Below are 144179 nucleotides of genomic sequence, written 5' to 3' on the forward strand. Positions count from 1 at the left end.
AGCGACACTTCCAAGAAAATGTCTCGGATTGCTTCCTGACAGACAGTGTCAATGGCATAGCCCCTATGCAGAGTTTGTTACTTTGAATGTTCAAAAATCGCCCTTAACCCTAGTTTCCTAGGAGCATGTTTATTTTCAAGGAGTTCTAAGGGCCCTTGAATCTATTTTTCCCATATTAAGGGTTTTCAAGGATTTCAAGGAGGTGTATGAACTCTGATACCTGTTCACTTGCTGTCTAAACAATTTTCTTAATCTTCTCCTTTGTGCTTTATTTGCCACAAATCAGAGAAACATTTGCATCAAAGAAGAGGACCACTTTAACATCAATAGATACAAAAGTAGCAAAACGATGGATTATTGTTCAAAACCATGTGTGTAGCCTTCTCAGGTCATCTAGGAGCAGCTTAAACATTCATAAGGACGTGGATTAGCAACAGATGCCTAAGTTCACAACAATCATTTGACAAGCTGGAATTTTGTCTGTATAGAGTTAACAGCAGGTCAACACTGATTAGAGTTGGAAGTTATCCAGAGATGCTTTATTTAATTGACCCATCAAACCACTTTATCTTGCCTCTCAATCAAGGCAAGCGTCTGCCAAAGGGTCAAATACATAAGACTTTGCAGTGCCATCACTGACATCAGGGAATACACAACTGTGCAACAATCCACATACTGGTAAAGCTGCAAAGTGGACCACAGCCTTTGTAAACAGCAAAAGGGTCTATTAACAAAGCACATATAGGAATTTTTGCAGACAAATACATCGACAAATGGGCTGGCCTACGTTTGCCACCATGCATTCATGGCCTACCTCTCCTTGTCATTCCTACTCTGCTTGAACTTGTTCCACTATGCCGGCACGGAGAAATGCCTGCAATGTTGTGCCTGTATCACACTGAGCTTTGATATCAGCATGGCCTGTAAGATAGCAACACAATAAAGGAATCGCGCTACGCCACCCTATCCTGAAGACCGAATACCACATACACCATTATCATAACAGTTGATGAAATATCTCCATTTAATTTTTCAGGCCTCACCCATAGAATAAAGAACCAACCATAAAATAAGAACCAGCTCATTTTGAATAAAACACAAGGTTGTTGTTGCTTGTGCTCTTAGCCTCTGCATGAACTATTCTGGTTGTATAATAAATTTGCAAACAGTGCCGCTGTTTTCCAATATTTCATGATACAGGCTGATCAATTACATTATTTCAAATTATTATAAATGATGAAGAAAGAGAAATATGGCATCTCATATTACTATGTGAATGGTGAACCTACTATTTCTTATGAGCACTAAAAGCTCACACACTTCTGGTAAGAACACATTATGATGCAATTCCACTGCATATCGATGTATTGAAATTGTAAATAAAATTAAGGGAAAGGGTAATTTTGCTTCCAGTCCCACTGCATTTAGGAGACAAATAAGAAGTTGGTAATTAATAACAATTTATGTTATCATAATTCAACTTGAGTTGGCACAAATCCTATTTAATAATACGGGGTGATAATTTTTAGGTTTTCCGGAATTTTAAAAAATCGCCTGTGGCAGATAGCATAATTCTTGTCCTTTAGCTGGATTATTCGAAGAAGCGGACATGACTAGCATGAGAAATCAAAACACACATACATCTAATTAACAAACAATCAATAATTAAATACTTAATAACTTTGTAGCACATATTGCAATTTACAAATTGTAGCCGGTGAGCGTGCAAGACGTATCCGATTGAAATTAATTTCCAGAATGATACCAGTTTCGAAATATTATTTCCCAAAGTGTGGAACAGAATAGATGGGTGTACCAGTTACTTTTGTGCTTCAATGCATTAAAGAGCATTTTGTTAAAAAAGTAAGTGGACAGTACATTTTTGGGGCAAGTTTGATGGCCTCAAGCTGGCGTCATTCTGGAAATTCATTCCACATGGATACGCCTTGCAAACTCACTGGCTACAATTCATAAATTGCAATATGTGCCATAAAGTAATTAATTAAAACGATAATTTGTGGATTCTTGTTAATTTATTGAATATGTGTTTCGATTTCTCGTGCAAGTAATGTCTGCCTCTCTGAATAATCCAGCTCAAGGATTAGAATTATGTTATCTGCAACAGGCTATTTTTAAAAGTTCCATAAAACTTAAAAATGATCACCCTGTATAACATTATTCCGACTGAAAGATTCTTGATAAGCTGAATCAATATTGTCTTGTTTAGAAGTTGTTAATTATTTGTTGCTTCTAATAATACTGTGGCAGCGGTCATTGTTGTCATTTTTGTACTGTTCTTGTATGGTATGCACTGGCGATCAAGATGATTTGTTTTGTATATAGAGAATGTCTATATACCGTACTTATATCTGATGTAAACATCAAAGTGAGCTGTTTGTATGAACTGTGCTGACGCATCTGTATGTGGGAGCAGGCACCTCTGACAGGCACCCTGCACTTTTACTCTTTCTTCTCTTGTAACTTAAAATATTTGAAGGAAATAAATTTAAATTCAAACTAAACGGGAGAATTGATGCACTACATTCCCTATTTTTGTTCCATTCAACCATGAATGAAAAGATTCTCCAGAGAGAAACAAGCACAGCCCTTTCTTCTAAGGAAGAACAAAAAAAAAAGGAAGGGGCCTGTGCAACCTGTGTTGGAACAATCTTTGCAGAGGTGATTCCACAATGTTTGCATGCAACTTATAGGTATGCAGTAAAGCCATTGGAGCACAGCACAAATGATATGACTAGCTTTCGCAATGACAGCATTGTTCACAATTCAAGCAGATGATTGTCACTCAAGGCAGAAAATGCAAAATAAGAGCCCTTTATTGCACTTCTTGTGATAGACATTTATCATATTCATATAGCTAAGTTGCACCGAACAACAATAGCATCATGGTGAAGAAACAGAGTAAACATAGGACATAGAATGCAGCGCTGACTATCGAGTCAAAATTTATTGTGTTGACCTCAATATACTGTATACACCAGTCAACATACAAGAAAAACAGAAAGACAACCAGAAAAACAAAAATGAACAGAACCACCCATGAGCGTATGCATCTGCTGTCAACCTTTAACCCTTCGAGTGTCGTTCCCGGATATACTCATCCGGGCACCGATGCATGCTCATCTGGGCACCAATGCATGCTCCGACTAATATGCATCGAGTGTGATGAGTATGTCTTGCTCAGGCCATGGCCGAGTAAAGCCGCATGACATTTTCCGCATACTCCCTGCCTTTCCTGAGTTAACTCACAAACATGAAACATCCATAGATTGGTTGCATCATCCACACAGAAGTTGGTTACACTGAAATTGTATGGCAGGTTTTGGTTTTGTATGGCGGATATCTGTCGCTTATCAATATCTGTCGGCATTGCCCACATCTCCTGTTTTTTGGCATAGCGGACCGTAGCAAAAAGCCTGCATTCCTTTTGAACATTGCAGATTCAAGAACTTCTTATGAACACCAATTCAGAGGATCTGGATGTTGATTACGAGGTTTCTTCAAGTGAAAGTAAGAGTAACAAAGACACCATGTTGCCTTTCAAATATCAATTACCATAATTAAAATTATTAATTAGCATAAATATTAATATTTGTATAAATTTTCAGATTAGGAAGCTTTATAAAATGTTCAGCTATATTGCCAATAAATATAATTTGAATTTCGAGCCAACTAATATTTTAGTTAGACAGAAATTGAATTCGTTGCACTTTGCAAAAACTTCCAGCACACAGCGGGCAGAAACACCTAGCATCCAAAGGGTTGCAATACAAAATCTAATTCTTTAAAAAGAATGAGTGATGGCACGCTTATGCAAGACAACTCCCTCTGGTTAGTCTCAACCACTTCTGGGATCTCGCATGATTGCTGATCTTGGATGATTGCTGATCTTGGTAACTAGCTAAACTATGGGTGAGGTTAAAGAAGGTCTGCACATGCAGCACAATTCACTGCCAAATTGCTGCCTGTTTTAGATCTCTGCAAATGCATGTTTTGTTTTCTGCATGTTTTGAATGGTAGCAGGATTGTTAAGAAAGATTTGCTCTCACTGGAAGTGTCAATCAGATGCGGCATCAGAAGAGATCTGGCCATCATGCTTTGTACACCACCAGAATAAATGCGAGAAGTAGCAGAGACTTCAATAAACTGAAAGAAAGGGCAGGGGGTATTTTGCTGCAAGCAACTTGCTTTGTGTCTATGTATGATATCCAACTAAAATATTCTTAAGAGTGTGCATTGTCATGTACCCTGTTCAAAAAGTGTTGGAGGGCATCTTTAACAAGTATTTAGACATGCAGTTGCAGCATAATTGTAAGAAATGGAAAGACATCAGAGAATGGTAGGCTTTAACTGTGCAATATAAACATTTCCTTAATTACAGTTGATTGGCTTGATGGTAATTGTAATTTGTTATGCAATATGTGTGTCCACTTGTCCACATAATATTCACCATATGTAATGGCCCTGTAGACGGGCAGATTTGTGTCAGTCTGGGGGGAACTTTTTTTGTTACCATCATCGCACTATGGGATTTTTGATGCTCAAGATAAGAGAATAAGCTCTTTTAATGAAAATATATTTAAAATTTAGATATAGTAGCATCAAATGCTGAATGTCTTTAAAGTACTTCAGGAACCCGTTTTTGAAGCAATGTAGGTGTGCACCTTCTGAAAAGTCGAAACTTTTCTACTGCAATTAGAAATCCTTGAAGCCAAGAATATCCTTTTATAAGTTACGTAGTATATTTTTTAAATCTGTGTTCATTGCAGTACATTTGCATGAAACATGCAACAATAACGTGTTAAAAGCAACAACTGGTAATGCAATAGAAAATGATTATGTTAAACACAGGTGAACTATGCCAAGGGTTGGGCAAAATCCAAACATATGAGTGACTGAAGAGAACAGTTCATGTTCAAAAAGGCAGAAAAGAGAGAAAAATGCTTTTACTTGTCGCCATTTACAGATTACAAACTTTTTTTTGTCAAAGTGCTGGGTACATGAGTGGGAGAGTCGGTTGCCCTCCGCTCCCCTCTTTAAAGGGGCCCTGAAACAATTATCTAATCATGGAATGGCCTCACTATTAAAGTATGTCACCACACGAATCTCACGCCGCAAAAAGATTTAAAATCCTTAATTATAAGTGGAGTTATCACACCATTATCCGGCTTTCTCTCTTTTCGTCTCTGCTGCCGCACTGGAAGCTACACAGTGGAGAAGCCTAGATGGCAAAGCCCATGCCAAACGTTGAGTGTCACGACGAAGAAAGGGTTCATAACAACACTCTGTGGCAGCCGCAGTAGATTACACTACACAGAAATTTCTCTCTCCCACGCTGCTGTCTCAGAGGCCACGTGCAGTGCGAAAATGAAATTATTTCTCTCTGTTTTTGAGATTACAGACATATATATTTTTCATTTATTTAACTCAAAATTAGTAATTATGTATTAAAGAGAATGCTCTTGCGATCACAAAATCAGCCAATAGATATATATGGACAGAGAGACATATAAACATACCACATGCTGGGTGAAGTTCCCAAATAATGCTAATTGCATTAAAAAATGGTGGGCCAGCTGCTTTCGGTGTCACTGCATGATGGCATTGCAGAAGCAAAAGCAAGAAAATTTTCGCTGTTTTTGACACAAGATTTAAATTCCCTGCTGCATGCAGTGCAGTAATATTTGGCTTGCATGTTCACAGGAGCCTATAAAACAGATGGGAACATTTTCATACTGTGTTCAAATAGTGTTTTATGGCCCTTTTAAATCCATCCCTGCCTGCAAAAAAATATTTTATTACATCTGTTTCATGATCTGCATTGCACATTGTATTAGCACATTTTTTCCCCATAATGTGCAAAGAAAGTTGCAGTTATATATATATATATATATATTTGCATGTTGGAGACATACTTGTATTTATCGCACGCTTCCAAGGTCTAAAACACTGGTTCTAATCATCTGCATTTTCTTAGCTTGATGTAGGTGATAGAAATAAAAGACATCTCACTGGTATGACAAAACAAGCCAACCTTAATTATAGGTAGTAGGGCAACATCACAGTAAAATAAAAGGTGAATAAAGTTAAAATTAATGAACTACTGCAGTAGGTCATTGCGTTTTTTGCATGAACCAGGGCATGTAACATTGCCGTTATTCAGGCTAAGTCAAGATCTGAAGTTACAGTATGTTTAGCAACTGACTATGCAGCCAAAGGCTTTTTTGGCTACTAGTTCACAAATTCAGAATGCTTTGTCAGTATGGGCGCCACAGTGGCCAGGGAAAATACCGTTGAACCATACTGACAAATGAAGCATGAGATCTGCTCAAAGATAAAACTTGGTCATAACATGCAGCTGAACCAAGGCTGCAAAACCTGCTAATGCAGATTGCAACAAAGCAAGGGACAACAACAGCATGTGATGACAACAAAGCGGGAACGGATACCTTTAGATGTGTTTACTCTCCTGATTTATCGAGGTGCCTACAGCTTACACAGTGCTGCATGGAACTACTGAGTACTAGTATAACTCCCTGTTATCAAGGCAAAGCAGTTCCCAAGAGCACAATACACAGAACCTGAACTATATTAGTATAGTGTTGTGCAAAACATCAAAAGACCTGAGAAGACCTGAGCTAACGCCCTGTGTCTGCTACTGTGCACATGAACTCTCTCACCTTTTGCATTTGCCTTCTTCCTTTTAATCCCCTTTTTTCCCATGCAGGGTAGTCAACTGCATACATAATGGGGTTTTATGTGCCAAAACCACGACCTGATTATGAGGCACGCCATAGTGGGGGACTCCGGAATAATTTCGACCACCTGGGGTTCTTTAATGTGCACCTAAATCTAAGTACACGGGCGTTTTCGCATTTCGCCCCAATCGAAATGCGGTCGCAGTGGCCGGGATTAGATCCCGCAACCTCGCACTCATCAGCCCAACACCATAGCCACTGAGCAACCACGGCGGGTGGGGTAGCCAACTGAAGATGCATCTGGTTAACCTCCCTGCCTTTTCTTGTTTTCTCTGTCTCTCTTACCAGTGAGCAGCATATTTATGTTGGAAACTGTGCATACATCCTTCACACATTGCAGCACATCTATCTTGTTTGTCTGTCACACATCATATCAATAGTAAGCACTATTTTTTTAATGCATTTAGCATTATTTGGGAACTTCACCCAGCATGCGGTATGTTTGTATGTCTCTCTGTCCATATATTTAATCTCTTACATGCCAACTTGGGTCACTGGGTAGTCCACGGTCTAATGTGTAGAGCATTGGGCTGCTGTGCAACTGGGTTCACATACAACCGTCGCACCAACTTGGGTCACTGGGTATGTTCCACTAGGTATGTGCCGCTTGTCTGAATATATATTCAGACATGCGCCACGCGCAGACTTCATGGCCCCAGATGGTGCAGCGTGTCCAGAGAGAAGCGCAGGAAAGCAGCTCAGCTGCCAGTACATGCCTCACACACAACGCATTTCAGCGGTGACAATGCGGTGTGTCGCTATATTGCTTCAATCCTACCGGTAGTAATGTCGACAGTGAACAGCTTTGGAATGTATGAAAAGTTTCAGAAGGGTGTAACCTTAATTGTTAACTCTTCGTGGTGTGAATCTTGTTTTTGGCACAATATGTATATTTGTTAGAGGTGTGTGAATATTCAAAACTTTTGAATAATGAATTGAAAATTGTTCTTTCGATTCGGCCCTTGAATTGAATAGTCACTATTTGCATATTCGAATATTTTTCTAGTTGTTTTTCAATACTCTACATAGACAACTCTGCATGATGAACCATAAAATGGAAGCAATAATGCATAGTGGACATAAAGAAGAAAAAGTTGCGTAGTAGAGCGTGCTACGTCGCAGAGGGGCCAGACTTTTCTCAGTAATTCGCAATAATTCCCACTAAACTTTTGGTCAGACGTGGCATTCAGCAGTTGCTACTGTTTGGTACTGTCTACAGATGCAGCACCTGTGTGTTTTGTTCTAATTAAATTTGAATATGCCTGATTGATGCACCACTTGATATATAGTGGCATTATCTGCTGCAACCACTCAACTAGAGATAAAATGCTTTTTTGCACACTCACAGTGCCACAGATAGTGCACATTTGTGATAGTCTTGGAAGGTATACACAGATGCCAAGAGGTTCACAAAACTGCGTTTTAGAACTTCATTCTGATAATCCATGGCCTCTTATGCTCTGAAGAGTCCCAAGTATACAAACAAAGGTTATTTGTTCGTTATGTTCCACTTGTGCTTTTAATATGCATGTGTCACAATGGATGTTGTAATGGCAGAAACTTGCTCACCTTGCAAAATACCAGAATTTAAACATTGTTTTATATTAATGGTGAAAAAGTCTGTTCATTATCTGAAAACTATTTGAAAAATATTCGAATATTCAATTCGCTCCTAGCACTAGTCAATAAGTGTTTGATTTTGTCTCAAAAATTACTATTCACACACCCCTATTATTTGTGCATGGTACATCACAACAAGAAGCAACGGAGCATGCTAGGAGGCTTAAACCAACTCATTGGCGTTGAGGATAGCGTGTCCCAGTCTGCGGTATTTCTTTCGTTTTGCAAAGTCAATTAATTACTATAAACTAATTGCCTAACTTTTTAAATATTGGCTTCACCAAGAAGGTGCCAATACTAAAGTTGCATATCATATTTAAAAATGGCCGACTGAAGTGTTTGCATGTAAGTACCATTGATGGAGCTTCTTGTAATTGCCTTTAAAGAAAGCCCATGAAATACAAAAACAACCATGTGATAGCGCCACTATTTCAGCGCTCCCAGACGATTGATCAAGAAACGAAATCCGCATATCTGTACAGCGGTTCCGGGACGGGCTTGGCATTTCAGGTGGCCGCAAGGTACACGCCAACAACTCTGGCTGGTAAGATATGATCGCGAACGAATAGAAGAACATGACAACAGCATTTTCCTTCCCGATTAAACAGTTCCGCGGTCAACATTTACTTAAGCCCGAGCTTCTTTCTTTTTTTTTTCTTCTTGCCTTGTACGTTCGGTGCTTCATTCGACAAGTGGAGCGAATGATATGTTTATGCCACATCACGTAGAAGCGCGACACACCTTCATCACCGCCGCTCGCTCTGTGCGCCCGATCGCAACAGGGCATGCGAGTGAGTCTCGAAAAACGCATGCAAACAATGTCCTTTACTGATCAGTTGTCTGGGGGCGCTGAAATACTGGCGCAATCACGTGGTTGTTTTTGTATTTCGCAGGCCTTCTTTAAAGGCAATTACAAGAAACTCCATCAATGGTACTTAGTTGCAAACACTTCACTGGGTTATTTTTAAATGTGATCTACAACTTTCGTATTGGCACTTTCTTGGTGAAGCCAATATTTTAAAAGTTGGGCAATTAGTTTATACTAATTAATTGGCTTTACAAAACAAAAAAAAATACCGCAGACTAGGACACGCGATCAACACCACTGAGTTGGTTCGAGCCACCTAGCACATTCTGTCGTTTTTAAAACATTGGCTACATTTAGCTGGGACACCCTGTATATATTCACAAGAAGCTGACAAACAATGACACCAAGGGCAGCATAGAGTAAATTATCCGTAGTTAATTGAATGAGAAAAATTATAAATAAATGGAAATGAAAGTGGATGAAAAAACAACTGGCCACAGGTGGGATACAAACCCACGTCTTCACATTATCATGCGATGCTCTTATCAATTGAACTACTGTGCACATGAAGAAGACAGGTAACTCTGGGATGTCTGCATTGCATCTGCAATGCTTGAAACATCTGGCAAGTGAGCCGGACTCTCATCCTTTCCTTCCATGAATTTCCATGAGCAAGGATGAAGGCAAGAATTAATTCTCATCCTTGCCTTCATCCTTGCCACCAGGAGGTCCATGGGCACCAAATGATCCAGCTAGGATACAGCAACTCTTACCCAAAGTTGCTTAATTTCTTTTTACAAAGGCTGTACCTTTTCCAAGATACTTCAGTCAAGTTGTTAAACACATGCAATGCAGTGAGTGCACACTACAGTTAAACTTGTTTATAATAAACCCCCAATATAAATAAGTGTACTGCTTACACCAACATGGACATTGCAGATCTTCAGCCCCACAATGGAACCACAATGCTCCAACTTTTGTTTCTTCCATTAGTATTGACAGCGTACAAAAATGCTCGAGGAAAAGATAAATTCTTTCTGGCTCTAACACCTTGCCTGGGTTTTTCTCCTCTCAAGGGAAACTTTTGCAGTGGCACACGTGACAGCATGGCAAATAGGCAGTACATATTACTGGCTTCGGAATGCCATGTGTTCTTTACAATATCTTACAAGTTTTATGGTGCATGCGAAATAATTTTCTATTTATTATTCTCAACTGCTGACAAAATTAATAACATAGTTCCTTCTACTCATATCATTAGCCCTCTTAAGAATCTAGAACTGCAATGACACGTTACAAAACTGCAGGCTATTAACCTGCTTACTTTGAGCTGTCATACTACACTCAACAAGAACCCTGTTGGACTCAAGTGCCAATGAACACCTTTCTGTCTGTCCTTTCCTTCGCAATAAACCCATGTGTATAAGGAATGATTAACAAAAGACCATTATTCAAGGTTTGAATGAATTCTGGAGTTCCATAGTGCGGGACTCCGGATTAATTCTAACCACCAGGGGGATCTTTAACATGCCAATGCACAGGACACTGGCATTTTTACATTTTGCCTTCATCGAAACACAGCTGCTGCGACCGAGATTTGATCCTGCGACTTAGTGCTTAGCATCGCAACACTACAGTCGCTAAGCCACCGAAGCGGGCATTAGTCAAGGTTTCAAAGTGCATTGAACTATCTTAGGACTTAGCTTCAAATTGAACTATCTGCTATACAGTGGACAAATCCTTGTGCACCCTGCAGTGAAGTTAGGCTGTATGGAAGCTGCATGATTAAAAGGGCATCGAAACACTCCTTGAACACTGCAAGAAAGCATGCTTGATCTGCAGACAATGCTGCTGTGAACATTGAGCTTAATATTCTGCTGTATACAGTAGAGTACCAACAATCTCGCATAATGGAGCACTTGCTCTTTCTTGCAGCTCCCCACACCCTGCGCTTTTTCCACTTTAGGCACTGTCAGCAATGACATTACATGAAGTGTGATGGCCCATAGATGCCAGCCATTGAGCATGCACACCCTTCGTTTTTTTTTAAGCGGGGGATGCTGCAGTTAATGTGTCCTGCCTGTACTGTCCTTTGTTGTCCCCGAGCAACTTTGTCAGATGCCAAACTTTAGCGAATTGCAGAAAGAGAGGAGCAACAGAAAGGCCATTGCTATCAGCGGCTCCCCCAGCTGAGGAACAGATTAGTTGAGGGGCCACAGGGAAAGTAAACATTGCATTCATTATATATTCATATATATTACATCTTTCTAATAAATTTTCTTTGTAAATATATTCCTTGAAAGGCGCCACACTCATTCTTTCATGTTCAGTTTCAAGAAAATGTTGCTGGGCCCCTTTAATGATGCAGCACAAAGAATACAAAAAAGAAAAAAATGTTTTCAACCTTCTCTCGAATTAAATGAGATATCACACTATGCAGTGCCTTTCACTATCGAAAGCACAGAATGTAATGGCAGACACATGTAGCTTTCTTACTGACCATTTGCCACTGCAAGTAGGAGCAATGGCAATGCCAGTGACTGGCAAGTGGTTGCACCAGCAAGTTTTCTCTACAGTCTGGGACCCAAATAAAACGAGACAGTGCATGCCCTCTGCAGGTCACTGAAAAACCAAGCAATAGTCTTGTGCACAGAAAAGTATAAAGCAAGAAGTTGGATGTCTTTATTGTCGATGGCCAAGCACAATTAAAGTCCTCTCTCTACAGGCTTTTTGGTCTCCACAAACGATTTGGTTGAACTAGCTTTTACAAAATATTGAACCTCTCGAAAGTGGCATAGTACCTTCACTACCCACTTAATCCACGATGTTCGGGAGCAATTCAATATTACAATCGACCTGAGCTTGTGACAATAATTTTTCAAGCAATTATGCTGCTCTTTTCAGTATATTTTTTTTTCACGCAAACTAGATGCAGATCACACAATGTAAGGAACCTGTAGCTGCAACAAATAAATGGTCCATGTGTTTCCCCCACCCCAAGACATGCCAACACACACATGTATACATTTCAACTCGCTGTCTTGACATGGCTATACACACAGCGCATGAATGATGCGTGAACCTGTAACAACTCAAAGACGAGCAGCTACCACGGCCAACAGTTCTGCACAACAGTAGTGATAAATACAAAAAAAAGTGGGAGAGGACACAAGAAAATGTTGGACACATTGGGTAAAAACCACACATTCAATTGTACACTGTGCACCAACATGTGCACTTTGACATACCCACAACCACAAGTCTTATGCGATAGTCCAGTTACTACACTTGACTAGGGGAGAAAAAAAAAAAAGCTTGCAAGCTCAAGGGACTGAAGACCACAGTCATATAGTGAACTCTCTTGCTACTACTGCTCCATCATTTTTACAGCATAGCACAATTTTAGAAGCTTAATTACAGAAATAAAGAACCATACAATGCAGCTTCTTCAAAAATGCGACTTGCAACACATACTGGTTAATAAAAGTAGACCATGTAGAACACAACAGTTATCCAAGTAATCACTATGCGGTGCACAATTATGTAAACGCAACAAAGCATAAAAATGTATATAAAAGGGCACAATAATGGTCTATAAATACAAAAATGCAAGTAGCATTGTACACTATTCAGCACAACTGCTAAAAAAAATTCTGCAGTAGGTTTTCTTCATATATATTTATATGTATATATATATATAAAAAGGCCTTAGGTGTTTCCATTAAATGGGTAAGAAAAACATGTCACTGCCATAACCAAATGACAGCACAACTGACATTGATTCCACAACACTGTGCAGCCAGAAGTGATCCCACTAACTACACTGACAAATGTAAAGGGGACCAGTGCACATAAGAGCAAATCAAACAATAAAAAGTCTGTACATTTGGGGGGGGGGGGGGGGGGGGGAAGAATCACTAACAAGAAATAAAGTAACTCACTTGAGGAAACAATAACTGGACTTTCACTTAAAAAAGCATAGCAAAATACTGTGACATGAAATGTTTACAGTAGTACCATTTTTACAGCAACATCACACTGCCACATCGAGCATGCCTGAAACACTGTCAACATCTGAAGCACCTTTGTCACTGTGCTCAGGAGAAAGTTCCCAAGTCGCAGCACCCTGGGGCTATATTCTGAAAGCATCCACTTCGACGATACTATCACCTTGGCCAACAGCACGTGCCGATTGGCTGGTTGAGCACGGCATCATCCAATTTTGCTCAACCAGCCAATCAGTGCACGCCTGACGATGATATTGTCGCCGAGGCAATACTATCTCCGAAGTGGACTGTTTCAGAATATGGCCCCTGCACTGCTACATCAGTTAGCCCATCACCTTGGTCAGGCTCCGGAACTAGGATGCTATGCTGAAGCAGAGTAGGTGACTGCATTTCAAATACGTCCTGTGGTACAAGCACAGTGTCATCACCAGAATCTGTTTTATAGGTAGGCAGTGATGAACCAATTTCAATTTCCACTACGTCATCTGGCACTAGGCAAGTGGCGGCATCGGCATCCAACCGAAGTTTATCAATTTCATCAGCTTCTAGTCCTTCCCGGCAGCCATGTCCTGGACTAAGCTCCATCTCATCGGCTTCTGATCCTTCCCTTACTTCCTGAAAGCTACTTTCTTTATTTGTGGCATCCAAGCTTGGCAGATCAGACAGTAACTGAGCCGATTCCCTATCTTCTGTCCTGCTATCTTCTCCAGCCACACAGAAGTTATCTTTATGGGCATTTAAGCTGACATCTTGACAGTGGCTCAATGACATACAACTTTGCTTAGAGTTTTGCACAGCACTGGGTCCTGGGAAATCATCACATTCACTTTGCGTTTCACATGGGCTGTGCCCCTCGGGCTGTATATTGTACCTTGCACCTTCAAAATCACACTCATCCAGCTCCAGATTAATGGGCGAATTTGACAGGACAGATTCCCCTGGACTAATGCATGGATGACCACTAGCAGCTTCTACGACTGTACTGTCTTGCAAATCAGAAATATTAGAGGAGCAACTAGTTCTGCTAATTTCAAGTTTATTTACGTCGCAGGAAATGTTTCTATCAGGAGGATATGTCCATTTTTAACACCTGTTTCAGGCATTCATCAGTAACAGCAGCTGAGGCTTCTGAATCATCTAGGACATCTGTTGTTGCAAGCTCACTGTTCTGCTCTATACTATGCAGTAATGTGTCCTTACATTCTGAAGCCACTTCACTTTCACCTGCTTCACTTATATCCAAAAACTCATTGTGGTCACAATGCTTAACAGAAGCCTTCAGCAATGAGTCTGTGTCAGCAACAAGTGCTCTACGGTCAGCAGAATCCTCCTCAGTAGTTTCACATTCCACCTCATCAGCAATGTCCGGATCCTCATCCATTGCTTCACAGTACACATCCTTTTCATCTTCCATGTCTTCATACTCCATGGCGTCAGGATTGCAAATACGATTAAAGAGATCCTGCGCACTTTCTCCATCTTCCTTGCATTCAGTTTCGCTTTCACTCTTGTGCTCTGTATGTGCAACTTCAGCTTCTTCCATTTCATTCAGTTGTTTCGTGCCATCCAAGACAACAATGTTCACTACTTGTGTCTTACAACCTGGAGGCATGTCTTCTTTTGAATCATTGAGCACAACAACACTGCTCACTAAGTCCTCAAGCGTTTCCTTGCTTGCCAAAACTACATCATCTAGCTCTTGCTTCACAGGTACCATGAGTGGAGGCTCAAGATCTTTATTATTCAAGCGTAGTTCAGGAGAGCTGGACACTGTTGAAGACGAACTTGATGTAGAGGATGTTGGTGTTGATGAAGTGGGGCTCGATGGTGTTGCATCATCTTCACCAGCATCATCACATTCATCAAGTTTCGGGCAATAATTATCATCTCCATCATCCCGAAACAGCAATGTCCTGGTGCCATCACTGGCCGTACTCCAAATCTCCAATGAATCGCATTTCATGTATGCCTGTGGCTTGTAGTGGCGCATTGGCTGAAAATGACACCTTGCATGGTCTCGTAGAGTCGACATATGCACAGAACGGTAATCACAGAAGGTACAGCACAGTCCCTCTGAAGTGCTGTGGCGCTGAAGGTGATTCACAACAGTCTCATGTCGGTGGAATGCATATGGGCATCGGCTGCAGATGTAAACACGTTTTTCCTCAACAGCTGCTGGTGCAGGAGCAGCTGCTGCACTGTCTGATGGAGACGCAGCAGGACTGGGCTCAGCCCCTTTCTCAGATGGCTGAGGTGTGCTTGTAACCACAGGTGGTGTGGGAGACTTTGCTCTTGTGTTCTCGGACTCGGGCACAAGAACTTCATGAAGCTTGCGATGCTTAACAAGGTTTGCTGCAAACTTGACTGAATAGTCACAGTGTGAACAACGAAATCGTTCATTGCGTCCATGGAGGGTAAGGTGACTTTCAAAGCGATTGTACTTTGAAAATGATGCAGGGCACTTGTCACATCGGAACATTTTGGGAGGCTGTTTCTGCTTCAGTGCACCTCTGTAGTGAAGGTGTGTGTGTGCACTCACATTAGCTGCACTGTTGGCAGCATAGTTGCAGAAGTGGCAGGCATACACACCTGGGCTACCATGCAGACTAATGTGGTACTCAAGTGTAGTAGCCTTCTGAAAGGCTGCAGGGCAACGAGTGCATCGGTGCAGTTGGACTCCCAAGCCCTGAGAGCCAGCATCCACAAAGGCACGCGTCTCGGCCTTCTCCAGAAGTAACATTTGATCAGCAGCGACTGCAGCCGGAGCAGCTGGGGCCTCAGGCTGGATATGCTGACTGCGATCTTGGTTACGAATCTCAGCCAACGTAAAGCCGTTCTGGCGTTCAGCGTATTCTGGTGTGTGGACAAGAAGGTGCTTGTGCAGATGAGGCTTGTGTCTGGCTCTGTAATCACATAAGTGGCACGGATAGAGATGAGCAGAGTTATGGTACGTCCTGTGTGTGTCCAAGTCCGTGTGGCTCTTGAACATGGCAGGACACTTGTCACAAAAGTAGCTAAATATCTTTTTGCGTGGTGGCACTTTCAACCTGTCCTTCATTGCAGTGAACTCTGACCTTTGCACTGCTGTAGCTGCTGCCTCTGGAGCAGACTTTTTGGCAACAGCTGGCCTGGGAGGCAGTGCATTAAGGTTTTCACAAAATGTCTTCATTCTGTTCAAGTCCAAGGATGGGTTGTCCGCTTTGTGCAGCTTCATATGGCTGGCGAGAACTCCAGTGTTGTTGCATCGGTAGCTGCAAAGAACACACTGGAATTTCGCTCCCTTCGATGCAGTGTGCATACGTTCATGAATCTTCACATTAGCCCTGCGCTTGTTGGTCAGAGGACAGAACCGACACTTGAACATGCGGCGTGCAGTGCCATTCACCATTGTTGTCATTGCTTGGATGCCACCGCTGTATGACGCTCCATCCAATATCGTTCCATCTGCAGATTTGTGTATCTTTTGGTGCTGGGCCATTAGGTGGCTGTGGGTTGACCAGTAATTGCAGTGAGTGCATTTATGGGGAGCATTCTTGTTGGGCCGATGAAACTGCTTGTGGTACAGGTACTGAGTTTTGTTATCAGATGTGTATGGACAATGCTCGCATGCATGTTTCTTCATATCCGTCTTCACAGGTGAACGAGGAAGTGCTTCCGTGGCTGGCTTCTGCTCTGCAGTATGAAGTTTCATGTGACGTGACAAAGTCTTCTTGACATTGGCATAGTACGGGCAGTGTTTGCATTTGAAAACGGCCCCTTCTCTCGGCACATGCTGTTTCATATGGAACTCCATGTGGCACACCTTAGAGCATCGGTAAGGGCACATGGTGCACTTTATATTCTTTTGTTCTGCACTTTGTGGTGCAGGCGGTGCAGCAGGCTCTTCTTCTTCTTTTAAACGAAATGTGATACCTTCCTCCACAAAAGAAACCTTGCTTTCGATGTCTTTTGGGCCTGTTTTATGCCGATGCTTCACGTGCATCAGAACAATGTGGTACCACTTTGAAACGAAGCCACAAAGGCGGCAACGATAAGGTTTTACTGATGTATGGGTGCCTAAATGGGCAATAACCACTTTGCGATCAGTGTGACTAAAGCTGCAGTGGCCACAACATAAGAGCTGTTGGTGTCCACTAATTTCAGGTAGCGGGCTAACCAAGTCATCCTGGTAATCTTGGTCACCGTACAGTATGTCAGGTGTTACTACAATGTTCTCTGTTTCATCAGGGCGGATCAGTTGCACTTCCTCTGAACTAGAACTAGGCTTGGGAGATGGCGTAGACTGAAGTACTTTATCACCTTTTGATGATTCTTCTACATTCACAAGATGAACCTTGTACTTTGCATAATTTTTAAATCCAGTTTCATCCATGACCACCAATTCAGCCTTCTTGTGCTTGAAGTCATTTGCAGACTTTGATTTGATGTGCTTATTGACATCCCATTGCCAGTTAGAGCGATAGTTGCAAGCTGAGCACATGAATGGTCTCTTGTTGAGGTGCTGTATCATGTGCACATGAAATCGTGAGGCTGTGCGAGTCAGAAATGAACACTGGGGACACTTGTACTTCTGGACAATCCTGGGCACTCCTGAAGCAGTCTGGTATGAACACTGACCTTCGAGAGGCTTTCCAACAAACTTTCCAGTCATAGCTCCGCTGTCCTTGCTGCCAGATGCTTCTGCACCCTTTGAGTCGTAATCATGGTCAGCATTTTTAGGCTGAGACAGCAAAAATCGCAATACATGGCTGGACTTAGCTTGTTCTACATCTCCACTAGGGCTACCGTCAGCTCCTCCAGTATTCTCCTTGTGCATACGGAAAACATGGCGTGTCATGTCACCTTTCCAACGACTTGTGTAAGAACAGTAGGTGCACTTGAAGGGTTTTAAGTTTCCGTGGACCAACTCGTGCTTTCTCAGTTCTGAAATCCATCGCGTGGTATAGCCACAACGTTGGCAGGTGTGCATAGGCTGTTTGCTCTTTATAGAGATGTCAAGGGCTTGAGTAGAACCTGAATAGCTAGCTCGAGCTGATGAATCATCAGTCTTTCCCAATTCTATGATGATGGGTGCACTTGTTGTACCAGAATTGGTGTCAGTGCTGTTCTTTTCAGATGGTTCTTCCTGGTGGTCAAGCATTACATGCTGCTCAAGGTGGTCAAGTTGGTCAAAGCGAATGTGACAAAGAGGACAGCCATGTTTCTTATTCATTTTAAAATGAGTTGCCTCATGTCTTTTGAGCTCAGATGGCCACAAGACTTGCTGAGGACAGTATCGACACTTCCGCATTGCCCCATCATTTGTCTCCACAACAGCAGTCTCGCCAGATCGCTTCAGAGTCATTCTGAGCGGTGGTGGCAAAGCAGAGTCTTCTCCAGCATCTTCATCAATCATGAGCCTGTCATCATCATCATCTACATTTTCATGTTCGCTATTTTCTCCTTCACTAGCTGAAGTATCTTTCAAAAGTTCATTATGATGATGCAAGCAATGGGCAGTGAGGCTTTTACGAGACATAGTCATAAAGCCACATTTGTTGCAACGAAACTCGCCATCTGAAGTGTGGTACTTGAGGTGTCTGTCCATGTTCCATTTGTAGCAAGTCTGAAAGTTGCAGAACTGGCATTTGATCTTCGGCAAACTGTGAAAACGCAAATGGCGAGTATAACGACCTTTCTCATGACACACATAGCCACACTGCTGGCAACGGTAGAACCGCCGTTTTAGATGCACTGTCTTTTCATGTTCTTCCACATGAACTTTGCTCCTGGCATGGAAGTTGCAGCTGCTGCACTTGAAGAGCTTCTCTTGAATGTGCACCCTGGCTTCAGTTGAGGGAGCTTGCGATGCTGCTGGTGACACCGTCTTGACAAAACGTCTCTGATTTTCACTGTTCATTTCTTCCTTGTGGACAATATTGCAATGTCTCTGAAGTTTCTGTGGCTGTTTAGATGCATACTCGCAAAAAGGGCAGTCATGGATGCTTATTCGATCTCCATGGACATCTCTCCTATGGCTGAGAAACTCTCGCGGCCATTTGGTTATCAAATCACATTCAGGACATGTGTAGGTTCGCCTCCCGGTCCGCCCCTTTTTGCTGGATGCAGGCGGAGAACTCTCACGTGGTCTCTTCCTCGACTGTCCAACACCTTCACTCTGCTCTTCGGACACACCATTTTCTGAGTGGGCTTCATCCGCGACGTCACCAGTAACCACCTCCGGCAAAAAGTTCTTCTCAGGTACTTGTTCTACTGCTGCATGGGCATTTTCTTCATCCCCTACATTCACTTTAGCAGCATACTTGGCATACCGTATTCTCTTAGCTTCTAGCTTCCTCAGAAGCACATCCAAAAACTGTGGGTGTTCATTTGAAGTATGTGCTACAAGCTCATCTTGGTTGTCACACAACTGGCCACACATCTCACATACATTGGCACTATTCAGCTTGTGAATGCTTCGCCTGTGCCTGTAAAAGTTGGCCTGGTAGCGAGTAACAAATGCGCACAGGCTGCACCGATAAACACGGGTGCTATGGTTTAAGGCTACATGATTGGCCAGGTGCTTTCTGTTCTTGCCAACAAATGCACAGCTCTCACATCTGTAATTAGGCATGGCGAGAAATCCAGGCTTCATTTTGTTGGCTGTCCTATCTCCAACCACAGCAATATAGGATAATGCGGTCAACTTCACTGTTGGCGTAGCCAGGCTTGCACTTGACACAACAGCCACCAATACAAGTCCTTCTATAGTTAACCACAGCAATATAGGACAACGCGGTCAACTTCACTGTTGGCGTAGCCAGGCTTGCACTTAACACAACAGCCACCAATACAAGTCCTTGTATAGTTAACCACAGCAATATAGGACAATGCAGTCAATTTCACTGTTGGCGTAGCCAGGCTTGCACCTAACAGCCACCAATACAAATCCTTATACAGCACAGCAATATAGGACAATGCGGTCAACTTCACTGTTGGCGTAGCCAGGCTTGCACTTGACACAACAGCCACCAATACAAGTCCTTGTATAGCACAGCAATATAGGACAATGCGGTCAACTTCACTGTTGGCGTAGCCAGGCTTGCACTTAACACAACAGCCACCAATACAAGTCCTTGTATAGTTGAGTTCTTGACATGCCTGGAATAACATTAGCCATGTCAGATACATGCTAATTACATGTAATATAGAGACTTACAAGTGATCAGCTCAAGATAAGCTCCATGGTCCAGCTAGCCTTGAAGATGCACTGAAAGACACACACACAAAAAAAAAAAAAGCAAGAAGGGAACATTAGAAATTATGAAGCACAACCTTAACTACTTGAAAATAGTCACATGACAACTGCAAGGAAAGACAACACTACCCACAACTCGCGCTACCCTATTTCAAGCCACAAGGTAAGAAATATAAAATGTGAAGAAATGCAAAATATTCGTATCAGAGTATGAACCCACTCATTAAGCACCACAATTCAGCGGGCAATGGCCGTACGGTGCGGCCTGCTAGGCAGCGAATGAGCCTATTGATCTCCGCGATGTGGTCATGGACGCACGCTTCTTGGACCATACAGACACGGACAGACGACAACGCGCACGCGGTGGGGTCACTCCGTACTGAGCTGTCCCTCGCGGAATGAAAGCTGAATTGCTCCGTCCCACTTCCGCACACGTTTCCCGCATCGAAGACTTATTATTGAGGTGAAGCAAACACGCTTCTCGTGTCCAGCGTTGTCTATGCAAGCGCCTGCTGCAGCAAAGAGCTACCCGGCGGATCGCCATCGCCGGGAGCGACAGCGAAAAAATACAAAACAAAGCAAAACAAGCTGCGTGCACAGTGTTGCCCACCACGGCGTTAGGCTGCTCTTGCAGATGCACGAAGGCGGATTTCCAGCTTCAAAGTGTCCGCGCACACACGTTCTCGCTTCGATTACAACGCGCAATGCTTCGACTACGGATACACAAGTAACATCAACACGTCTACAGCATGAGATGCGGCCAAACTGCACGTCGGTGTCACTCGGCGGCCCTCCCAACATGGTTCCTCTTCCAACGCGAAGATCGGACGCAATCAGACGTCCTCTGGTACGCTGAACCGGTGGGTACCACGGCTACGCGCTGATGCGGACAGACATTTGTTATGCAATAGCTCTGATTTGGCGTTCTGAACTGTGCGCTAGTAATTACGAAGACCGCTTACCTGCACGGCTGCGACTTCGATGGGAGCAGCAGCGAGTCTCTTTGTAGCGGGGCAGACAAGGCTGGGGCGCCATGTTGGCCTTTGCCAACACTGCAAGAGCCCTCGGCACCTCTCGCATGGCCTAAGCGATCTTGTTTTGTTCCTTAAGCCAGTCGCAAGGCGTACATTCTTGATGCCGAGCAGGCGAAACTGTGATAGATTCGTCGGGTTCGCTGGCCGCCGTCCATTCGAGGATACGGTGAGGGCCCGACCGCACTCCGCTCCGTGCGCTGCCGATCTGCTAGTCCGTCTGTAGCTCTGGCAGGATCACGTGATGCTTCTCCTGGTCAGCCCTGCTGCTGCTCCGCGTGTGGCTCTGCCAGACGTGGGCCATGTGGGGCTCTCCTCTCGTCTCGATGTCCTCGCGTTAATGTCGCTTGTTCTGACGCGCGTTCTCCCGTGTTTTCATCAGTGGTCAATATTCGCTGGCCTGTATATATCGGCGTTGACCCTGGGTGGCGTAGTCGCGCACTGCTGATGCCTCAGAGGACCGTCAAGACAGTCACTATCATTGACGTAGTCCATGCCACCGACTGTACGGTTGCTGCGTGAAGGACTTCTAAAGAGGGCGAAATCGGTTATGCACATTAATAATGTTTGCATGTTTGTAAACATGCAAATTTGCGCTGCGACAGGCATGTGTTGCCTATAATCTGGCCAGCCAGAGTCACTTTTACTGCATGGTTACTTGCATGCACGACGTCATTGTAAATGATCACTTGTGGCAAGTTTATGGTAGATATTAAGTGGTGATATGCTATTGATTCCTTTATTCTGTGCATAGTTTGCGGTCTCAGTGCCGTTAATACTGCGAGCATTTAATGTCAAGGTGTCTATTATGAATAATATATATGCGTTTAAAATCTTTCCCGACGGAGTTTGTAAGGTATTTAATGTTTATTCTTTTTTTTTTTCGTTGTGATTGTTTGTAGAGACAAAATATGATGCAATGTCGCAGCCTTTCGTCCGAAACAACGCTGTAGTAGGAGAGAAGATTGGGTTTTCTGTTGTGGCAGTGGTACGTCATTGTTGATGTCGTGACCTGCATCTTGTCGGCGCACACGTCATATTTGGGAGCTTATTAAATATACACCGTAACGTGCAATTAAGCTGGCTACAGTTGCATCATGCAGTTGAACAAAGTTCAATATGCGACTACAGTTCGATATAAGTAATTACGGTCGTTGCAGCTGGTACGTTTTGATTACACATAATGCGAAGGGAATGGAAATCACTGAACAGAAATATTTAACATCACTTGGTTTAACTTTTGCCATTACGTTGCCGTGGCCCTCACGTAACTTGTTAAGTTCCTGCATAGTACACGAAGGCTGGTGGATTACAAGACGATATGCATAAATTTTTGTTTTCTGCAGTGCGTGTCCTTGCTGTGGCTCTACTTTATCGATCATCACAATTGACTACTACTTCGCACCTTTGCGACGGAAACTTTGCAGTTTATACTGTAGCTTAGGCTTTTACCACTTTGTGGCAACGGCTGACTAATTCTGGATCCGTCAGTCGTGATGGGCTCCGGATTAAGAGAGACCATCTGGAGCGGCACATTCGTCGCCAGAGCGGTTTTTTTTTTGTTTTTTTTTTTTTTGTTTTTGTTTTTTTTTCCCCCTCTGCAGAAGACCGGGACCTGGAATGGATAATTCCGTAGTGGGAGCGTTTAGCTTCGCGCTCATGTAGCGTTAAAGTGGCATCCTTCACGCATCGGTCAAAACTTGTCCGTCGTGTCCCTCCTAGAAACCCTAGTTTTCCTCCGTCAACCGCATGCATAGCAGCATACCCAGTGCTTAGCAGCCGTTTATTTTCAGCTCTGCGGCTCTCGCTTCTCCTGCCCCTGTGGGGGAAGGGCGCCAAGAAACTTGGTCGTCGTTATTTGTTCGCTGTGGTATCTACCTTCTAAGAGTGTGCGCGGGCCGCTGTAGCGTTTACTTCGTAGTTTCACGACCGCTTGACAAAATCCTGTCGCCCCTTATTTTTAATGAATATGTCTGACGTTACCTGCACGTTTGTACGCAACAACGGTGTATGTTGAACGTGTGCTAATCGAGAGGTTTGCGCTTTCTGCTACATGTTCTTATGCTGGTCGTGGATGATGACCGTGGTGGGCGCGGTTTAAAGCTCCTCGGTGAGCGCGTCTCCGGGCGGGCGGAAAACTACGGAAGGGCTTTTCGTTTCGGGTACGGTTATAGAGCGGGTGAAAGAAAAGTTACGGTGGATGGGGGGGAAGGGGTCACCTGCGCTCCTCCCGGCATTCGCCGTCGCTCTCCTGCTTGGCCACCGGCGCGTTCGATAGCGGCCAGCCCTGATGGATGAAATGGGTGCTAATGGCAAGGGCGCCTATCTTATCAGGCGCGAGGTGTTTCCTCCACTTTTATGAAATGTCTGACGCAGCGAATGGCTCGTCATGGTGATGACAGCGACATGCGGCGTTTGAGGCAGTCGCCCTTTTTGTGCACGGACCACTGTGGGCGGTTTGTTTTCTGCGTTGACAGCGATGCGGAAGAGCCATCACCCCATCACTGTCGCACTGTTCTAGGGAAAGAGCAGCATAATTCAGGGGTCACGATGGGCACATTCGTGCGGAGCGCCCGCCGCGCTCCTGTTGGGGTCCGCAAGTGCCGCGCAGCTGTGCCCATTTCGCTGCAGTGACGCGCACTTGTCCACTTTTTTATCGTCGCAGATAGAGAACGTATAATCGGATGCTGCAGCCCCCGGAGACCCTGGTCTGTGCAGCGAGTACGGCTGCCTTAGAATCGGAATGTCCATGCTTGTGCGCAACAGCAAGCGGCCTCAACGTGGCCGCGTTTGGGGCCTCATTCGCGTCTGTTCGGTGCACCTCGGGCGAAAGGCTCCGATTGTGCTGTACGTGGAGAGCATATTGCCGATTCTCACGGCCTGACAGACGCATGGCGTTGTTCGTATTTTCTTATCTCGTCTCTCTATCGCGCGCATTCTTTATTGGCAGAAACTTTTCGCTCACTTTTGAAAATACCAACAAGCTGTGCAAGCTTGTTGCTGTGCACAGAATAAAGTAGTGTTATAGAATAGCATCTCGTATATGTTACCCATAACATCGGTATCGGTGGTCTGCCGTCAAAACGCGATCAAAAGCCACACATCGAGACACGCGGCACAAAACGCCGTATTCATAAGGCGACAACTGTCTTGCCTTGGGTACGCTCCCACGACCAAGAAATAAAATAAGTTGCAGCTGCACGTCGCAATTAAGTCATGCGACTATTTGGAGTGAGTGTACTAGAATACGCTCTAGTGCTTGTTCTCTGTAGCTGTGGGCATATAGTAGTAAACTATGACTGTCGAGGCTATGACAATTTCTTTATGCTGTGGCCCCCCGCTCTACCCCCCCCCCCCCCTTTTTTTTTTTTTTTTTTTTTGTTTGTTTTCTTCGCTGGGCATTGTACGTGTGGATTGCAGCTTTGTTCGGTTATGGAAACCAGAATGTCAGGGTGTGTTGGGTGCTGCGGAAAGTCTATTGCTACTATTGTTCATGAACATAGAGTTGCCGACCGGCACCGCCTTGTCAGCGTGAGCAAGCTAGCTCTGCGCCGTGTCATGGCCCGCTCGCAACAACATTCCAGCCGGTCGATAGCGGTGGGCTGGCGCCGCCATCGCGCGATGTGGCTGAGCCAGACGAGGGGCAACTGGAGCTGCTGCGCCGGCGGGCAGCTTCCGTGCCGTCTGCTCGGCGCTCGAAAGAGGAAGCAGACGGCGTCCTTGAGCCAGATGATCTGCCGCACGCGCGCTGCTGCCTCCCACCTGGCTTCGGGGAGGGAGCCGCCGCCATGGGCGCCATCTTGAAATCGCGGAGGCTCTTCGCTCTTCTGCTCGGCCACTGCATGGCGTGGCTCCGAGTTTTGCGTGTCGCTCGCGTGTTGGCGATGTTGCGGTACCAAAGTCGCGCGATTTCAATAGTGGTAGCTGCAAATATGAAGCTGTCAGACTGTGATCATGGATTTTTTTTTTTTAACACGATATTTTTGTCGACCACTGCAGTGGCGTAGGCTAAAAAAATACGAGGGTGGGGGGAGAAGCGGCACCCCCTACCCTGCTGCTTGTGCTGTATGCAAGCGTGCATAGGGTACCCTTCTCCGGTTGTAAAATCCTGGATACTCCACTTGGTGAGGGCGTAAGGGTTTGTTACAGCAGCCAAACGCCGTAGCCGCCGAGTGACCGCGGCGACCTCGACGAGTCTCGAAAAGGCCGCGAGGGCAGAATGATGAAATAAGTGTCCCCCTCCCCGCACCCTTGTTTGCGAGGGCACTTTGTACTCCTCGGCCAGTGGCCAGCGATTGCACACTCATAGAGCTAACGAAAGGTAGACGTCGTTGGCCCTCGGCAGACGCCTCGTTATATCTTTCGTGACAGTGGTTAAAAACTGCTGTTGATTACCAAAACTTAGCCGATGAACTTAGCGTTTTTTGTCATGCGTAAATGACATTCACTGGCAGAAGACTTTGCCTGGTTGGAACGTGTTTACATTGCCAAGTCAGGATATTCGCTTGCGTAAGAGAGAGCGTTCTGAAAGGCAAAAACTGGCTGTTTTCTATTCATTACCGGCGTAGCAATCGATCCCTGGACATTGGGACTGGGTGAGAAACTGGCCTCTGTATTATGAAGAATAATGTGTGTTATTTAGTATTAGATATTTTATCGCGTATTCGCAATGCTAATGCCTTGAAGGCTAGAGTCACCTTATTCCCGCCTTGCCGCGTATGCTAGCTTCAGCTTTGCAGAAATTATCTCTGCGGCGTAATGCTAGTGTTGCAGTGAAAATAACGCATAACGAAATGAAGCCCCATACACAGACGTGCGGCGGCAAAATACGTCACCGCGATGAAGTTTGATGGAGGGTCATCCGGTTACCGTCGATCGTTTCTTGTTTTCGCTAGTAGCCGGCAGATTTTATTCACATCAATACGCGCACTTGACATATTCTTTGGTTATTGCTACGCGTGATGCTTGTAGCCGTTAGCATTACTGAATTTGTTGGACAAGGTGTGTTGTTTCGACTGCTGCTATAGTCAATATTTCTTCCATTACGTTACACTTAGTTCTATTCGAAGTACGGAAAGCTAGGCGTTGCTCATCGGGCCAACAAAAAGCCGCGTTGGAACTTGGAGGTGCGTACGAGACGCTACGACCTTTCAGTGAACGCGGTTTCCCCGCGACATTTCTCCCGGGTGTGGTATTTATTCATTTCCTTTAAGAGTGACGTCTCCTCGCGCGGTGTGGCGGGAAGTGGCTCCGGGTCTGGCAGCAGTGGCCGCAGCCCAGGCAGGAAACCAGTTTGCGTTCAACAAGGCACAGGGGCGGCGGCGGTTGGGATTCGGTGTCGCCCAAAGGCGCGGGGAAGGAAGAGGCCCTTGGTTTCACAGCAGGCGCCATGCTGGCCCCGGAGGCCACAGGGCGCGCTTCTGACGTCAGGTTGCCATGACGACCGGTCCTGGCAGGAATCCCCGCCTGAGACGGCGATGACTCCTTCTTCGGCCACAATCGATTGGCGAGTGTGTGGCCGCGCAGCGAGGGGCCCGCCGAGACAAGGAAGGCGGAGGCGCCCTTTGCTTGGCGCTGACAGCGCGAACACCAGGGGCGATCTTGCCTCCCCCCCCCCCCGCTTTCGGCAGCTCTCGCCGCACAGGGCGCCCAGTGCAGGCAAGGCTATCGCCGACAGCGATAACTGGCGGCGGCGGGGAGAGCGCACGAGACAAAAATGGGCCCGCGGCCCACCAGCAGTAGCAAGTCGGAACACGCTTTGCGAGGCGGTCATGGTTGGCGCGGCCGACGTCGATCGCGCTGGGGCCGTATTATTCTCTGGGGGGAACGGCGATATCGGTGCGCATCCGTTGGCTTAGCCAGTGACATGATGCCCGTCGCTCCAGCGAGGAGCCACGCTGGGCATTACGTAAATGTGCGACCAGTGGCGCACCGACGGGGGGGGGGGGGGGGGGTTGTAACCCCCCCCCCCCTTTTGTTTAACCCCTTTTCTGTCCTTGCGCATTTGAGTACTGTGAATAAGATGTAAGACGCGCAATCGTCTGCACACTCGCAGAATTAAAGCGGATTTTTTTGACAATTTCCCGTGAAGAAATCGAAATTAGTGCTGTTTAGATGGTATGGCAAACTGTCAACCCCCCCCCCCCCCCCCCCCCCCCCCCTTAGCAGAGATCCTGGGTGCGCTACTGTGTGCGACGTAATGCAACTGTGTGCGCATAGCTTGTCGTCCGAGTCGAGACGCACGCAAGCAGCAAACGGCGCGCCTTCATTCCTTTGCGTCTGCATTCCGAGGTCATACGTATCGATGGTTGAACTCGAGAGGGGCTCATATTAGCCGTAAGCTATCCGCTAAACATCACATTTCGTATTTGCAGCGCACAAGGGCAGCGCGGCGTTAGCTCAGTTGACAAATGGCACCACATTGGATGCCGATGTTAGAATCCATAATAGGGGCCAGAGCTAGTACTTTTAAAATTTTGATGCGAATGTAGGCTTCGGCGGTTGTGCATCACCAAACGAATGACCGATTGATCCGCGTTTTATCAATTATTGTACGCCCCATCGGTTATTATCTGGAAATGTACCCTTTTGCTGCTTTGCCGACGTAACCTTTCGCGCAAGAACAACCGACGACGTGCCTTTCCCGTTCACTGGTAACGCATCACGATATGGTATATATATTATGCATGATCGTGTTTTGCGAGCCACTATGGAAAGGTTACCTAGGTGCCAAGTCTAATGGCTTCGTCACTGCCATGTATACCTCAAACGGGAAAAGGTCCGATGCATGGGATCCGAGATACAGAGAGAGAGAAAAAAAAAATTATTCGCAGTCAGTGTATCCATCCTCGAATCGAAACGTACACTTCCTCGTACGACTACCACATCGCTCACATAAATTTCATGCTGCGTGGCGAAGTTCTTTGCGGTTGCCTTCGAACGTCCGGTGAATGTCCTTAGCGGTGTCCGCACTTTCGGGATGGCAAAAAGCTATTTATGGGTATTCGATACTTAGTCAAGAGTTCGACGAAAGTTCGTCTGGTCAGGTAACATGATGATAAAGAAATTGCAGTCGCTGACCAAATCAAGGTAAAAACACAGACGTTTCGGGACCCGTACCGGTTCCTTGATCACACTCTGATCTGATCACTTGAGTATTATCAAGGAACCCGTATGGGCCCCGAAACGTCTCTGTGTGTTATTTTCACCTTGACTTGGTCAGTGACCGCAATTTTTTCATCATTCGATATTTGCATCGAGCAACTAAAGCAAGGCTTCTTCGCAATAATCTCTCTCTCCCCTTTTTCCTTCCTCCAGTGTAGGGTAGCCAACCGGGCTGAGTCCTGGTTAACCTCCCTGCCTTTCATTAAATCATTTTCTCTCTCTCTCTCTCTCTCCGCAATAGGTTTAGATATGGCATTTGAAATTGCTATCTACTCGCGATACAGTGTGTCTTAGAGTGTGTAATTATATGAGCGCGAAAGATAGACAAACAGGAGCAACAGGAACACGGGAACTCGGTGGCAACTGTTTGTTGACAGAGAAACGGCCGAAATATCCTTTTTCAAATGCCTGCGCAGAAAACAGCAGGCGCGTCCTACGTCGCAACTATTCTGTCGCTAGCCGAATCTCTGCAAGCAAAGCAATTGGTATCGCTGACACATTCGCAGTTCTTATCGCATAAAAGCATGGCTGACCAACTCGCGCATGAACATGGGCCGAATTTACCAAGCTATTCTTTCTTAAGTGCTATTCGCCATTGGCCAGAATCAAAAATGGCTGGAATTTTCTCTTGCGAACCTCTCTATAGCGTAAGAGCTTTTTCTGAATACGGGCCCAGGTTCTTCTGTGCGACGCGCATACGTGAAACAAAAAGCTCTTCGAAACAAAGCTTTCCACGAGAAACGTGTCAACCGACACGCTCATGCTGAAAAGAAAGGGCGTAACAATACCTATCTGGACAATAATCTCCCTCCCATATTTTTCACATTCAAAGTTTGGGCGTTCCATTTAGCCTCTTAATTTTGGCGTTATTTGATCAAACACGCTTGTAATCCATGTGCAACTGCTCGAAGCAGTGCCTACTAATCAAGTCTCTCTGAGGCTTGGGGGCTTGCAGTCGCGCAGCAGATACGCTACTGTCGATGACCCGTTTTTGAGCAGGCAGGTTATTTGCTTAAATATTTCACAGTCTTCCCATCATCGCAACCTTTTACCACGTTCCTGGCTTTCTTGCAGCGCTACAGTAGCGCTTTCTCCGTTTATCCAGCACAAAACGGTGTTAGTTGTCCGTGAAAGATTTGAGATTAGGAAACTATAACTGTTTATAAATCCCGCGCTCGAAATAGTGTATGTTAATTATGACGAAGAACATAGCAGCAGGTATAGATCATCGTGCAGCCTGGACAACGGAATCTGAATATATGTACGGTAATAATATAATATACTATTACCGTACATATATTCAGATTTCGTTGTCCAGGCGATGATCGAATCTGACAGCTACAGACCCTTGGGTACTGAACCTCCACGGGCTGCGAGGGACGCCGTGATTGAAGGCCCTCGATGAATTTTGAGCAGCTGGGGTTCTTTGATGTACACCCAAATCTAAGTACGCTATAGCGTTTTTGAAGTACGTGCTAATCGGAACGCGGCCGGTGTTCATACGCGCATCCTCGTGGGTAGCAACAGAACGCCATCGCCACCGCGGTGGGTCCGTAGGCTTTTCTCACGTGGATGCCTGGAGTGTCTAACAGTTTACAAAATGCTCGCAATGTACGCCACTAGCTGTGGCCATAGCTACGCTTGACGCTCGGTGGGCAGACTAGTGGTCCAGCTTTCCGACAGAGTAGGAAGTATTAGGTTGGGGTTCTGTTTGGCGGCTGGCATACAAGGTTGGTTATGCGAGACAAATTCATCGAAAACCTGTCAGAATATGCCGCGACGATGTCTTTTCAGAGGAAGGTATACTTATGTATCCACTCGGCATGGCCGCCAACCAAAACAGGCCGCTATATGATACAAGTCATGGACTCGTAAGTGGTCGTGGCTAATGTGCGATTGTTCCAAAACGTACTCTACCTTTTCTAGTCTTCCGCGTGCAGTATGGCCTGCGGAAACGGTGCGTCACGTGAACGCCTCACGCAGGAATGTTGTTCATATCTGTTGTCACGTCTGTGTAGAACACGTTAGCGAATCCACCTGCTTGGTCCTCTCGAATCATCGGCCATATGTCTTGCCGAGTGCGTCGGTTCTCATCAGACCATGCATCGAAGCCAAGCAGCATTGGGGTCGGCCTCGTGAAGGAGACCGCCAGGGATGGCATTCCTTATCTGTCGTGGAGAGGCAGCTTACGTGTCCTTCTCGCGCACGACGCTTGCGGCACCCGCGACAGGAGATACCATATAGGTCTGCCGTGCCTAAACGTGACAAAACCAAATGGTATTAGCGGTGACATTAAATTACTTAATGTTATAAGTCGCCTACTATTGGTGTTGAAAATGGTGTCTCCCGTGTATGTAAAGGTGTTCAAGGAGAACGTTAGTCCATAGGCAGTCTGTACCATCAGGAAAAACGCTTCTGTTGCAGTATACAGTATACAACGTTCTGAGAAAGTATCTGTGTGATACGCATGTCGTTGACCGCACGACTGCTGTCCGTTTTAGCATAGTAGTCGACCCCCGGGACGTCTGTAGACAACACCGCTCGTAATTTTTTTTTTTACTGACTTTGTCAGCAACGAGAATTATTTTATTTTTTTCATGCATTCTAGACATACGTGGGAAGACATACGAAGCTCCGCACGTTCAGATATTTGTCGTTTCACTGCTGCCTTTGTGTGCTTAACTATAGGTCATGTCTATCGCACATATGCAACGCAAAGCCTTTATTGTTAGCACTTTATCATGTGTTTGTCTGTACACGACTTTGCGATTCATCAGTACAGCCTCGTTCTGGGAGTGTAATTATCTCAAAACTGTTCATATCTGATCATGGAAATTTCTGTAACCACGTGCGCCTTTTTTAACTGTCCGGTGTATTTGCACAGTATTGTATTCTTGATTGTTGCCTTATAATGCATATACTGGATGTGCAACCAGCCGCATCGTACATCCGGTTGAGATACCTTTAGACAAATCAGTAAGATAATCTTGCGCCGTCAGCAGACCAGATATAGCATGCGGCATGTCCGTCTTGCTTCTTCATCGGACAGATTGGAATAGCGAAAGCAGCACGAAAAGACGCAGACAGAGAAAGGGACCAGTGACAGAATTCACAAAGCTCTTCCTTCGTAAGTGATCTTTGCCATTGGCTAGCCGCTTTCGCTATATGTCCAGCATCAGGATTGGCTGAAAATTTCTCTGACGAATAGATCTAGCGTAAGACATTTCATGAATACGGACGCAGATCTACGCCCCATCGGTCTTCTTTTTCGCGCTCATGAACCAACTTGGCCAACCTTCGGAGAAGCATAACGGTTGCAATGGTCCCCCCCCCCCCCCCCTCCCCCTGGCCCGCTGAGCAGAGGCGGTTAGTCTACCTCATAACGTTTTATATCCTATAGATTGAAAGACAGGCGATTTGGAACAAATGCTGGGGGCGTATTTTGCGACGATCCACTTCGGTGATACTATCGCCTTGGCCACGCCTTGGCCATCAGGCACGCGTTGTTTGGCTGGTTGATGGTTGAGCAAAATCGGATGAACTGATTGGCTGGTTGAGGACTGCGTCATCCGATTTTGCTAAAGCACGCGCCTGACGGCGATACTGTCGCCGAAAGTGATCGTCGCAGAATACTGTACGTCCCCAGGAACGGCATAAAGCTACGCGAACGCTTTCTTTCACGTTTGATCAAGTATCCAGTGGCTCTGCAGCTGCCTGGCATAAAGTGACATCATGAGACGGCCGAGAAGGTGCCGAAGAAAAGCGCCTATGCTGGTGTAGAATAAAAGATCCTGAAGTTTACGAAGTTAATCCACTTCCGTTGCTTATCAACAATTTGTGGTCACGCAGGCGGTAAGGGTGAGGCAAAAAGATGTTAACGTTAATTAAATGGGTGTTCTTTTTTTCCCAGATTATACCATGGCGTGCCGATGTTACATTGAGGAACGAAGGAAAATAGCTGCCTGGATGAAGGTCTTTCAGTCCCCAAGTATTGTACAAGAAAAATTCACGGCCTGGACCGGACGGGATGCACCATCGCGCCTGACAATTGGTAGGATCTACGAGAAGTAAGGGCGGGGTCCGTTCAAGACGATTGCAAGGGAATCAGCGGTAGGAAGAGATCTGTCCGTACTGAAGAGAATACCATCCTCGTCCAGGGAGCGATGGTAGCCAGCCCAACCAAGTCCTCGCGCAGACTTTCTCTACTTCTTCTTTCTGGGGTTTTACGTGCCAAAACCAGTTCTGATTATGAAGCACGCCGTAGTGGAGGGCTCCGGATTAATTTTGACCACCTGGGGTTCTTTAACGTGCACTACAACGCAAGCACACGGGCGTTTTTGCATTTCGCCTCCATCGAAATGTGGCCGCCGCGGCCGGGATTCGATCCCGCGACCTCGTGCTTAGCCTCAGCTATAACTGAGCCACCGCGGCGGGTAGACTTTCTCTGGAGACTACCATTTCTCAAAGGTCAGTGATTAGAATTTTACACCGTGATTTAGGAATGAAGCCATACCACTTGCAGATTGTGCAGCAGCTCACAAACGCGGGCAAACAAGCACGTGTGAATGCTGCACAATTATCCTGGAAATTGTGCACATGGAGCCTGACATTCTGTTCATGTTTTCTGACGAAGCAACATTCCACATGAGCGGTCTTGTGAACAAACACAACTGTGTCATGTGGGCGACCGAGCATCCTCAGGAAGTTCGCGAGCACATGCGGGATTCCCCGCATGTGCGGAACGTTTGGTGTGCAGTGAGCAAATTTGGAGTGATTGGACCCTTCTTTTTTGAAAAACAGCTCGTCAGGGGAGAGAATTACCTTGCCATGCTCAGCACGTTCATGGAGGAGAACGCGCAACTTTCCATTCTCCAGCGAGGTACTTTCGGCAAGACGGCGCCCTTGCGTATACAGTAATGTCAGATGGTAACGACACGTTCTGTAAACGTTGGCTTAGTAGAGGTGGTCCTCTCCCATGGCCAGCACGTTCACCCGACCTGACGCCATGTGATTTTTGGTTGTGGGGCATGGTCAAGGATTGTGTCTATGCCAGCAAACCTGGCAACTTGAACGACCTGAAGCACCGCATCACCCAGGTCATTGCTGCTATCCCTGCCCATGCGAATGGCCCAGCGGGCCTTACAATCAACAATGGACATACTCCATAAGTGCATTGAACGGGATGGGTGCCAAATTGAAACCCTGTAACCAAATCCCTGCCTTGTAATTTCACGTGAGTAAACACCCATTTAATATTAACATCTTTTTGCCTCACCCTGTATAGCGACCGTTTCAACTGACGTGTAAACTCGACCGCACGCGAAGAAATGCCGTAGACGCAGGTGAAAGAAACCAGCGAAAAAAAAAAACAAAAACATGAAGACAAAGTAGAAGGAGAAAACTACACAGGACAAGCCAGCGCTTGTCCTGTGTAGTTCTTGCTTGCATCCTTGCTTGCATGCTTGCTTGCATGCTTGCTTGCTTGCTTCCTATGCCATGGCGCATTATACAGAGTGTCGGAACGGAACGAAAACGAAAAAAAAAAAAAAAAACGATATTTTTGACCGGAACGAAAACGTAACCGGAACGTTATTTATTATTTCGTTCCGGAGCAAGAACGAAATATTTTTATCGCTTTTCGGTTCACGGGAAAGCTTTGCGATCCGGAACAATCGAGGTCATGCAACGTGAGCAATAATGCATAACTCAGGGTTCAACGTCAGCTCGCATCTCGGGCAGGTATTTCAAAGGAAAGATCAGCGCCGAAAACTTGTAGAAGTGTATTCCTGGCGAGTATTTGGTCCTGTTCGAGCAGCCAACTACGCAGCAGTTGTTTCTCGACGCCGCTGAAGGCTTACACAATCGTAAAACTGCGATAGAAAAACGCAACTATCACAGAAACTACAGTAGTCGCCTAGACGCTCACAGGAACACTGCGAGTCGCCTGAGCCCGCTTACACTTCCAAGCCGTGGCGACAGGCGGCTTCGTCGGCTTTTTGCACAGCGCCTATGGTTTTGTATTCTGCTGGTGCAACGTTTCCTCACCGAGGCTTACAGGTAGGTCCGATGGGACGCGACAGAACAAACCGCGCTGGACGGCATTTCAAGTATGACAGTGTCTGAAACAAATCGATATGTCACGTTGAGAACTGCCAGCACGTTGTGTCGGGCGACCACGGTGGAAACCTGGAGCGGCATTTGCAGCGGCGCCACAAAGAAGTGTACGACAGCATTCTGGCCGACAAAGCCAGCTCTACAAAGCGTGTTGTGTCGGACGAGGTGGAGGGCTCTCCGGCGGCAAAGCTCAGGCAAGTGGATATACAGAGCATGTTTCAACCCACATCGTCGAAGTGTGTTTTGCTGGAAATAACAGAAGACAGCATTATGAATAGTTGCGTTGAGCTAGTCACGAGAAATGGTCGGCCATTTCGGCTAATTGATATGACTCCGGCTTTCGCAAAATAACTGATCCTGTCCTAAAAGCGCTCAGTGCTAAGCGAGCCATCACTGCAGAGACTGTTAAGGACGAGGTCCAGGAACAAGCCAAATGCAAGAGAGAAGAAATTTCGCAGACGCTGAGAAAACGGATGTTTTCTTTGAAAATCGACTGCGCGTCGCGACTTGACAGGGCTCTGCTTGGCATAAACGTACAGTATGCCGAAAATGGAAAGCTAATTCTTCAACCGCTCGCCATGAAGGAGCTTTTCGATAGACACTACTGCTGAGCATCTCACATCACAGGTGAAAAGCACTCTGTCACGCTACGACCTCAGTGTCGCCCAAGTGTACAGTGTCACAACTGACAACGGTGCAAATATGCTAAAGGCTGCTCGTCTTGGTGAAACGGACCATGAAACCGACGCTTCTAGTTCAGACGAGGAAGCCGATAGTGGCTACCCGGAATTTGAACATTGCGGCTCTCTGCTAGACAATGCAGAAGATGCGGAAAGCCTTGGTCTTGATGGGGCAAAGTTCAAGTTAGGCGTCAGGTGTGCTGCACACACTCTGCAACTGGCTGTTAGTGACGCTTTGAAGGACTCGGGTTCCAACACTCTCGTTGCACAATGTCGTGCACTTGCGAAGAAACTCCGCGCACAAAGTGCAATGGGTTTGATAAGGAAGCTAGGGCTAAGGAAGCCTATTATTGATTGCCCGACACGTTGGATGTCGACGTTGGTCATGTTGACCAGGTTGGTCGAATTGAAGGACTTTGCTAAAGACTTTCTCCCCCACAACGAGACCGCCAGTTGGACTGAGAGCATATGGGCAAAAGTAGAAATGCTCATAGAATCACTTCAGCCGGCACAAGAAGCCACGAAAATGCTTCAGGCGGAACAATTGGCAATCGGAGATTTCTACGGTGCATGGTTGACGTGTTCCATGAAGACAGCAACGATATCATCGCCACTGGCACAGGCGCTCGTTCAGTCAATGACGAAACGAGGGGGAAATCTCTGCAGTACGGATATCTTTTGTGTTGCGCTGTATATGGACCACCGCTATCGCCTTCTTCTGATGCCTGATAAAAAATATCGAGCGATAATGCATCTGTGCAAAACCTGGAAAGCGTATCACAGGCCTTCAGCAGAACCAGTGTAGCAGCTGCATTCCAGAGAGCACCGCTGCGCCAACTTCAGAGAGAGAGAGAGAGAGAGAAATAACATTTATTAGCCCCGAAGGAACTAAAGCCCAAGTCCGGGCCTCCTGGTAGGCTCATTCCTGGCAGCTGGGAGGAGTGGACCACTCCGCCACGAAGGTTTGAAAAACTATGGTGGCCGCTTCTGGTGCAGCACGTCAAGAACGTTCTGGGCCAACTTCAGAGGAACCAGAAGATGCCCTTGAGGCGTTTCTGAAAACGAAGGAAGCTGAGGCTGGCGCCCCATCGCATTTGACAAGTGAGCCAGGATCAACGGACATCGCCCTCTTACTGGAAATGCTGGACAAGGAGCCGCGCCTTCCAAGAAGCACGAATGTGTTGAAATTTTGGGACGAGCGCAAAGAGCGGCAACCAGCGCTGTACATGTTAGCACAAGTGGCCCTTGGTTTGCCAGTCACACAAAGTCAGCGTTGAGAGGGCATTTTCGGCCCTCAAGTTCGTTGTGTCAGAGCAGTGGTCTCGCTTATCGGCGAGTACACTTAATGACCTGCTGCTTCTGAAATCGTGTGCCCCCCCGACGAAACTTCGGGATTCAAACTTGAGGAAAAATAAATACCAAGTTTTTGTTGTGCCCTTGCTTCGAAACTATTTGCGACTTCCCTCATCGTGGCTTTGGGACGTAAAACCCCAACCATTATTATTGCATATTTATGTATTAGTTGAGTATTTTTTGCTGTTTTTAAAAGATACTTTTAACATTAAGTATTTTGTTCGTTTTTCTTATTGGGGAAAAAAAAAAAAAACGTTATGAACCGTTACGGAACTTTTTTTTTTTTTCCGGGACGAAAACGGAACGAAACGAACACCGGAACGAAAAACATTTCGTTCCGACATCCTGGGCGCATACCCACCACGGGGGATTGGCCAAGAAGCCGGCGGTTAAACAGGTGGGTTGAAATTATGCGATGAAACTAACTGATGTTAGAGCCGTATTTTATCTTATAGGGAGTCGTGTGCTTTTTGGAAGGAGATCAAGGTCGAAGGTAATAAATTTCAATCAGTTTAATTGGAATTTTCGAAATTAATAAATAATCAATCAGTAAATTAACGTAAATTGGAATTTTGTAAAATAATAAACAATATATTAGTAAATTAACTTGCAATTCTCCTTGTGTCACTGAGGAACTCGCTTACCGCCCTGCATACGTTCCTGTGGCTAAAACCCAGTGTATATGCCCCGAAAGATAGAATATCTTCAGTGTTTATAGCGATGCCTAATTTTCGGAACGGAATTTCGAAGTATTTCTCTGGATTTCGAATCAGCGGCAGTTTAATAAATAATGATCAATGGTTTCAGGTTCATTGCAGAAATGACATAGAGGGGACATCGCCAGTCCAGACCTGTGTATAGATAAACATTTAGGGGTGGAATACGGCATCGTAATTTTGTAATTGAGATTTCCAATTTACCTGTGGGACTTCTCTCGCGCTTGTCCTGTGTAGTTCTTCTTCTTCTTCTTTGTCTTCATGACTCTTTTTTCCCGCTGGTTTCTTTCACCCACTAATATGAACCAACTCGCCCAACAAACAACCGTTACTGTAGATGCATTCCGCGAACTTTTTTTTCTTCCTCTCGCGTGTCTCTTATCACAGGGATTTTCCTTTTATTTTATTTTACATTATCGATCTTGGCTAGTTAGCTCTCGAGGAACAAATAATACCAAGCACACCGGCGCCGCGGTAGCTCAAGTCATTGAGCGCGAGGTTCGATACCGGCTGCAGCGGCCGCGTCGCGCCGCAATGCAAAAGCGCTCGTGTACCGTGCATTGGGTGCACGTTAAAGAAGCGCCAAATTAGTCCCCCCACTACGGCGTGCCTCATGATCAGATCGTGGTTTCGGCGTGTAAAGCTCCAGGATTTAATACCAGGTACGCTACATTTATTGGCCACATTCTTGAGATACACCATCTGGGCACCACCTGCGGGACTTTTGTTGTGGCCATATATAGCTATGCGGAACGTAGGGATATCCTTTCGCTTCCACTGGTTTTCCGCCTTGCTTGCACAGCGGCTACAAATTAAGCAGTTGGGAGTACATATAGCGTTGTGTGTCTTGTACACGTCTATAGGCCTCGCCGAAGCTTTCTAGCGGCGTATATTACGTGTACACCAACTCGTTCAACAAACAGTCATTTTTGCTATATTTGTGGTCTGTGCCAAAATAATTTGGTGCTGAAGCGGGAACTATACAATATGTATGCATGCTCTATTCCTCTGGCTCTCGATACCGCATTACAGACTTAGGAGATGGCGCTAACATTAGGGGGGACCCGTGGCACGACATAAGCGCATGGTCGCTCTTGCGATTGCCCCAAGCCAGCTGTATAGCTTCCACTTGATTGTCATATTAAACCAAAGCGTAATCAAAGATCGAGTTGTTTGTTCTCTACTTTGCTGCATTAATCAGTGACTTAACTATTTCTTAAATGTGAGCGTTTTATTCGATTATGTTGCAGATTAGCTCAAGCTTCCGTCTGGCAGAATTGAGGATCAAAGGCTAATGAAGTCTAATACCTGAGCATCCCCCCCCCCTCCCCCTTCCGGTTGCTACTGTCATGTATACACTCTATCGCACAAAAGTAAAGTCCAGCATGCCCATTGCCGATAACACGGCCGACTGGCCTTTTCTTTTTTTTTTTTTGTGTGTGTGTGTGTGTGTGTGTGTGTGTGTGTGTGTGTGTGTGTGTGTGTGTGTGTGTGTGTGTGTGTGTGTGTGTGTGTGTGTGTGTGTGTGTGTGTGTGTGTGTGTGTGTGTGTGTGTGATAGCTAGCTGTATACTTGATAAGCCGCGGGTCTGGCACTCAGCGCAGTAAGTATAGGCTTTGTCCGTGTGGCGTGGCGCGTATGTGGGTACGACCCGAGATGCGTTTGTCTTCTACGGACGTCGTGTAACACAAAGGTGCGTGCTTCCTCTCGAGCTCGTTCTGCAACAGGTGGGTCGCTGCGTGGCTGACCTCGCGACATTTGCCGCCGTCGGAACGCGAGTGCTCTAGTTTACCACCTAAGCGGTATACGGTGTCCCTTCTGGTGTCTGGAAAATGCTATATTGTCCATGTATCTAAGAAAGAGCAGTTGGTCAGTTGCTTGACCTGCATCGACTTGTATGAAAGAGTATCGAATAAAGTGCCTTTATTTTTTAAAATATATTTTTCGTTTACGCACAAGAATGTTTAATAAAGAGTGTCACATAAAATACGTATGTTCGCCTCGTTATTTTTTGCTTTGGCCTGTTGCCTTCTCATGAGAGAAGCTGGGGTGTACTTGATGCATGCATTGCAACCTGGAGCTGCCTGGAGCACAGCGTTCTTAAGTAGTGTTTCTTTTTTTTTTTTTTTTTTTCGTGGCGACGTGCCTGGATCTTTTATGTGCCTGGGAATATAAACAGGCTGTGCGGTGCATTGTTCTTGCTCAAGTGGGCCAGCCGTGGTTGGAGAGCTGCTCATGCAAACACAGCTCCTACTGTCTGGCGCCTTGTCTGCGAATACCTCGCCATTCGCACGCAAAGAAATCGATATTGGCCCTCGCAAGACACGGAGAGGCCCTGCTCTGCGCGTGGGCATCGGCGCCGTACTATCTTCCGGCGGTTCCTTTTTCTGCAACCCGCTGACCATGCGCGCCATCTGCAACCATACCCTGGAACTTCGCAAAGGGTCAAGCGCAACATATGCATAACGATTCGTTCTGCGTGGATATATATATTGGAAAGTAACCTGGCCCTGGTACTTCTACGACGTTGAACTGACTGTTCTCGCTTCTCAGAAGTTTATCTCCGAAACCTGTCGGCAGTCCGCCTTGAGCTGTTCGACCTGCAGCATGCATAGAGGTCCCAATCGCCGTCAGCGGCTGACTGCAGTTATTTACGTGAGCACTGCGAAGCCAAAGAGTTTCCGTTTAGTGGTACTATATAATTAACACCCGCAGAAGGAAAATGCTGTCGTCAAGTGTGAATTAATTGATGTTTTGTCAGTGATACCTGCGGTTACGAAGGAAATGAGTGAGCGAGATAAAGCGCAGTAACTATAACGCCAAGGTGGACACCTCAACTGCACTGCGGCAGAGGCGGATGAAAGGAGAGAAAGGAAATATGTGGAAGGGATTCAATGCAGCGCCGCCACTCAGGCGGATCAGATATACGCCGAAGACGGGGGTATTGCTCAAATAGAGGCTGGGAGGTCAATGTCCCACGCAGTGTTCATGAAACTTTAGAACTTTGCTGAGGGTGCCGCTATGACCGGTGATGCTGCTTCCTGCTCCCGGCTTCCTGCATTCCACTTCGAATTACTTCGTCGATCCTGTTGCTTCGGGACCTTTTCAGTCCATGCAAAACGACAGCCACTAATTGACCCGGCTCCTAGTATGGGTGAGTAGATCGCGTTCACAAGCATATCGGCGAGAAAGAAGCCCAACACGGATGACACCACCGTGGTACGTATACTTGCCTGTCATTGAGCGCAGGAGAGAAGGGCTGAGCATGGCGGGCGCTGCATTACTACATGCTCTGAGCCCGCACCACCTGGTCCCACCTCGTGCTGGAATTGCCGACGAAAACTCCGCCGCGACTCCCACAACGCACTGAAACGTCGTGGGAGTCACGAAATGTAATTTTTTTTCTTTCTTTTTTTCTTTTTTTTTTTTTTTACAGTCGTGCACATTACCTTTCGGTTGTACCTTCTTTACATTTTCCTGAATGATTTCACTCTTGTGTCTAAAGGAACGGAAACTATAACATACGCAAACAGAAAGCCCATCATGCAGCACCGTCACAAAATCGGTAAACTTAATGAAAAACTGAACACACTAAATCTGCGCGCGAAATGGCGCACTAATACCCGATCATGCTTTCGATCCGCACACAGTTCGGTTTCCTTGCACAATAATTCTTACGCCACAACCTTGAACAAGTTAATAATCAATATATTCGTTGGTGCCATCATGTAGCCATATAAACGACAAGCAAGACGTTCCTGCAGCCCATAAAGATTCATGGCGTGATTTCACTTTCGACTTGTATGATGGTGAAAGTTACCTCAGATCGAGAACACAGAGCTTCACGACCATGCCGCCGGGAAGGGGGAATTGTCGGCGCCAGCGGATCCCCGAAAAATAATAAATAAAAGTAAAGAAGATAGAATAACGGGGTTATAATAGAAAGGGATGCGCCCGTGGGCAGTTGAACTATACCATGGCCAAAAATGATTACAGAGAGCATTACGTGATTGAGGGGTGGGGGATAAGATTATGAAAGTTGAGAGAAAGTTCCGCGTGGATCTGACGCCCCTGCCGCACGCCGACTTCGTGCATGGTCGCGCGGTCACGCATCCCGTATGCATGGCGAATGAAAATGTCGCGCTCATGGCGGACATATTCCGCGACATAAGAGGAGCCGTCAGCACTGGGCGTTTCCGGGTGGTCTCGTTCCATGTGTGAAATTATTGGTCTCCTAAATGATCCAATCATGGTTGCACTGAAGGCACAAAATGGCCAGCTGGTCATTGACGGAACTCTTCATCCAAGGATTAGTGCTGCGGCTGTTGAACGGCGTTTCACGACACATCGTATAACACGGTCATACCGTGCGTGCTTGTCCAGAAATGCTGCAACACATATTCCGTGGAGGCTGGAGCACGCGATAGGCCGGGTGCCGTTGTGCATTTGCTCGGTACGCGCGCCGCATGCTATACCGCATGCCTCCGTGCTGGGGCTGATGCCCACCGCCAAGGCGCGGAGGGGGCTGCCGGGATTCTCGTGGTAACAATGGAGAAACTCTCTCCCCTAGCTTTGTTTCTTGTTCACGGCGGTCACTCACGGCGGTGAGAGTAAAAACGTAAAGAGGAGAGAGAAGGCGCAGAGTACCGACGGCGCCAATCGATGCGTACCTTGCGGCTACATGCATATTTAAAAGCAGTTGATAGTTTTAATTAACACATGACAGAGCCGTATAGTACACCTCGCTGTTTTATCATTTCCAAACGCTGACGGCAGATTCAGACCCATTTGGTAAACCAAACCCTGCGTCCTGTTAATTAATTGAAACCGCAGATAACGAAATCTACAGAACAAGGAAGAAAGCGCACGATGTCTTTTTCAGTTTAACACCCTTTCCAGGATCGCATTAAAGCAATCGCGGGTTCAGGGCTACGCAGGGGAACGACTGATACTTCCCCTGCGTCATGATGACGAGGCGGCTCGGCGTATCCGAGGGTCACAGAAAGCTGATCGGAAGAAAAGGGTAAATGGGGACGGGGGAGGGGGGCGGTGGATGCAGTCTTGTCCAATGCGCGCGAACTTTGTCAGCAATAGCTATAGCATATATGAACTGCTTCTCATGCACATTTTCAGCTATCGCAGCTTTGCGCCGGGGATCTGGCCGGCATAAGGTAAGATGGCGTACTTTGCCAATCAGAATATGAGTGTCTAGGATTAAAAGAATAATTAATGTTGGTAAATAAAATAAAGAAATTGCGTAAGTTTGAATCTGAAAGAATAGTATAGCACAGTGGTGTCTTAAGAGCCGTAACTATGTCGGGCTTGCAGCTATATATCAAAGAGCCCAGGAATCAGAATTTCAGTGCCGGTAATATAACACAATAAAAACGTTTAAACAGAAAACAAGACAGTGTGTAATTTTGAATGTGCGTGGCGTCTGAAGAACCATCGGCAGGGAAGCCATGGGTCGCTTCAACGGTAGTAATGCATGGAGCCAGTGGTGCACGTAAAGACATATCTGCAAGTCACAGATTCTAACACAAAGGCCCTGGCTCCACAGATATGTAAATTTAGGTTGCAGAATAGTCTGCTCGCAAAGTACATACTAACCGTAAATTTCGAGCGCTCTCTCTCTCACACACACACATAAAAGAAAAAGAAGTACGACGGACACAACAGTTTTTCACACCAGGAATCGAAGAGTCCACAACTATTGTTGCTGTGAATAAAGACCCTCACCAAAAGCAGATAATTCATGTAACAAATATTGGACATTTTGAAAACTTTACCCGCAGCGCCTCTGTCGGCATTATTGCGAGGTGCACGAAGCTTCAAAAATAAATCTGCAGTCCTGTGGCCAAACAAATCTGCTGATAGCTAATTCCGTGCAGTAATCGTTCTTGGGAAAAACGAATGCCTTAAAGGTCAGCCCTGGGGTACGTATGTTTCCAAACGGGAGGACTGATAGTGCATTGGCTGAACACAATGTGGAGTATTAATTCCCGTTTCTTTGTTATAAATTGAGTAAAAATGTGTCAGCCTTAGCGCTGAGTTTTGTTTGTTACCACGAATCCAATACAACTAGCCCAATTTGCAGTCTTAATGCACTTGTGTGAATAAAACATTCGCTACACTCCGAAAGCTTTTTTGCACAAAAATGAGGCAAGTGCTGGACGACACGCTCGCGCAATATGGCTGCGGCCAACAGTGGACGCCACCAAAGGCGACGCGCGGACGCGTGTTCAAAGCCGCAAGATATGTTCCGTGCCGCAAGATATTTCACATTCGCCCCTATTTTTGGTGAAACAACCATCCCCCCCCCCCCCCCCCCCCCCACCCCCATTTTTTTATTTTTTTTCTTATTTTTCGATACACGTATCTTTACCAGGTTCATTAAAGCTTCCGTATGACACCCTACAACTTTCTGGCCAAATTGAAACGTTGCTACATTAATAACTTTTGGCTACATGGACAAAATAAAAATACCAGCTCCTACACGCAAGCACGAGACTTTCTTCAGCAACCAGCATTCGTTCCACTGTAACAGTATCGGCGTGCCTCGTGGAGGGAACAATTGATCAGCATGAGGCGCGGGTAGTTATACTACGGTATGAAAACGAAAGAAAGGTCAAGGCCACAGTCTTCGCAGTTCGGTTGAGTGCGGTGGAGGCGCCAGGCAGCAAAAGATGAATACGTACTGAATACGTACTGGCATTTATTTCTAGCAAATTTCTGCGGCAACCATACGTACGGTGGTTCCTGCTACAGTACCACCAACCTTTCGTCACGTCACCTGCCTTACAAAAACAGTACAACCGTTCAAATGCGGGAAATATCATTGGGAAATTAGGTCCGCGGAGGAACGACGAGGTAGAGCACTACACGGGAGCAGGCCAGCCCAAAAGCCCGGGCCGGGCTCAGACTTGAAGTCGCGGGCATGGGTCGGGCTTCAAGCGGCGACACGGGCCCGTTCACCAAGGTCGGGATTTCGAATACAGGCGGGCGCACTGCATAGATCAAAGGCAATTTTTTTTTTTTTTTTTGTACGCTCAAGTTGGAAAAAGTGGCCTTTAATGACCTTAGCAATGAAAAAACAAAGTTATAATTTCTCTTTTGTTTAGTTCTTGTTTTCTAAAAAAAGAATTTTAAATCGTTTTTTTTTTTCAGCAAAAATAACATTTGTTCTCAAAAAAGAAAGGAATTACTAAAGAGAGCTCTTGATACTGTCAGACTGTTATAGCACTCACGATACGATTATATTATTGTAATTGCGCCATTTCACCGATTTTCATTTATTACATCACTTTGGCGTTTGATTTATGGTTGCTGCTGTGTAAAAATATATAGACGGCTTCCACCTTAACCGTATTCGCAATGTTCTTTATGGGTCTTAAATTTGTACATGAGAAGTGCTTCGTGTCGTGGGCTCTGGAGTTCTTTTGTGGCAGTGAATTTGCCATCCTAATTATTTCCGTGTCCAAATTAGAATATGCACGTTTGAACTTTTAGCTGCTTTTGTACCTAATCTAATTTTAGAATTTTTCTCTCGATAAGATATATATATATATATATATATATATATATATATATATATATATGTTTATTGTCATAGTGATTAGGACACTAGGGGTAGACAGAGATAATGCGGAGTCCGTTTAGCTGCAAAAGCGTCGAAGCCAAGTCACGCCAAGTTACCGTCATGCAGGGTATGATACCGCGGGTAGTTATTTTATCTTGTTCTGCGCCGTGTAAAAAGATCGCGTCCGCAAGCTCCGCTTAATCGGCTCTGACGGGTCGGGGCAGCGTTCTGGCTTTCAATGCTGGCATGATCTCGAGCATTGTGCGCACACTTAGGGTTCCTGCTGAGGAGCTGGCTGCAGAAGTAATCCTGATGCAGTGGACTCGCTCAACTCGTACGCTACTTGTCGTAACGCATCAACGGGTGCGACGGTTGACGAATACGTCGCAGTTGATGACGACGTGATGACGTAATCATAACTGGCAACCGACGTCTTCAAAGCCATCAAAGTCGGAAATGACGCGGATGTTAAAGAAGGAAACAGTGATGAAGAGCCTGTACACCAACGAATTTTGACGGCAATTGGGAGGCGATATAGCGGCATTCGACAATATACAGCTTTGTTTTTATGTAGCTCCTGGGCTTCGCCGCTGAGCAAGCTGTAAATTAACCTGGATGTGATAAGGTTCGCCGCGGTCACACATACTGTCAGACAAACTGTTAGACAAACTGTGTGCAGAAAAAATTACCAGCCTATTCCACAAAGTCTCTCTTGTATTCATGTAAATAAAAGGTTTCCTTCGTTGAACGTGCTTATAGCCTGCCCGTGAACGGTACCGTGCATGACTTTTACCATTCTTCTTCAATTTGGGGTTTTAAGTGCCAAAACCAGTTCTGATTATGAGGCACGCCGTAGTGGAGGGCTCCAGATTAACTTTGATCTGGGGTTCTTTAACGTACGTGCACTACAAGGCAAACACACGGGCGTTTCTGCATTTTGCCTCCATCGAAATGCGGCCGCCGCGGCCGGGATTCGACCCCGCGACCTCGTGCTGACATTTACAATAAACGGGATGACCTGCATAACGAAGGATTTTGGAGGTCCCGATCGAGCACTTAATTCGTTATGAAGGTGTTTGACTATCATAGAGTGTACACAAGAGTTTTAAATAAAATGCCGTGCCCACATTTTTTAAACCAGCCTTTGCTTCTGTCGGCCTTCTCATGTTAGCTGTACGCTGGCTCTGTGGGAACAATTTTTTTTAGCAACGACACTTTTAATGCATGGACGCTGCGTTCCTCCCGCGGGCCTAAGCCGGCCTGTTTATACAGTGGCGCTGGGGCTGGGCTTCTAACGGCGCGTCCGAGTCGTAAAATTCGGCCCGTGCAGTGCTCTACAACGAGAAACATTTGTGATTAAAATCTCGCGGTTTGATTCTACTTCTTGGTAGAGTTACTGTATAGTAGGAAGCATATACAGTAACTCTACTTGATGATGATGATGATGAAGTGGTGCCTTTCCCTTTGAAACGGGCGGCCGTTACTGTGACGGCCGGGCAAAATGAAGCAAAAAAAAAAAAAAAAAAAAAAAGAAACGGCAATAGGAAGCAAAACAAACTATACACAGGTGTGTTCCAGGAAGAGTGGCCGACTCAAAGCGCAGCTACACTGTCGTGGATACTTCCTCCCCGGTCTTCCACAGACGCTGTTGGCAACATCCTACATTGTTGTGTTGCTGTTCTCCACTGTTCAAGGCGTCGCTTAGTTCTGGACACTGCCGCAGCCTGCACCTCTCCCTCAGAGTCATCGAAGCCGAGCGCTACTGCTAGCGCTGTCCGAGATACAGACTCGCCAAGTTCGTCACACTGAAGCACCAGATGTTCGATTGTTTCATCCGATTTCCCACATGAACGGCACAACACACACGTCACTGTTGTATCAAACGCACGTTGCCGCGTCAGAGTGCGCAGCGCCCCTGCTCTAGCCTCGAAAAGCAGGGCGCTCCCGACGCTATTGTCATATAGGCGGGTAGCTTTGATGGAGCTTCTACCTTGTGTTGACGGTAGAAAGACAGAGTCTCTTTTTGGGCCAAAGCCAGTTGCCACGCCACCTCCTCCACGTCCCGGACTCTTTGTTGCACTGCCTTGGCGTAGGCTCCGATCGATTCCACGAGTATGGGGTCTCGTATGAGGCCATTCTTTTGCTTCAAATGGTGTACCCTCCGAGTCCACTGTGTGCGAAGACAGGTTGCCGACAAGTAGTCGAAGACTCTCCTCGCCCACCTGTCGCGATGCATGTGTAATAGGCGGTTGTAGAAAGCCAGCTTGCTTGAGGCCTCGCGTGCAGCGAAACTGGACCAACCTAACTCGCCTTGCACGGCCTCGTTGGCAACAGTACCATGGCATCCAACCGCTATTCGGCCGACTTCTCGCTGTCGCCTCTCAAGCACATCCCGACCTTTCGCTGTGAGGCACACCACCGCGTTTCCAAATGTCAGAGCAGGAACATGAACCAGTTTCCACAGGTCTCTGATCATTACGAAGCGGTTACATCCCCATAGGCACCTGCGTCGCAATATGCACTGGGCTCTAAGAGCAGTCTGTCCCACTTTCTCTTCGTGAAGCCCGTACAAGTCCTTGCCGTCGCACAAATTTACTCCAAGGTACTTGACTGATGAGACAATTTGTAGGACCTCTTCCCCCAATCGTAGCACCGTGTCTTCTACCAACTTCCCGGCCAACTGAACCACTGTGGTTTTCTGGGCGTTGAATGGAAGGCCAAGCTTCTTCATTTCATTTGCACATATGTCCAGTAGGCTCTGCATGTCGCGAGGAATCTCTGCCATCAGCAGGAGGTCGTCTGCGTATGCCAGGCCTGGGATCCGGCGGTTGTCGTCAATCCTGCTGGTCGTGTACCGCAGACCAAACCCCAGGCCAGATTGCAGGAGGGCTCTCTCAACGCCCGACACGTACAATAAGTACATGAGCGGTGAAAGGGGGGCAACCTTGACGTAGTCCTCTGTTCACCCTGATCCTCCCAGTTTCAATTGTGCCGAATTTGGCGGCCACCTCGTTGTCGGAGTATAACCGTTGTATCGTGCATAACAGTTTCGCAGGGAGGCCCAAAACAGCGAGGCGCTCAAAGAGGCCAGAGTGAGGCACACTATCGTAGGCCTTTTCTACGTCCAGGGCACAGCAGATCAAGGACCGGTCTTCCTTCCTTGCTATTTCGGCACACTGGGCTATGACGAAGATACTGTCCTCCAAACGCCGTCCTCGTCTGAAACCGTTCTGTAGCTCCGTGAGATGACACTCAGATTCTGCCCAGCCTTCAATCCATCCCTTCAAAGCTTGTACAATGACTCTATAGAGGACGCTTGTTACCGTTGTGGGTCGGTAATCTTGGAGCTTATCTGCTTTCCCTCCACATTTCAGGATGAGGCCTGGACACTCTGCCCAGGCGCCAGTCGCTAGGTATTGTTACTCCATTGAGGATTCCAGTGAATAAATCGGCCAGCTGTTCCCTTGAGTTGGGGCCAAGGCTTTTCACGAGGCGGGCCGAGATGCCGTCCTGACCAGACGCTGTTTGGGTGCGGACGCGCGATATTGCCCGATCAATGGTGCAAGGCGTAAACTCCCATCTTAGTCCCCCACTATCCTCATCTTGGTCCACCTGTCCCGAGTGCACTGTTGTACATGGAGGTTCCGTTCTGTTCGACCTGTAAAGCCTCTCAAGATGTTGCGTCACGCATTCCTTGAGGTCTGCGACGGGCTGACCTGTTTCATCTGTTATCTGCACAGAGGACTGATTTTGTCTGTCCAGGGACTTGACATATCGCCAGAAACTCTGCGCAGTCGATTTGCCTTCAGCCCGGAGGCTCTGCATTTGGCGTATGTTCGCCTCCGCAAGTTTAGCCTGCACCATCGCCTGCATTGTCCGCTTGAGCTGTAGGTAGAGTTTCCAGGTAATTTCAGAGGACTCTGCCTCCCCGGCTTTCAGCGCTCGTCGATGCTCTTGGTTTGCCAGGCCTCTCGCATGCCACGCCTCCGCCACCTCTCTGTCCCACCATCCGTTTCTTCTCCGTGCTTTCCGACCATGCACCATGTGGCGTAGCATGATCCCACTGAGCACTGACACGTAATCCTCGTACGACTTTGCCGCGCTCCGCTCTCCACTCAGCTCGAACTCCGTGGCCACCTGTTCAACGGACCTGTTTGGTAGGAACATTCCACACTTGGGGTGTCCCCAGGCGCGGATCCAGGGGGGATGTCCGGATGTCCTGACCCCCCCCCCCCCCCCCCTCAGATTTCTGCACCGCCCCCTCGCTGACAGGGGGATTGCCCTGTCGCAAAAAAATATGGCCACCAGGATTCTTCAAAAGTATTTTTCGCAAGTACCAGTGGTATCAGCCATGCAGAAGTAAAGCTAGCTCGCTCACAAGCTTTGTTGTATTCCGTAGGGGTGTGGTGTCGCGAAGTTGCCGTAGTTATTTTTTCTCATGAACACCTTGGACCTCCTGGTGCCTGCCGTGCCTTACTCGTCCCGTCGGTGGCGTCGAATGAACGAGGGGACGTCCCTTTTGCCAAACACGCCGAGGTCCGCTCGAGCGCCTTCGCGCCTGATTAACTTAGTTTCCCCTTGGGGTGTCAACGGTTGCCTCATTGGCTGTCATCGGTTCCGCGACCAACCTGCTTAATGAAAGAGATCTCTTGCTGAAGTGTTCATATATAAATAATAACAACTAACAGCTAAACTAAGATCTACGCATAGGCAACTTTTTTTTTAAACTGTAGCACTCATTGTGATCACAGTTACACGTTGACAATATCCAGTACGAGCACAGTGCCGTTCGTACGCTACAAGTTTTTCATTGTAACTTCGCAGTTTTATTGTCGTACATTAAGCATAGGAGGCTCAAGCCCGCCGGATCCGTTTATCTGAGTGGGCGTTGTCGTGGAGCCGGGCGAAGCCTCGAGCCGCGGCTGCGAAGTGGGGGAGCGTGACGTCAGAGGCCAACGCCAGCGCGCGGGCCTAGGATGACGTCGCGTGGTTAGAGAAATGGGAGCAGATGCGCGCCTTGTGTAAAAGGATGACGTCGCGTGGGAAACAAAACATGAAGACGCTGGCTCGCGCTCTCGCCTACTACGCCACATCGTTATTCTTATAGGTGGCGTCTTGAGTCTTCATACGCGTTGATTCGCATATCGTAAACAAGCAGCGTAGTGGTTGCTGCGTTGGAGCGGAGCGTTACGCCCGTATTCAAGAACGTTCCTCTAGTCAACACACCACCACGACTCAAGAGAGAAGATGGCACCGCCATCAGTCCACAGAAGTGGTCACTGAGCTTTATGATCATTCACGGGAATTCATGAGAATTGTCGCGTCTTTATTCTCGATTATTCTGCGCAGTACGACAATTGAAATTTGGAGTCTGATATCTCGGAGCACGGACACGCTAGAATAATTCTTCCGACTGATACTGTGTAGAAACTCGACTGTCTCTAAGTTTTCAATACAAACAATATTCACTTACTGCAGTCAACAAAAAATAATTGTTGAATTTTAGTTAATTGGGCTGCTCACAGCGATAATTATCATCTCACTTTGTGCCCCCCTAGCCACATAACTTATTTGCACAGGTGGTCTTCGCGTGCCTCCCAGTGCCTAACTTTAAGAAAACCATAAAGCTTAGTTTTAAACACCTTGTATTATCAGGCGCAGCCGCCAAGCACATGGCTGTATTGGGTAACGTCCTTTTCCTATAAGCTCGGAGAAACCGATACCTGGCTTCGCTACAGGTCTTCTTCCTCTTTCTGGGGTTTTACGTGCCAAAACCAGTTCTGATTATGAGGCATGCCGTAGTGTGAGGCTCCGGATTAATTTTGACCACCTGGGGTTCTTTAACCTGCACTACAACGCAAGAACACGGGCGTTTTTGCATTTCGCCTCCATCAAAATGCGGCCGCCGCGGCCGGGATTTGATCCCGCGATCTCTTGCTCAACGCCTGAGCTGACTGAGCCACCACGGAGGGCTACAGGTGTTGCTTTAGCCGTATAAAACGCGGGTTTATCGTGAGGAAAAACGGTAAATTTCGGTAAATAAGAAAGGCTACTATCATCATCATCATTGACAGAAGCTGACCCCCCCCCCTCAGAAAAAAACCTGGATCCGCCCCTGGGTGTCCCGACTGTTCCACTGCTTTGCGCTGAGACCGGCTAAAGTCTATGCGTAGGCGATTGTGGTCGCTTCCCAGGCTCTGTATACCTTCCTCGTCGATGTCCAAGCATTGCATTAACCCGCAGAGCCGGGGGGACACTAAGGCATAATCGATGCATGTCACGCTGCCGCGGGCGCATCATGTGTACTGTCCATGACAGCGTGGACCCAGGTTGCCAATTTGGACTTCCAGGCGCTCCGCAAGACGCCTAAGATGGTCGCCATTTGCATCTGTATACCCGTCCAACTCTGAGAGGTGGCCATTGAAGTCACCTACTATAAGGAGCTCCTTGCCATTTGCCTGATGTCCCCACATAGGCATTCCACCAACTGACTGTTGACTTCGCTGTGCACATTATGCACCGAAAAATACACCACACAGATTGCTGTCGGCACCCCAAGCAGCTCTCCAGTTATCCACATATGCTCGGTGCAGTTTCCCATGTCACGTTGCCAGCTCAGAGCTCGCCTCCACAGGAGTGGCAGAGATTCCTCGCGACATGCAGAGCCTACTGGACATATGTGCAAATGAAATGAAGAAGCTTGGCCTTCGATTCAACGCCCAGAAAACCACAGTGGTTCAGTTAGGCCGGGAAGTTGGTAGAAGGGACGGTGCTACGATTGGGGGAAGAGGTCCTACAAATTGCCTCATCAGTCAAGTACCTTGGAGTAAACTTGTGCGACGGCAAGGACTTCTTGGTGCTACGTGGCGCCATTACACGACAACGAACTGTACTGTATTCAGTGCAGTTGAGTTTCGGTTTCGCTTTGCTACGAGTTTCTGAACACTTTCAAATACGTTTCTTCACAAGTGACGTTCACAAAAATGGAGCAGCTATGACGCTCTGCGTTTGCAAACTCATCGGTCTGCTTTTAAGGGTTTAGAAGAGTAGATTTCTGGGCCAGTTGGTGAATCACGTTTGACAACGGCGAAGCGCAATACACGGTACCAAAGGAAGACGAGACGGACGGGACATACACATTTGCATGCACATTTGTATGTTCGAAACAGAGCCATGTGTGGAGGCAACATCTGCGATGTACTTCCAATTCCCGCCAGATCTGTTACCACTGATATTCAATTCGATGACATCTTTCCTAATAATTCTGAATTACTTCCACATAGTTTTCTAGACGTACGGTCTATTACAAGATCATCTGCAGAGCCTACAAACTCAAACAAACATCGTCATTGCGACAGATGCTTCACAATGTGAAGAAAGTCAGGTGTTGGTATATATTTTCCCCTATTCTTGATTGGACATTTTCTCTTCGGCTGCCCCATTTTATACCCATCTTTTTAGCCGAATTCATGGCGGTGGTGCTGGCTCTATGCAAATTAGGTCCATCAATTACGTCAGCCGTGCCCTCACTGCTTTTTGTGACTCTCGCGTATTGAGGACGTTTCATTCATTGGTACCTGGTTACTTGAGGAGTGTGCGTTTAATTTGGGTACTTGGTCATAAAGGATCGACTTATTATAAATGAAATTGCAGATTCTCTAGCGAAGGCATCGATAATCGCACCGATTTTTTCGTATTGTCCTTTGACTGCTCATGTCACTGCTGCTAGATTTTTGCAGGAGTGTCATTATGCAGGCAGAGTCAGGCTCTGCTCTTACTCTATAGATTACAGACATCTTCTATACCCGTGGCACAGATATTTTTGGCAAACACGGAAAATTGAAGTAGCCATCACGAGGCTGCGTTGCCGTATACCTAGGTTAAACTTCTACTTACACAGGGCCGGTATTTTGTAGAGCCTTATCACCCACCGCTCACGGCCGGCTGATCCCGTTGATAACGTGAGCGGACCGTCGCTCTGAACACTGACCGAGCGCGAAAAGGCATTAGCATCGTGAAGGCATCGCTACAAAATACCGGCTCAGGTCTGGTCTGGTCCCCTCACCATACGCTCATTCTGTGGCGAAGCGGAGACAATAGACAATTTCTTGTTGTCTTGTAGGCGTTTTTCTGCAATAAGAAAAAGACTACTGGAAATCCCGCTTCGCAATATTGGCCTAGATTTATCGGAGCCTGTGGTCCTATCTTTTGGAGCCTCTATTATTGGGTTCAACCACAGTAATGCTTGCTTGGCAATCCAAAATTATCCGATTGATTATAATCGATTACCATGCTAGACCTATTGTCCTCCTCCCCAACATAATTTTCTTTTATTCATTTATTTTTACGTATTGTTAGTTGTTTTTGTCTGCTCTCACAAAATCTTACTTTCTAAGCTCCAGCGTTCAAATCGTTAATTCCCTTGTTTTTATACACCGAATATAACCACCCGATTCATGGCCAATTCCCCACTGTGGGTATGCGCCACAACTACTCAGGTCAACAACAACAGCAATACAGTAAACTAGAATACTAACCTTCTAGAACACTGTAACAGCAACAAGCAATGACCCGATTCATGTCCAATACCCCAGAGTGGGTTGCACCATTTCACTAAGGAACAACAACAACAAGTGAGTAGAGTTGAAGTGCCAACTAGCCCGCTCCCAAGCCTTGCTAAACAACAAGTTGTTAGTAGTGCTTCTCCCGGCCGTCTAGTGTTCAATTTGGTCCCGCATGTATATATTGCGCTACACCATTGTCACATATGCCTCATAAAGGTTCACCCTCATCATACTTGCATTATCCTACGATAGCTTACGACTGACGAACGATAGTCTCACCTTTGCCTGCGGAAAGATAAAAGAAACAAAGCAGTGTTTAGCTGTGCAATTAATTTTACAGCAGAATGTACAAGTGCATAAGTTTATAAAACCTAGAGTTCTTGCACCAGTCGTTGTGTACCGTCTACTAGGTTTTCATGGATCCATATCGCGCTTCCCTTTTCCAGCATACCTAGCGACCTTACCACTTTCGACAAGTGTAGGCGTGCCTGGTGTAAACCACCGACCTCCACTAATCCGTGGTGTAGACACCTAACCTCCCCAAATGACATTTTTTCACCCTTTTTCCCAAGGGCACATACAACTTACCGTGAAAGAGTGGCAGTGTAGGACGCTAAACCATGACGCGATTAACTTTGTAGGTACAAATGCCCTTCTGCAGGCTCCTCTTGACAGTTGCGCATCACTATAGCAAACTTTAGAAATACAGCGCCGTTGCGTGCAGGCCCTCATTTCCTTGTGATGCCAGGTGAAAATTACTTACCAGGTATAGTGGTTCATTGTCAAATTCCCGGGATGGTACAGCGTTTTTTTTTTAATATTGCTTGTTTTTAACTGGTCCGAATTGAAATGAGACAATTCAGTTTAAAGGTTTCACGTGCGTTCCATAGCAGTAGAGTGGATTATGTACGAGGGTCGCTGTTGTGGGGTATCCGGACAGGAGCGGTTAATTTTGAATTAGGCCTCGATCGCAATGCAGCCACCACGGCCTAGTGTCGAACCAGCGGCATTGTTCCATACCCTCCTATATACTATATACTCCTTTATAAAGTATATAGGAGGCTATGATTATGCTCAGCAGAATGCCGTAACTATTTAGAAACCAGCGCCGCCCAGCAGGTAATGATTAATTAAACCATGCCCGGATGTGCTGGCTATGCCCCTGGTTCCTACAGTTGTTGCTGGACTAGTTGGTGCGACATAAATATAAGAGCACACTACAACAAAAACGTGATAAAGGTATGATGCTGAGTGGCAAATGGCAAAACTGTCAAAATAAATTACAAGTGCAGAATCTGATTGCATGGGACACTTCTATTCAAAGTGCATTCAAGCCCAATGTCATTGCAGTTGCCAGCACATAATTGTGCCTAGGTCAAACTAAGCTTTAACACAGAAGGCACAGCCTTTGCTTTTCAGTGCACTAAATCTTAGTAGATATGTTTTACTAAAGGGACAAGGAAGTAGGCACACCATGCTTTAAATTAAGAAATCTTTAGCACAGCCCATGACAGGAACAATGCCATACATGCCACCAATGACTAGTAGATGAGAAGTCTAATAAAGTCTGCAACAATAATCTCTTCTAGTCAAAGTGGAGCGTCACAACATGTCTTAGCCTTTGACTCTGCTATGGCGAGATTCCAAGAGAGAGTGATGAGAAAGCTACAGCGAACATTGCACAGCAGATTGTTAAAATTAAACACAAAAGAACTTAGAACAACATACAGGCCATCTGCCATCAATTTTTAAACTTGTTTGGCAACACTGTCGCACACCACCACAGGTCGGTTAAAAGATCAACTTGGATTACTTGTGCTACCTATAATGAAATATCAGAGGTAATGATGGCCACACAAGCACTTTAGTTGCATAAAGCATGCACAGCTGCTGTTGACTGAGCATCGCAAGACAATCTTAAAAAAAAAATTATGGGGTTTTACGTGCCAAAACCACGATCTGATTATGAGGCATGCCATAGTGGGGGGACTCCAGAAATTTGGACCACCTGGGGTTCTTTAACGTGCACCTAAATCTAAGTACACAGGTGTTCTCGCATTTAGCCCCCATCGAAATGCGGCCGCTGTGGCCGGGATTCGATCCTGCGACCTCGTGCTCAGAAGCCCAACCAAGACAATCTTATATAGGTACAAACTTACTAGGTCTAGAATGCAGGTGCTGTGGCCCTGCTGTACAGGTACTTACAGTAGCCTAATTGATATGAAACATTTATGATGGCCTTAGAAGCTACATCAACTGTCTGCTTCAATTTTAGCTTACCCAACATCCCTCCTTTCTGCAACTTATGTCAGCAATTCATGCAATATATTTGCACCAAATTTTGGAGAAAACTTGCCTGTGAAAAGGAATAAAATTGATGCATGCACATTTAGCTGAAATCGATAGTTAATCTACTGCTGCAAACTAAATGAGATGGCAAAAAAATGCAAGGAGTCTACTGCTGGTACAACAGGCTTCTTGCATTTGCCATCACAACAAAAAAAGTTTCTAGGCAAGTACACCCATTTATACAAGCAGCGCAGAATACAAGCCTTGCAAGAAAGCAATTGATTTTTTTTTTCTCCCATAGGCTAGACCTCCCCAACTCTTGTCTCTGTTGCATCAACTTGCATCTTTAGAGCTCTGCCTAAACTCAGCTGTGCTTATAACAAAGATAATCATTAGTGCGTAAGCTAGTTGGTTCTTGATCATGGATGCAAAGTTGCACTGCATAGTTAGTTTGTGCACCATTTTGTGTGAGCGAGAGTGTTTTCTGTGTGTGTGTCCTGTTAGAAATATGCAGCATAATTTTGCATCCATGACCACAACACTTGGAAGTCTTAAAATGACACAAGATTGACAACAGTATGACCAAGTTTTTGGGCACTCCCGCACAAATCATCCAGCTTATATATATATAAACATATGTAAAAGTGAGAATGATTCCAGCATTCCAAGCACCCTCAATCCCATGAGCAGCTGAATCATGCATGCATAATACATAAAAGTTATTTTTTTCTCTTATGCATGTTTTTAAACTAGGTTACATGCCATCCTTACCAATAACTGCTACTTGTAGCAAGTTTGCTACTTCACACGTTACAACTGCAGCCCTTTTAGAAATGGAAGGCATTGCATCAAAAAGCTCTTTTCAGTCGACCTTAAAGCAAACTTCTACACAACACCATGACAAAGCATATATCAGCAAGAAGTGGATGACATACAAACAACTTGAATGCTTCTTCAGACAGAACTGTACATATATTAAGAAGTTACAGCCACATTCAGCTTTCATGCTTAGTGTTATCTGTTTAGATCCAGTCACATCTTTAAAAAGCTCAATGACTTCATGCAGAAGCATTGAATGGAAATTGTCCACACTGTGTTAAATAATACATGCTTTCAGCTAATAACCATCAACATGCATTATTTTCAAATATTATTGTTATTTCTGCAAAGCCACTTTGGCCACACCGTGAAGGCATAAATACAAGAAATGAAATAGGCACTTGTAGTAGCAAATCTCTCTAGTTATAGACAGTGCCAGCCGTGCTGCCCGATTTCTGAAGTTTTTTTGCACTGGTGATGTGGCCTCTAAAAAAAATAAATTTTAACAACATAACCCAGATGTGTAAAGACTTGCTTTATTTCTCCAATTGCACTGCAATTATTCCTTTGGTTGCTCAAGAAATTGCATTAAAAATACACCACAGATTTGTCAATATGCACTGCATTTCTTAGTATTGCCCCTCAATAAATATAGTGTATACATAGTAGACATATATAATATTAGTCTTGCCAACCATTTGACCATAAATAACATTTCTCTTCAAGGCGCTGTTATACACAGAGGACTTTATATCTCCCAAAAGTTGGAAAGAAGTGATTTCTGCCTCCATACAGTTCCAAGCATTTAACCGTAAGAAAAATAGATATCCATAATAGACCACAGAACAGCAACAACCTCACCTCAAAGTCTTGTAATGGCTCATGATCTATCTTTCCCTCACAGTAAGTGTGAGATACAGTCACCACGAAATGACAACTGCATTCTGAGCAGAACCACGAGGAATATGCACACTTGCAAACCACCACAGAAGGCATTTTGCAGAAGTGTGACTGGTGCACTACAAGGGATGCAAGTATGGAGGACAGACAACATGTTGCACACAGCACACTATCCTCTTTGCTCACATCTTGCCTTGCAGTGCACTGCCTTACCAACAAGTCCAATATTATAGTTCTGTCAAGTCAGCAGTCAAGCAAGGACCACTACACTTTTCGAGGGCAGCAGCTGAGAACCCTGTATGTCGTGCTGGTGGACGGGCAGCAGGGTCAGCTGGCATCGTCGCGCTTCAGCGGACCCTGGGGGCTGCCTGCAGCCAGGACCTGGAGGGAGCAGGAGATGAGGTGCATCTGGTAGAGTAGCTGCTGCTGGAAGGCCTCGGCGGCCTGTGTCTGACGCCGGCTCTCTGCCAGCAGTTGTCCCAGGAGGCGCACCACCCGCTGCTGCAGGGTTCTACGGGCGCGAGGGCCGCCGTTGCTGGACGCTGTGGCAGCCGGTCGTTCGGTGGGCTCCTCCGCGGGTGAACTTTGCTTGTCCACCCTTGGCTCGGGCCCTCGCAATACAGGCAGTGGCTGCCAATCTGCCCGGGTATTGCGCGGCGTGCTACCTTGCGACAACTGCTGCTCGGGCGCACCCAGCTCCGTCTTGACCAGCACGGCGGGGCAGCACGCTTCTAGCGAGTGCTCGGGCGAACTTTGCGCGCCGGCAACAGCGGCGACGACCACGGACCCGTTAGGAGGCGAGGCCGGCGCCCCGAGCGCGGCGCGTTTGGCCAGGATCGTGCCGACGCGGTCGGTGAACTCGCCGTGGCGGTTCTCTCGGAAGTCGCGCTTGAGTCGCTTGAGCCGCTCGCGCACTTGCATGGGCGTCCTGCTGTAGCCGTGTGCGCCTAGAAAGCCCGAGATGGCCTGGTGCACCTTCTGGTACTTGGGCGTATTGTGCGGCGGGTAGTCGGCACGCTCGTCGTTGAGCCGCTCCTTCTCGTAGAGGTCCAGTAGGAGTAGCGTCTCTTCGCGCGTCCACGAGCAGCCGCGGCCCAGACGGCCCTTAAAGCTGCCGTAGTCGTCGCTCGAGAAGTTGAGCGCCATGGCTAACCGGCAGCGAACGGGGTCATCGCGGCGGCAGCGGGGCAAGCCAGCGCGCCACGTAGGAACACCTGCGCGACAGCATCACGGCCACTGACCTGGCTGCTCGCTCCGGGCTCGGGTCGCAGCAGCCGCCGCCGCGGTATCGTGGGCCGCCCGGCGGACCGCGGGGCAACTGTTTACAGGTGACCGCCGGACATTCACCCCCTCACGGGTTATTGTACGTAGCCGTCACGTGACGCTTGCCCTTTGCCGCCGTGCACCGGTGGTTGCGCAAGGATTGTTGTGGCTCCCCTCGCCGCCTCGCCGGTTGCGCGCCGCCATTTTTAAATCAGCCTGTCAACTTGGCTGCGGCTGGATCGCAGCAGTCACGTGGAGTCGCTGTCACGTGCTTCACGCAACCAATGCAGTCAACGGTCTCGTCGTCAGCTGACGGTTTGTGAGGCCGTTTCGGTGCGTTGTGCCCTTCTACACCACGTGCGCTGCTAAAAAAAGCGATAAACTTTTCTTTAAGTCGCTTAAAGTGAAGTCGAAGGGGTGGCCAAATCACTTGTGTTTGTTCTAGGTGTTATAGCTGGGGACAGACAAGTCGTCGTGAGCTGCAGCGTTGCAACGTGCTTCTTGAGACGCTTTAAGCGTGCTTGGACGTTAAGCAAGTGACACTTAGGCAATTTCTTCTTGTCATTTAATTTTGTTAATGACCATGCGCGCTCTACATTTATACTTCGTATTGTTTCCCAGGAATGGTCGTGCTAAGTCCGAGGGACTCGGCAGATTACATCGTCAAAAACGCTAAACACGTAACCATTGATCATGGTGGCATTTGCAAGGTTGCAGATGTTGTGAGTGCATTTACATTATGTCTTGTGTGTATACACTAGTATTACATGCATACTTATATCAGCAACACGTGCGCCGGCACCTACTGCGTTGTGTATGTGCGGGCCACACGAGCCAAGTTGGGGTTGATGTAGCGAGGGTTCAATCTCGCGTGTTTTCAATTACTGGAGGCATCGGTTGTTTGTGCTTGGCGTTCGGTAGACACACAGCGGAACAAACGGAGTCTTTCAATGTTCTGCTTAAACGTTCTATCGCTATGCCTGCGTTTTTCGTGTTGTTGCCAACGCTATACTGTCAAGAGCACGCTGTGGCCTTTCTGCAGGTCGATTACGATGACTTGACATTGATAAAAACGTACAGGTCGAACCATTCCTCGTAGTAGTAGCCGATACAGATGCGAGATTACGTTCACTGCATGCTGAATTTTACGAGCCATGAATGTAGAAAATGTTTTATTTTGTACTGCGTTGTACCATTGCTTTCTTTTCCGATTGCTGTGTTCTTATCTTTGTGCTGTATCTATTGTGCTACTTACACGGAAACGCCTTAAATTGGGCTTTACTTTTAGTTTTAGTTTTCAAAATTTGTGCAGCTCAACCATATGTACAGGTGGGGGCATCAGCAAAAACTTAAAATCTTTTCCAATGCAAGTGTGCAACATAGAATTGTCTCGGTGCATTAAATTGGTTGACCTGAGGAGCACATAGTTCGTACCACTTTATTTCAGCCTGCAGGCCTAGGCTGCAAAGCTGTTTTTTCATGGCATCTATGTACTTGGCTCTACGACTGAGGTATTAAATGGTGAAGTTTATGCCATGCCGATATAAATAGTTATGTGATGTGTTATTAATACATTAATGTACACTAAGTAGATTACTTGCCAACATCTCGATGGGGGCGAAATGTGAAAACACCCGTGTACTTAGATTTAGGTGCACGTTAAAGAACCCCAGGTGATCGAAATTTCCGGAGTCCCCCACTACAGCATGCCTCATAATCAGATCGTGGTTTTGGTACGTAAAACCTCGTAATTTAATTTTTTATTTCTTTTTTACTTGCCAATATGCAGTATGCAACAGTTATCAAGAAGGTCAGTTTTGTTGGCATGTATAACTGCTTTACCGCTGAGACGAAGATTGTAGAAATTTGAGTACTGAAGAGCTCGATGTGTTTTAACAGATTTTTATATTTGAGTTAGGGGAAATTAAGCTGCTAGCCACGAATAAAAAATGTTAACTTGTTTTGTGGACATAGGTCATGTGAAACTGATGGACATTTGGTGGGGCTTCTTTTTTGTCCTTGTTGGTGCTTGTTCACCTTTGAGATTTGGCACAAAAATAAAGGGATAGATTAGATGATAACAAGCAGGGGTGCCTCTCCTGTTTGTATAGGCTGTTGTGTCAATTTATTTGTGCCTAATTTCAATTTAAAGGTGTTGCTTGTAAGGTTCCACAGATGATTATTGAAAAATTGTGGGAGTTAGTGATAATGAGGGTGGATAAGAGATTTAAGTCCTGCTTGCTGTGCCAGCCCACATACTGGATGTAACCAGCATATCTATTCCAGTGAACGAATACAAATTTTGTTTTTTGCCGATCAACATTTGTTTTATTTGTTGGTGAAGACGTGCACGGGGGCAAAATAGTGCTAGCTTTGTTGCCACACCTTTGTTTTGTCAGGATTTTGATTGGCTGCATGCAAAATTGAAGCGAGCTATAATAGCCGAGTTGGTAACCATAAGCAAAATGTAAAACCCTGTACATATTTACTGTTTTCATAAAGGTATGCAAGTAGGCTGATCACAGTCAGTCCTGTGCACCGGCTTTGTCAATGTCTTTCTCAGTCATTAACACATTTTTTGTGTGTGTGTGGTGGGCAGATGATTAATAATTCAACAATCAGTCCAGAAGGATGTAGCTGTTGCCTACGTGTTGTTACTGCAGGTGCTGGACTGCTACAACAGAGGCCTGGTTGGGACACATGCGTGGAGGGATCATCCATTGCACCCAAAGGTTGCGGATGCTTCTGCAGCCCAGTGGGTTTTTCTTGTCGATGCCCTGAACTTCAACTTCTGGTCGGAAGACAGTTCACAACGGTTTGCAGTCAAGTGGAATGGCACTCTGTATACTGGCTACTATTCATTATGTGCTGTTGTGGCTCGCGCTTTGGAGGTGAGACAATTCTTCACACCATACACTTTGATTGTGTCTGTCATTCCTGGTAAAGTGCTGAAGCTGAAAATGAGTAAAACAGATTTCCAAACTTCAGATAAGCAGGAACTGATCCACTATATTTTTGGGCTGAATTCACTTGCTAATGAAAAGTCAATTCACTGTTAGTAGTTCTACTTCAAGGATATTGCAGCTTCGTTTCGTTATGTATATGAAAAATTATAGCATGTAAGCACTGTCACTTGTATGGGGCATGTACAATCAAGTTACAGTGTGGAGTGGGTGCAACTTAAAACTCATTTACAACCAGACACCACCAGTATGAGTGTGCGCATATTGCAGGTATCAAATTGTGGCCTACAACATCAAGAGAGTTTTCAAAATAGTCGACCCAGAAGTTAGTGGACACTTTTCACCCTGCGTACTAAAGAACTCAAGCTGAATTTGGGTTGTGCACATATGTACTCCCACCAGTGCAATTTTTTTGTGCACCTTGAGTGCTCTTGTGTATGCTGTTTCTAAACTCTATTAAAGTTCCCATGGTAGATTTACGCTTCTTTCATGTAAGCAGTGAAGGCGATTGCAAAGTAGTGTTAACAATGACAAGTTTCTCTTATGCAGTTACTATAACATGATTATTGTTATTACTAGCTGCGTGTAAACTTCACTGCCCAAAGTATGCTAGTGTGCAATGCAAAAAAGATAGCAAGTGATTAATGGCTCTTTGTTTAAGATTATGTATTGTCACGGCGGTCACCCGTTCACCGTCGGCGCGAAGTCGATCGACGGGGTATACAAGCCAGTTGGTCATTCCGTATTCAAGCAAACACACTGAAAGGGTCGAGTCGAGAGTAAACAAAAAACAAGATATTTATCGACTGCTAACAATACACAAATTAATAAAATAAAATAAAGAATGAGAAGACAAACTAACACACCTGAACTTAATATAGCACAATTATGACGACAAATAATTATGACGAGCAATTAACAGTAGATATAAAAATGAAATAGGGCGCAGATCGAATACTCGTAACAGTAGTCATTAAAACAAAGTTCAAAAGAAAACAAAGTTCAAATGAAAATCAGCGATGTTATACGCGTGGCCGGGCAGCAGCAACAAGTCCATAAACCGTGAAGTCGGTGCGCAAAGCTTTCCCGAAGAATGCTGGCGAGCCGATCTTTTTGAGGTGGATGCGATTGCTGGGCTGGGTTTCCCAGGAGTCTAGATCTGACGTCTTCTCTCAAGCAGGTTGAGCTAACTTGAGGCGAACTACCGTGAGCTTCGTTGCAGACGTTGGTTTGTCGTCTCGTACATCAACTAGTTCCTCGGAGTTTCTACGTGCCTAAGTGGCCCATGCGATACTGGACAGCACTGCTTCTCAGCCGATTACAGTCTCAGCTTCTAGACTGATTAGCAGGGCCTAAAACCTGTGCTTGAATAGCCTCTCCTTTTCCTAGTTCCTTAGGTCGTGGAATGGCAGGTATGGGTGACTGTTCACCTAATTATCTCATGACTCCTCCCAAACGTCTTGGCCGTGCCGCTTTTAATCAGGGGCGAGGGAACGGATGATTCCCCCCCCCCCCTCCCATCAGAGGTCGCGCCCCCACACTGCACCACACACACACACGCACACACTTGGGTCCGTTGACAAGCACAGAAGCAATAGCAGCCGCCGGCCATACGGCGCCCGTTAATCGGTGTGTCACTGTCTCAAAACTATGCCGCACTGTGAGACCACGACGTTTTTGGTGCCCCGTTAATCAACGTGTCCATGACTCGATACTATGCCGCTCCGTGACATGCATACACACTCTGCAGGGTTTACACAAAATGCTTGTTTTTTTTGCCTAATCTTCCAGGAAGGTGTGCCCCTTCTCAGTGCTGAGTTCTGCCGCAGCATTTCTTTGCAGCAAGTGCAGCAGATATTTCGATCTGATACAAATGTGGAGATCCCCCTGCTCAAGGAAAGACACAAAGTTTTGCAAGAATGGGGCCATGTTTTGTCCAATGTAGGTCCAATGCCAGTGTCTCACAGCTTAGGTTTACTTGTTTATTCATCTAATGCTGATACGAAACAAATATTTTGGTGTCTTATTTGTTTTGTAATTTTCTTATTACTATTACCTACAGATATATAAGGGGAGCTGAGGGACTCGATTTTTAGGGACTTGATGGTTATTACCTGCACATGGTGTTTTGTTTTGTATCTGTAATGGAAGTACAGCTGTCAGCAATTTGTATGGATTTATCCATCTGTGCCAGTATAAGTTACTTTCTCAGAAAATAGTGTGCATATCTGTAAAACTTCATAAATGTGATGGTAGTTCATAGTGCTGCATTGACATCAACTACAGAGGAGAAGGGTGACAGGACCAAGGATTGGGACCTGTCCACTTACTTTCTAGTGCAGTCGACTTTCGTTAATTCGACCCTGACAGGATCAATTATATTGATCGAATTATCCAGTGGTTCGAATTGTACAAAACGCCTAAAACACGCCCATGATTCATTGGCCACTATTTGCTCGATTCTAATTTGCCTCCGAATCTAATGGGTGCCCACTTTCTATGGGTCCAAAGTAGAGAACCAACATAGATTTGACATTAAAGCTCCTAAACAAAGTAAAGATCTAACACGCACTGGATTTTTTAGCAAGAAAAATATGTACAGTACACATCCATTAATTTGATCCTGACCGAAGGTCTCGACCAGCGCACATGCATTTCTATAGGCCCAAACTCTATTTCAATCCTAAAATTGACCTTTGCCAGATAATTCGAACTTAACCAGTCGGCATGCACACTTCTGACCCCTGTGGGGTCCCCAATCGCGACCTCTGTAGTGGCAGCATCTGTCTAACACAAAGGAGGTGCATATGGTTGAAATGAGGATGCTGAGCTGGGTGTGTGGAGTAATAAGAAAAGGCAGTATAAAACGAGCACCTCCAAGGAACTGTCAAGGCGAAAGAGTGTGGCAGGTATTTAAGGAGGTAAGACAGATGACTTGGTCGTGTAATAAGTACTGTATTGAGAATTTCTGGATTGGCAAGAGTAGACCGGCAGTGCACTTCAGTGGCAAGAGGAAGCAAAGTGAACACAAGTGGGAAGATAATGTCAGGAAATACCTTAACACCAAGAATATAAGGAATGAATAGGCGACTGATAAGACAGTGAAAGAAATTCAATAACATTGATAAAAGGGGACTGCAAATAAAAAGGAAAAAAACATTTCTTTTTCTTTCTTTTTTTCCCCCTGAATGCCTGCTGCAGGCAGAATTGAAGAAAGAACCAATGTGGTATTCTGCTTTTTTGGAAACCTAATCTGACCGGCAGTATTGAAGGCAAATATTTTTAGGGGATAACACCAGGAGGCTGTTTTGTATAAAGAGTGGTTATTAACTTGTAATACAATAAGTTTGTCTAGTCACTATTAATGAGTTCAGCTGCGTTGTGAAACCTGGTCTGCTTATTTTTTTTTTCTCCAACCTTGAATACAGGTGTATGATGGATCATTTGCCAACTGCATTCTAGAATGCAAAAAAAGTTCTCAAACACTGCTTGAGAAGGTTGTGAAAAACTTCACGTCATTTCAAGATGAAGGAACATTTGATGGTGTTAGAGGTCTGTGAAATTTTTTGATATCGTTTGGAAATTGCATTGCCATTTTTACACTTACTGCAAATTTCTATAGAACAGTTTAGCTGTAAGTACAGCAATTTTTTTTTTATTTTGGTAATATTTCTGCACTAAGAATCAACAGTAATTGCAAGGAATGCCACCTCATGCTGAACTAAATAATTTGGAGGTTAACACAACTTTCAGAAGGCACCACTTATCTAAAAATTGGTTGCTTAATGTTTCTCACCTCCTTACGAGTGTTGTATGTAATCTTGTAAACCTACCCAGGAGGGAGCTATTGCAGGTGAATGGCACTTCGACTTCTATGCTCATTTTGTGTGTGTGCGTGTGTGTGCGTGCCTGCTTGCTTGCTTGCTTCTCCCAATGGTGCCCCTGTGCTGTGCTGTCTTGTCGCAAGTAATTTGATTGGAGGGAACAGATGAAAGTCTGACCATGCAAGAAACTGTGCATAATAATGGCGTATTCGGTAACATTTCAGAGTTACATGCATGAATAAAATGGGTACCAAATGACTATGTGGTTTTCCTGCTCCCTGCTAGAAGTTTCCTTCTAAAGTAACAGACTGCCCACAGTTGCTGCATGACACACTTGGGCCAGATTATGTAATTGAGCTTATTTATTTATTTTATTTATTTCAGTAGTGCCCGTCTGGGTTTCAGGCCTTAGGCAGGAGTGGGTTACAAATCAAATACATACAAAGGAATACAATAAGATAAGTAAACAACAGGAAAGATCACAACAGGAAGCTTAGTGCACATACTATACCATAAAGTTCCAGAAACTATACAGGAGAGATACGATGGAAATAAAATTAATGCTCACATACATCAGATCAATGTGTTATAGCTTCTAGGGCATGTAAATAGGAAGATACCGTTGAGCATTGCACAACAACGGTGGGAAGTGAATTCCAGTTATATTTCTTGAACGAAAGAGAATATTGAAATATGTTGGTGTTATATGCGAGCTCAGTCACTTTTTTAGAATGATAGGACCGCGTGGGCCATTGGTTAGTGTCACATCGGTAGGTATGTGTCCTTCCTAATTGTCCGTGGTAAAGGAGATAAAAAAGTTTAGTTCGCTCCCAGTATCTCCTAGTTTCTAGCTTTTTGAGATTAGCGTTTTCTAAGAGAGCTGTGGGTGATGCTTGCTAACTGTATTTGTTAGAAATAAACCTAACTGATTTTCTCTGTATTTTTTCCAATATTGAAATGTTTCTTTTTGTGTATGAATCCAATACAGCTGCAGGGTATTCTAGTAAAGGCTGAATAAAGTTTTATATGCCAGAAGTTTGATCTCTTGTGCAGACTTGCCAAACACCTCCACAAGTATCCAAACTTTTTCATCGCCTTCCTTTGGATATAGTAATCAGCGGGGTCATTCCACCTGAGATCGTGAGAGATGATAATTCCCAGATACTCATAGTTAGTTACCACAGCTAGGGGTTGAATATCAAAGCAGTACGGGAAGGTTATCGGGTTCTTTTTGCGAGTAATGGTCATTTGCCACTTTGAACGCCACGTTTGAATTCGGCCCAAAAATGCGTTTAGTAAAACTTGGTCATTAGGTGAAGTAACTTCGTGGTATATAATGCAATCATCGGCCAATAGCCGTATCTTGACACGAATGCTCTGAACAATGTGATTAATAAACACGAGAAAAAAAGAGAGGACCAAGTACGGACCCTTGTGGAATGCCTGACCGTACTGCAGTGGCGCATGAATTCACATTGTCAGTGCACACAACTTGACGTCTAAAGGAAAGTAAGGCTTCTTTCTAAGCTGGTAATGAGGTATTTTTTAGTATTGGCTTTAGCTTCAATAATAATTCTTTATGGGAAATGCGGTCGAAAGCCTTTTTAAAATCTAGGAATATGTCAACCTGATTGTGTCTGTCTAGGGCAGCTGTTATATCATGGATAGTTTTAATGAGTTGAGTTACTGTTGAATGACCATAGTGAAGACCATGCTGCAAGAAACCAATTATGCTTTTATTTTCAAGGAAAACAAATAGATGTTTGAAAATTATGTGCTGTAATAGCTTTGTGCATGTGCATAACAAGGAAATCGGTCTGTAGGACGGCACATCTGATTGCGCGCTTGTCTTAGGTATTGGAATGATTTTTGCATATTTCCAGTCACTTAGGAGTTCCGCATGGGATAGGGATTTCTTAAATAATGAACATAAATATTTCAAGTATCATTCCGCATAGCGAGTTAAAAACATATTTGGTATTCCATCTATGCCTAGCGATTTCTTGACGTCTAAATTTTTAACCGCAGCGTACATATACCTCCTTCAGAAATACACACATCATTTCAAAAGGTGCTGCACTATCAAAATGATCAAATTCTGGTGTTTGGCCATCAGCAACTGAAAGTAAGGAGCCAAAATAAGTATTCAATGCTTCGGCAGTTGTTGCACTATCTCTCACTGGGATACCATCGAGAGAAATAATAGGGGCAGGTTTCTTTTTTGGCGAAATGTATCACCAGAACGTTTCTGGTGACAAGACGAAAGTTTTTGGGACGAACGCTTTCATATGAATCTTTGGCTCTTTAAATGCTATTTTAGCTCTTTAACATCTCGTGGGGGTGCGGGCGCAAACCTCAACACTTTAAGACGCCTAGCACGTCATTTGAGCGGTGGTGGGAAGTACAGCTGACCGGCGATACCCTGGCGGGACAAGAAGCTCTCGTCCAGCAAGTACGTCGAGCAGCCATGGCCAGTGGAGTCTTGGAATGAGGACACCATACACTTGTCCTCAAGATCAACGACCTCGATGGTCCAAATAAATGTTTTCTCTTGCTCTCTCTTAGCAGCTCACGTAGGTCTGATATCTGTGCCACTGGAACACGGTTGCAGTCTGAGCTGTGTTTTCGCTCTGTTTAGCTTGCATCGTTGATGTGCGATCTCTTGCGTCATCCATGGGTTACGTGTATGCTGTATTTTACATTTGTGTGGAATGAGGTTGTTTACTAGGGTCAAGACTAGGTTTGAAAAAAGAAAAAGACACACATAATCGACACAAATTTCATCTGATTCATACAATGAGACAAAGAAAATGAACTGTCTAAAGCATCCACCAAATCAATGTCGCTAGCACGCAAGAACACAGGCACAATACAATTTTTTTTTTGCCAGCCTCGATTGCAATTTAGTTTCCAGATTTAAGCACAGCATTTTGTGGTCCGAGACACCTTTGAATATGTCAATGTTGGGGTCGCGGTCACGGATACTGTTGCTTATAAGAAAAATACCCAGAATTGATTTGCTATCATTGTGTATTCGCGTAGGGGCTTTTACTAGCTGTGTTAGACCATGTAACAAAACAATGTCTACATAGGGCTTAGCAGAACTACAAAAAGCTTCAGGAAAATCGCCGTCCCAGTTCACCGACAGAACATTTTTGTCACCAGTTAGCATGAGGTTAGAAGTGCGATTGTTGCACATGAATTCTTTAAGTGCTTCGAAAAACGAGTTATCACTGTTGGGGGGGCGGGTAAACCCAGCAGTTACCGAATGTAATTCATCAAAGTGAATTTTTACCAAAACATACTTTACGCCTGTAATATCCGGTAGTCTTGTAATGCATAACGACTCCAAGTACAAAATAGCAATGCCGCCACCGTGGGAGTCCCTGTCCTTGCGATAAATACGATAGCCATGCAGTACAACTTTCAAGTCTCTTATGTCGCCAGGCAGCCAGGCTTCAGTAATCACTATTACATGGGGCCTGCGGGCGATAACAATACTTTACAAATCAGCTGTTTTCTTTACTATGCTTCGGGCGTTTAGTTTAAGACATTGGAAAGTGGCCTTCTTTGATTCAATGTATCCCTCTCGGATCTGTGCAATGCTGACTGTTTGTTTCCGCGGCACAGATTGTGAAGTATCTGTGTTTTTTTTCAGTTCTGTCCATATCATATAGTTCAGTGCTGATTATTATTTTTTCATAGACCAGTTTGTTTTACTTTTGTTCCTTCTTTCCTGATATGAATAGTGCTATCCCAAAGACACTTTCGAACTTATCTAGTGGCGGCCAAGAAAACTTCAGCGACTGAGATGCTCTTTCCCTTTAATTTGTTACATTTTCCAAGATGGCAACTTTTTCACGATGCTCAAAAAGCTTTAATATTATAGCGCATGGTTTGTTAGTATGTCACCGGGTCAATTCTGTGAATATGTTCTACCGAGGATAGTTGCACTCCTAGCATATCTCGAAATAAGCACATCAACCACATGTGTGTTCAAGTGGTTCTGGCATTTTTCCAGTAGGCTCCAAAATACCAAACACAAGATTGTTTTGCCTGCTCCTAGCCTTAAGCTCGTTCAATTTCCTATCCAACTGCTCCATAGTTCCAAATTTACACTTTTACCCCCAAGTTCTTCAAACAATTTCCGCCTATTATTCGGCATTCTTAAGCTTATTTTTTATATTCTTTAGTCTTTTATGTATTGATTTTTGGCCATCAAGAAGTTCGCACAGCATCTTTTCCGTTTCGGGCCCTGGATAGGATTCCACGTCACCACAGAGCATTAAAAAAGATAGCACAACATCTTTCGCGCAACCAAGCAAAGTACACCAGCTATGTGGGCACATCAGCTGGATTAGGCATCAGTTGCTAGATTCAATTGTTGAATACATATTGCTCACTTTTGTGAAATAGAAGAACGAGTTTGAAATCGTGTTCAGTGGCGGCCTGCCGATGTGCCCACTGAAAGAACAACGCTCGGGCGATGAACTTCTTATGGCCGCCGAGTCCGATGGCGCTTCAGGCCAGTTGATGAAGCTTCCCTGCAAACTAATTTGCGTAAAATCCGTATGCGTGTTTAGGCTCTTTTGCGCATTCTCTGTTGAAGAAAAACACCGATGAACAAGCCACGTTGCTTCAGATAACATGTAAAAGGTCATGCCACAAGCACTTTAAATCAACAGCCCTACATCATTCAAGAATTTGTTCACTTCTTGCCGATCAATTCTTATAATAGGAAACAATAGCATGGATGAATTCTTGTCCTACAGTATCCCCAACAGTGCACATTTGAAAGGCTATTGTCAGGCTAACCAATAAGGTCAGGGTTGTGCACCATTTGACTGTATGAAGGTTTCATGTACTGCAGTGCAAAAATGAAGCAGGTGATTTTATACGCTGTGTTTAGTCACTTGAATGTATAATAACCACTGAATGATTAAGGAGTGAAAGCAATCTATGCTTTACATGAAATCATGCGTACTTTAAAATGAAACTTTGGATGACAACAAAGCTAAGCGTAAAAACAGTTATGCGATTTTTTCCATCAATAACAAAAGACGAAAGTCCTTTCTCATGAAAATGGACTCTGAACCCAATTGTCTTGCATTACCTGTATTAAATTGTGAACATGTTCACTCAGGCTGCTGTGTAAAACCCCCCATACATCCTCTTTCAATATATTGTGGCAAAACACAGAGCATGAAATGTATGTTTAGCATTATGGAAGTACCAATACTTGGGGTGGAAGTGCTGTACCATTTGCACCATGCTGCGCCATTCCGCTTTTGCTGCACCATCCTGCTCCAAAATGCATTATTGCACCGAAACTGCTCCCAAGCGGTGCCTTCATGTGCTGCCGAATGTAAGCCAACAGTGAGATGTTCAATGCCAGTTGCTTTGCACAGGGAGCAGGAGAGACGCATTCGTTAAGCTGTCATCCATGACGTGGCATGCTCAGGCAAACTCCCTGTGCTCTCCGTGGCGGAGCGGTTTGACGGGACCAGCCCGAAAAAGCTAGTGAGCAGGAAAGAGCTACAGAGGAAAGTGGTTGTCCAGCTATTTTCCATTTTTGGCTAATGCAGCTGGCATTGTCACACCGGCGGCGTCGGGAGTTTTCGGACCATTTTCGAAACATGCTTCTTTTAAGTGAGGCCTTCTCGCTTCGAATTAATTTTATTAGATGGGATGTTCTTGTGAGGGTGAGTCCCTCCACGTGCAGAATATTTTGCGCTGCACGTAAGCCCTTGGACGTTATAAAGGCAGCACGTCAACACGCTCATGCAGCGACAAGCCCAGTCTTGCCCGTGTAATCAGTCACTCGTGGCGTTGCTCAGTTCTGGCTCGGCAGAAAGCTTTGCGGATTGCTCAGCTCGTAGTATCGCCAACACAACTTGACATGTCGCTCGCCAGCGTTGCTGCATGTGGTTTAGTACGTGAAATGGCGAGTGATGAATTATACCAAAAAACAAACAAACAACCTGAGTGGTTACTGAAATACGCCGGTTGCAGCATGCACCTAACGTAACTGCAGGAATGTGAACGGGTAATGAGGTAAAACATGGGGTGTGAGTGCTTATGTGCGTGCCTGAATCTGAGTGCCCACTGCGGCGAAAAGGGGTGCGCAAGCACAGATTGCCATTTCTATGCTTCTGTGTGTCAAGTGCGTTTGTTCTGCTCCTAAACAGACTTGCACTGCTCCAAAACTTGCCTTTTGATGCTCTGAAGCTGATGCAAAAATCCCCTTTTATTGCTCCAAAAGGCTCAAGCTCGCTTCCACCCTTGAATACTAGAGCTATGCTTTCTGGTGGGCCTGATTATATGATCATACTTACCATATAACTGTTAATAACATTGACTAAAATACAACTGAAGCCAGTGAAATGCTAATGCTTTCATTTGTCTTGCTGCCAGTCGCATTAGTTCATCAATTTTGTTTACAGTAGCACTTTTATTGACTCCTTCCTTCGTGTCACTCTTTCTTAGTTATGCTCTAACACCACAAAAACATACCAACTGTCTACCTGCTGGAGTATATTCAACATTCTGCTCTAGTGACCTTGTAACGACCTGCGAAAGATGTGACCATATATATGCTGAAGAAGAGGACACTAGAATGGGAATGAAAACAGTGCTGTATTGCATCTCCTTGCCGTTCCGTCCTTTCCTGTGTCCCTTGCTTCAGCTCATGGTTATGCCAAGCATGAACCAACTAGCTCATATCCTCTCTCTGGTAACCGTTTTTTAAGTTTAACTTTGACATTTTCATTTTAACTATTGTAGTGTCATTCTACAAGCGGGCTCAAATACTTGTTGCTGACCTCTGGAGCTGCTTTGAAGGCCAAGGCCTGGGCCACTTTGAGGATATTGCCACGCTGACAGCATTTGCTGACTACCGTGTGCCCCAAGTGCTCGCTTATTTTGGAGCCTTACGCTACTCTCCGCACCTGTCCACTTTGCTCAATAAAGGTGAATGCCTGTATTAATTTTTCTTCTTTCCACAGCCATGCTTTTAAAGTGTGTCTAAATTCAAGTCATGCTCTTCACTTTTTTGTTTTTGCTGCTGATGTGCGAGTGTTACATACTGTTTAGTGATTTTAATAAACACAAGTGCCTTATTGCTTACGTGACAGTTTCATGATCATCGCTGTATCACTAATGTAAGTTTTCTGATCATATTCTTCTGTTATGTGTCGAGTTAGTCCTTGTTGTCAACTTCTCTTTGTGCCAAAATCCATTTATGCTGTAAGTTGTTCTTGTTGATAAAATTTTGATAAATATATACAGCGAGGTGATGGTGTTGCCATAGTTCGAGCCATATCAGTCTATCGCATGTCTCAAACCTTATGTTATGTTACCAGAGCTCTTAACTTCTGTCACAGTAAAATGGTTTTTTGGCATTTGTATCCTATACTAATTAAGCAATGTGTGGATCACGGAACTATGCAACACTCTGCTGTATAGGGAAACAGACAGACAACACAAACCCCATTTCAAGCTTCTAAAGTAAAGCATATCATAAGAAGCCAACAAGCAATGACACCAAGGACAACATAGAGGAAATTACTTGTACTTACTAATTGAATTAAAGAAATTATAAATTAATGGAAATGAAAATGGATGAAAATACAACTGGCCGCAGGTGGGGAATGATCCCACGTCTTCGCATTATGCGTGCGATACGCATTAAGCTACTGCAGCGCCGTTTTCCCATCCCCTTTCTGGGGTATTTATGTTTTTACAATTGGAACTAACCCTGGGAGTGTTAGCCAGCGCCACCACTCACAAACCTAGGCGGCAGATGTGGAACATCCTTTCTGCCGCAGGCGTCACGAGTACGTGATCTTTTTGGGTGAAGGCAACTGCTCAATAAACCCACATATGCTACCTGAAGGCATTAATGTTGCCGGATTCGAGCACTCGTTATGTAATTAATGAGAAGTATTGTATGTTATGTATTGGTGCCTGCTGTTGATGTAAGATTTGTATTGATCCAGAAATCGGACCTGGAATCGCTGCCTTTTGGTGCAGTCGGTCCCAACTGCTAGCCTCTGATTAGCTCAGTCAGTGGAGCAACTTTCCGGAAAAGGTGGTGATGCCATGGTCTGTCCCGAAACCAGGGCAAATTCTTTTTTTAAACTGCAAAGCTTTCTTTTCCAAGAAACCTCTGTTTTTTTTTTTTTTTTGTTTTTTTTTTCTAGCTTTGTGCTAGCTTTGTGTAGTTGCCAACTGTCCCTTTCATGAATACTGTCATGTGGGGCAAAATGGTTAGCTGGACTTGTTGGTAGGATGACATAATACGGCAGACAGCCCCAACATGGGACAAAGACTAGAAATAGGCCATACTGGCAGTCCATTGATGCATGTAGTATTCTTATACTAATATGAGGCATTCTTCATCCTGTGCTTGCGCTTTTTGCCGTATTATTGATACTTTACTTCAGGCCATCTCTGTGCCCTCCTGTTTAAAAAGTATGGCTACATGTGCCTACAAAATTATTTCTCAAGTGTTGAGAAATCTTCTGCACAAAACCTGATGCGCATTAATTAATGCTTGAAATTTAGCTCACTTGCCAAGGGAAAATCCCACTATAGAAAGCATTCATATGGGCAGTACTAGGGGCACTAGACAATGTTAGCTGCTGCTTGTTGCTTTATTTCTTGTTGCTGCTATGAACCCATTGCAAACCTCCAAGGCAACCTCTCGGTATGCCACAAAACTTACCATGATGAGAACTCCTTCATCAAGAGAGTGGGATCTGTTCTTATGGAATAGATTAGGTACAGTGCAAATGTGATTCACTGCAGGCACCAATGCAATGCAAGAAAAAGCTCGCTGTCTTTCCAACATGCTTACGGTGGAAGTTGAGAGCGGCAGCGGCATGCCACTGCTTGGCAGGGGTGTTGTGCATCTGTCCTTATTAGAAAGAAATCAGTGCTGCTGCACCTAATTTTTGCCTCAATTCTTTTGCCACTATTTGTAGTGTTAATTGCTAAAAGTTTATTCGTGCTTTGTCACGCCTATCCTCTGTCCAGTCTTCGGTACATGTTGGTGTCACTTTCAAGGGATCTGCACAAGCAAGCAAATAGAGGTAGTGAGTTGAAACTTTGTAGATAGTTAGCAGAGCATGTGTAGATACTGGTGAGCCTTTTAAATAATGTCTGGTAAATCCTAAAGCCTGTAAACAAAGTTACAAGGCTCCTTGGAAGCACGAGTGGGTGTAGTGGCAGCCAGAGAACTGAGGCATATTTTAAGAATAATCACAGCCAGGAAAATAGACATATTGAGATGAAACTTTGAAGGTAGTGAGTTGACCCAGTTTAGGTATTAATGAACCACTTAAAAAATGTCTGGTGAAGCAATAAAGGCCGGGCTTTATCAAGAACTATTGCACTTGATTTTGGTAGAGCAGGTGGGAATTGCTGCAGCAGCTGATGCTTTTCTTGATGTATACTACTGAAACTTTACAAAATCTGCATAAAGATTTGTCTCTCTTTTTTTTTTTTTCTGTAGGAAAGCTAAAGGAGGTTTTTCAAAGGTCTATATTGCACTGTTCCAAAATATGTGCCCCATGATGAATATAACATGGATATAATGATTTACTTTATAATAACAAAGTAAATATAAAATGTTTGTTGCTGATATCAGTTTGTAATGAATATATGCTTATAGGCGAATGTCAGGTATAACAAAGGCATTTTTATCTCAGATGTGACTTTTGTTGTAATGATGTTCAACTCTATAATATAGTGAGATGGGTTTGTGTCACACGTCACAAATTCTGGTGGATGAAATATCAACATAAATCTTTTTGTGTGCCATACAATTTCTTAGCAAAGTGGAACCCAAGGGGCTTTTTTATTTTTATTATCCCACTTGAGCACAGAAAGAGTCAAACCAACTTATCCGAGAATTGGTAAAAAATGCACTTGCATTCAATTCATGGTAACAGTTAATGAGGCACATTTATATAATCCCTACTTATTACCCAATGGTTGAATTAATGACCTGGCAAATAATTTGTGTGGTTGTGATAAAAGAGCAGGAAGAAACAAGCCCCAGATGCTAGTGACTCTTTGATTCCCTTGACTCAGTTACTGCAAACAGCAGTTACAAGCCACTGTTGTAAAGACTCCCACATAAATCCAAAGAACACTGCCTATTAAGTGCAAAGCACTTTAGGGGCCCGGGCTGTCGGCGTCTACCACGTGATCACGCTCAAAAACAAGTGCTCAAAACAGGGTCAGAACAAGTGCAGAATTGATCAAAACTGGTTCAAAATAAACTAACATGATTCAGAATGACTTAAAAGACAGGAATAATCAAGTATTAAGCGTATTAATTAACAGAAATTCATTAAAATCGCTTCTAACTATCATCAGCAAAAGCTTTGGCTCCATGTGCGTGGTTTCCCACCAGTTGTGCCTTAGTACAGGTGTCAAAATGGATGAAGGATTGCTAAACACAAGATAAACACAGGATAAAACAAGATAAACACAAGGGAAACACCGGCGAAACACTGCTCCGCACTTCCCCAGCTTTTACGCTGAGTGGAACTGCATTACCGCCAAGTTTACCATTGCATTTTTTTTTACTCCTGCAATCTTTTTGGAGAATTTCAGTGGCTACCTGAAGATCGAGCTCCTGAAAACCACTGAAGTATTCCCGCTAATCTTAAAAACAAAATTTTCTACATGGTTTTCTTATCATTGGCTAAGTAGATTCACTTTGCGCAAGTAATCCAAAAAATGAATTTTACAGCACCAATAATTTTGCTGATTCTGGACATTTTTCGATGCAATGTAGGGAAGATGATTTGACAATGCAGAAGTCATCTGTTTGTGCTTGCACAATGCAGCTGTGGCATAGTGGTTAGACTGTTGAGCTTGATACCGCATGATTACTACTTTGGTCCCAGGTATGCCTGCTCAGATATTTTTATGTTGTCATGTTGTGCCTTAACCAAAGCATCAGAAACAAATTGAACATGATCAGCCCATTTCCTAGCTCACAACTGCTGTTAACAGTGGAAGATAGGGCATTGTAGCTTCACCTAACATACTAGCACTAAGAACCCAAAAAGATGAAAAAGCATAAGCCATGAAATAGAACACGCTGCATGTCTGCCTGGAGCAGAAGCTCATCTCCACTGCTGCTTAGCCATTACTGTGCTCATGGCTCATATCAACTTTCAGTAAGCACATGATCATCTCACATGTTGTCTTGGTTTCTATGCATTCAACTTAGAATAACAAACTAGACCTCTAAGGTACTGTAAAAGTTGAGCTTTAAGAACATTGAAGCCATAGCCACAAAGTGGCATTCGATGGTGAATTATTTGAAGCTTTGAGAGAATGTAGGTTTTAACAGTGGAGCTGTTTAAGCCAGAGTTTGGCCCGTGTAGCGTAGACCAGAAACTGCACCTGGCGATGACGTAACCGTGCGTTGCCTAGCAACCACTTGGTAAAGCTGCGCCTCACTTCGCCACCACGACGAGCTGCTACGACAGTGCACTTGCTCCGTCTAAGCCATGATGTCACTTTGCATTGCCTAGCAACCACATGTGCCTCGCTTCGCCTAGACATGTCAACGCTTCGCCAGGCCGCGTCTTAAAGTGCGTCATGGGGCCAAGCGAGAATCTGCGCGTCGGCTGCGAGCCGATCCGGAATACCGTGCCGAAGCTGCAGCCGAGAAGAGGCGTCATCGAGTCGAAGATCCCGAGTTTTGAGAATGAGAACGCGAGAGGTCTGCGTTTGAGTATCCAGCGTCATCAGGATAGCGACCCTGGCTGTAGCTTGGTCGATCACAAGCTCCGCTGTTTGCTCCAGCCTTGCACCACTAGTGCAAGCTGCGATCATTTTTTTTTAATGCCTTTCTTTAGAGCCTTTACAAGAAAATGAGGACACAGCCAGAAAATGCTTAGTTTTATTGTACATCAAAAGGGCTCAAAGGGCTTGAAATCACGTAGATTGGGATTAAAATTGGATTGTAGAGTATAATTGGGTATAATATGACTTCCCCCAGGATACATCTTGGAAAGTGGAAGCAAAGAAGAAGTGGAGATTCGTGGGGCAACAATTCATGCATGTGAGGTAAGCAGGAGCTTGTTATACACTATGTATAAATCGAGAAATAACCTCAAGTGGTTATTCAAGACCTGACAAGGATTGCCAGAAAAGATTCTGCTCTAGTGACCTTGTAACGAGCTGCGAAAGATGTGACCATATATATGCTGAAGAAGAGGACCCTAGAATTGGAATGAAAACAGTGCTGTATTGCATCTCCTTGCCGTTCCGTCCTTTCCTGTGTCCCTGCTTCAGCTCATGGTTATGCCAAGCATGAACCAACTAGCTCATATCCTCTCTATGGTAACCGTTTTTTAAGTTTAACTTTGACATTTTCATTTTAACTATTGTAGTGTCATTCTACAAGCGGGCTCAAATACTTGTTGCTGACCTCTGGAGCTGCTTTGAAGGCCAAGGCCTGGGCCACTTTGAGGATATTGCCACGCTGACAGCATTTGCTGACTACCGTGTGCCCCAAGTGCTCGCTTATTTTGGACCTGACAAGGATTGCCAGAAAAGATTATATTGGAAATATCAAATGCCTCTGAACATGAAAACTCAGTTTAGTAGCATGCTGGCAGCTGTTTACTTGCAAAATATCTTGCACTTTATATTTTTATTTACCATGTATAACTTGTGGCATCCTGTGTTTCCCATGCCTTTTTAAATTGAACATCTGAGTGTTCGACTCTGTTACTGCTTTAAAATATTGTAATGTCAACACCTTTCCTGTGATGTTTCTATACCTGTGCTTCATCACTTCTGCATTCTACAGAGTTGGTAGAAAACTGCAGTTATATAGTACTTAGTTTCTAGAAAGAAACTTGTTAGCCTTTTTCTCATTGTGCAGTTGCTATAGTGTCCTCAACTTCTTGCATCACCTGGGATCTGCAGCTGGATTAGAATATGTGGTGTTGTGGAATCCGTTTACTGTTGCTTCTACTGTTTTGCTTGTTCATAAATGTCACATGTGCATGTCTGGCAGCTTACTTTCATGCAGTGGTGGCAGGATTTTGTCTTGGGAGGCCGCAAACCCGTTGCATCATGGTGAGGGTTGGGGGGGAGTGCTGGTGTGGCTTGGTGGGGGGAGGGGGGTAAGTGTCCCTTTTGTACCCCCCTGCCAACGCCCATGGTGGCAAACATAGATATAATTTATGCCTGCACTGACTGCACGACACGAATGTGCTGGGCTTAATTTTAATCCAATTCGCATTCTTTTCCCACTTCAGGCATTTTGAGTCTATCTTTCTATCTGCTTACGCCAACCCAGTGGCCCAAGTTGTCTACCAGCTTGGATCACTAGGTATGTGCTCATGGTCGTGATGCTGTCATGGTTGTTTCGTTGTTGTCCTTCCAGCTTTGTGATTGAACTCTTGTCATGTCGTCGTCATCATGCCTTTTAGGCCAGCCCAGTGGCCCTAGTTTTTTTTTATTTTTTTTATTTATACAATACTGCAGACCTTGCACAGGTCCAAGCAGGGTACACAGGTCCAAGCAACATAAATGTAGAATGTTGTCTAATAGCTTGGTCACTAGGTATGTTCTTGTGGTTGTGATGCCATCGTGGTCATTGCATTGTCGTGATTCCAGCTTTGTCATGCAACTCTCGTCATGCCTTCGTTGTAAAGCCATCGTCGTCACACAGTCTCCATGCATTCCTTGTCACACCGCTGTCATGATGCCGTCGTGGTTGTTCCATCGTTGTCATCGAACTCCCGTCATGCTGTCGTCGTCATACAGGCTTCGTGATACAGTTGTCATCATGTCATTGTCATACACTCGTCATACCATTGTCCTCATACCACCCGCCGTGGTTGCTTAGTGGCTATGGTGTCGGGCTGCTAAGCATGAGGTCGCGGGACCAAATCTCGCTCACGGTGGCCAAATTTCAATGGGGGCGAAATGCGTAAATACCCATGTACTTAGATTTAGGTGCTTAGATTTAGGTGCACGTTAAAGGGGTCCTGAACCACCCCTGTTCACAGCAGCGCTACTTTGAACATCCCAGCGAAGTTTTGCAGTCATGCGCGGCGCGTGGAACTCGTAAGCGGAGCGGGAAGTCACCTTTCTCTCAAACGCTCTCTTTTCAACAGAAGCCTTGTTCCTTACTCTTTTCTGGATGCTTTATGCTTTATTTGTCATAAAGCATCCAGAAAACGCGGCTGCTATTGTCCAACAGCTGACATCAATCATGAAGGGTGTTTGGATCTGTTTGGATCAGTGCACTTCTTCCTATTGTTACTGTGTATATTTATTCACGAAGTTTAATAAACAGGCTGAAGTAAGCGGAAATCTGCTTTCGAATTTTCATAATTACATACTTCAGGAAGAAGCCGACTATAGTCTGCTCCCGCGTGGCCGTGGCCGCCTGCGTAAGAATTACTTTGGCCACCCTGCTTATTGGTAGCGGTCGGGTCCTGCTAATTTCGACTAGCCTTGAACGCTCAACTAGCCTCGAACCATGCGAAACTTAAGGTCAGACCACACGCATGTTAGCGCGCGCTCACTCCTGGCCGCCACTCGTTAAGAAGCTTTGGCAGACCGCTTCAAAATGCAAAGTTGGATGTGACTAATATCCGTCGGTCCATCTGGTAAAAGACAAAGCCAGTCCACACCAGGTTAGCACGGTCAGACTGGAGCATTGAGTGCGAGCACGCACTCAAGCCCTGTCGTGCACAACACAAACACTGCGCATGCGCACTACATTTGCATGTAGTTGCGGTTTGCTACGTAGTGTAGAGGTGTATAACCGTGGCCGCCGTGGTGTGCCGCGACGAGTGCACTGGCTAAGCGCACTGCAGCTCGTTGAGGACAACCGCGTTTGGCTTACGTTTGGCAGTGTCGTAGGCGCCAAAATCAGAAGTAGTGGCTTTTACGTTAACATCCCAAATCAAACGTGTGTACTGCGCCACGGTGATGTTCAGTAGGCGAAGCATTGTGGGCACACCCTGCTCCGCCGTAGCCTGCACAGTGCAAATCATTGAAGGAGTGGAAGCACCGCAATTGCTGTGTTTGATTGCCAGTAACTCCGCTTCTGCTGAACGCATTGAAGTACTTTTTGTGGCAAATTATTTCTGAAATAGCCTATTCTAACCTGAAATGCATTTCTCGACTTCAATAAAAAAGTTGTTGAGGGCCTCTTTAAAGAACCCCAGGCGGTCCAAATTATTCCAGAGTTCCCCACCACGCCATGCCTCATAATCAGATTGCGTTTTGGCATGTAAAACCGTATAATTAAAAAAATTTTTGTCCTCGTACCATTGTCATGCCATTGTCATTATATTGTCATCGTGATTCCATCACAGTTGTTCCATTGTAATGATTTTACCTTCGTCATCAGACTCTCCTCATGCCATCATCATTGCACCATCACAGTCATCATGCCATTGTCGTCATGTGATTATTGTCACGCTGTTGTTTTACTACCATCGTTATCGCTTCAGTAACATAATTCCATTGTCGTCATACTGCCTTTGTCATTCTATTGTAATCATGCTGCCATCATTGAAACGTGGTTATGCCACCGTCGTCATGCCATCCTTGTCGTGCCATTGTCATCATACTCGTCATCCCATTGTCTTCATACCGTTGTCATGCAATCGTCTTCATTGCGTCGTCATTATAAAGTTGCTGTCATGCATTCGTTGTTGTACCATCGTCGTGATGACGTTGCAGTCGTTCCACGGTTGTCGTTATAACTTCATCATCCGACTGTTGTCATGGCATCGTCGTCACACATTTGTCGTAACACTCGTCATGGTGTCTTCACACCGGCTTCATTGATCCATCGACATCATTTCTTTGTCATTCTGTCGTAATCATGCAGTTGTCATTCAATCATGATTATTCCACTGTTGCCATGCCATCGTCGTCATCCAATTGTCTTCATGTCATCGTCATCATGCCGTTGTCGTTATACCATCGTCATGCCATCATCATCATGTTGTCTTTGTCGTTCTATCTACGTAATCCCTTCTTCGTCACTACATCGTCGTCACTGCGTAGGCATTATATAGTTGTCATGCCGCCATGCTCGTGGGCAACCTTGGCATGCGAGTGCCGTAGCAAAGTGGGACTATACCGTAGTGTGCTGCATATAGCCGTAGGAGCGGAAGTTTCAAAATGACCACTAGAGGTGTTAAATAAATGTGACTTCAGAAATATGCTAAGTTGCTATATTGCTCGAATGCTAATCACATTACCTTCAATGTTCATCAGGAGATGAGTTCTGCCGTACATAAAATCACAATTTACCTTTCCTGTCTGGAGGTCTTTTTTTTTTTACAGAAGTTCACATTTGTTTTTTGTTTGTTTTTTGCAAATGAACTGCTGTACAGACTCACATAGGCCGAGATGGATAACATCAGTGACCACAAAACACATCAACATGCAATTTAGTCTAGATTTCTTGCACCTTTTACCTTCTAAAGTTGCTACTTTGGCTTTTACAGTTATAAAATTTCAAAATATGTAACTTCTTTTCGTTTTCTTTTTATTGCGATAGCAATTATATGGACACTCAAAAGCAGATTTCTGCCGTCGGCGTCGCCGTCGCCGTGAGGTTCCGTATGACGTCAATGGAGATGAAATCATCGCCGCGCGCCGAACGCTGTATGTGCGAGTGAAAGGGCGCGAGGGGCGCGCACTTTCACGGGGAGTGAACGCACGGCGGAGAACAAACGCGCATTCTGCGCCGTGCTCCCTTAAGGGCTGCAGAAGTAGGCGTCTCTTTCCTCCTTTACAATCACCATATATGTAGAGCAAACGCGCCTTCTTCCGATGCGCGAGAGGCCGTGGGGGAGGGGGGGGGAGGGGGAGGGAAGGGAGGCGACGTTTAGCTGCGGCGCCAAGTGCCTATTTATATCAGAGGCTCCGGCAACAGTCACCAACGCCGCACGCATTTTGAGCGAACGCGGGCAAAACGCCGACGGCGTCGACAACAGTTCCGCGTGTTGCCGGTGCTGCTGCATGTCCAAGTTTATACAGCTGATAAAGCTAATATCATTACTCCGTATAGCTCTCTACCAATTTGCTATCGCAATTGATGCTTCGCCTTTCAGGTGAAACTGCGACAACTTTTTTTAAATTTAATGTATGACGCTAGGCTTTTACGCACCTTTTATGTAGCTGTGGCTATTTTGCGAGTCTTTACAGTACTTGCACGGTCAATAACGTTTTGTTTGCACTGCCTTTTGCAGCTTGTCCGAGAGCAGTTGAAGAAAAAAATGCAGCCGTCTGAGGAAATCAACTCAATACTGGTTGACTACTGTCTCTGGGACTACCGCAGGCAACACGCAAATGAAGTTGAGCATGTGCCTTTTCACCGTGTTCGGTGCATCTACTATTGAACATGTTGAAGAATCATGATTATGATGGCTCTTTCTGGGACTGCCACAGGCACACTAAGCTGAGCACGTGCCTTTTGGCAGTGTGCGGTGGATTTAATAGTAAACATGCCATAAGGTGATGGTTAGACATTTTGTTGACGTGTCAACAATGTCCTTTTTATCATCCTCTGAGTGACTGTGCATAAATTGTTCACTGTCGTGCGGACCATGTCAAACACTAGGGCATAAAAAAATTGAGTAGCATATGCCATGTAATTTGGTTGAAGGGCTGTGGTAGTGGGATTAAATGACAACATTTTATTTAGTGGCTTTATAGTAATAAATATTGTGCAGCAGGTAAAGCTGGTGTATGTGAATGTTTGCTTGCTGACCACTTTCTGCAAGTTTGATGTTAACTATAAGTTTCCTACAGATTAAAGTTTCCCCATTTCGTTTTTCTCTAGTCTTGCTTTATGTTATATGCTTGTCTGTCTCTGCTGGAGCAGACTGGTTATAAGCAGGAATGCATTTGCATGTGCACATACTACCACATTAATTTCACATCTGGGTGCATACACGACGGCTGGTCACTGACTTGCACATGTTGTCCAAGTTCACTCACTAGGAGGCACGAGGTGTTGTGAGGAGCACTGTATTCTTCATGTTACATTAACGTGCCTGGTTTTTACGCCTACATTTAAATATGATTACTGAGAACAGAACGCACTCTGAGCACATATGCCGGCGCAAGGTAACAACGTCTGCAAGTCTTTCCAATTTAAGCGTCGAGTGCAATACCAAACTTCCAGAAAATGACTTTTTTATTAGGCATCAATACTTGGTGCTGGGCTAGTTGGTTCATCTTATTACGCAATGTTAAGATGCAACCGAGGGTGGAAAAAAGTTCAGGACAGAAAAGAGTGTTTTTTCCTTGGTTGCATCTTAACGTTGCGTAATTCATTTGGCATGTATGTGATCATGGTTCGTGCCACTTGAATAACATGAATGCCTGGATTTAAGTAGCACTGAAGTGTGTAACACTTCTTAGACCTAGCGTTTTAGTATAAACGCTCATTCTGATCCGTGCATATGCTGTGAAGAAATACGTGCACTCATCCATTGCCCTGCCCTACTATGTTGATATTAACAATTCCAGTATAGTTCCCCATATTTGCATAATGTACATCACATAACATCTAGAGTTTACTCGCGTTACGAACTTCATGCAGTAAGCTTTCTATATGGCTTTCATGCATTATGAAAAGGCATTTGATTCAGTAGAGATACCAGCAGTCATAGAGGCATTGCGTAATCAAGGAGTACAGGAGGCATATGTGAATATCTTGGCAAATATCTACAAAAGTTCCACAGCTACCTTGGTTCTCCACAAGAAAAGTAGAAAGTTACCTATCAAGAAAGGGGTCAAGCAAGAAGACACAATCTCTCCAATGCTATTCACTGCATGCTTAGAAGAAGTATTCAAGCTCTTCGACTGGGAAGGCTTAGGAGTGAGGATCAACGGCGAATATCTCGGCAACCTTCGGTTTGCAGATGACATTGTCCTATTCAGCAACAATGAGGACGAATTGCAACAAATGATTGAGGACCTTAACCGAGTAAGTGTAAGAGTAGGGTTGAAGATTAATATGCAGAAGACAAAGATAATGTTCAATAGCTTGGCAAGGGAACAAGAATTCAGGATCGCCAGTCAGCCTCTAGAGTCTGTATAAAGAAGTATGTTTATCTAGGTCAATTGTTGCAACGATTCAGACGATGACGTGTAGTGCAATGTTTTGCCATGCTTTCCACATCTTGAGTCATTCCAGGCCAGTAAACAGCCTCTCGGGCTTTGCATGCTGACATACTGTGATGCCCAAGGTGAAGGTTTTCAAGGACTGATGGACAAGCAACAAATTTAACGACCAAGCAGAGACCTTGACAAAGCAGTCCTTCAGCCATGTGAAGTTCTTTGCAATACTAGAATCTGTGTGCTAACGGGTGCACTTTCTACTGCTCTGACCAGCTTAGTTGTACTTCATCACAAGCTAAAGTGTTGAATCAGCTGCTGTCTGCATATTGATGCGGTTTAGTGTTTCACTGGATGCCTGACAGACAAAGTCAGACATCCGCAGATAGTTTGTCCACTAAGGCTAATAGCAAGGGGACTCAGGAGAAAGCATCTAGGACATACACCAGCTGAATGTCGTATGGCTGCAGGCGAAGCAGTAGGCACTGTAATCTTGGTGTGACTGCATCAAATGGCTTTTAACAAGACTCGCAAGAGGCCGGTGATCAGTTTGAACTTCAAATGGTCTCCCGTAGAGGTAGTTACATCACCGTATGCACACTGGTCGGCTTGTCTTGTCATCGTGTGCACAAATTCTTCAAACATTGGGCCAGGTGCTTGTCGCATGTTACAGAAAATGAACGAGGCATGCGTTGCATTCAAATACCTTGGGAAGTGCTGATCAAACAGCATGATGACATTGGTGAACTTTGGCTTCTGGTCTAAGAAAGTGAACCCTTGTTATTTGGTCATAAGCTCTCGACCACCAATTAGAAGTAAAAGCACCACGCACATGTAGCCGTCTTCTTTGTCATATATAATGGCCAATGGCCTGTTGATATAGCAGGGATTTGTCCTTCCACTCGGTCCAGGCTGGTGTCATATTTTTGTAAAAGCAGTGTTGTCCTTTCCTATAAATATGCCAGAATGAATGTGTTAGTGCTATTGTGCTATGACAGAGAATGTGCTTGACCAATAGTTCTCTGCATTTAGTATAGAGATATGTTTGTACCGATTTCTAGCATGAGTCTTGCTTACTAATATTTACATATGTCCCTGCAATTTTATCTTTTTTCTCAGCCTTCAGCAGACAGTCATAAATTTGTATTGTAGTCATTGACAAGTGTTGTTTACTTTAAATTGTCATTTTTACACATGTACTTGCCATTCCTGTTACATCTAGAATTTTGTTATCTCTCATAAGGGGATAGCGCCCTAAAGGACCCTAATAAAGTTTTTCATCCATCCATCCATCATAAGGGGATATGTGTGCTGTACTAAAGCTGAAAAAAGGTTTTATTGGTATTTGTATTTGCATGCAAAGACAAATTTATTTTACATTACTCTTATAAAAGTGATATTGATTAGGACACAGACAAAAATACATGTGACATATTAGATGCTCTGAAAAAGCCATTTTATATTGAGAAATCCCTCTTTGCAATGAGCCTGGCATTTATGAGCGTACCTGCTGCACCATCATATTGGCAGTAATGAAACAGAGAAACGACAGATTCACCAGATGCACATTGAGTGTAGTGGTTGTTGAAAGTGCAAAGTGTCATACTATAGCACTTCACATCATTTAAAGGATGCAATCATTGTCCAAATAACTGTTTTGCCTAAACCAAGAGCAAATTTGTGAGCTACCTAAAGGCACGGTATTCTCATTGATTATGACTGGAAATTAGCTGAAGTTAGCTATTCCATGCGTCTGCTCAGGAACTGGTGCCTCTGTGCAGGAGTCCTGACTCTGCTGCAGCAGACCGAATGATTCGGCACAGTCACAACTTGCATCTATCTTTCACCCTGCAGACTCCGATAGGTGTTGTCGCTTATAGTCTTAAATGAATATTTGACAATTTGTCTAGCGAGTTCTTCAATCAAAAATCAAATACAAATTGAATAGCAAAGACTATTTGATTCATATTAAAAATTTCGAATGTTCACATACCCGTACCTGAACCACAAGAAACTGTCGTCAAAGCACACACAAAAGCATTTGATGTGAGATTTTGTCTAATGTGACAAGGGAGTTATTAAAGTTCTTTCTCCTTCTTACTTTGCTGTTATGTACTTTCAAATTTTGAAGCTATTTTTCAGCTTCAAAATTAAGGAACAAGCTGCTAACAAATTCGTTGCCCTGGAAGTCAATAAGCAATGTGAAAACTTTGCAGATGCGATGATGCACCTCTTTGCAAGTTTTTTGATGATGATCTAGCTGTTTGTTGAAATTTCTTCTTTTTCTTTCTACTGTCCCACATACCATATGAGTTCTGGCTTACAAAAAAATAAAAATTTGGCAGAGACATTTAAGATTGCTTAGTGTGGGAATGTGAAAGCATTGTAGTCGCTTTTGTGGAATGTTTTCACTTTGGTAATCATCCGCATGTCGTCGTGCATGTTATAAACCTGCACGGTGTTCTTTCGTAGACATGATGGCGGTGGTACACCTCATACACTCATGTTTTGGCGTCGAGAGTGCTGTTTCCTGTCATGTATGTGGCCCCTACCCACTATAGGGGATTGGCCGAGAATCGGATACGCAGAGCACAGCGGTGTCATTTCGTGTTGAAGGATTGTTAGCACAGATAGAAGGACGATGATGACGGTGACCTGCACACCATCAAAAATGTTGCATTGGCTTTTGCATATAGGGAAGACACGATGCTGCATTGTATTGAGAAATTTGATGTCAGTCTGAGCATTTCTTGATGTGTTTTTACTCTTTGTGTTGTCGGCCATTTTTGGTACCATGTTTTCGTCACGCCGCCACCGGATTTTCGCGAAATGTCATGAAATCTGTAAGAACAAATATGCAACAAGATGGCCCAGGAACAGAAGACTCCACCTTTCCACCTCTGGAAGTAGAATATTAACAACTATTTAAGTAAATGCTGCATGACTAGGAATTGAGGTGGGAATCATTATGTAAATTAAGAGATCAAAACAACTTAAGGACCTCTGCTCATACATTTGCCGACAGCTGTTGCACGTAATACGGGAGCGACAAAAAAAATGGAAGGCCACTTTGCACATGTCGCAAAATTCCCAACTGCTTCCAACGAGCATTGCACAATTAGCATATTTTGTTCCTTTATTTGATCATTCAGAGAGGCACGATTGCAAAACGCAGTATTGCATAATACTGTTTGTGTTGCTCGATCTGGCTGCACCAATTGACACTTTGTGTTACGTGGTATGAAGCGGGTTGAGGTGTGAAAGGAGTGAGCTCCATGGGTAAATAGCTTCGCGCAAGTGACAAAGTGACATTGATGACAATTTCGCAAAACCTTGTACCTTCGCAACTCGACAGCTTACTGTGCAACACTTGCACTGAGTTTTTAATAACCTGGACAAGTTTATCCACAGACAAAAAGGCCGCAAAATGATTCATGCAAGCTGGTGCAAGTGGCCCCTAGATCCTTCTAGAGCGCAGCTTAGGCGCCCGTTCCAGCGGTGAGCCTCGTAAACGAGCACAACGAAGGATGAGAGTGAACGCGGAGCGCAGCGGGCGATGAATGACGGCGATAGTGAAGAGAGCGCGAGGAGGATGGTATGGCGGAAGCGTCGGAAGGTGTAGTGCCGCTCAAGACGGACTCTGCGGTGACGATGGCTACGCGATGGCGCCAGAGTAGCGCGCGTCGTAGAGTAGCGCGTGTCGTCATGTTTACCAAAGCGCTGTATGAGCGGAGGTCTGTCTGCGGCGGCTGCTGTCAACGTTTTAGTTGGCTGCTGTGAATCACGCCCGCGTGTCACCCCCGCGCTGCTTCTCGCGATCTCCCGGTCAACGAGGCAGTCGCGCCTCGCTTCGCCCCGTTTGGAACGTGCCGCACGAGACAGATTGTCCGCGCCAGCCAATATATCGCGAAATGAAAACACATATAGAGCTGCGCTAAAATTTCGCATTAGGGACTATCGTAATCGTCGGATTTTTTTGTCACTGCAAACGTCGTACAGTTTCAGTTTCGATGTGTGTTCAGAAAATTTAGAGTTTAAGAAGATTTAATCCAACATACCAAAAAGCTACCCGCAGCTCTACTTAAGAAATGCTAAGGTTTAATATTTTATTCTGTTAGAGTGCATTTGTTGAATAAGTAAAATTGGACTTTATGACGTCATATTCACTCGTCTCGAATTTGCCGAGAAGAGACGCCATTATCGCGATATCGAGAAGGTACGTGATTTCGTTTGAGATTTTGCGGGGCGCTGACTGCTCGTTTCTGTTTGTGCCGCTCTCGCTGAAAGCGTTTGCTGCTTCTAAGAGCCTTCGATTTACGTGAACTTTTCAGTTGTGTCAACAAGATCATGGCGATTCATTTTAGGCCTCGGCCTCATGTTAACCCGCACACCTGGGCGCCCTTGCGGTTTGCGCTACTTATGGGAGGCGGCTCGTCTGCTGTTGCTGCTCTTCGTGTGTGTTGGCGCTCGTTGTCCTCGTCTTCATTGTGGACAGAACTGGCTCTCAATGTAGGCACCTTATGAACGCAGTGCTTGTTTTGTAGAAAAGGACTGTGAACGTGTTACTATTTAAAATACAAAGCATTTGCTTTACAACGTTGCCGCTGAGCTTATCAAACACCATGCTCGCGGTCCATCGTCGTATAATTTTTCGTGGGCGATCAGACTATCGCATGGCTCTGCTTCTCATTGTTCCGGCAGTTTCTTTATCTTTTAATGGATTAAACAGTGTGGCAGACGACAAAATAAAGCTGGGTGCATTCAATCTCCGTCCATTTCTGCTTGATGTCGTTTCCGAAGTACTTTTCATCGTGTATTGTAATTCGTTCTTAGTTTCGCCAAGGTGTAATGCAGTGCGGTTATAATCTCAATCTATAGTTCAATCTATAGACAAGCATTACTCCGTAATGCTTGTCTATAGATTTCTGCAACTGTCAAACGTGAGCAAAGTAGACAAAACATTTGTGTACAATGTGTCAACTTTCGTCAAAGCATGTGTGATTGTTTTTGTTGTCTGAGTGGTTGTGGCGCGTACCCTGCCACAACTACTCAGGTACTTAGAAGCGCAACATTTTAGAAATACTTTCGTTGTGTCGTCTCGGCGCGTGCTTTAAGTACGCCCGGAAGTGTACGCAGATGTGGTAAATATGACAAATTAATTGCACCACTAATTCATGTAAAATAATTTTTGTTTAGTTAACATTCACGAGAAACGATGTTTATTTTTCTTTCTAGGAGGATGGCGGACGACATTCCATCATTTCAACTGACAGTGAATGGTGATCATTACTTGCCTTTTCTAGTGTGTTTGAGGCGTGCGTGTCTGAAATGCATTTTTTTACACCAATGAGTAAATCAATTTAAAGTTCTTGCTGCCTTGCAAGGCTTCAAGCACTTTTTTTTTTTTTTTTTTTTTTTTTTTTTTTCAGAACGTATAAGAACCTTGGGCAGATATTCTAACATGACTGTGTTGAGTCTGCAGTGCTGATGACTATCCAAACTGTCACTCAGATTGTGAAACCTCTATTAGCTTGTGTATTTAATTTTTGGTTCAGAGTTAAATATATTTGCAGACAACACATATTACAGTGTGCAATAATGAAATAGTTGAACATGCTCTGCCTTGAAAAGATACTCCTTGAACAGGTATTAATGTGACAGAGGAATTATACCTTTACGTAAATTAGACCAAAGGACTGCAACAGTTGCTATTCTTACTGATTCCCTATCTGTATGCTCATCCCTTACCGCTACATGTGATTTGCCCATGCTAAAACTCTTTTACTTGCTAGTTCCTGTCCATGTGCAATGTGTTCATTTGATTTGGGTACCTGGTCATAAAGGTTTGTTTTTTAATGAAACTGCCGATTCACTGACAAAGATGTCACTTTACGGCTCAGTTCTTCCTATTCTACCAGTGACAGCACACGTCACGGCGGCTAGATTTTGAATGCGATCAATGAGAAAAGCCTTATCAAACCTAGTTCTGACTGCTTCTCTAGATTATAAGCACCTGGCATTTCCCTGGCGTAGCGAATCCTGTAACACAAAGATGCTTGAGGTTTCTCTCACCAAATTACGTTGCCGAATTCCCTCTCTGAATTTCTACTTACACAGGTCGGGGTTTGGTTCCCTCCCCCCTCTGCTCGTTTTGTAATGAGGAAGAGACCATGCTTGCTTGCTTGCTTGCTTGCTTGCCTTTAAAAGTGGCTCGTACCCACTATGGGGGATTGGCCAAGAATCGGGTGATTGAAGGAAAACAGTTATCGGAGTCTAATCAGCAATACTTTTGAAAATTTTTGAATGACGAAAGGAAATTATTCATATATAATTTAAGAATTTAGCAAGGAAATCGTCCTGATTCAATTATGTACCCCAAAACAGCTGCACCAACATCCCTATGACAGTGTCCGAGAGAACAGGCACCAAAAGATAGCATATTGGGTATCGTTAAATTTAATCCAGCACTGTTAAATTTTTCTTCTAAAGCATGCTTTCTTAATGAGGAAAAACGGCGGCATGACAGGAAGAAGTGTACATCACTTTCTTCTATCTCGTCGCTGCTTTATTATTGGAAATACCTTTTCGAAGACTTGGCCTGGACTTAACAGAACCTGCTATTCTTTCGTTCAGGGCCTCCACTTTGGGATTCAGCCACAGGGATGCTTGCTGTGCTGTTCAGACATTTCTTACAGAATCCAACCCAATTCCCTGCTAAATTCTGTATTTCTCCTTTTTTTTGTACTTTTAAATTATTACTCATTCAATATGACTTTCGTGATTTATTAATTCTACGCTATTAAATGCTATAGATATATCCATAGATATGCTGAAATTTATGCTCCATATTAATTTGGAATAATCCACCCATTTCTTGGCCAATCCCCTACCGTGGGTAGGAGCCACAGACGTGATAGGCAGCAACAACAACACTTGTTCATTATTCATGCAGTCTTTCACGACTTTAGGCTGGGAAGTTTCAGTGTTAGCAATGCTTTCAATGAGATTTGAAGAATTGCATATTGTAAGTGACTGAGTTTTGTGTTCAATAGCCTTGTAAAAAAACGGGAATTCGGGATTGCCAGTCAGGGGGGCCTCTAGAATCAGTACATGGTGTTGGGCTGCTGAGCACCAGGTCGTGGGATCGAATCCCTGCCACGGCGGCCGCATGCGAAAAACACTCGTGTACTTAGATTTAGGTGCACGTTAAAGAACCCCAGCTGGACCAAATTTCCGGAGTCCCCCACTATGGCGTGTCTCATAATCAGATTGTGGTTTTGGCACGTAAAACCCCATAATTAATTAGAATCAGTACAAGAGTATGTTTACCTAGGCCAGTTACAGGCAATCCTGATCATGAGAAGGAATTTTACATAAGAATGGGTGAAGTGGTAGGGCAGGCATTTACCAAGTCATGATGGGCAGCTTATTGCTATCCTTGGAAAAGTGTACAATCATTGCATTCTACTGGTACCATCATATGGGGCAGAAACTTGGAGGTTAACAAAGAAGCTTGAGATGGCAATGGAAAGAAAAATATGAGGTGTAACATTAACAGACAGAAAAACATTCCCTTTTGGTCCTGGTAAGGTATTTGGAATAAAACTTAAAAAGATAAAGACAGCAGTGTGCATTATAGAGTAAACAAGAGTAGCCGATATTCTAGTTGACATGGAAGAAATTGACTTTGCACTAGCCATGTAATGTGAAGAGTGGGTAACCAATCGTCTATTAGAGTTACAAAATGGTTGCCAAGAGAAAGGAAGCACAGTCAGGATGGCAGAGAGCTAGGTGGCGTGATGAAATTAGGAAATTTGTAGGCATAATATGGGGCCAGCTGGTGCAAGACGGGGGTAATTGGGGATCGCAGGGAGAGGCCTTCGTCCTGCAGTAGGCATAAATAGGCTGATGATAAGACTGAAACTGTATCAAAGTGAGCTTTTATAGGAGACGGTCACTTAGGTTGAAACATAGGGGAAATGCTTCTTGATTTGAAATCAACGCCCAATGCTGATTGTTATTTCATAGAAAATAAATGTAACGGGAATTTGTAAACATTACTGCTCTGCCATTTCTTTCTTTTTCAAATATAAAAAAAATGAAAACTCCATAGAAGATGAAAACAAATGGCCTGCGTATATTGTCTTGGAGAGCTATATTATTAGAAAATGTAACTGCATTGATAAGCAAAAAAAAAAAAAAAAAAAACATAATTGACGTTTAATAGATTGATACCTATATACAAAACATGCAGGAACCAGTCTGCTGTCATAACTGGTTTTGGACACAGCCTTATCGTCCTTGTTCTCTCACCTTTGCTGCTTGTTTAATATCATGTTTAGGAAAATGAGTGCCGCGACAGCAAAGCAGGAATAAAGAAGACATACAATGTTTCCTTGTCACAGCACTCTGTTTTTTCAATGATGAAATACCAACTAGGCTAACCATTCATTCATCATGTTTAGGATTCAGGGAGCCCGCAATCTAGTAAACACAGTCTGCTTAGGAGCAGGTGCTCATGTTCATGGGCACCTGCTTCTAAGGTATAAACTTGTGGAAACATTCTTTGTTGCATAGTTTGAAGACAAATAAGTCTTGCAGCATGTTTCATAGTGGCTGTATTTGTTTTAAGCTAGCCTTAAAATATGCTCTGTATTTCATGTTTTGGTTCCTGTTGGTAATGGCTCTGTGTCACTCTGCTAAGTTTTGAACTTTCTGTAAGATCCGCTGTGTGCGGCTGTCCATACGTCCCTAGGTCCTGTCAACCTTTCTGTGGCAGCTTTTTACCTGGGGGATCCTCAACTTTTGTGTTGAAAACAAAGCTGATTCTTCTTATGTGGCAGTTTTCTCGCACATGGGATGGACAAAACATGCAGCATCCTGCTGTAATGCAGCGTAATCGAATAATTGTGACATTATTCGTTGCCATCAGTTTAGGCATTGATTTTTCCGGAGAATGAAGTCCAAAGATGCTATCTCACACAGCATCTGCACTGGTGCTGCCATCTGGGTATGGTGCATTTGTGCATAAAGCACAGCACTTGGCTTTTTATTGGTTACCTGTGTGCAAGATGGATGTCACAAAGGCCTGTTTAATATCACATTTTCGTGTGGTCTACCTTGATGTTAATATGTAGACATTGAAAGTTGGCTGACTGCACTGTCTTTAAAGTCAAATTATGTATGCCCAGGGCAGTAGTCAATGTTAAGAAATGACTGACGGCATCAGGAGGTATTGGTGGGCTTATTGGTTGGCCATTATTGTTCTAAAGGCAGTGCACTTGTTGAAACATGGACAAACACTAAATCATCACACAAACACAAGGCTGCAATCCATGAGTGAACAATTATTCACTAGGACATTTTGGGTGTAAATTTTCATATTGGGACTGCCTTGACAGCAGGGGACAGCCTGCCAGGGCTGGTACTGGTGGACCAGATGACGGAACAGGCTGATAGCCCACCACTGCGGTTGGTGCCTGTTGGAGGTGGCCAGTTCCTGCTGGCCAAAATGGCTGGCCTGGCCCCTGATGAGGAGAACAGCCTGGCTGTCAGCACCACCACCCAAGATGACTTGGCAGTGGGTCTTTTTGACTGCTTCAGTAGCACAATGTTAATGTCAAGACGAGATGGGGTCTTTTGGGCAGTTTATGCTGAGAGGTGCAGTTCGTATGGTAATGCTTCGGAATCCACACTTGCTTTGTAGTACAAGACCAGCTCTGTTAAAGGAGTATTGACAGGACATTTCCAACTTTTTTTTTTCTCTTGAGATAAATCTTTTGGGCCTCGATACACTAGGAAAAAATTTAATGTCAATACTCCTTTAAGTTGGATTCTCTGAAAATGTGCAGACTTTGTGAATGCTTAGTTTCTTGGTTCAATGCACTTTTGTTAAGCCAAATTTGGAATTATATGACAAAGAAGCAGTGTTCTTCATTTAGCCTAAAGCAGATCGGATAACCTTCTAAAATTAAATAAATCATAAAGTCCTGCTGGTTGGAACATCAATGTGTTGACTTATGCCAATGCAATCTAATGTAACTGGTGCAACAAAATATGGTCTTTTTATGTGAAATAATGAAACTAGTAACAGTAACTTGTCAATTGTAGGTTTTGATACATCGAAGAATCCATTAAAAAAAGAAACATTGCATTTTGCAATGACATGTGGGAAGGCTATTCTATGCAGTAACAAAGAACAGCAGAAGACCTAAGCAGTCAAGGTAAAAAAAAAGGACTAAACTATGTGCGTGGACAGTGGCAAAGGTTTGAAGAATGGTGAATGCCATTTATTATTTGTCAGCAGAGTTCCCAACTGTGGGGCGATTACCTTGCCTGTTGGAATTTTCCTGCATTGTCTCTGCTTGTTAGAACTGTCCTACAATTTCTGAATAAAATGTGGTTCTTTTTTTCTAGCCTTTCATTTTTTAGAGATCGCGAAAGTAAATCCTAAAGAAAATTAAAAAATTGGGGGGTAAGCCGTGCCCACTTAACTAATCATATGACATGCCTAAATCTAATACTTGTTTTTAGTTTACCTACTCAGGAATTTGCAGCATAACAGGGGCAGATGATCCTTGTGCATAACTTCATCCAAGCCAGCACCATAGATATGAATGATGCAGATCCCTATGGACACACAAGTTTGCAGTCATTGAAGGAAGGTTATCTCTTGTCAAAGACTGCAAGCAATGTGTAGCCACATGCATTGAAGCTAGCAAGCAGGCTGAAGGGCACGACCTCCAAATTCTCTGCTAGTTGCTTTACGAGACTGCCGGTGTAGAGCTTAAAAACTGCCACCCTCTGGACTTTTTTTTCACGAAATTCATAGCATCAGCAATTGCTTCTTTTAGTTTGGAGGTCAGACTAAACCTGTTCATACTTCTGAAGCATTATCTTCACTTTTTACGTTATCCAGGGAGCATTGAACCAGAGTCGAGTCTGCAGCCTTCTTACTTTACTAGCTATGAGAAAGTCATTCAGGAAACAAAATCAATTGCGTCATTCTTGGCAAAAATCAGAGAGGTAATGACATATTATAAACATGCAAGAGTCGAGAAATATCTCTGCGTTAGCCCAATGCACTCCAGCATGAGTGATGTCAAAAAAAAAAAATAATAATAATAAGATAGGCAAGCTGGAAATCTGAACAGTGCAGTCCTTGTGAATCGCATTTTGCTGTGACTGACTGGAAGTTTTGTCAATATGAGTGTCGAGGGGGACAAAATAAATGGCATATTATCTCTTAAAAGAAAATGGGCTGAACAGAGACATCTGCTAGAGATTAGCAAAGATTAATTGTCAGGTATTTCTACTTTCGTGGTCTGTTCTGTATGGCCTTGCAGAACAGCACAATTTTGTAAATAAACAGATAATTATAATTTATTGGGCCTTGTGCTTTCTTACCATGCTCAAAAATTAATTGTATGTATTTCTGCCATTACTATTCTCAAAACATAGCCTCAGAAGATATTGCTTGTCAGCCTCTAGTTTCCTTGCTGGCGGATGCAAAACCTTACAGAGTTGCTGATGGTGTGAATTTTAGCTTTAAATGACTGCTTGATGAGCGTAGATGTGATATGTAAGTTACAGGAAACATTGTGAATTAAAAATTGTTGCTTCTTTTAACTATTTTGATTTTGGTCATTTATTTTGACAGTTTGTTATTTATTATTAGCATTTTTGTTATTTTTTAATCATGTAGTGAAGTATTTGAATGAAAATTTTATACATAGGCTCAAACGTACATCCAAGGCAAATGCTGCATAAGGTCATGCAGGGTTTCTTCATCCACTGCATAGGGTCTTTTTGAAAAATGGTTTGGCAACAATGTTTTTCACTCCATTTGATGCTGTTGTGGTGTTGCACAGAAGGTGTGAGGGCAGTGCTGATGGAGAGCACATGCAAAGTCATGCATTGTTATTGCTTCTAACACTTCATTTGCAAGATATGGCAACCAATCCCATAATTTTTTGAAATCCTGGTGCTATCGCAACTGTCCAATGTTTTAAAAATTTCTATAGCACTAAAATATGAACACTTTTGTGGATGACTAAAATATGAACACTTTTGTGGATGAATGTGGTCCGTGGCAAAACTGTTCTTCCTACCATGTGTTCCACAGACACAACTGGCAGAGCTGCAGGCTGAGGTTCTGCAGAGGCTAGAGGGGATCTCCAGCAAGCTGAGTGCAGTAGAGACCCGATACACCACTCTTGGTGACAAGATCCACAGTCTAACAGCAATGCTACGCACACCAACACCTGCTGCAAGCTCCGCCAGCACACCCTCAAGTGACACGAGGTGAGGCAGCAGTTATTTGCTGCCCTGTGTTTGAGTGACAGTAGCCTTGTCCACCATCACAACACACCCTGTATATAAGCGCAGGACAGCTCTATATCTCGCTGGGGCTGGAGGTAGAATACAAAATTATTGTATGCTAAGGTTTCACAGTTGCACATAAAAGGACCTCTGGTTGTTGGAAATTTCACAAGCCCTCCACCACTGCATTCCTAATACCCCAGGTGTAAAACCCCATGAGGACATATAATACCCAATCACTTATTACCGCTATTTTCTGCAGAGTACAAAAGTGGTGGGATGATCAGAAAGAAATAACTTCCAAGGTACTGGAAATTGGCTGGTTGCTGCAGATTGCCATGCGTTGATGGCGTTAGGTACAAGAATGGCCACATGCTGATATTTTGCACCATTTTTATTTTTGTATCACTATCCATTCTTGCATGTTTTACATGAATTTCAAATACTGTGCTGAAGTGTCCTGTCAGCCTATGATTGTAGCCTCTTGCACTACTCAGATATATTAAGTTTGCTGGCAACAGATGCAAGATGCTGTGTGAAAGTGCTATTTTCACTTCTGAGCAACCTTCCAGGGTTTTTTACCACAGTGACACATATTTAGCAGCTGTGCCCACTTGCTGATTACTAATGGTACCCTTGCCGATAGATGCCTTCAACTTTTATTTGTACCACTTGTTAGTGGTTGAATGGCAATGGCTTTGCTTACTGCTCATGGAATTAGCTTAGTTAACAAGTGTTGTTCAGTGTGCCTTCTTTCGGCACATTTAGTGATATAGGAGCCTGATGCATCTGTATTTTTGTAAATTTGTCTTGGAAGTCAGTCACAATTCGCAAGCTATTTTGTTGTTTATGAGATCTATAGAATGTGATGTACTCCTTGAGTTTTTTGCATAGTGTTTCTTGCTGTTCTCTGCGAGACTGAATGTAAATGGATACTGTATTAGAATAGCAAGATGGAGTGAATGTGAATTACTATGTTCTTGTTCAGAGCCTGTTAATGTTTTCAAACCAGCAATTATGTATGATTATTAAAGGAGCCCCGAAACATTTTTCCAACGATTCATAGTATGGCCCCACTTTTTAAGGACATCATCTCATAAATATCACGCCGCAAAAATTTTTCTAATCCTTTCAAATATAAGTGCAGTTATTGCACCCCTATGCAGCTTTCTCTCTCTTTTGGCTCCACTAGCACGCTGGAAGCTGGTGGAGAAGCCAAGGGGGCAAAGCCCTGGCCTAAAGTTAAGTGTCTCGGCTGCAAAAGGGCTCGTCTCGGCACCTCGTGGTGGCTGCGGTAGACAACGCTATGCAGCATGCTGCTGACATCTTGGAGGCCATGCACAGCAGCTGCAGCTATAAGCAAAGGTTGTGCGTAGACCGGCAGTACAAAGATGGAATATTTCTCTTGTCTTTTTGAGATTGCAGACATAAACAAGGTGTCCCAACCATCATGCACCAAACTTTAAAAATATGCAAATGCCACTTAGCTGGACAGAACCAAGGTAATGTTGTTTGCTGTCGCTTTGAGATACTCAGATTATTTTTTGCATTCTGGCCGATTATATATTTAGTTTTAATTAATTAATCAACTTCTAAAATATTATAATTAGATGAAAAGTGTCAATGAGAAAATTGTAGAGCGACATTCCCCGATGCTGCTTTCTGTTGCTCAATGCGTGCTACATAAAAGTGTTTTTCCGAGCATGAAAGAAGCCCACGAATACACGCAAAATTGCTGAGCGACTAGCCACTCAAGGCACTTTGCGTGTATTCGTGGGCTTCTTTCACGCTCGGAAAAACAGGTTTATGTAGCACGTATTGAGCAACAGAAAACTGCGTTGGGAGTTTTTCATGATGTTCACAGGGGCCTCTTGTGCAGATCGGCAACATTTTCTTACTATGTTCAAGAAGTGTTCAGGGCATTTTTAAGAAGTCTATGGGTACAGTAACAAAGCTCCATCATTTACAGGCTGCGAATACCTGGCTTACACTTTGTTGCTTGCATACTTTTGACACTTAGCCCCATAAGCACTTTATTATTCTCACCTAAAAGTGACTTTTTCTATGGCATATGTTTCAAACTTCCCTTTTTCTTCAAAACTCCTAAAGTATTTTCAACCAATTTACTTCATACTCTACGCATGCAAACCTAATTTACCTCTTCACTAAGCAATGTATATGTATTTGTCATTGCCGCAATTTTACGCTCGGAAACGAGGGAGCTGATTTATTTTACAGTACGTAAAAATCAACTCTTCTGCAAAGCAAAGTTCAGCACCCATTCATGTTTTTCACCCATTCTTCCACTGCTAAGGCAGGTCATGAAATGTGTGAAAGTTCATAAACCATGGAACAGTACACAGAGCTTTGCCACAGGGCTCGCACCAGGTCCTGATTTCCTTTCAAAACATTCTGCTAAAAGGCGCCCAAATAGCGTGATTTTAAAAACGTCATCCTTGAGCGCTGACAAAGCGCTGCCATCTATATACCAGAAGAAAACCTATGTGGATGCGTTCTTCATCCAGATCGCTTTGAAAATTGGAATATTGTGTGCTCAGCTCGTCCAAAGCACAGTTTTCAGTATCGTGTTGACAAGCTAGGCCCATCCAAAGTGCTTAAGGGTTAAATTATCATTTCTAAATGTAGCAAGTTTTTGGCTGTGAACACTCGCTACATTTCTATCCTTTCTAGTTTGTTGTACTGTTTTATCTCAAGGAAAACCAGAAGAGAGTGCGTCTTGAGATATGCTTATTAATGCCATAATGGATGTACAGGGTCGTCTACTGTTAGTACGAACATGGCACACCGTGGCCACGTACCGCGCTCTGCGGAGCACCAGCACACATGGTGCAGGCGCACAAGGGCTTGGAGGCAGGGCTTCGTGTTTGGTAAAGCACAGTGAGCTTTAGCAGATGACATAAAGCCCCGCCTTCAAACCTCTGTGCACCTGCGCCGCCTAGCTTAGATGCACGGCCATGCTGCGCCGTGTTCGTACAAAGAGTGGACGACTCTGTACGTTGTGTGATCTAAGGATAGAAGCTGGGAGTGCTTCTGGAGTGCTCATGCTTCTAGAGTGCTTCCTGGAGTGCTCGTACTGAAACTGCTTGCAGAAGCAGAAAATATACTTAAAGCGCTTGAGTATGTCAGTTTGTCAAATTAAGCAGAATTTTTCTAATACATCTGAAAATTCTGGCAATTTCATGCCATTTGAGCACTTTGTATCATACCTCATAGCATTGACACCGTCATTTCAAGCACGCTCAGCCACTTGAATGTATCAAACATTCTTTGCTTTTTAAAGTTGCCTGTGGATATCTTTACATACGTAAAAACTGGTTAACATCTTTAATTTTTTTTTTTGTTTCCGCTTCTCTTATTAATGTGCATCAGTGAGGGAAGGGTAAATTTGGATCATACTTTCAGCATCTGTACTGCAGAAGAAATCTTGGGAACTAGGCACAGTGGATTAACCGGTGGTACACCGTGGTCGGCCAAGTGTATGCAGGGTGTCTACCAACCGGGAAAACCGGGAAAACAGGGAATTCTCAGGGATTTTGAATATTCTGGAAAAACTCAGGGAAAACTCAGGGAATTTGTGCCTCTATCAGGGAAAATTACTCTAGGGATGGGCGAATATAGGATATTGTCGAATATTTCATTGAATAATTCTATGTTCGTTATTCGCTTCGATTCGAATTCATGGATTCAATATTTTCGAATTATTCAGCGGTCCCGAATAGGCAGCCAAAAGCCACGGACGGTTGGTGCAAATCTCGGAGGCTTTGCTTCACGTCATGGCTGCCATACATCAACCATAAATCTCGAAGGCTATATGTTTTTGCATTAAAGAGCCTGAAATGTGCGACGCAGAAGAGCAGAAACGGCGCTAGCGCACAACCGAAACGAAGTGGCGGAGTCCGCATGGCCATAGTCAGCAGCGGAAATCGTACGTGAATGACAGCAACGACGCAACGCTTCGTGCCTATTTGTGCCTTTATTGCGTTTACCGCCGCGCATAACAACGCGTTGGCCGCGGGATTTCATAGTCGCCACCCATCATCGCGTCGATAGCTGCCGCGGTTTCTTTCGCAGCGGTTTCGTTTAGTTTCGTTTTGACTCAATGCGCACGTCGGCCGCGTGCCTAAAGAGCTGCCTAGTGGCCAGTGGCGCAACGACGGGGGGGGGGGGGGGGGGGATTCGGGGGTTGCACCCCCCCCCCCTGAGGCCGACTTAACCCCCCCTTTTGTTTAACCCCTTTTCTTTCCTTACGCATTTGAGTGCTGCAACTAAGATGTAAGACGCGCAATCGTCTGCACACTCGCAAAAAGCGCATTTTTTGACAATTAATTTCCCGTGAAGAAATCGAAATTAGTGCTGTTTAGATGGTATTGACAAGCTGTCAACCCCCCCCCCCCCCCCCCCCCCCCCTGGCAGAGATACTGGGTGCGCTACTGCTAGTGGCCATCCATGATCGCATAGATAGCGACCGCGATTTCGTCTGAAGTTGTTGCAGTGAACGGTAGTTTCGTTCTGACTCGGTGCGTGTGTCGGCCGGGTATGGTCACACTAGCGGCAAGTTGCCGCGCGTCAGCGCCTTGCCGCGAAGTCCACCGTGGCAATCGCGTCTCGCCGCGCGGCAGCGCGATATGATCTCGCGCGCTCTCGGAACGCGGAATCACCGTGAGCGAAAAGGGTGCGATCGGACAGCGTCCAGAAATCCCTCTATAGAACCGCGAGAGACGACAATCGTCGATTGATACGCCGGCGGCGTATTTCTACTTCAGCCCCAGTACAGCGCTCGACCGCTGGCGCCGCGCTGCGCCGCTCGCGCGTACCATGTTTCTCGCCGCCGCCGTTGGAACGGAGGAGGCGTTGACGGAGAACACGCTGGTATTCTAGCCACCCTAACGCTGGGTTGGGGCTGACTAGCCTGCTGTTAGGGGATCGGTGGTATTCCTAAATAAACGCATCACTGTTTTGATGATCCAAATATAATCTCACTATCAGGGAGGGAGCAGTCTACCTGACTGGAGCAGTATTTTTTTATTTGGGGTGTTGCTACGCTGCGCTCCGCAACACCCCAACGACCGCCGCTTCGCGTCGGCGCCCGGCACCACGGCTGCCGCCGTGGCGCCGGGGTTCAAACGACCGCGCTGGCAAACAGACAGGAAAACAAAAGAAAAAGCGTGATAGAAAAAAAAATCGAACCAGGGCGGGATTCGAACCCGTGTACGCACAATCCCGAAGCGAGCGCCGCAACCACTCAGCCATACAGCCACACTTGCAAGGCCTGCAAGCATGCGAACCATATGATGATGATGATGATTTATTGGCATCCCCTTTGAAACGGGGTGGCGACGAATAGTCACCTAGCCTGCTTGATTTAATCAGGTATACTACACATGTTCTTTATCTCGCATTTTTGTATACCTTTTTCAAAAATTTAGCTTGTACCGCTGCCTATGATTTTAAGAGATCAGGTCGTATCCATCTTTTCCCTGCTTTTTTTCCACAGTACTCTAATCGTCTCTTGCTGATCTCTACGGCTGATCTGTTTATGTTTCCTTCCACTTTAAACCCAAGCGCTTCTGGGAGTTGCACGTTACCTACGGTTCTCGCTGGGTGGATCCCGTCGCATTCCATTAGGATGTGCTGAGTGGTCTCTGGATCTTTACTGCAGCATACACATGTCTCATCTAGTTCCGAATATTTGTTCCGATATGTTTTCGTCCTTAGGCAAACCGGCTCGAGCCTCAAATAGCAAGGCACTGCCCTTGTGTTATCGTACAGATTTTCCCTTCTAATTTCTTTCTTCTCATTCTTGTAAATCTCCATTGTCCTTTCGTTTCCATTCTTTGCATCCAATTCACGGTCTCTATTTCTCTCACTTTCTTTCTGATGACCCCTGGTTGTCTATTTACAGTTTCGATTATCCTGTACTTGGTTGCCAACTTCCTTGACCTCTTCCTCCATTCTGTGTCCACGCTTTTCATGTAGAGATACTTGTGCACTTTAGCCGCCCATTTATTTTCATCCATGTTCCTGAGCCTTTCTTCAAAACTAATTTTGCTTTGTGCTTCTCTGACTTCAAAAGAGGCCCAACCCATGTCTCCATGCACTGCCTCATTTGTCGTATTACCGTGTGCTCCCAAAGCCAACCGGCCTACTGATCTTTGGTTACTTCTAAACCCGCCAATATATCCGATTTTAAGCATATAATGGCATTTGCGAATGTTAGCGCTGGCACCATTACTCCTTTCCAGATTCCACGCACCACCTCATACTTATTGTGGCCCCACAGTGCTCTGTGTTTCATTAATGCTGCATTCCGCTTCCCCTTTATTTTCAGATTATCTTGGTGGTTGCTTGAGTAATTCTTTCCTTCGTTTATGTGTACGCCGAGGTACTTATATTGCTTCACTATGGGTATTACTTGCTGTTGAATTGACACCACGAAATTACTCGTGTGTTCATTAAAGATCATAATCCCTGATTTCTCTGTGCTAAACTTAAGGCCTAGATTGTCGCTGCGTTCCCACAGATATTCGCAAGTATCTGTAAATCTTTTTTATTGTCCGCTAGTAGCACAATGTCGTCTGCGTACATCAATCCAGGGATCTTCTGTTGCACCATTTGTCCATTACGCATGTAGGATAAATCAAAACCTAATTCGCTGTTTTCCAGTCGTCTTTCTATGCCCTTGACGTAAAGCGTGAACAACAATGGTGACAGAGGGCATCCTTGCTTCAATCCTTGGTGAATTCCCACCATTTCATTTCCTTTTCGACCTTCCCATGCCACTTGTACTTGGTTGTCTCGATATATCTCCCTCAGCAGCTCCACGAAATCGTCATCTATGCCTTCGTATTGAAGAATATCCCACAACAATTCCCTGTCTACGTTGTCATAAGCTCCTTTAATATCTAGAAATGCTACCCATAAAGGTCTTTTCTGAGCTACTGAAATCTCTATGCACTGAGTTAGTACAAACATATTGTCTTCTAAGCGTCTGCCTGGCCTGAACCCATTCTGTAGTTCCCCCAATACACCGTTTTCCTCCACCCACTTCGACAGTTCTACTTTTATGGCTTGCATTGCCATTCTATATATCACCGACGTTACTGTAACTGGCCTGTACGAGCTCGTCTTATCCTTATCTCCTTTGCCTTTGTAGATGAGATTCATCTTGCTTTCACGCCAGCCAACGGGAATATTCTTTGTTCTAATCACTTGCTCTATGGCATTAGTCAGCAGTGCCTTGCTTTTTGGACCGAGGTTTTTGATTAGCTGTATTGGGATTTCATCGGGTCCTGCTGCCGTGTTGTTAGGGTCCTGCCATCGGGTCCTGCTGCCGTGCCGTGCCATATGATTGCGTTCGGAGCGCCCTCAGCGAAAGCAACCACCTAGAAACGCGGTACGCGCGAGCGGCGCAGCGCGGCGCCAGCGGTCGAGCGCTGTACGGGGGCTGAAGTAGAAATACGCCACCTAGAAACGCGGTACGCGCGAGCGGCGCAGCGTGGCGCCAGCGGTCGAGCGCTGTACGGGGGCGCGAATAGAAATACGCAACCCGGCGCGGAGCGGCGGAGGTCCGGTTGCCATTGGCTCCGTGACGTCACCCTCGTCGCTCTCGGCACCCTCGGCAAGCCGTAAAACCCCCGATTCCTGCCGCTTTTGCGGCGCGCGTCATGATGCGTTGCCGCTCGCGGCATGACGCGGGCGTTTTTGCCGCTATCGTGGGCAAAGTCGCCGTTCATAATCGTGTCGATAGCGGCCGCGGTTGCGACAAGCAGTTGTTTCGGTTTGACTCGGGGCAAAGCTGTCGAGGATGAAGCGCACCGGCTACATCACAATGGACGTGCGATACGTTGGCTATGAGCTTACTGGCGAAAAAATTATCGGGATGTGCGCGCGGTAGTGCAAAGCGTGTCGGAAATGATGGCGCGCGCCGCAGACGTGCTGCGAAGGAAGTCGCGAGGCCTCAATCGCCGCTGCGAGAGCTAATCAGTCACGAGATGACGAGAATTGCAGCTTCCGCACTGCTTTTGTGCTAAATAGCGAAAGGATTTGCTCATACATTATACTAATAAAATCGTGCTGACGTAGTAAGCATTTGCTTATTGTTTTCGGCATACCCTGATAATTCGGACATTTTTTTTTCGATCCCGTGAAATTCGAATTAACTAGGTTTTACTGTAATATGTAATATATACTGTTCAAACTATTCGATTCGAAATTATTTGACCAAATCAATACTCGCTTCAAACCTCAAATCCACTATTCGCCCGTCCCTAAATTAGCTGTAATTTAATTGAAAGGGAACGAAAGCTGTGGTAATGGAGGGAGGGAGGGGAGGCGACGTTTAGCTGCGCCCCCAAATGCGTATTTATATAAAAATGTGGTGAGGCGAGAAGGTGGTAAAGACTTCGGACGCTGCTCGACAAGTGTCCCGTTCGGATCTCGTCGAAAACTTCCGAGCCGCCCCCAGAGGCACAGGCAACAGTCACCAGCGCCGTGCGCGTTCGGTGCGAACGCGGGCAAAACGCCGACGGCGTCGACAACAGTTCGGCGCATTGCTGGTGCTGCTGCATGTCTAAGTTTATACAGCTGATCGATAAAACTACTATCCTTACTCCGTAAAGCTCTCTACTAATTTGCTATCGCAATTGATGCTTCGCATTTTTTTAACATGCTTACTAAAGAGTGACAGCATCAGGCAACATGGTGTCAGCCCATCTTGATGTAAAAGAAAGTTCCGTTTCACTCAGGGAATTTAGCAAAATCACTCAGGGAAAACCTGGAAAACTCAGGGAATCTGAAAATGTCAACTTGGTAGACACCCTGGTATGTGATCCATCTTTTCCTAGTTTATTTTTTTAGCCAAAAGAGGCACCACAGCATAATCTTCAGACATTTGTAGATCTTAGCAATAAACTGCGCAGAAAACACAAGTACGAGATGGTTTCCACACAGACAATTGCAAACTTTCAACTAAATAGGAGAGGTTCATGTGCGGCATGTTGAGGTAACAACAATTTTTCTCATAATTCACCGGTGTTTATTTTAAGTGAATATGTGTTGCCTCATGGTACATGTGTGGTAATATTCTTATGTTAACGACTTTCACTGAAATAAAATTTAGTTGAAAGTTTGTTGTGTTGCTACCCTTTCATGCTTTTTTTTTCTGTGCAGTATCTCTTTCAACTAAGCATTATGAATCAACAAGCCCAACAAGTTTTATTTGTAGATCCTTTTATTGAATATGATTGACTATCAGTTTGCACACAGCATTTCACAACAGTGTTATAGGTGACATTCACGTTGTCATAAAAGAGTAACATGCAAATTTATTTGGTGCATCATATCTCTCTAAGGGTAGAAAAATGCATTCTCGGGATTGAATTTACTTTTCTCTTTACTTTTCTTAAGACAATTGGGAAGTAGATAATGAAGGTCAGGTAAGTAAGTACTGGTGTAGTGATGCCAGTTCGCAGTGCGTGCTGATAATGAATAATTAGAGCATATACAAAGTGATTTACACCATTGGAGAAATGCCAGCACTTGTATAAATTTTTTTTTTTCTCATTTTAGGACCACTGTGCCAGTTTGTGTCCCATCACCAGCTGGTGGAACTGGTGAGCTTTGTTTTGTTTCTAGAAATACATACTTTGCTTTGCAATAAAGGAGTGTCGGCATGAATATTAGTCGAAGTTGTTTGCTTTATTAGATAGCTGCTGATTCTGTAGCAGGCTCAAATTCACAACAAGTCATGACTTATATCTCTAATGCGACAAATTCAAAACGTGCCAAATGTAGCACAGCAGGAAGTTGTTTACCAGAGGTCCTCAGCATTTCACGAAAATCGGTGGTTGTGGTCACGTGATATCACTGACAATGTCATCCATAAACCAAAGGTTGCTGAGATATTCTTAGTTGAACCTTGCTCATAAGCCTTCCCAGTTTAATAGCTTGAATACTTCTTCTAAGCATGCAGTGAATAGCATTGGAAAGATTGCGTCTCTTTGCCTCACCCCTTTCTTGATAGGTAATTTTCTGATTTTCTTGCGGAGAACCAACACAGTTGTGAAATCTTTGTAGATATTTCCGAAAATATTCGCATATGCCTCCTGTACTCCTTGATTACGCAATGCCTCCATGACTGCTGGTATCTCTATTGAATCAAATGCTTTTTCATAATCTTATGAAAGCCAAATAGAGAGGTTGATTGTACTCCATTGATTTCTCAATTACTTGATTAATGACATGGATGTGAACCATCGTAGAATATCTCTTCCTGAAGCCAAGTGTTGCCCTGATTCTATTGGAAATTATCTTGATGAATATATCTTACCATGATAATTTTCAATAGAATTGGAGGTTAACGAAGAAGCTTGGGAACAAGTTAAGCAACGCTCAAGGAGCGATGGAGCGAAAAATGTTAGGCGTAACATTAAGAGACAGGAAGAGAGCGGTGTGGATCAGAGAACAAACGGTGATAGCCAATATTCTAGTTGATATTAAGAGAAAAAAATGGAGCTGGGCAGGCTATGTAATGCGTAGGGCAGATAACCGGTGGACCATTAAGAGTTACTGCTTAATGGGTGCCAAGGGAAGGGAAGCACAGTCAAGGATGGCAGAAAATTGGGTGGTATAGCAGACGACCAAGCTTATTCCGTGTCGAATGCGAAGTGCAGAGTGAAAGAAGAAAGAATGGCCGATGCTAGCGCGAGCCCAGCTTTTGGCAACATGGCCGTGTGGCTTGTGACCACTGCAGGAGGAATTGCCACTGCACCAGGCTGACTGACTTGTGCATCAGGGGTTTATGATGCTACGTGACCGCTAATTTTTGTGATGCAATGAAAAGGTCGTGTCAACACACCCTTATGATGAAGCTGTGCTGATTTTGGGTGCACTTTTAACTGGTCACATTAAAAGATGATATTATAAATGATTTGTTGTGTGTTCAAGGAATTCTGGCACCATACCATTGTTATAGAGTCAGCAGCTACAGTATGGACCACTTATAATGTAACCGCTTATAGTGCAGGACCGGATATAGTGCGGTCTTTTCAAACTCCCATTAATTTTCCCATAGCACTCCATGTATACACGTATCGCTTATAGTGCAGTTGGGGGAAACGAAATACCGGTTACAGTGCGGCTGCCTGGGAGTACGGAAGTCAGCGGAGACGGCGAACACTCCCCTCAAACGGGCGCCCCAAGGAGTGCTCGAGGAAGAAAGAGAGACCAAGTGGAGGAGAAGGGCACGTGGTACGAACTAACAGCCACTGAGGCTGAAACCAGAATCTTGAGTGCGAGTCGTGAAATATCATGGCGTGCATAGCGAGCGAGGGCCACGAAACTGCCAACGCCGGCCAACGCTCGCTTCACGATAACGGCAGTAAACGAAACTTCAGGGAGTAGGCGGCGTCGGCACGGCACGGCGAAGGGCACACGCGGAGACCGTGGAATATGAGGGAGGAGGGCGGCAAGAAAGCGGATTTCGCCTCAGCAACTCCGCCGCTTCGGTGGCTCCCCTCGCCCTCCCTCGTAGCTCCCTCACTTTCGAGTGTCACCGTGCGCGCTCGCCGCCGCTCGAGCCGGCCCGGCATCAGCTCCCCGAAGTTTCGTTTTCTGCCGTTATCGGAAAGCGGGCGTTTGTCGGCGTGGGGGCAGTTTCGTTGGCCAGCCTGGGACAGCGCCGCTGCTTCCGTCTGCGCCGTAGCCGCAGCGTGCAAGGTCAACACGTGACTAGAAAGTAGAGGAAGCATAAAGGAGAAAGAAGGTTTCACTGCCATTTTCTACGCGTGGCTACGGTAGCATGGCTGTGACGTCGGCACGTACACGCATGTTCCGGTGTAGTAGTAAGTAGTTCGTGTGCAAAGGGAAGGTTGACGCTATCTTCTGCAGCCCTTGAGGGAGCACGGCTCAGCGCCAATGGCGCAACGCAGAATCGGCGACCTTGCCATTTGAGAGAGAGTGTAATTTCCGGCGCGTTTTTTTTTTTTTTTTTGTTTTGTTCGCACGCGACATTGAGGGGTGTCTCCAAAGCTTTTACTCTATGGCGGTGCCGGAGCAATGCTGGTCGGAGGCGCCGCCGCGTGATTTGGTTCGAATTAACGAGATTCGACTGTAAATTCAATGCAAACGTTCTAGCCGCATTCCTTCGACTGTCGCATACCCGTGGCGGCTCGGTGCACATGTTTTGCATATGTGCGGGACTTGAAAACTGTTGCATTGGTTATAGTGCGGTACCACTTATAGTGCAGATATTCGCGACTCCGGCGACTTACGTTATAAGCGGTCTACACTGTATATAATTAAGTGTAAAATGTGAGATGCAAAATTGTTGTGTTAGTACTCCTTAAACAAATTCAAGGTTATTTTTTACTATTAAAGCATCCTTTTTGCATGATGTAGACGCTCGTGTCTACACGAGGCATGAGTGGCTGGCACGCGCCGGCACGGGCTAGCGTTCCGAAACAGATTAAAAATGCTACGCTAAGAGATCGGGTGTCGATCTGTCCTCTCCCTCGGAAGGCCGAGACTTTACCGGCCTACGTGGTTGCTCGTCGCCACAATGTAATAGCAAAAATGTTGGATTCCTAGTGCTGGGAAATATTAGCACACTGTTAATGCCTTCAATCTATAGATAGGCTTTCTAAAATAATTTAAAAAATAACCCATGAATTTAGAGCATATGGCAATTCTTTCTCTGGAAAGTATATAGTTGCCCGGTTTTCCAGCAGATGTCTAGTGGCTGGTGATACTGGCATCTTTCTTTGTTCCTGTGTAGTGCAGTGATGTTGCTTCAGCTGGCACTTGCAGCTAGAGTACCAGCAAAGTGAGAGCCGCACATTGGGGTGTTCCCTTTAACCCTTTGACTGCAGTGTTGTTTTTCTTATCCGGCTGCACCTCTGTTCCTGCCAGGCTTTTCTTCGCGTGCTGGCTCAGTGGATATTTCATGCTACATAGAAATTGGTTCTTTGTCGTTGCTTTCTATAAACAGTTCATAAATTTCTTCCATTTGTCATATTCCGGATGCACAAACCTACCACACTGGGCATGGCCATGGCTTCCCTTCGAATCCTCAGCACTTGCTTTTAATCTTTTTTTTTTTGTGTGTGTGTTGCTTCAGTGGACATTTCATGCTACATACATATAAACTGTTTCTTTGTCATTGCTTTCTTCCAACTGAGAATTCATCAACAGCTCATAAGTTCCTTTGTCTGGCAGGTCCATTTGTGCAGACAGTGTCTGATGGGGCACTGAGAAATTTGCTCCGCCTGCTGTCAGAAATTTGTCAAGTTTTTTGTGTTTAGTTGATTTCTCCATAGATAACACAAAGGAGTTGCTTCTGGAGAGGCAGGAATTGCTCTCAATACATAAAACAAGCATGTATCAGGAGTGGCTGGTGTTGTGCCAGCGTGGCTACCCGAGTTATCTCTGTAGTGGCAGTGTAAGAGTTAACAGTGGGCCGTACTGTACATAAGAAAATTACTTGCACATGGAGAGTACACCCTTGCAATTTTTAATAATATCACACGAGCGTCGACCGCACAGCGTATCACCGACCTTATAGCAGTGAGGGGTGGCGAGATCGGCGACAGTACGCACGGGCGAGCAAGGCGACTTCCGGTTCGAATGTATTCTGCTGCAATGTTTGCTTCAGGAGCGCCCCTCACCACTACAAGGCCGCTGACACACTTTGCGGTCGACGCTTGTGCGATATTATTAAAAAATTGCAAGGGTGTGCCTTTCGAGCAAGCTTTCTTGCAAAAATTTTATATAGTGCACATCATCCATAGAGCTGTGTGTGATTAAAAAGTACCTTCCTTGCAAGCCTTCTCCCTGAACTCGTATTCAGCGCAGTTATAGCTATTTCTTGTCATAGGCACTAGGTTGTCAAGTAACACAATTTTCCTCTACTTCTGGCCAGTTTGAACGAGTGTGTTGCCATGTATCCTACTATGCCTGGCTTGTTTAAATGTGTTCCATTCTTGTTGCTGTAATAATGATGCCCTCACGGTGGAGATTATGTGCACTGCTCATGTTTTCCGCCGTGTGGATTTGGTACAGTGCTTTTGAAGCTTGCACACATCTGCTGCATGGGCATATGTGCTGTTTCACTAGCATCCTTGAGGCAGAGTACAGTGTTAGCCATCCATAAAGTGGCAGGTGCATGTTAGGAAGGCATATCATTCAGTGCTGCTTTGAATGCTACAAACTCAAGGTAAACTTTCTCTTTTTTCTTAAAATTTTTTAGTGGAAGACTATCCAAGTGGTTCCTGGCTTGGGAATCCAGCCGACCCAGATATGCGAGTTCGTGTACCAGTCTCACCTGAGTAAGTTTTTTGCTCATTCCTTTATTTGCTCAACAAGGGCCAATTGACATCTTCTTTATTTCATCTTTTAACCATTTGTTACACATTTGTGTGTTTCAGAGTGGTGGTGCCAGGGGGCAGCGCCCCCCCCCCCCCCCCTTGAAATTTTAGCCTGCCCCCCTGAAGCACCAAACAGCTGACCTTATAATATATAGCCTTCAGGAGCACCCCTGCCCACTTAAACGACCTTGCGGCCTGGCCCCTCAGACAATAAATCCTGGCGCTGCCCCTGACTTTAAGGTTGCCATAGGTACTAGCCAGGTACTATTGGCATAAAACATTTACGAGGTGCAGGATCTGCGTAGAAGCTGAATTTCCGCAAAGCATAAGCATGTTGCCTGAAATTGGGGGTTGTAGCCAGCACTAATATGTGAGACCAACATAAGGTTACATTAGAGGCTGGATGCCACAACTGAGCGGAGATGGAGCTTTTTCACCCAACTTGTGCCCCCTAAACTTTCCACATCTACTGTACATTGCGTGTACACACACACTTGCACACTTAGGCTAGACACAATACAAATCAGATGGGTATTAACAACCACAAGAAAATAATTCACGACAAGCACTAAGAGTCCAACACGTAAAGTACAAAAGGAATAGGAACACTAAGTGTCCAATCGTATTCACCGTGCTGGGTTGGTCTTGGAGTCAGACGATCTCGGCGTAGCTCGGGCAAATCTCGAAGAAAGAACTTCCAGAAATGCAGTCGCTCGATGAACTCGTCGACTAGCTTGCCGGGGAATCCCCTTCTTCCGCAGACACTCGGTCTTCACATTACATCACTTCACCGGTGCGGACTGAACTCTCGAACTCCACTGAAAGATTCTCGCACGGCGGTTATATAGCTTCCACAGGCGTTCTCAAACATTCCTCTCGGAGTCATGATCCGGTAGCATGGCCAAAGCCTGGGAATCTTCGAGGCTTTTCTCGTACCTTCGACCGCCGCTGTCGAAGCGTTATAAAGGGAGGGTGAAGACTCATCTGTTGGTGCATGCTCACGCTGTAGTAATGTCTCTCGACTCGCCGGGTGAGAAGGTGTCTTGGCGCGCGCATGGGCTCTCTCTCTCTCTCTCTCCGGTTAACGTCGCTTCGTCGAGGCTCTTCTAGACGTCCAGGTGCCGTTGAGCGCGTTGCTGTTTGAGGTGTATGCGCTCTCCCCCTCTGTTGAAGTTGCCGTGGGGCCGGGTTCTTTCGCTGGCTTGCGTGACACGCGGCGCGCGCTTGGATTACGCGCTCTTTTGTGACACACGCCTTAAACCTGATCCTATGGTAACTCAGAAAAAAAGGAGAAAATGAAGGAAAGAAAGGAAGAAAGAAAGAAACAAAGCGTCAGGCACGGTACATCATGAGTGCATGCCAGCTGGCCAGCAGGTTAGGCTATTGTGCCATTGTTCCCAGGATTCTAGTCATACCATAGTCATCACGCCATCATTGTCATGCACTCGTCGTCATCCCATTGTCCTCATGCTGTCATCATTACGCTGTCGTTGTTATACTATTGTTGTCGTTTCAGAATCGTCATTTCATCGTTGTCATTCTGTCGTTGTCATACCGCCTTCATCCTTTTATTGATGTTATTACTTTTTCGCCATTTCATCGTCGGCACACCAGCTTGGTCATGGCTGACCTTGGTGAACGAGTGTCATAGCAAAGTGGGCCGATCCAGGAGACAGTGTATGTCACATATAGCTGAAGCAATGGAAATCTCGGAATGGCCACTACAGTTTCTAAATATAGTGGAATCTCGATGATACTAATCTCACTGGGTCACGAAATATTTCTATTAGCCGAAATTCGTATCATCTAAACACAATTAAAACTAGCTAAATTAAAGAGTCAGAGGTGAACTCACTCAGGCACATGTACGTAAAAAGCATTTACGGTATAGACCACTTATAACGTAACCTTTTATAGTGCAGAACTGGCTACAACGCGGCCTTTTCCGTCTCCTGTTTACTCTCCCATAGAACTCCATGTATACGCATACCGCTTACACAGCAGCCTGAGACGAAATACCAGTTATAATGCAGCTTCCGCGGGAAAATCTCGCCGGCAAGGGCGGTAGCGAGCACGCTTCTCAACGAGGTGCGCCCACCGATGGGAGAGATCAACGAGGGCGATGCGGAGGAGGAGCATGAGACGTGGAGCATGAGTCCAAGGGCGATAAAATCGTCGCCGCGCACCGTATGTGTGAGTGAAAGCACGCGGGGACGCACGCCTTCACCGAGAGCAAACGCACAGCGGAAAGCAAACGCGACTTCCGTTGCGCGAAAAACCGGGGGGGGGGGGTATGGGAGGGAGGGGGGGGGGCGACGCTGAGCTGCGGCACCAAATGTGTATCTTGCAACTGGGCGCAAGGGTAACTGGCGACGTAATCTCCCACACGAAAGGTGCAAAGCGGGAAGGCAGCGCGGAAGGGAGGGAGGGGAGGGAGGCAGATTCTACTCTGCCAACAAATGCGTTCTTATACTTTGCGCCTGTGCCGGCTGTCGGTGTTTTCGCACGCACCGTATCTTGAAAGCCATCTCCACACGGCTCTGACCTTTGTATGCGCTGTGCTTACGTCGCTCAGTTTCCGTTGAAGCGATAGACCGCACGAACCTTCGCTCGCTGCGGCGGCTGCGCTTCCCCACGCCTGCGTGGGGAAAAGCACAAAAGCAACAAAAGTGCCATTGCTTCAAACTCTTCGCTCCCAGTCGTGGCCTCCGTACTGTCCGGCGCTGCGTCCGCACCAAAAGAGAAAGGGAGAAAGCGAGTGACTGCAGCGCTCTTCTCTTTCGCGGCCCGTCGGTGGGGCGGCGTTTATTCGTATCAACCGACACGGGTCGAAAATCGATTCGTAACAACTGTTCTCTAGCACGTTGCAAAGTAATGGGGCTCAGCTGGGACCACAGAAAAATTCGTATCATCCGGAAATTCATATTAGCCGTGATCGTATCATCGAGATTCCACGGTAAAGGTGTCTTCAGCAATATGGTGTGTTGCTACATCACTTGAATGCAAATCACATTAATGTCAACAGTCATCGTGAGATGGGTTCTGCTGAAATGTTTTTCCCTTTCTCCCACTTCTGTTTTGCTCTAGTTACTTTTGCCCATGAATGTATATGTTCACCCTGTTTTTTATAGTGTGTGGCTTGATCCTCAACATAAAAGTGCTTAGCAGTATCAGAGGCCTTGCCATTATCTGTGCCATTTCGAATCTACATTATGAACCCTGTCCTAGCAACAGGGCATACATAATATCAGTATTTGCTCGTTTTTGTTAGCATGCTTACAGTGCATCATGCTTTGTGCCACTTATCCTTCTACTTTATCTTAGTGTGTCAAAAAAACCTGGCTTGTATCAGTTGGGGGGTTGTCAACAAAGGAAAATGTAATAGTACATACCTTTTTCCCGTGGACCACAGAATAAGTTACTGCTCATATTCACTGGCCCACTTGGTAGCCATCCTCTGATTCAAGTTGCTACATATAGTGACCTATCTGTTACTGATCACCTTGCTTTGTCAAAACACAATATATACTTGGGCAGTGAACTCAAAATCTATTTTTGTTCTCCATAATTTCCTATGCAACCTCAGCTCTCTGAGATCAGTCAAGGGTAATAATGTTGCTCTAGAAAAAAGAAGCGTTTGGGCTGAAGTTTCAATGTTTGCTTTCCTCTAACTAGGTTGGTTAGTCATAAAACTAGACAGAGAGTGCTCGATGTATTGCTGTAGGCAAGAAGGCGCCTTCTGGTATTAATGCCAGTAACATTAAAAGTTATGTGGCTTGCATTCTTTTCAGCACACAAAGTGTATGCTCCTCTTTTTACAGTGAGTGTGTTTGTGCATTGTAGTCTCACTTAAGCATACTCAGATTGCAGCATTTTCAGTGTAAATTTTTTCTTTGCAGGGATTTGGAGATGCTCAACCGAACCTGCACCACCCCAGAAAAGATGGCCTTAACACTACTTGACTTTCTTTTTGACCGAGAAGTGCAGGCTAGCTCAAACATTTCTGGCACTGGGCGTCATGGAAAACGACAACTGGACCCACTTCGCATCTTTGCAATAAAATGTAGGTGTTTGCTGTATAGATTCTTCCTTGATAGAATTTTATGTGCATTCTGTGCGCTCCTATGATTAGTGGTTGCAGATTTGGATACTACTAGTGGCAGCTACTTTCAAGCAATCTTAAGAGTGGAGGAGCTCAGAATCATATTGTTGCACAAGGACGTATATTTACAAATATTTACAGGCGAGTAGCACAGGTGTAGCAGCAACCAGCCAAGATGGCGAGGAGTAACCTCTACCTCCTCTTCTTCGGTGCCGGCCTAATGCTGACCTCTGTTTCGGTGCCGATCTTCTTCAGTCTCGCGGCATTACCCCCCGGGCGAAAACACGCGCACCATCCGGGCAGTTCAGAGTGCAGCATCAGCGGACGGGTGATACGGCTTTAGCCGGGCAACATGAACTACGTCAGTCTGGACCGGCGCAGATGATAACATTGGCTGTGCCGGTGCAATCTGATACGTCACGTCGGTAACTTGGCGCAGAATGCGATAAGGACCATGGTAGCGTGGTAGAAACTTCGCTGAGAGACCAACTTGTCAAGTTGGCGACCAGAGGAGCACTAATGATCCAAGAGTGTAATATACATCCTTGTGACGGCAATGGTAACAGTTCTTCTGTGACACCTGCTACATCTGAAGGCGGTCCCGCGCGATATGACGCGCAGCGTGTGCCCTTTCGATGGCATCTTGTGCGTACTCCGATGGTTGTCGTGGAGCGGCTGGTAGTAAAGTATGCATGGGTAGGGGGGGTGTCGGTTCCCGGCCAAAAAGAAGATAAAACGGTGAACAACCTGCCGTATTGTGGCATGACGAATTATAGGCAAATGTAACATAGGGTAATGTAGCATCCCAGTCGCAGTGGTCGGCAGAAACGTACATGGAGCGCATGTCAGTTATGGTGCGATTCAGGCATTCGGTGAGGCCGTTTGTCTGAGGGTGATAGGCGGTGGTGACTTTGTGTTTTGTGGAACATGAGCGTAGAAGGTCATTGATGACACGGGACAAGAAGTAAGGACCGCGATCAGTGAGCAGTTGACGAGGCGCTCTGTGATGCAGAATAACATCGTGGAGGAGGAAGTCGGCAATATCGGTAGCACAGCTGGTTGGAAGTGTGCGCGTAGTAGCGTAACGCGTGGCATAGTCCGTTGCGACAGCGACCCATTTGTTCCCTGATGCTGATGTAGGGAAAGCTCCGAGCAAATCGAGGCCGACGCAGAAGAACGGCTCTACTGGGACAACGATAGGCTAAAGAAAGCCGGCGGGAAGCGTCGGTGGTCTCTTGCGTCGCTGGCAGAGTTCGCAGCGGCCAACGTACTTCTGTACGGAGCGATAAAGCCCAGGTCAACAGAAGCGACGCCGCACGTGATCATAAGTGCGGGTTACACCAAGATGACTTCTGTAGGTTCGTCGGGAAGCTGCTGGAGGACAGTAGTGCGCATGTGGGAGGGGTACCACCAGCAAGCGCTCAGGGCCTTCGGGGCATATACTGTGGCGGTATAAAGTTCCATTATGTAAGGTAAACATCCGGAGTGACTCGTCAAAGGCCCCGGAAATGAGATGGTTGATGATGGAACGTAACGCCGGATCACGCCGCTGCTCATCGCCGAAATGAAGTAACTGAGATATAGAAAGGACACAGGCATCAGAGTCAGGGTTAGTGCTGTCGGGCGGATCGACAGGATAACGGGACAGGCAGTCCGCGTCCTGCTGTAATTGGCCAGACTTGTGGATGACGGAAAACGAGTACTCTTGTAATCGCAAAGCCCAGCGTCCGAGACGGCCTGTAGGATCTTTCAGCGAGGAAAGCCAGCAGAGCGAATGATGGTCAGTGACTACTGCGAATGGGTGGCCAAAGACGTACGGCCGAAATTTGGAGATCGCCCAAACAAGGGCAAGGCATTCACGCTCGGTAATTGAGTAATTGCGTTATGGGGCAGAGAGCAGGCGGCTGGCGTACACTATGACACAGTCACGACCATGCTGGCGCTGGGCAAGGACGGCTCCGATTCCGTATTCACTGGCATCTGTCCGAACTTCCGTAGGAGCAGATGGGTCAAAGTGCGCCAACAGAGAAGTCGTCAGAAGGCGGATAAGCGCAGAAAATGCATGAGCTTTTAGATGGCCCCAGACGAAAAGCGTATCTTTCTTGAGAAGGTCGGTGAGCGGACGGGCGATGTCAGTGAAATTTTTGACAAAGCGACGAAAGTATGAACATAAGCCAATGAAGGAGCGAACGTGTTTGGTTGAGCAAGGTGCAAGGAAATGCTTCACGGCGGGAATTTTTTCTGGGTCAGGTTGGATTCCTGCACCATTAACAAGGTGGCCGAGCACTGTTATTTCGCGGCGACCACTTCGGAGTTCCGTGCTTGGGTGATGGGGATGAACAGGCAGCGTACCCCGCACCTCGACGAGAAAATGTTGCACAAGAACGTATATTTACAAATATTTACAGACAAGTAGCACAGGTGTAGCAGCAACCAGCCAAGATGGCGAGGAGTAACCTCTACCTCCTCTTCTTCGGTGCCGGCCTAATGCTGACCTCTGTTTCGGTGCCGATCTTCTTCTTCTTCTGTCTCGTGGCAATATTATAATGATGCACTGAAGTGAAACTCGATTTTGTAGACATAAATGCTTAGTTTATGTGTTGATGTTTAGATACAGTAACCTTGCTAATTTGTTCTTGTCAGGTTCGTCAAAATCTAAACATTAAGAGGAACCTTTACCTCAGGAGCTTCTATCTAAATACATGGAAACAGAGAAATTGTTTTTCTTGGCTCCCAATGCACCAAACTTGAAGAGATTTGTTGTGTTTAAAAGAAAAAGTTAGTCTGCCAGATTTAAAGAGTCATTATTTTACTTAGGCCATTAAATTAAAAAAAATATTGTTAAGAACAGCAATATTTAACAAAACTGAAGTATGAAGTCTACAACTTTGTAACTCAGCAATGAAGAATGATATCACAATTCTATACACTGCACCTATAGAGACATCTGAAGTGGGCAAAATGGATGTGTTATACATTGCTCTGAAGTATACCACTAATTTGTGAGTAGGACTTTTACAAAACTCGTAAATATCAAAACAGTTACACATAAACTGTAAATTCGTATACATGTCACATGTGTCTGCTTCAGCTGTTCCGACAAATGCAGTTTACAAAACTTTGATATCTGTTGTTGGTGCAGAGTTACAGATTTGTAAACTTCATGCTTCAATTTTTTTATCTTAACCAATTTTCAGCAACCTTTGTTAAAAAAAATTTAGGCTCTAAATTCAGCTTTGTCTCTTAAATGCAACAAATGTTATTCATATAAGTTCATCAGTTGTTTACTCGGAGCATTTCTGCATTGCACATGTATTTGAATAGGGAAATCGGAATTGGTTCCGATGTAAAGCTTTCTCTTAAAGGTGCAAAGCTGTATAATACTGACATGTCAAATAAGTGTTCTGATTTACTGTGAGGAAAACGAGGGGGGGGGGGGGGGGCAAAAAAATGAAGTAGTTCGTCGACACATTTATTATCCATGCACGCTTCTAGATGCATTTGCCAATACATTCCTGGTTTGCCAGTGTCTGTAGGTCGGTTAAAGGGCAATGTGTTGTCCTTTAACTTTCAGCTGTTGCAGTTTGTCTTACGACATTGTGAAGATACTCTTGGCCGGGATATTGTAATGATTATATTCCAATGCCATTTCTTGTTGCACTTCGTCTGTGGTCAGAGTGGTGCTCCATCCGCATTATAAATGGGATCAGCTGGCCGTAAATGGTGGATGATAAGAGTGGCATAGAATCAAGTGAAAAGAATTGCTACATTATACCGGCCCTGTCCTTACTTCTTGGTGAAAACTTTCTTTTTCTTGATTTAAATGTTTTTATAGTGAAAGAATTGCCTAATGGCTCTTGCAGGTCATCTAGTACACCAATTCTCCATCAGTGACCACGACTGGCATCGAATCAAACAAAATATGGACTCCAAATGCCGCACAGCTTTCAGGCGCAAAAATAGAGGAATGTCGCTTTCAGTCAAGGCATTTCGTGACAGGTAGTACCTCTACATTTCTGTAAATGTCCTGCTGGAGCTCTTGCTTGTCACAAATTTACTTTGTTGACATGGATCACAACAGGATCATTTATGTATACAGGGTGTTCATTTTTAAGTTTTACGGAATTTTAAGAAATCGCCTGTGGCAGGTAGCATAATTCTTATCATCGAGCTGGGTTATTAACGCGATAGCGTTAAGGGCCCCGTGTCGCAGAAAATCTGGCGTCGGTGTCGGCGTAAGCACCAGCGTCCGTGGCGGAGAAAATCATCCCACACCACCCTGACCGTGCAGGCTCTCCGCATGGCGCAAGGTGTTAGTGAACAAAAATTGAATTTCTCACAGTAAAATCCGTCAAAAAAATTGTAAAGTACGACTTACCCACAACCTACAGACATGGCGGTGTCAGATTGTAATGTGAATGTACGAGAAAACATAATTCTCTTACGAGGAAACTGAAACACAAACCCCTTTTCCAGCATTTCTACCATTACCAACAGCTGCGCGCTCGAGTAGGTTACTTGCGAAAATCCTATCCAGATGGCGCTCGCATCCTCGGCAGGTCAAAATGGGACTTACCCTGCCTAATGCGTTTTGGAGAAGCGCGCGTCTTGGTAATAGCAAACAATAAAATAATTTAAAAAATCTCCTAGGGCCTTCACATTTTAATATAAGACGACTTATATTGCCCCTGGACAAACTTCTTCCCAGCAATGCATTTCTGTTTAAAAGTGAAGCCAACATTAAGGGCATTGGTGTAAGCTTGGTTTGTAAGCTGGCTTTCCCACGTTCTGTGTTGCAGTGAAGCCTACTCATAAAAAAAAATGCGATGCGATTGGGGCTCGATAATGCTATCGCATTCCACTCTTCAAGGCGAAGCTTAAGCGTCCTCCAGTTTTTCGATGAGCGGACATTAGTAGCATGAGAAATCGAAACACATACTCAACTAGTTAACAAAAATGTGCTAATTGACTTCTAAGTTAATTACTTTACGACACATATTGCAATTTACAAATTGCAGCCGATGAGCTTGTCAGGAGATATCCACTTGGACTGAATATCCTCTTGGACTGAATTTCAAGAATGACACCAGTTGGGAGATATGTGCCATCAAACTTGCCGTAAAAATGCACTGTTGTTCCGCATACTTTTTTAGCAAAATGGCTGTATTATACATTGAAGCACAAAAGTAACTGGAACGCCCATGTATTTCGTCCCACAATTTGGGAAATATCTCGAAACTGGCGTCATCCTGGAAATTCACTTCAAATGGATGTGTCTTGCAAACTCACCGGCTACAATTTGTGAATTGCAATATGTGTCGTAAATTAATTAACTAAGAAGTTCATTAGTCAAATTTTTAAATTAGTTGAATATGTGTTTCGATTTCTCATGCTACTAATGTCTGCCTCTTCGAATAACTCAGCTCAACGATAAGAATTATGCTACCTGCCAACAGGCGATTTTTGAAAATTCCGTAAAGCTTAATTTTGAACACCCGGTATTTTGCTGCCACTGTATACAAATACAGCGAACTCTTAAACCTTTATGCTTCAATACAGGGACACTAATAGCTGAGACACAATGATTTGTCTCTATTATTTTCCCCTAAACTATGCATGCTTCATTCACTTGACAAATGTGTGTGGAGTTTGCTTTTACCCTTGTACCATGTACTGGGTGCATGCTAAAAAACCCCATGTAGTCTAAATTAATCCAAAGTCCCCCACTACGGCGTGCGTCATAATCATATTGTGGTTTTGGCACTTAAAGCTTTTGAATTAAAAAAACAAACAATTATGCTCCCACAAGTAATGTGCCCCTTCTAACATTTAGTAATTGTGGCTAAGTGGGCAGGCATTAATTTTTTCATATTAATTGAGTGCCATACGACATTATCCTGAAATGCTTAAAGGGACACTGAAGTGAATTTAAATTTTCAATGTGTATCTTAGACCATGCTATATAGGTCACTAATGCACAGTTCTGCTGGGGTCCAGATTTCTTATTTCCTTTAGAATGCAGAAAGAGATGAGGTAGCTAGCAACTTCACCGGCACTGGCGTGAACTGCTGTGAGCCATAAGACAGTGTTAGCATGTGTGTGGTTGGTTAATTCCCTCATACTTTTGTTGCTTGTGCTGAAATTCACCACGATCAGGCATCATTCCATTTTTGTAGTAAACATACTTATGTCATATTTGTATCTGTGATTCTTTGTATAAGGAAGAAAGAATAAATAGGTTGCAACACCAGTCCTGTAAAATAGCATGCTGAACAAAGCCTTCATGCAAAGCTCTGCCTGGGCTCCTCTTAGTACTGTCTCCTGTGTCGCATGATCCATGCGCTAAATGACGCATCAACCCCTGAGCCTGGAAGTAAATTTTAAACTGTGTAATGAGCCCTGGTGTGGAGAGATGCGCATAGAACTTGCATTCGTACGCACTAGATCAAACTAGTTTTTGATCTGCTGCCTTCCTTGACATTCAAAAACACCACTCCATTGCCAACAGTGGCCTCCTGTTTGATCAGGAGAGGCTTTTCTCAAAGAAAGAGCCATGAGTCAAGTGCTTCGCTTGCAGGCGTTTCTTCATCTACCTTCATCTTGGGTGACATTATGTAGCTAAGCCAATGTTATGGTGGCGAGCCAAGCTGATGGCAACAAGTGGCTCCAGTGGCACTTATCATAATAAATGACACCAGCACTTCATTTAGAATTGGCTTGTATTGTTACATTATCCGAAATTTGGGAGGTACAAACAGAATTTTTTCTTTCCAAGCTGTATTTTTCAAGAAACATGCACTTATAGATACTAATATGCAAAACCTGCAAGTGCACTTCTCCACACACCTTCTTTGATGCAAACAATTCGGCGGACCTCAGGCTAGAATATTAATTGAAGTATCAACATACAGGTTAGTGACATCATTCCTGGCATCATCTATTCCCTGCACCGTCCAATGTTTCAAAACACGCAGCTCAGCTTGAACAGCACCACTAGCAAGAATGCGGCCGTCATGGTTAGGGAAAGTTAGCTCTGTGGGAAAGCCTGCTTACGGACTTTTGCATATTGTTTATTGAGTGCAAAACCTGCTAAACGTTGCGTAGGTAGTCTGGTTTCAAATATTTAAAAAGTAGTAAACGAAGTATGGTGCCGTCTTTTGTGTTCCTTTAAATCCTTTTCCATATAACAAATTATCAACCTAGCAATATGAGTGCAAACAGAGATTGTATGTAAACATATTGGATTGATGAACTAATGAAGATTATAACCAATTATAGGCACTCACTGGTCTTCTGATGATACCCCATGAAGAAAATTCTTAACATACCTTTATTCTTAACATCATCTCCAATGCTTAGGGTCTGTGATAAGGAAGAAAAGATGGTGGTTAAATTAGCATTGACGTTTCATTCTATTAAAGCCACCTTAAGTAGCGGTACTGTTAGTGTATGGGATATGAAGCCTTAAAACTTGAATAGATATGAAGAATGCATGGTAGTGTTTCTGTGATGAAATAACACTTATTTATGGTGGGAAAACTTATGAATAGTTACAGTAAATGTGATATACCTGGTTTTCCTTACAGTACTGCATTGCTTTCATTCGCAAACCTACTTATCTGAAAACAAGGGATGTGAAAATTGTGTAGCCTATAGCCTACCTAATCTTTGTAAAGAGTAGTCTCACCCTACAGTAGCATTGTTCTGCGTGAGGAGACCCACACTGGAGTAGTCATAATTTTTTAAAGACAGTTTGAAGACTGACAATGAGGCCCTACTAACATCTCTATTTGAGAACTTTGGCTCTATACACTGTTTTTAAAAGGTACTGCATGTCTCATGCAAGATGTACACCCGGCCACAAAAGTTTACGGACCACGGGATCTCAGAAAACGTTTAATTCCCGAGCAGCCTGTAGCAGTAGCCAGTTAGACTCTATACGACAATATTCTTAATGTGTTCTAGTCAAGGCTCGAACTGCAAATACCAGACTGCGGTGTGAGCCTACGCAGATATTCAGCTTTTTTTCAGATTTCATGGTCTTTGATATTTTGTTGCCGGGTGTACATCTGTGGAAGAAAGTCTCAGTGAAATTCGCATGTTTTTTTTTTTTTTTTATCTCGTGAACCATTTTATTCTGAAAGGTTTACCTGAAGCTTAAGAGTTTCAATATTTTCCTAAAACTGTCATTTAACGGTCACATTATGCTCATGAGTATATGTTTTCCATCTCAGTGTTGTTAGGGGCACCTTTCTTGTATAAGGGTGGCATAAAATTGCTTATCAGGTTAGTAGGTAAGTGGAGAAAGGAGCTACAGTTACCATCCCTCCAGTGTATGGTCCTCCTAACAGATTAAAGAAAGAAAAATAAATTAAATGCTGGGGTTTTACATACCAAAATCACTATCTGAATATGAGGCATGCTGTAGTGGGAGATTCCAGGTTAATTTTGACCACCCAGGTTTTTTTTAACATGCACTTAGATCTAAGTGCCAAACATTTTTACATTTTGCCCCCATCGAAATGTGGCCACTGCAGCCGTGATCGAACCCGCGACCTCGAGCTCAGCAGCGCAACTCCATAGCCACAGGGATATTGACACGTGTACATGTTTATCTTTCACCAGTGACCGCTTTTCACCAACTAACAAATGCTAAACGTTATTGCTAGGCACAGGATGCACCTGCACGTTTCCGAAGTTTCTCGAACATTATCGATACTTCTATCCGTTGTCTGTTGGCACCGACGCTTATGTAATCTGATAGTATGACCGACGCGAATGGTCCAGAACTGTCTGGAAGATACGCGGGCACCAGGGAATAATCTGGAACCTTCGATGACTCATGTATAAAAGCTGACGCGTTTCGCCGCTGATCAGATTTTCGACGATCGCCGACTGTGTTCGCCGCTATGGTTGTGCTTCGAGTGTAACTGGATTTTGTGCGCACAGGTTCGCCCAATAAAGAATCAGTTTCGTCATTCACAGTTTTACGACTGCTTGCTTCACTGTCACTACTACGTGACAATATCGTGGCAGGTTCCTAACAGAACATCTACTCGTGATGCCACTGCTGCTAATACCGAATGCTGTGCTGATGAGAGAGTCCAACTAAAATGGATCTTTTGGATGTACTGCTTACCTACTTGTTCCTGCTAAAATTTCAAACTCAAGTGGCATTTCGCCGTGCATTTTATTTACTAATACCTTGCTTAGATACAGTACTTGTCTCATGTTCGGTACAAATCACTTGTGCAAGCTGTCTATGGCTGTGTTGGAGCGAAAAAATAATTTTCTCACTGAGAGGAATGGTAGCACCATCTGTCGTAGGAGTGCAAAGTGCCCACTGCAGAGAAGACACAATGCGAAGAGCAGCTTTGCCCTGCTGGTGGCATATGATGTCACCACTCCTTCCGCTGTGAAAATCTGCTGCACTGTGAAAGTCGGCATTCTTCATCTGGCATTGCTGCAGAAACCAATATTTGTTGAACTACATTGAATGAAGCAGATAAATACGGCAACCATGCTTGGTCTTAAACAAAATAAAGCCCAAAATGTGACCCTTTCCTACTTTGCATGAAATTGGAGTGTGAGCAAACAAGTGGTTTAGCTGAAAGAGCCATCAAATGCTTGGGCTCCCTTATTTATGCAACATTTGGTACATTCTAACCTATATTCAATGTGGTTGGTTTGGAGGCAAAAATGTTCATTATACGATGCAGGCCTTTTTTTAAATGCGAATGCATTTCTTAGTTGGGGCATGTCAGGCGTCTGTCGGTGTCCACGCGCCGGCAGGTGTTATCTCTCCGCTCTCACTCCCTCTCCCATAGCAACAGCTGCGGGCGCGTGCGCTTATCCTCGCCCCTAGCAACCGGAGCAGGTGGTGCGGGCGGAGTAGCGGAGAGTGAGTAGAGAGGAGCGCGCTCTGACGTGTGAGGGCGCTCGCATCGCGGGAACTCGGCGGAGCTCCTGGGTGTGTGGAGAGAGTGTAGGAGAGGGTAGGTGCAGTGCTTCGCCGCTCCTTCTCTCGCCGTTCGCTCTCTCTCCTCCCTGCGCCCCACTCTCCCGTTCGCTCGCTCGCACGTATATATAAATGGAGTGAAGCGCGCACCTCACTCTCGACCGTTCGCTGGCTATGCGCCTCTCAAGGCGATGGCAGAAGTCGGTGAAGGCGAATGTCTGACGGCAACGGTACCCCTAGCAAGAAGTGTAATACAATCCAACCCGAGCATTACACCTCTCGCTGGAGGTGACGTCACTGCAGTAGCTTCAACGTCATCATCAACCAGAGGAGAAGAAGCGGAAGACAAGGCTGCGAAGCGAAGAGCGCGTGATGCCGAACGCAAGCGAGCGAAGCGAGCTGCCGATACTGAACTCCGTGCTCGGGAAGCCGCTGCGAAACGCCAACGCCGAGCCGAAGATCCGGAAATGTGTGCTCGATACGCCGCTGTGAGATGTCAACGGCGAGCCGAGAACGCTGAAGTTCATGTTCGAGACGCGGCGGAGAAACGTCAACGGCGAGCCGCCTATCCTTGAGTGAAGCGGCGCGAGGCCGAGTCCAAGCGGCAACGACGACAGGCTGATCCCGCTGCCGCCCGCGCTCTCGATCGCGCCACACAAGCGGCGGCGCGCGCTCGGCAGTTTACGCAGCCGGACGCCCATTTCAAGCGCGACTTCGAGGACCACAGCTTTGGTCACAGCTGCAAGGTTTGCGATGAATGTGTAAATAAATGGTTACGGTACAAATCCTCGTCTCGTCATTAATTTATGCCATTAAAATTACTACGCCGTGTACTCTCGGCGCAAGAAATGCATTCGCATTTCCTCACGATTCCCTTCGGGGAGGTGGGGGCAATTTTTTACTCTTGTCAGAGTAAGTTAATAGTTGGTATTGTCACGTAGTAGTGACGCTGAATAAAACAGTTGCAAAACTGTGAATAACGAAATGGACTTTTTATTGGGCGAACCTGTGCCCACAAAAGCAAGTTGCACTCGAAGCAGAACGATAGCGGCGAACACAGTCGGCGATCGTCGAAATCTGATCAGCGGCGAAACGCGTCGGCTTTTATGCATGAGTCATTGAATGTTGCAGATTTCCTGGTGCCCACGTGTCTTCCAGAAAGTTCTAGACAATTCGCGTCGGTCATACAATCGGATAACATAAGCGTCGGTGAAAACAGGCAACGGAAAGAAGCATCGATAACGTTCGAGAAACTTCCGATACATGCAGGCGCGTCCTGCGCCGAGCGATAATGGTTAACATTTCTGAGCCGGTGAAGAGCGGTCACCGGTGAAAGATAATCAAGTACACGTGGCACAATTGTAAGTACACAATTTGAAACCCAAAATTACTTTCCTTCATTTGCTTTGCAAGTATGTCTTTCCATTGTTGGCATTTTTGTATAAGGCCTCTGGCCCATTGTTGTTGAGCATAACACAAGAGCTGAACTAGAATGTTGTGTTTCACTGCCAAATTGCACTTTCTTTTTGTATTACAGGGGAGTATACCCCACCACAGGTTCAAATTCTTCACAGTCAGCGGAGGACCCTGCTGAGCAGCTAGCCCTTCTCTCTGAAGATGCTCTGCGTGATATCGCCAGCTTACAGCCACAGGTGAGGATCATAAGAATTCTGTGCCACTTGCACTTGCAGGGCTGAGCAGCATAGACATAATGAATTTAACACCTTCATTTCCATTTTGGATGATGAAAACAGGGAGAAAGTGCTGAAGGGCCATGTCAACTTGCTCCCACTTCCCCATTGTATGCAGTAGAATGTTGTTTCTTGAGAACTGCACGATGAAGTCGAAATGCCAAAACACTGATGTAGTTACACTCGCCAAGAGCTGTTGCTCTTAAGCATAACATACAGGCTCCACAAAAGTTCATTACGTTTTGTGTAAATTCGGTTTAGAGTTTTTGGTTTAAGGCAGGAAACAAAAAAGGGTATATAAAGTTATGTTTCAGGAATATGGTTTTAACGGAAAGAAGTCAGTGAAAGCCAATTTACCAGGCAGCTAAAATACCGATTGCCACACAAATTCAAGGTCAAGGTCACACCTCAGCCTGCCACCCAAGCAATTGTCACTTTTTGTTCTTATTTGCCCCCATTTTGCCTGCCAGTGTGACACCATAAAGGGAGAGGGGAGGGGGCTGAACAGAGGGTCAGGGAAGCCCTGGCCCAGGTCCTTGCCGTCTTTGCCCTGCGATCACTGCAACGGGTGAACTGGGCAAGTTTAGTGATGGTAACATGGTAACCTACCTTTATTTTCTTTTCGTATTATATATGTGCATTGTTTTTACCTGCATAATGTTATTAATAAAGTGTAATTCTATTTATACTCGGCAATCGAATGCACTGGATTAATTCCTGCACCGTACAGCACTCTAGCAATGGCTCTAAAACTTTGTTACTCTCTGTGTTGGATTCAGCTATAGCTTTGAGGAACAGGATGTGCAGTCATACAGTGTGTTTCAGCGTCAACAAATTTAGTGATCAAGATATTCACCCAAGAAATAAAAGGACTAAGCTCATCGTAAAAAATTACCAACCGAAAAAAGACACTGAAAGGTCATCTAGAAAAATATATTCACCAAATAAGATTTTTTTTTCAAGTCGAAATAGAAATCTAGAAAAGTAGGCCAAATTTCAGGAAAATAAAAGAACCAACAGTGATGAACTCTATGTGTAAATCATTTTGGGCCCGTTGATTTAAAGGGAATGACAACTGGCCAGAATGTGTTGTGAGATGTTAATGGAAATGAAATGACCATGATTTATTTAGATAGAATACATCACAATGTTCATGATTTAAGTAGGAATTATAATTTTAAATTGGCAAAGAAAGTCTCAGAAACCAGTAAGTGGCGCAGCCTGGCAGTGAAATCTTGATACTCCAGATGTAGTCTATGAGATTACTGTACGTGAGTTGGCTGTTATTAAAGTACAGCATACTTATAGCTTAAAATTGCAGCTCATATACTATTAGATGATTGCACATTATACTACGTGTACTACGAAGTAATGAAAGTCAAATGTAAAAGCGTCGTTTTGCTTTCAAGAACTTTAATTGGCTTGTCTAAAAAACACTCTTGACTTGCTAATGGCCAAAGCAGTTGGACAGGAAAGCACGAAAACATGTAGCTATTATTTTAGAAATAGTTTAACACTTCAGAAAACGTGAATCACAGGACATCGGCTTGATACACAATATAATACTTTCTCACAGATGCGGCCACACTTGTCGCCTACCTCCTACCAATGCCCGCATATAATCGCTATCGCGCTCACCTATCACTGTGAAATTTTCAGCATGCTTCCAGTGAACGACTACATCCTCACTGCAGATCGAAAAATTCTGATAAAAAATGTTCCACGGCGTTTTCCGCATTACCACTTCATGATTAAACCCTCTGACCAGTAAGCTTTCTGTTCACTAAAAAATATGGGTAATATGAAAATTGGTTGTCAGTCCCTTTAATGATTTGTTGCCCATAACTTGTTTTACAAATGCGAGCACTCGTTAATTTGTTCTTACGTGTTTAGTTGGTTTCCTTTATTTAACCTCAGTGGGACATTAATAATTGATCAATTATGACAGAAATGCCAAAACCACTGAAATATTACATGTTAGCTTGGGAACATTGCAGCTATGTCTCCATTGCAAACAGCATTGTTGGCTACTAATCTCCCAAACAGATCATCCGCACCGAGCATGGGGACATCCAGGTTGTGCAGGCTACTGCTGAGCAGCTTGCACAAATGGAACGGGATCCACAAATCCACATTCTCGCCAGCACAGAAGTACTTAGTGCTGCAGACATTGAACAAAATGAAACTGAAGAAGATTTGGAACCCTGACAGTGTTGAATGGACTGAGGTCCGACAACCGCTTCGTCAACCCTGGTCCCAAGGAGGAGTGAGGTGTGCCACGAGAAGTTGCTTGCTTCTGCTTTGCAAGTTCCAGGAGTCTGGCAGTCCACCTCATGGCTCCACTTGTCCTGCTTGAGCAGTCTTGGGTGTTGGAATCTTCAAACCAAATAGCATGTATCCTCAGGAACACCAAATGGCATTAGCTGTTCAAATAGTACTTGAATAGCTTGGTGTTCATTTGGTGTTCTTAAGGATAAGTGGCCAGTCATGTGATGTTTATTCAGCATCCCTTTCTGCTCAGCATTGTTGGCCTTAATTTTATTGTTAATTGTGCTCATAGCTAGCACAGTGTAATTTATCAGTGCCCCATTTCATGAAGAACCAGACATTTGTGTGGTTATGCTTGTTATACCTGTTGTATATATGTGTACATAAACGATTAAAGCACCCATATGTTATCCTTGATTGGTTCTTCAAAGTATTGAATTGAATTCTGGGGTTTGACGTGCCAAAACCACGATTTGATTAGGAGGTATGCTTTAGTGGAGGACTCCAGATTAATTTTGACCACCAAGGGGATCTTGATGTATAGGCAAAGCATAGGCACGTGGCAAGATAATGGGGGAGAGAAGGTGTCAGGGGCGCTATACGTTCCCAGAGGAGAAATAAGAAAAGTCCAGTTTTAATCAGTGTTGAATGTAGAGAAGCAAAGAATAAAGAAGGAAAGAGTGGCTGATATGGCAGCGTGCACCCAGCTTCAGGTGACATAACCATGGTTTGGCTTGTGACCAGGCACTGCAGCAGACTGGCTGGTGCTTGGCATAAATGGCTTGTTATACCATGTGACCATCACCACTGATTTGCATGGCATAAAGAAGGGGCCTGCTTGAGGCCTGAACTTGTGCTGCACTTGGCATGGAATAAGATGGTGGAATTAACTGTTGCGTATTCGAGGAATTGAGGCAGCTATTTAATAAAGCAAAATCTGATCACATTTACTAAAGCAAAAGGTTTTCGTGCATCTACTCCTTTGAATAACCTCTGTTCTCAAAAGGTTTTTTGAGACAAGAATTCCTGTGATTCTCAGCAGCCACTAGTGATATAAATATGGAGATTATCAAGCACCAAAATAAAGGACTGTTCACATGTAATGTCTGTTTTGAAAAAACATGCCCCACCTAATGAAGCTCATAGCTGGCAATAACAGTGTATGGCTGAATTTATTGGCACTAGAGAAAGGGCTGTTTTTGTAGGGACATTATAGAATAGCTTTTGTGAAAACTTCACTGTACCAACACCAGTGTGTGAAAATGCTGTTCAAAAAAAGTTTGTTTCTCTTAAAAAGCAAAGTGTTGATAGGGACAGCAAAGTATTAGACTATTACACCAAGACTTGACGAAGACTTACACAAGAACTTGCCCTCGCAACACTGTCATGATGAGTGCCTGCAGTGGGGAGTGCGCATACTTGTCCCAAAGCAAACATTCCATGCTCACACTTCCTTCGATATTTCAGCTGTGCAGCACAGTGATGCCAACCTCATGTGCCAAATATCCCTCAAATAACCTCTCAAGAATTCCTAGTTTACTAGAAAATCCCTAGCTTTGGATATTATTTTTCATCAGGTGGCGATGCAATCTAATACTTGCATCCTAATCATCATAGTGCATCATAACGCAAAAAACGAGGACAAGAACTCTAAATTACATGTCGTGCACTAATCCTTTGGACCTTATATTTTCTTGTAATGCTGCAAAAGCCATTACAAATTAATTCCAACTCCTCCAACTTTCTGTTTACGTTTCATTGCTCACATACTTCAAATGGTGGCTATAAATTATTATCTTCAGTTTTGCCAAGAGGGTACATATTATATTGTAACTGCTATTTTAAATCGAGGCTTGCAAGAAGGACTGACATGTATTTTGTTTCCCCAGTTATGATGCAGCAATCCTAGTTTTGAAATGCATGTACAAGGTTTGCGAGTTTTATTCCTGACCAGTGAATTTACTGCAGAGCATTTCTCAACGGTACATTTGTTTGCATTGATTTCAGCTTAACAAAGCACTTTTGCTGGCAGCATTCAATACAAAAAGCCTTCAAGCTTTTTGAGAAGCCATAGGGTATGATGTGTATTCCAGTTCACTGATACCATTCTTTGTTCAGGATGCTGCTGAACTTCTAGAGAGCAGTTCCCTTCCGACAGGGCAAAATATATTTTGTAGGTTACCGTGAACGAGTGTTTGGCGAGATACAGAAGCAAAATGGGAACCAGTCACTGGCTGTTCTCACTTCCTTATGTAACTGGTATTAACATATACCTGATTGCAGCAGCCTTATTTTGTAACATTCTCATATCTGTCACATCAAGTGGCCAATTCAAACAATAACGATGGCATCCCAGCCAACAACAAAGGGTAAAAATAGTGGGATGCGAACTGAATTATTACAAAATGAGGTTCCAGGTGTATGAGTCCATCGTTAAGAAGTATGTCAAAGCTGCTCTGTACATCTTTTAAAAAATACCTAGATATTGTCATAAGACTCCAAACCCCTAATTTGGTTTCAAAATCTCTATATTTATGGATAAATTCCTAAACGTGGCGTCAGTGGTTCCGCATCTCTAAAACTCGGCAGGTCACGTGGCCTGTAACACTGAGCGCGTGGAAAGACAACGCGCACAAAGCCACCCGCCTTCTCGGCTCGCCCTTGCACGCTTGCCCGTTGTGCTGGCACCCTCGGCAGACCATGTGGCCTCCAAACACTGCGCTAGGGCTGTGTATTCGCTTGGCCGTGCAGGCAGTGTGAGCGCGATGACGTCGCCGGCTACACTGGGCGTGCAGGAAGACGGTGCGCATGAAGCCGCCAGCCATCTTGGCTAGCCTTTTGTCTTGGCACCCGCAGCAGTTCACATGACCTCCAACGCACAGCACAGCAGCTCGATCACGTGACCAACATTGGGTGCCCATCAAGCCACCAGCCTCCTCGGTTCGCCCTCGCATTCTTACCTTCGCACCCACAGCAGATTACGTGGCCTCCCAACACGGCGAAAACGCGCCTGGGTGACCGTACAAGGGTGAACCATGGGTCAACCTTTAGCTGCAGTCGTGATCACTGTTACATCGTAGGCAGGATCTAATCAAACAGCAAGGCCGAACAGTTCTGTCCGCGCTATCATGCTTCACGCTATCATGCGCTATCATGTTCCTGAGAATGCCTGCTGGCATGAACCGAACGTTTCTTAGTGTGAGTGTTGAAAAGTTGCTGAGTACAGCACCCCTGATGCATTTTGCTGACTACGTTATGTCCTGCATCTCTTGATTTTTCGTTTTTATTGCGATAGCAGTATTGCGGACATTCCAGACGAATGTGTGCAGTTTCCGTGATGTTCCGAATGAAGTTCAAGTTCGAGGAAAATGATCGACCCATGTGCCGTATGCTGCAGGTGCGAGGACAAAAATGCGAGGGTGGGCCGAGGATGATGGCGGCCAGATGTGCACTAGAGTTACTGCATAGGCTAGGGAGCCTATGCAGTAACTCGAGATCTAATGTGCACCGCCTTCCTGCATGCCTGGCGTTAGAGGTCGTGTAATCTGAGTTTTGCAGATGTGGCACAGATAAAATGGAGAGGTGAGCGGCTATGAAACTACGAACCTTCGGTAATTCTCTCGCTGTCAGTGCTTTGCCTTTCAGATGCAAACTGCGATTTCTTTCTTTTACAGCGAAGCTGTTACGGGTTCAGTCTCTGATGGTTGTGTCCGCGTGTAGAAAAAAAACTCTCATTGGCCGTATTCTGTATGTGCGAGTGAAAGTGCGCGAGGGACGCGCGCTTTCACAGGAAGCGAACACACGGCGGCGAGCAAAAGCGACTTCTTCCATCGCGCGAAGGGCCATGGGGGAACGGGAGGGAGGGAGGGAAGGCGACGTTTAGCTGCGGCACCAAATGTGTATCTTGCGACCGGGTGCAAGGGGAACTGGCGATCCAATCACCCATGCGAAAGGAGGAAAGTGGGAAGGCAGCGTGGGAGGGAGGGAGTGCGGCTTTTACTCTGCGAGCAATTAACTGCGTACTTATACTTTGCGCAGCGACAGGCGGTCGCGCGCACCATATCTTGAAAGCAATCTGCAACACTGCTCCTATCTTTGTATGCGCTGTGCTTTCGCCGCTCAGTTTCCGTTGGAGCAATAGACCGCACGAACCTTTGCTCACTGCTGCTGGCGCGCTTGATCACGCCAGCGTTTTTACAGCGGTTGTGTGCGGTCATCGAGTGTGATCTATTCAAGTGACCTATCCAGTTAGTATGCGAATGTGTCCAAGTTTATACAGCCGATAAAACTGCTATCCTTACTCCATATAGCTTGCTACTAATTTGCTATCGCAATTGACGCTTCGCCTTTCGGACGAAACTGCGTATTTTTTTGTTTCGCACTTTTAATATTTCAGTCTGAGAAGATTTAACATAAAAGGCATGCGCTGCCTGTGTTTTGTTTCATGACATTTGTTTATGGGCTGTCATTCTCAAAATTCTGAGCAGCTGTATAAACTTGGACATGCAGCAGCACCAGCAACGCGCAGAACTGTTGTTGACGGTGGCGTTGGTGACGTGTTTATGAAGAACGTGCCAACCTTTGCCATACACTCTATGGCGGTGTACCGTAGTGACCATAACGCTATGGTCCCTGTGGTCACTAAATAAATAAAAACCACCAGATCATATATATTTCTCATTCCTTAATGGTTCAAATAACCAATTACACAATCACATCTTAATAGTTATAATTGGAAATACATAATTCCCACCGTAGTACAGCTTTGCTGGTCTTCTATCTCCACCCGAGTGGAAGGGCTGACATTTTTTATTTATTTTTGTGCATTAAAATACATGTTCAACTTATTAAACTTACTGCTTAAAAGGGGGGACGCGGCTTTCGCATCGCGAAAAATGGCTAAAAAATCGATTTTTTGAAAATCACATTTTCAGTTTCTGTAACTCTTATTCTATCTGATTCCGAAATATCATCACTGAAAACCAAGTAGAAGTGCTCTAAAAAAATTTTATATCAGCCAAGGTGCCGAAAAATTGCGCGGAAATCGCGAAAAAACGGCGTTTTTCAAGTCACGATATCTCCGGAACGGCGCAGCCGAGCGCCGCCATCTTGGTCTCGTTGGAAAGCGCATTTCTCCGTCTTCAAATCTGCCGCTTCAGCTATCTCCTCCATACAGAAACAAGCACACAAAAAGCAAATGATTGAAGGTCGTGCCGGAGCCACCGATTGGCCGCGCCCGCCACGTGACTCCAGCGCGGTTCGCCATTGGTCCGGTGCTCGCTCCGTGATGGCGTCGTCTGCTCCGCTTGTTGCGGTCTCCTCGCGAGCTCCGGACAGTTTCCATAATCTCGACGAGTGTTAAAGCGGGCGCTACGCGGACATCGCAGTAGCGTGGCCGATTCCGCTTTTTGTGGACGTCTCAGACCCGCGGCTAAGCATTCCGAGCATCGGTGACGCGGACTTCGCGACCGAGCTTCGGGCACGGAATGCTCGGACACGCGGCTAAGCCTTTCGCGCGTAGGCGTCTCCGACTCGGCGATGAAGCACATCGCGCGCGGACTTCTCGGATCCTTGCCTAAGCATTTCGCGCGTCGGCACCTCGGACTGTGTGACTAAGCTAATCGAGCATCGACTGGTCGAGCCCGCGGCTAGGCATTTCGCGCGTCGGCACATCGCTCATCGAGTGTCGACTCCTCGGACCCGCGGCTAGGCACTTCGCGCGTCGGCACCTCGAGCGTCGACTCCTCGAGCCCGCGGCTAGGCAATTCGCGTGTCGGCACATCGCTCATCGAGTGTCGACACCTCGAGCGTCTATTCCTCGGACTCGCGGCTAGGCATTTCGCGCGTCGGCACCTCGGACTGCGCGATTGAGCTTACCGAGCGTTTGGACCCGCGACCAGGCATTTCGTGCATCGGCACCTCGGACTGCGCGACTAAGCTCGTCGAGCGTCTATTCCGCGGACCCACGACGAGGCATTTCGCACATCGGCACCTCGGACCCGCGACTTGGCACATCGCGCGCCGACTCTATTATCGTAATGCCACGATATCTCGTAACAATACCTATCATACCACTCCTTTAATTCATAAAGAGAACCTCATCATGAGCTCTATTCACTAGGCCACTTGGGCTGGCACAGACACCTGGCTGCAGAAGTGAGGCATGATACAAAAGTACAGGCTGGAAAGCACCTAGCAGCTGCGTTGCTGCCTATCTATCAGTGGCTCTCCTAACCTCCATAGCCATTGGCAATGGAAGATGATTCAGAAGCCTGCTGAGAGCCTTCATTCAGTAACATAGTCGATTCTACCAAAAGAAAACAATGCCTCACTGACTGCACTAGAGGCTGCTATCAATGAGGCAGTCTGCAGATACAACACTAGAACTACTGTATATTTATGCCCACATAGTTCTGCACCTCACTTGGTTTGAAACCCAGGCACCATGCTCTTTGTAGAGCAGCAGTAAAGAATGCCATACAAACATGAAAAAGGCAGAACGAAGGCTCAGCAGATCAGAGGCCACATGTCCAAGAAGCCCCACGTCACAAAACACATCAAAGATTACAACTTTGGAACTGAAGAGAAGGTGCAACTTTGAGAGCCGTTTTCTCAAAACTGTTTTTTCGCCTTTCTGCTCAGTTTCTGGAGCTGATTTCTTCGTTACCGTTTAGCCAATTTTGATTCTGTTTTTTTTTTTTTTTTTTTTTTTTGTCACGTTCCTTGGACTACAGTGCAGGTCGAGACAGTCTCGCATTTTTATCTTGACTTTTTATAAATTTATGGCATGGCTATTCGTTCACCCCGAAAGTGTGCTTGGTGCGAAGGTAACTTGAAAAATGACTATCTAAAAAAATTGTGTTGCGAAAAAAAAAAGTAAGACTGTCACGACCTTCAGCACGCATTGAGCTATGCAGTCAATACTCAACGAGCCTTCCATCATGTTTTTTAAGCTCCCTATAGGCCCTCCAGAAAGTTCAAGAGAGAAAAATTCTGCTCAATAAAATGTTCTCAAGGTATCACTCTGAAACTTTTATGGAAGTATCAGGGAGACATTCTAAACATTTGTGCCAATTTTCATCAAAATCCATGAAGAAATCAGGAAGTTGATTTTCAAAGCCACGTCCCCCCTTAATATGTGTGCAGCATGGGTAGGCTTCACTAAAAGAAGCCTGAAATGCAAGCTTGCTAAACTGAGGAAATGAGTTTTTACAGAGGTAGAATGGAATAAAATAAGGATTTTAAAGGGGCCATGACACCATGTTTTCGTAAACCAATTCTTCATCTCACCATGTTCTTTGTACACCAAATGGCAACACTGAAACATGATCAAATTTCATGGTCACGATATATTTAAAATACTTTTTATTCACTCGTGAAATTTTTGTCAGTCTGGCAACCCTTGCATATTCGTACTGATGACGTCATAAGCAGTGACGCGCTAATTGCGTCGTTTGCTGTAGCTGCTGATAGCGTTTTTTACCTATAGATGCATAGGTACAACACTGTTGTTGCAGTTTAACCCGAAAGGCGAAGCATTGATAGCGATAGCAAAGTATTTTAGACAACTAGGTACAGTCAACCACAAAAGTTTGCGGACCACGCGAGCGCGTGCCAGACTGCCTATCCGCGCCACCTAGCGGTACGCCACCTAGCGGCGACAGGGGCGCTCTCCCGGATATGAGCCCTCTTGGTACTCGCCTGCCTGTTAATTTTTTATTCCCGTGCATGACATTGTTAGTTCGTTGTGTTGACGCAGAGCGCTGTCTGCGATAAGACCGCCACATATCTGGCTTGATAGCAGTATCGGAGCAATCACTGCAACCTTTGTCGACTGGTGTGCCAGTGGGTAGATAAGTTTCACGAAGCGCTGCGACGATTTTTTTACGCGACGTTTACTGGCGCACTTTGGTTGACAGCATCTTGGTCCAATGAGTGTTGCTGCTTCTGCGTCTTGAGAGAAAGGGTAGGGAGGTGTTTCACTGTCATCAAAAATAAAGAAAAAGCGGATGCATAGAAAAATTTCTTTCACACATAGGCGCATCTTCGCATCAGTCGCTGAAAACGTAGTAGACTTGCTTCAGGCCACGTGGTGATTGCCTATTTGGAAAGATGCCGCTGTGTGTTCCACTTGACGAAAGAAGGCACATTGTGCGTTTATTTATAGAGGGAATACCTCAGCGCGAAATCTGCCGCCGAACCAACAGGAGCCGGACTGCCGTGAATAGGATTATTCAAGCTTTCCGCGACGATGACAGATTCACAGATATGGAGCGCAGTGGGCGTCCAAGGGCCACGACTGAGGAAGAGGACCGCCTGATTACGGCCGCCATCGTGGCTGATCCTTTTCAAAGTGCAGATGATATCCGAGAAGCGCTCTCGCTCACGGTATCGTCTGAGACTGTAAGAAGAAGGCTGAGTGAGCTTGGCCTGCAGTCTTTCGTAGCAGCACAGAAGCCCTGCCTCTCAGACAGCCAGCTACAAGAACGACTCATGTTCGCTACAGCAATGAAAGATTGGACAACAGAGAAATGGGGCGATGTCATCTTTAGCGACGAGTCAACTTTTTCCACGCGCTGGGACCAACGGAAGCGGGTTTGGCGTCCACTAAACTGCAGGTGTGTTTACAGTGTATTGGCAGTTAATTCACGAAGCTAATTCTGCATCACAACATGTTTCACGTAAAATGAGCTTTTGGACATTACGAGATTTTTCTGTAGTGGTATTATGTTGAAAACATTAACGATTGTTTCATAGTACTACTTACTCTGAAGCTAATTAAAAGCTGCCAGTGGGTCTTTCAGTACTATCTAATGATGTTTGCACGTTTTCTATTGCAACTCTATAACAGCATTATAAAGTTCGTACGCAAGAGGAATCACATTTTTAGACGCGCCGCTGGAACCCAATTGTATGCTATTTCTTGCAGATATCTGCCTAATTACACAGAGAGTGTTCTATCCAGTGGACGGTGTTCCGTGAGCGTGTGGGGAGCAATCAGCAAAGATGGCCTTGGTCCCCTTGTGCGTCTGGAAGGGCCCTTCACTGCGTCACGGTACTGCGACGTCATCACTAGACACCTCGTTCCGTATGCGCTGGACGGTCCCTTCAGCGACGGCTGCTATTTTTTTCAACACGACCGCAGCCCGATCCATAAAGCACGTATCGTCCAGTCATTGCTAGTAGAACATGCTGTTTGCCAGCTTGAGTGGCCTCCATGTGGCGCCGACTTGAATCCCATAGAAAATGTCTGGGGCATGTTGAAGAAACGGCTGTCCACACGAGCCAACCGCGGCCGCACGGCCGATACGCTGTGGCAAGCGATCGCACAAGAATGGGAAATCCTGCGCGGTCGACCGGAGATTACTGAATCTTTGTACGAGTCGATGCCCACACGCATCAATAAGGTGCTAGAAAACGGCGGACATTTCACTTCCTACTAGATTGAGAGACCTATGTTTGATGACACTTCTGTAAATGTCTTGTGAATAAATTCATCCCCTTCAGACACGAATTATGATGCACTGTCTGCAAATGCGTGAAATGCGCATGGCATCGTTTCAAGACGCTCACTATTACATTCCAAGAAAGAAGACGAAGCAATGTGCTGTTTTGTGCGAGTTTCAGTAAAAAAAATTAATTAGCGTATAACTCATTATCTAATTATTCTGAAATCTGTCAGCTTCAATGCTTGCATAAAAAGAATCAACTATTAGGCCCGAAACGCATGCACACTTGCTTTTTCGGTTGTATTCGTGTCGACCGGAGAAAAAAAATACTCTTAACGTTGGTCTTGGAACGCGGCACGTCGAACGATTGTCTAACATGGTAGTGTCTCCAGCAAAGTGATCATCTGCAGCAATACGCAGGACAATGAAGTTAACTGACCGCTAGTTGTCCCATCAGGAAGCGGACACGAATGTGCACACTGAGTTTTAGGTCATTTGAAGAAACACGTGGCGTGGGACGCGCCTCCGAAGTTCGAGTCCCCAAACGAGGACGCCGTGTCGCAAAGGGTTATAAAAAGAGTCATCGCACCCGATTATTTCTTATTTTTCTAAATGTAACCAGTATAGCAGCGCGGTGGTTCGGGCTTTGCGCAGCAAAACCTGGGCGCAGGCGATCAAATCCCGGCCGCTACTGTCACTTAGCGATGGGGGAGGAACGGAAAAATTCTGCCTACTGACTAAGCATCTGTGTCCCATGGCTGCCTCACCGCTCACTCACGCACTCACGAAAAAAAAAAAAAAAAAACAGCGTGGCTACGCGAAAATAGAACTGATAACAGCCGAAGAATACGCTGTCTGGTTACTTGTACTGATATTCTGCTCTCAAAATATAAGCAAGTAGCCCTGGCTAACAAAGAGCGCGTCACGTTGAAAGAGATAGGTAGAAAATATTTGCGCACAGTGCGAAAATAGACAGGCCATAGATTTAAGGAGGGATGCGTCTTCAACGTAGCGCTGCTGTCGATCGCTGGTGACGTAGCGGAAGTGTCGCGAAGAGGCCCTTGGCCACGCGCTCGCGTGGTCCGCAAACTTTTGTGGTTGATTGTACATGCAGTAAATGTCGTAGTCTTATCGGCCGCGTAAATTACAGTAAACGTTCACTGTGTCTCGCTTCACCGCGTAGCGGAAACTTCGGATTATGCGACGTCCTACACTAGGCGCGCGAGAACACAGCGCACATGAAGCCACCAGCCATCTCGGCTCACCTAACATTTGCACCCACCGCACATGACCTCCAAATAGGGCGCGTGGAGCCGCGCTCAGCCGCGCCATTCACAGAAATGGCTGTGCTAGAAGAGATGCACGCTCACATGCTCCCCCCCTCCCCCCTCATGGCGCGCGCATGCTCACGTTACCGCGCGCTCACTCCCCCACATCATCTCGCGTACAAAAACGGGCGAGCGGGGAGACGGCGCGCATCAAGCTACCAACCATCCTTCTCAGCTCACCCTCGCATGCTTTCCCTCGCGTCTACAGCATACGGCGCATGCGGGGCGCGATAGGATCTTGTTTGGATTATGTTTATATGCATCCCTTTTGAAACGGGGCGGCGACAAATAGTCACCTAGCATTCACCTAGCCTGCTAGGTTTAATCAGGTTTTACTACATCTGTCGCCACCTATCTGATCTCCATCTTTCGTATTTAAAACCTCTATCACTATATTGTATCATTACCTACGCTTGCAATGACTCTGGTACTGGCCTGGCGCTCTTTGGCCATACTTGGCCCTTGCGCCACAAAACATTACATTCATCATCAATGACTCCGGTTCTATCAATGCTGTCTTCTCTGCTGTTCCCACAAATACTCTAAACGCCTCGTGTATCGACTGCTGACCAGTTAATCCTGCCATCTCCTTTGAATCCCAGCGCTTCTGGAAGGTGGACATAACCTACGAGTCTCGCTGGGTGAATATCTTAGCATTCACGAAATTGACTGATTTTCACGAAACGGACGCCTCATCGCGAAGCACACTTTGTCCGAAAACTGTGTGAGTGAATTCCGAAACCACAGCTATGCTGTTGCGTAGATAAGTCACTTGTCAAGCCCTCTTTTGAAGTCGAGCGAGCAGCATTTCGAGAGCATTCTTTTGCTTGCCGCTTTTCACGTCCACAAGATAGAAGAGCCATGAGATATCATGCTATTGTTTCCTAAGTGTCAGCAAAGCAAAGAGGAAGCAGGTTAGGGCCCAGAAACTGTGGATAGGCAAGCCCATAACGGCAGCGATGATTCTGTGCTCACAGAAATTTCAGCCAGATTAAAAATTTTGCAACGTTAGATAACTTACATGATTTCGTATTTTTTTCGTTGTGGGCAATGCACTTGAACTAAATTGACTTGCAGCATGCAAGGAGATGGAGGTTCTTTTTCTTCACACAGTCGCCTACGTTGCTCCGGTTTGACTAAATATACAATCATTTTGGCTTTCAACGTGAATCACGAGCACAAACCTTTGTCTATATAGCATGGCACGCTTTAACACTATAAGACAATTGGCGACATTTTATGAAACCAACCGTGGTATTCAGCATCTGTAACTCGCTTCGTGATTAGTTCGAGTGGCGGTACATGTTTCTTGGATTATACGAAAAGCATAACATGAATGTATACCCTATTTCCTTAAAACATTCTTCGGTATGCTTTCCACATTATTGGTCACACTGTGGGCAAACCTCGCTATTTACATGCGTCCTGCTGGCCATGGCATTCGCAGAGTAGCATGTTACAGGCTGCTCGGATGAAGTCCACTATATCGCAGGTGGCGCATGTGGACTGTCGTATAGTGATAATTGGAGATCGCAGGAAGAGGCCTTCGTCCTGCAGTGGACATAAATATAGGCTGATGATGATAATGATAGTGATTCTACGGTTGGTTCTAGCAGAAAACAGGAAATCGCCGAGGAATCATTTTGGTTCAAAAATCGTTGCATTAATTCTGTGTGTTATGTAGAGGTAGAACACGTTGTGTCAACTTTGCGGACATACGGTACATGAAGCAGGGCACGTGCGCAGCGGCTATCCAATTTGACCCAGCACCATCTTTATGCTGTCCTGGTCAGTGTATAACGTGAGAAATGCCGTTGTAACATGATGCAGCTCTGCCATTTTCCCCGCCGAGTACGTGTCTTGCACCAGACTTGTACACATTACAGCAAAGAACTAACCGATTACAATTGCAATTACTTAATTAAAAAATGTAATTAATTACAGTAACCAATTACCGCCCCATGATCCCATTAAACAACAATGGGGACGAGTTACAGCAAATGATTGAAGATCTTAACCAAGAAAGTGTAAGAGTGGGGTTGAAGATCAATATGCAGAAGACAAAGATAATGTTCAATAACCTGCAAGGGAACAAGAATTCAGGATCGCCAATCAGCCTCTAGAGTCTGTAAAGGAGTACGTTTATCTAGGTCAATTACTCACAGGGGACCCTGATCATGAGAAAGAAATTTACAGAAGAATAAAACTGGGTTGGAGTGCATCGGCAGGCATGCCAAATCCTGACTGGGAGCTTACCACTATCGTTGAAAAGAAAAGTGTACAATCATTGCATTCTACCGGTCCTAACATATGGGAAAGAAACTTGGAGGTTAACATAGAAGCTCGAGAAGAATTCAAGAACTGCACAAAGAGCGATGGAACGAAAAATGTTAAGACGGTGTTGTACCGTACTGCAACTTGCGCACAAGGTTGTGGTTACTCAGCATCTGGATCGTTTATAAAGCGTAACGCGTTTCATTGCTGCTAGGAGTTGGAGAAGACGCTCCCGGTTGGGCCAATGAAAAGCCGAACAAATTGACCATATGTGATTTCTTGCCATTAGCGTCTAAGTGGCCTTCGCTATCGAGACATGCAAGCGCCGATTCAACGAGGAAACAAATACTAAGTCCCCGGGTTTGCCTGTCGGAACGTGCACATCTGCGAGGCTGCTACGCGGCACAATCTCGGGCGTTGTAGTGTAGTTTCCGCCGAATTTAGGTTTTCAAAGCTGCGTCGCCTGTCGCAGCTTGTTTCGTCAATAAAGTAACTGGTTACATCTAATTGGTTACTTGAAACAAGCAATTGAATTACAGTGAGCATTTCCGAGTTAAGAAAGTAATCGTAAAATTAGAAAATTTCCCTGAAAAGTCATTGATTACGAGTAATTAATTACATGTAATTCGTTACGCGCAAGTCTGTCTTGCACCGACCTCTTTTTCGACGCCCAGGCGCATTGCATGTCGGCCCAGCTCGTTATGTAGCTCAGCAAGCCCATTCCTATGGTCTTAAGTATTGCAAATCCTAAGTAAATAATGAAACTCGCACTGAACACCAATACCGACATATATATACTACGTATTAACCAGTGGCGCACCTGACGTGGGGGGGGGGGGGGGGTTCAGGGGTTGTAACCCCCCCCCCCCCTGAGGCCGAGTTAACCCTCCTTTTGTTTAACCGCTTTTCTTTCCTTGCGCATTTGAGTACTACAACTATGATGTAAGACGCGCAATCGTCTGCACATTCGCAAACTTGCGCAAAAAGCGCATTTGAAATTGAAATTAGTGCTGTTAGGTGGTATTGGCAAACTAAAGCAAACTGTCAACCCCCCCCCCCCCCCCCTCCCGGCAGAGATCCTGGGTGCGCTACTGGTATTAACCAGTAGTACCGATTAACTTAGCTTACATCCGAACCTCAGCCACGGGAAGGTTTATGAAGTTCGTGCAACAAGCATAATTAATCGTTGCGCGCTCACGGCCTCTGACGCGAGAATCACCCGCAGGACGAAGCGGCAGCTCGCGATATAAATAACCGTTAGCGTGCTAGCAGGCAACCGTTCGGCGTGTTCAAGAATTCACAAGCACCCGCTTTCGGTTAAATGTGAGTGCGTATATAATGCAGTACTTGTTTAGATTTCTGCACTGAAAAACAACATAGTCACCGCGTTGTAGCAGTGTGTCCGCGTACCGGAAGCGTGGTTGCATTTTTCCAATCTTCTTACTGTACAGTAACATTCAGCGTCACTGACGCCGACTTCAGTGAAAACATCGCGGAAATGCACGGAGACGGTATGCGGCTCCGCGTGCACAGCAGACGTCTGCGGGCATAGGCCGACGA

General features: G+C 45.1%; 4 protein-coding genes across 12 annotated transcripts; 2 read left to right on the top strand and 2 right to left on the bottom strand.

Annotated features, from left to right (window-relative positions):
• Window positions 1-11862: 11862 nt before the first annotated feature.
• Window positions 11863-21888, bottom strand: LOC119433881 (zinc finger protein 91-like). 2 transcript variants are annotated; one of them, XM_037701167.2, is made up of 4 exons: window positions 21411-21888; window positions 20410-20460; window positions 20299-20351; window positions 11863-20119 (listed from the first exon to the last, which is right to left on the bottom strand). In XM_037701167.2, exon 4 carries the CDS (start codon window positions 19843-19845, stop codon window positions 14275-14277), a length of 5571 nt encoding a protein of 1856 aa, XP_037557095.1. In that variant the 5' UTR covers window positions 19846-20119; window positions 20299-20351; window positions 20410-20460; window positions 21411-21888; the 3' UTR covers window positions 11863-14274. The 2 variants fall into 2 exon arrangements, with proteins under 2 accessions (XP_037557095.1, XP_049527685.1); XM_049671728.1 differs by having other exon boundaries at window positions 20207-20351.
• On the top strand, window positions 21042-83563 carry LOC119433902 (queuosine salvage protein-like). Of its 4 annotated transcripts, none has more exons than XR_007468175.1 (8): window positions 21042-21308; window positions 61584-61811; window positions 63675-63824; window positions 65312-65435; window positions 72491-72676; window positions 77733-77800; window positions 79003-79076; window positions 82972-83018. XR_007468175.1 is itself a non-coding variant. In XM_037701188.2 (8 exons), the coding sequence occupies exons 2-8, from the start codon at window positions 59544-59546 to the stop codon at window positions 83119-83121; spliced, it is 1005 nt and encodes a 334-aa protein (XP_037557116.1). In that variant the 5' UTR covers window positions 59260-59452; window positions 59542-59543; the 3' UTR covers window positions 83122-83563. The 4 variants fall into 4 exon arrangements, 3 of the variants coding, with proteins under 3 accessions (XP_049527694.1, XP_037557116.1, XP_049527695.1); XM_037701188.2 differs by lacking the exons at window positions 21042-21308; window positions 79003-79076 and adding exons at window positions 59260-59452; window positions 59542-59642 and having other exon boundaries at window positions 82972-83563; XM_049671737.1 differs by lacking the exon at window positions 79003-79076 and having other exon boundaries at window positions 21045-21308; window positions 82972-83563.
• LOC119433918 (uncharacterized) lies at window positions 57273-59135 on the bottom strand. The gene has a single exon (XM_037701203.2). The coding sequence runs from the start codon at window positions 58801-58803 to the stop codon at window positions 57985-57987; it is 819 nt and encodes a 272-aa protein (XP_037557131.1). The 5' UTR covers window positions 58804-59135; the 3' UTR covers window positions 57273-57984.
• Window positions 83564-87649: 4086 nt separating the features above from the next.
• Window positions 87650-129985, top strand: LOC119433891 (protein BANP-like). Of its 5 annotated transcripts, XR_007468174.1 has the most exons (11): window positions 89070-89356; window positions 90083-90126; window positions 94249-94427; window positions 96972-97150; window positions 106757-106800; window positions 111432-111510; window positions 115449-115612; window positions 119515-119650; window positions 127147-127261; window positions 129347-129734; window positions 129773-129985. XR_007468174.1 is itself a non-coding variant. In XM_037701178.2 (10 exons), exons 1-10 carry the CDS (start codon window positions 88999-89001, stop codon window positions 129506-129508), a joined length of 1164 nt encoding a protein of 387 aa, XP_037557106.2. In that variant the 5' UTR covers window positions 87650-88998; the 3' UTR covers window positions 129509-129985. The 5 variants fall into 5 exon arrangements, 4 of the variants coding, with proteins under 4 accessions (XP_037557106.2, XP_049527688.1, XP_049527686.1 ...); XM_037701178.2 differs by lacking the exon at window positions 89070-89356 and adding an exon at window positions 87650-89063 and having other exon boundaries at window positions 94252-94427; window positions 129347-129985; XM_049671731.1 differs by lacking the exon at window positions 89070-89356 and adding an exon at window positions 87656-89063 and having other exon boundaries at window positions 129347-129985.
• Window positions 129986-144179: the final 14194 nt, after the last annotated feature.

Source organism: Dermacentor silvarum, chromosome 1, assembly GCF_013339745.2.
Source record: "Dermacentor silvarum isolate Dsil-2018 chromosome 1, BIME_Dsil_1.4, whole genome shotgun sequence".
Taxonomy (NCBI): domain Eukaryota; kingdom Metazoa; phylum Arthropoda; class Arachnida; order Ixodida; family Ixodidae; genus Dermacentor; species Dermacentor silvarum.

Bases quoted from the DNA above. Each gene is read 5' to 3' on its own strand.
- LOC119433918 (XM_037701203.2), bottom strand. From the start codon at position 58,803: ATGGCGCTCAACTTCTCGAGCGACGACTACGGCAGCTTTAAGGGCCGT.
- LOC119433902 (XM_049671737.1), top strand. From the start codon at position 21,198: ATGAGATGCGGCCAAACTGCACGTCGGTGTCACTCGGCGGCCCTCCCA. The intron at 65,436-72,490 runs GTCTGTGAAATT...TAACTATTGTAG, and splicing joins AACATTTGATGGTGTTAGAG to TGTCATTCTACAAGCGGGCT. The intron at 72,677-77,732 runs GTGAATGCCTGT...GACTTCCCCCAG, and splicing joins GTCCACTTTGCTCAATAAAG to GATACATCTTGGAAAGTGGA.
- LOC119433891 (XM_049671729.1), top strand. From the start codon at position 89,223: ATGTTAACCCGCACACCTGGGCGCCCTTGCGGTTTGCGCTACTTATGG. The intron at 89,357-90,082 runs GTAGGCACCTTA...TTTTCTTTCTAG, and splicing joins GGACAGAACTGGCTCTCAAT to GAGGATGGCGGACGACATTC. The intron at 115,613-119,514 runs GTAGGTGTTTGC...TGGCTCTTGCAG, and splicing joins TCGCATCTTTGCAATAAAAT to GTCATCTAGTACACCAATTC.
- LOC119433881 (XM_037701167.2), bottom strand. From the start codon at position 19,845: ATGAAGCCTGGATTTCTCGCCATGCCTAATTACAGATGTGAGAGCTGT.